General features: G+C 42.8%; 1 protein-coding gene across 3 annotated transcripts; it reads left to right on the top strand.

The window, feature by feature from the left end:
• The first annotated feature begins 40,755 nt into the window (after window positions 1-40,755).
• On the top strand, window positions 40,756-142,413 carry EPHA4 (EPH receptor A4). 3 transcript variants are annotated; one of them, XM_059822407.1, is made up of 17 exons: window positions 40,756-40,846; window positions 41,830-41,897; window positions 46,313-46,976; window positions 83,490-83,645; window positions 99,123-99,461; window positions 119,950-120,074; window positions 121,267-121,426; window positions 122,505-122,616; window positions 127,900-127,958; window positions 128,753-128,866; window positions 129,048-129,233; window positions 133,250-133,311; window positions 133,850-134,059; window positions 136,523-136,672; window positions 139,115-139,308; window positions 141,853-142,008; window positions 142,299-142,413. In XM_059822407.1, the coding sequence occupies exons 1-17, from the start codon at window positions 40,756-40,758 to the stop codon at window positions 142,411-142,413; spliced, it is 2,961 nt and encodes a 986-aa protein (XP_059678390.1). The 3 variants fall into 3 exon arrangements, with proteins under 3 accessions (XP_059678390.1, XP_059678392.1, XP_059678391.1); XM_059822409.1 differs by lacking the exons at window positions 40,756-40,846; window positions 41,830-41,897 and adding an exon at window positions 140,893-140,901 and having other exon boundaries at window positions 46,316-46,976; window positions 141,859-142,008; XM_059822408.1 differs by lacking the exons at window positions 40,756-40,846; window positions 41,830-41,897 and having other exon boundaries at window positions 46,316-46,976; window positions 133,853-134,059.
• Window positions 142,414-144,179: the final 1,766 nt, after the last annotated feature.

Raw genomic sequence — 144,179 nt, 5'->3', positions numbered from 1 at the left:
GATGAAACTTTAATCAACAAAAACCCCATTAATTTTAAAGAAAACAGGGCATGATTCCTGTAACGCATTTACCCATTGTGTCTTGCTTTTGTATCATGCCTGATGAGACATAAATCCATGCCACGCGGTTCACCTCTGGCACCTTACCAGAAAATCAGAACAAAATTTGTTATGTGTACAACATCCATTAACCCAGGAAAAAATGTACTTTCATTGATTGTGGCTTGCTTACTGATTTAAGGCATAGTATAGCCATCCTCAAGAAAGCACCTATAAATACCCCGTGCAGAGGTTTGTGCTGTCGGGAGGGACAGTGAAGGCAGAGGAAAAAGACAGATCAAGATTACATCTGTCCAAGAGCAGCAACTAATGTCTCAGTGACTTACTGGCATAATGATGGGGTGGTTCATTATTCAAAACACAAGCGGGTTCAGGAGCATTTCCCCCCAACAAGGTAACTATCCTCAGTTAAAATTAGTATAGAGAGTTAGTAGTCTTGTGTCAGTCATTCAGTCTCGATCTAGCTACCTGTTTCATGAAAAGTTGTGGTTGACTGTCATGGATCCTATTCTTACCTCAAGCTCTTACCCATTAAAATAAAATAAAAAATAAAGTAAAAACAGTTCCATGACATTCACAGACTACTACTTAGCATATTGTGATTTCCTCCAGAATACAACAAATTTCAGAAATATGTTTCAGTCCCAGTCTGTTGCCATGCTTGGTACCATTTCTGTCAGTTTTTTCTGCAACTGTAAAATGTGGATTTGTGACAAAAGGTTGAATCTATTCTGATAATGTGGAGATAGAAGAAATGGTTATTGTGATTCTATTCCATGACATTATTTCTCCATAGGCAGCAATAATGATTCCACCCCCCCCCCCAATACAGCATATAGACTCCATACTTAAGTAAAAACATGCGATCCCCCCTCCTTAACTATTGTCTTCAAAAATTGAAAAGAAATGAAAAAGTAGATCACTCAGGAGCTCATGGTTATTTGCCATGGATTTGTTAACTAGCTACAGCAGGGTAAGCTCGCAGGTCACAGGCATCTGCCTGCTGTGTGCACATAACACCTTCGGCAGCAACTGAAAACCCGGAGGTGCCAGTCAGGGTTACTTGCATTCCCCAAGCCTCCCTGGTCCTTTAATCTGCCCTCATTTCAACAATGTCTTTTTCTCTGTAATAGTGTCGATTGCAGAGTCATTGATCAGAACTGATTACAGAACCACAGAATCACTAAGGTTGGAAAAGTCCTGGTAAGATCATCAAGTCCAACCATCAACTAACACCACCATGCTCAATGATCAATAATTGGCAGCCTAGATTTTAGCATATACTGCAAATTTTAGAGAAGTAAATTCAAACATCCATAAACTAAAAAAAATTATTTCAGAAAAGCCCCACCTTCCCCTGGTCAGACCTTGGTTTTCATAAAAGATTCACCTCAGACCCTCCTCTTGGTTGTCAGCCTCAAATTCCTGCTGAAGTCGATGGGAGCTGCAGATGCAACCTTCAGAAGCACATCCTTAAAAGAGACCTGGAGGGTCCCTCAGGGAAAAGTGCTTTCCCCCCTCCCTCCCCTGCCCCCTACTACTTCAACGTGATGTACAAAGGGGTCTTGAAAAGATGGAGCAGGGAAATCTTCAAACTTAAGCCTTCTGGGTCATCTCTTTATATCGTAAAATAAGCTCAGGAGCAGAGACCTTTAAAGGCTTTTCTTTTCGTTAGAATACTTTAATGAGAATTGTATAAACTGACATTGATTTCTTCACGTTGGAGTTTATTATGCTGAAACACTAGAGATGTCTTTGGGTGATAAAGTTCTGCTTAAGTACTTTGTAAATAAATGCAGTAATAGAGAGATTTGGCTTATGTCAAGAAGAGATGAGCTGAACAGAATAGACTATAATAGGCAACTTTTAAATGAAAACATTGAAGTATTACAAGAACAATGGGGTTTGTCGGTGTCCTTTGAACTCAATGAGAGTGAGTTGTGTGTGGTCTTATTTTAAAGATAGGGGAAATTGGATCAGATCTAAGAGGCTTTCTAAATTCTCCTCTTGGCTCTGCTGTCATCTTTAGTAGATGCTGCTAACGCAGATCAATGTTTCTGTTGATGTAAAGTAATCTTGCCATTGGAAAAAGTCTAATTTAGACGCAGCTTAATTTAATTTGCTCTGTTTGGACATGCTGTATAATCTGGTGTTGAAAACTAAATCTTAGAACAGCTTTTCTTGACTGTACTGACAATTACACAAGTTAAGTGGTTGTGCCTTTTGGGACAGCATGTTCACATCTTTGTGGCAGGTTTATATTTGTTTTATTTAGGTGCTATTTCAATTCAGGGTTTATGTGATAACCACTCGGGCAGACAAATTAGCTGTTTCTGTTCTAATTAATCTCAAATAACTTTCATTGGAAGCCTTCAGGAATATTACTAATGAACATATTCAAGATAGATTACTCATAAACAAATACTTATGTCTTTATTCCTAAACCGCCATTTAAGTCTGAAAATATTATCACACAATTTCAGAAAGTTGTGTTCTATCCAGTGTAAATGTAATGATTACATTACCATCACATTCACAAGCTGTCAGCTGTCAGATTTTACTGGTAAATATGTTGAAGTAAATAGCAAAGCAGCATTGCGATTTCTTATGTTAATATGGTTCTGCAGCTATTAAAACAGTCTAAATACATAATAAGTAAATAAAAATTTATATACAATGCTGACATGGGAGGTGATTCGTTTGCCTCTCCGGCGGTTTGTGGCATTAATGGAGGCGTGAGGTCAGGACACTCCACCAGTGGTTACGAGATTAGTCGTCTCTGGCATGGTATGCACTGGCGGGGGATCCACCTCGCTGGCTCACAGACCTTACCTAATATTTTGGGTGCAATTTGCCTTACGCTGGTCTCTTGGAGGGGTGGATTTCTCCCTTGCCGAGTTTCTTGGGGGAGGTGGGAGATAGAAAAGCTTGCATTGCAGAAATGAGAGAACAAAAAGGCAATTGGTTTTGTGTTCTTCTAACAAAGAGGAGGGGAAAGTCAGGCTGGCAGGGCACTTGGGTGAACGTAACTCTAGGCTCTCTTTTCCAGTGCATAAGGAAAATGACCTGTCCTTCCCTGCACAAGCAGACCCTTTCCTTGCTACAGGGCTGAGAATAAGACTGAAGTGAACAGTAAAATATAAAGTGCACCATCTTACAGTGTGACATATCATTTTTCCTTGACATCTCATAACTTACCCTTTTCTACAGCTTTTTGTTCTGAGCCAAATGTCACAAGTTAATGCATGAATAAATGAGGACGGTTCTCACCACTTTCATGATATGTTGCAAAATATACACAGGTGGTGCTTTAAAGCTTGCCATTTGCCTCAATAACTAAATACCATTTGCATTTTACTGGCTTCTATGTGTGTCAGATCCCGCACCTGTTCAAGACTGATTTCAGTAGGCATTATACCAGAGCCTGTATTTTACTTCTTTCCAGTGGTAAATAGGTCAGTATTTCAAGACAGAAATCTATTAACGAGAAAGTAAGTGTTCTGTCTGAAAGGAAATATGGCATATATGAAGTTAAATTAAAAATAAATTGGGTAATAATTGGTCAAAAATGATAGAAGTGCTGAAGAAATCAGTCCAAACAGGAGGAGTAAAAAAACCCAAACAAACCCCAACCTCAAACTCTCATGCATTAAATTCATGTTTCCATAAAGCCTTTAAGTATGTACTTAACTTAAATATATGACTTGCCCAGCTGTAATCAGGAGTAAAGCACATATGCTTGAAGTTACATATGTTCTTATGTACCTTGCTGATCTCTGGCTAAAGTGGTCAAGCTTATTAAGTATCTCTGGAAAACATATTTCTAATTACCTGTAGACAAAAAACCACTGTTATCTTCATAATATTTGTTACATTAAATATTGCTTAAAATACAGCAAGTTTGACCATGATTGGAGGCATTGTGGCGCTGGATGCTGTGACACTTGATGAACAATACCAAGATTTGCTTAAGGGTTATTCTGAATGCATAAATGAGGCAACGGAGTAGTGGCTTTGGGAAGAGGTGATTTTTAATATTCCTGTCAACAGAAGATGCTGCACGTAAGAAAACCTCCATGATCTTTCAAGGCATTATAACCTATCTGGAATGATTGCTGATGGTTTTCAGCTTGCTGTACTCTAGTAAGGTGCTAGGAGTGGTTCCAGTGCAAATTTGAGCAACCCCTGCCTAAAGCCATCCATCATTGTTTGCAGACATTTCTTCTTGTGCCTCTCGGCCCCAGCTAAGAACTTTGAGTCAGTCTGAATGAGAGCGTTCATGATGTTTACAGTTTACATTAAGTGGCTTTTAGAAAAGAAGAAAAGCTTTTACTTCATGAATTAATCGTTCTGTATATATTATTATGATGGTACTAATAGAAGATAGTATACACAATAAAAGCAGAATCAAAACACATCAGCTCTGGTTGTCAGGAAAATCAGAGTTTTTAAGAGTTGCATGTACACAAATTAAATTGTGTTAAGAAATTTGTAATGATATTAGGTGGCCTTTACAGGCTTTAGATTTATGAACCAGGGCTTAGGTTTTCCCATTTCGCATTGTCAATGGATGTGCGTATGCATTGGGAGCTGGCACTGGAGCGAGCAAGAGACCAAAATATACATGAGCCCAAGAATGTAATTTGGCACACGGGTAGAAAAATGACCTACCAGGGACTTGAATGGAAAAGTGCTTATTCTCGTGTATCCAGAATTAATTATAGGCACCTACCATATAGGCATTTAGATCTCCAGCTGTCTTGTTCAGGGAGTAGTTCTGCACCCAAAGCAAGCAGTTGGTTGTGAGGGCGTGTTTGATGTTGGTCTTAGTGGAGCAGAGTGGGAGATGGAGTGCTGGCAACAAAAGGAGGGCTTGTGCTGCATCAGCCCTGGAGGGGCTGCAGAGAGCCCTCTAACCTTCTCTTCCTTCATAAAATGCTTGGCTGATTTGATATATTTGCATTTTTGGGGACTTATTTTCCTCAGCTGTTTTGGAGGGAGAAAAGGTAGGGGCTAGGCTGTGTCTCTGCTGGAGACCTCTGTCGATATAGCTGGAGGGGTCAGGAGTGTGAAGAGCTCAGACCTTGTCTAGCGTAGAAGTGGATATTTTGTCCAAACTGTGCTTTCCTGAAGTAGCTTGTACAGGGTTTGCTGGGGGAGTCTTAATTTGCCAATATTCCTATCACAGGGAGACAGGTTTCCCCTGAATCTGCTCTTACTGTGGATGTTGGTATGACCAGAGGCCCTTTAAATCACTGTCAGAATACAAATGTTACAGAAAGGAATTGGTATATAGTGACCATGGAAAAACAGTATTAACCTTGAAACTGAGATGGACGACTCTGAGTAGTCCAGTCCTCCTGGGACTACCAGTCCTCCACTATCACCAATAGCTTTATAATAGATGTCCAGAAGAGTCTTCAGGAACATCTGAGCCATAGCACTCTGTCCTTCATACCTTTCTTCAAGGCACAATAAGCCAGTATATTTGTTCAGACGAAAAAGTGGAAATAATACGACTTTCACTCAGATGTCTGTTGTTTGATGTTCATCACTAAAAAGATGTATTTCAGAAATGTGTAGCTTTTTCTGCAGGAAAGTGTGGAAGTTGTATCTCAATTAAAATGACAGTATTTATAAAGTAAAAGCAATGAGAGTGCTTTCACAGTATAACATTTTGACTTTTCTTTCCTAAGCCATTACAAGAAATACAAATATTCATCTGGGACTGTTGAAAAATACCATTTATTGAAATAAAATTACTGCATCTCAGTTGGCTGAACCAACATCTTAACTGCTGAAGTACATATACGCCTACTACAAGAGGAAGGGTGGTTTCTATCCTTAAAGAAAATAATTGCCAGTGTAGAGTTAAACTACATTTTTCCCATTTCCCTGTAGTAGGAGGCAGCACGCACCTACTCTGCCCCAAGAGCAGGCACGGGAGATGCATATTCCTAGAGTAAAATCAGGGTTATGTGAAAGTTGTGACCATTTTCATCACTGAGTGGCAGTGGTGTTTTAACAGGCGCGTTCCTGCTGCTGGTTGCTACTGGATGGCTACTCATGGCAGACTTAGTTTCCCTCTGCTCTGTGTTAGCCCCTTGGGACTCGCCGTGCATGACCCTCTGTGTGTAAGCTGTAGAGGGAGGTCCCAACTCTGCCTTTCTTGCTGAGGTTGGTGCCCCAACTCAACCCTCACCATTACCTCCTTGGTACAATAAATTAATAAAGAAAAGGACATTGAGTTGCTGGAGCATGTCCAGAGAAGGGCAACGAAGCTGGTGAGGGGTCTGGAGCACAAGTCTTATGAGGAGCAGCTGAGGGAACTGGGGTTGTTCAGTCTGGAGAAGAGGAGGCTGAGGGGAGACCTTATCGCTCTCTACAATTACCTGAAAGGGGGTTGCAGAGAGGTGGGTGTTGGTCTCTTCTCCCAAGTGACTAGAGGCAGGACAAGAGGAAATGGCCTCAAGTTGCACCAGGTGGGGTTCAGGCTGGGTATTAGGAAAAATTTCTTTACTGAGAGAGTGGTCAAGCATTGGAACGGGCTGCCCAGGGAGGTGGTGGAGTCACCATCACTGGAGGTGTTCAAAATGCATGTAGACGTGGCATTGTGGGACATGGTTTAGTGGGCATGGTGGTGTTGGGTTGATGGTTGGACTTGATGATCTTAAAGGTCTTTTCCAACCTTAATGATTCTGTGATTCTGTGAAATAAAATTTGTGGTGTTGAGCTGTTATTCCTAAATATAGTGTTTGCTAACCTAAGCCCACGTGCTGGCACCATGTGGCTGAGGGTCGCTGTGCCCCATGGTGTGCCTTTTCAGGGGGTATGAAAGAGTTGAGCTGTGTGTCTCCCGTTGCTGGTGATGGAAACTGCACAACTGATGCACCAGTCACTCCACCAGAGTTTTTCCTTTAGAAATATCATAGAGCGAGCCACAAAGCACACAAAGTGCACATCAATCACAGCTGCACCCTGGCTCAATGCCTGCCTGCTGCTCCATTCAGAGAGCTGCAGTGTGCAGTCTCTCTCAGAAGGTATCTGCTCTTATCTGGGTGGAGGAGTTACAGCCTGTGTTATACAGCATGTGGAGTTGTTGGTGGTGAGTCTTCCTTGAGAGCCCAGGCTATATGCAGTGTTTTTGAAACACCAGGAATGAAGTGGAAAGGAATTCCCTCTTTGGGTGCTTTGGGTTGGGAAAAACGTGTTGCTGTACATAGCACAGCAGAAATTCCAGATAACTTTGCTGTTCATAGGCTGTGTTGCTGTGAAGTATGCATTGCTAATTATAGCATCTTAAACCCACCATCCTGTGCTGTTCTTTGCTAGTTTATACCTCCAAAAGAGACGCCTCTTGGCAGAAAACAGCGTGTGCTGCATTTCTGATTCAGCTGATTTGCATTCCCGCATGCACGCCTCAGGCCGTCCCTGGGGAGTCAGTGCCTGTAAGTCACTGCTCAAACACGAGCATTTTCCAATCCATGTTTAAGCAGCTTTAAAAATAACTGTGTTTTTTGGCAAGTAATCTCACCTGTAACTTCTGTCGGCTTCAAAAGGATGAGTTCTTGATGTTCCTTAAAGTTGGACTAGTTTTTGATTCCTGAGCTTTGGCCAGCATTTTCAAACCTAATGTTGTGAAATGTTTCTTATGTCTGTTGACCATGAAATAGAAAAGCTATTGGGTGAAAGCCGAATCATAGATTTCTAACCATGTCTTTCTTTAATCATGGATATAACTGAGCCTGTTCAGAACTGTCCTCCCTTCTAAAAGAGCAAATTCTTTAATTATTCTTAAAAAAGCAGCTAAAACTAATGTGTATTTTCCTTTGCAAAGTTTGGATTTTGGTGACTTTCCATTTTTCAAGTTGAGTCCTTTTTGACTCTTTCCCCTGCGGATTATGGTGTAAATTTTCCATGAGCATAATGATTCTTTGGGCTGCCATGTGTGCCTTCTTGTTGTGTAATGATCATTTGGTGGTACCATCATGTGTACCAAACCTCAGCATCTTCAGAGATTCCTATCGTACCACCATACCTGTCCTCACAAATGCTCTCAGAATCTGGAGATGCCAAAATCCCTTGGGGTATTTTCCTATTCTTAAATTTATGAGGCTTTTCACTAAACACACAACATTCCTTATTTGTTTATTTGCTTTGAACAGTAGCTATTGTTTTATAAACACTGACTGCTACGCAGTAAAGTATTGGCATGATTCCCGAAGGAATTAAGTCATATTTTTCCTACTGAGATTTATTATCTACATTTCTGCATCAGACTGGAAAACCGTATAAAGATAAGCCCGTTTAGATTGCCTGTTACAGACTCAGTATAGTGGAATGTGGAACGAACCTTTATATATGCCATTAATTGAGGATTTCTACAGAACTTCAGGCTAGCAGGCGGTTGACGGCTGGTGCGAGTGTGCCCAGCTCTGCGGATTGCGCTCGACTGTGCTTTCCTGATCCAGCAATGAATTTGGCTTTTAGACTTGTGTTTGTTTGAGTTGTGTGCTAAAGGAATGTGTAGGGATATGGGCATTGTTCTGTTGGCACGGAAGTTACCTAGACTTATGTATGTTTATTTTACTGAACCTATGGGATGAAGTACTTGATACAGTCAATTTATTATGAGACATAAATTCAGTAACATGGTAAAGAACTTACTGTGAAATGATGGACAACTTGTATTATAATTCCTCTACTAATGCTGTGCAACAATCATTTGTTATTATTATACATCCAAAAGTGCTTTTGGCACAGTTTTGACACGCTCTACTAACAGACATCTAGTCCAAATTTATTGCCAAAGATAGATCCCTGTAGGAATGGCAAACTATCCACACTGTTCTCGTACAGTCAGATACCACACTCTGCCAGCTATCCAAACAACTGCAGGCAGGGGGCCAGGGAAAACATATTATAACATATTATAAAAGTCTATTTTGACTTGCACCTTTGTTAAAAAAATAGGAGGCTGAATTTTAAAGTAATAATAATAGAAGAAATGCTTTTGAATTTGGGACCTAGTAATCTGAAGGCAATTCAGTGACCCATCAGACTAATCACATATAAAGACTGGGCATAAGCATTCAGTAAAATTCTGCAGTCGGTGTGGGGAAGTGAAATGCTAACTCCTACACCTCACCATTCATTTTTTCTTCCCTTTATGATTTAATATTGAACAATGATGAAATATGTCATCCATAATGGGAGAATTGGCTGAAGTGATTTTCCAGTAATTAAAAAAAATGTATGGAATCTGGGTCAGTCTCCCAGCAAAATACCCAATATAAATTGATTCAGAGAGAGCCTAATCCATGAAATATATTATTTCAGTTCATTATCTGATTTCTGAAATGTTGTAGTACCTAAGGATCTTGTTTTCATTATCTAGGCGGATGGAGAGTAATCCAAAGTTCCTTTAAAATTAGAGGGTGTATTGTAGCTTCCCCACAATAGAAAGCGTACTGGACATGATTGAAGTGAGTGTCAAAACTTCAGCAAGTTCAATATGTAGGTAAGGAAAAAGCGTGTTAAATCTCTCCCCTGCCCCTTCCCTTGAAGCAATTTTCTTAGTTGCTGTGGTGTTCCCTAGGTCTCTCCAGCAGTGATGGGCCAAATCATGCTTGCCGTAGACATGCAGTTAGTTTTCTTGAAGCCAACAGAATTATTTTTCTAAGTAAGAAGAATGATCTTTAGCTGCATTAATTGCACTCATTTTTTCTGTATTCATCCAAAAGACTGCCTACTGATTTCAGTGAGCATTAGATGTAGGTTTTATAGATTATTTCTTTTTTACTATGGTAAACTCCTCTTGGCTTCTGAGATGCTTTTCTGGCAGGAAGTCTGCAAGATCATCCAGGCTGCAAGTAACTCTTGGTAGGATATTTATACTTTTTTTTTTTTTTTTTTTTTTTTGGTGGTATCAGGAACTATAATCTTATTTGAGGCCAGACAGTTCCCCTGTTCCATCGTCAGTAATTTCAGCAAAGTAGATTTTGAGATTTTGTTGTTTTAAAATTAGAATCTCTGTATTCCTATTTCATTAGAAGAAGTTCAACAGATTTGTAGTAAAGGATTTGAAATCACTCTAATGTAATGGAAGCTCTTTCCTAATATGAATGATAGAACTGGTACATGACTAATCAAATATATTAGTGCGCAGAATGGAGATTGCATAGCCTCATTTGTCTTTTTGTCCATGTTTTATATTGTCTATATTTTACTTTTTTTTTCCATTTTCCCTTTACCTTTTCTCTGAACTTCAACTGGACAAATTCACTTAGGGTTCATTGTAAGATGGTCCTGGAGTAGATTACACAGCGCTTAATGGATTGTATTTCTGCAAGACCATTTAAATTATATTTATTAGGGAGTTTAGGTTTATAGAAAATTAATACAAATATCAAAAGATTTGTAACATTATATATGTTTGTGGGTTCCATAATTTTAACAGTTTTGTATGGAGGTCTACCATCTTTGTAGACCTAGCAAGTGATATGTCAAAGAAACACATTTGCTGCTTTCTGTAGAGTTTTTATGTTACGCTCCGTTCATTTAAGCTATTTTAAAAATCAAGAAGTCTTATAAAAGTTAATTAGGTCTTTAAAAACATGAAGCGTAATCAAAGAGTTTTGCTTCATGTCTGGATTTTGGTGTGAGACTATTGGCATCATATTGCATGATTAAGAGTCACTCTCCTAATTTAGCTATTAGACAATCATTAGCCTGATTACTACATATTGACTGCTGTACTTAGCTCTCAGATCATACTACAGGAGGGAAAGAAATATACCAGCAGAAAGGAATAATTTACCGATGACAGCTTTGCTTAACAGTTCTGAGAGCTGTTTTGGTTTTTAAAACGTTTTCCCTTTCAAAGTAAATGCTCACCTTGGCATTTAGGGATGTAAAAGCCTGTCAGGTTGTTACAGCAGACTGTGTGACCGGGGCTGAGTTTCATGCTGTGAATGAGGCCGAATACTCCCTTTGTATCTCGGGCTCTGAAGGTCACTCCAAAGTCAGGCTGTATTTTCATAGTAGGAGGAGGTAGAATGTAATTCTGCTTCTGAGACCCAGAAAGCTTGAAAGCCGTGTTTTAGAAGCATTTAGGTTCCCAACTCCTGTTGAAATCCTTCTATGTCACAGCTTCCTACTTGGAAAGTAGGAATGATGTTAATTTGGTCCGTCTAGTCTAGTTAGGCTGTAAACCCTCGGGGAGAGGGGCTGTCCCTAACCATGTGCTTGCGCAGTGCCTGGCACAGTGGGGACTCCACTTCGAGGCCTCCGAGGGCAATGGCAATACAAACAGCAATGTTACGAAGTCAAAGAGGAATTTTCGACTCTTACAAAGTTGAAGTGATACTACATGATCCAGAGCCTTCAGCTTTGCTTTTCACCAGAAGCGCGGTGGCAGTGGACAGCCAGCACACTCTCCTGAGACACGGGCCCAGGGACCAGCATGCCACCCGCCTGCCGCCTCGCATGAGGCTTCCCAGGGATTCCTCTTCTGCCCAAGTCTTTAAGGCATCCCCTCCCTGCGTATAAGTCAACCCCCACAGGACAAGAGTGAAGAGGAGTCTTTGCTGAAAGGGAGGAGTGACAAATCTTTTATCTCCCTTCTTCCTGTGTGCCTAAACATCCTCCTCCAGGCTGCTCTGAGCCTATCAATGTCCTCTCTTGCCTGGGATACCTCACCAGGGCACACCACACACAAAACCATGGTTTGTCAGTGGGAGCATGCGGTCTTCCTGGAGGCAGGGAAATCCTGGGCATAGCTCTGCTGTCCTTACATCCCTTAAAACATTTGTGGAAATGGGCCTTAGCTGGGCCTAGGGATGGACAGCCAAACCAGGACTGTTGTTAGTGTGAAAATGGGTTCTGGTGAAATCTAATCAATGCCTTGATTTAATTTTGGGCAAATTTCTCCCTTCTGAGTTTGTTTTGGCATAATCAGGCTTTTTGAAGATGAAGTCCTTGGAACATTGCTGTGCATCACCTGCATTAGGGCTGATAGCTGTTGGTTACGACTGATACTTTCATTCTTCCTCAGCCCAGCCCCATGACCACCTTTTGTGCCAGCCTGTTTGGTGCTGAAATGGAGCTCATCATACCTCAGATGAGCACAGAAAGCATTATCATCCACTGCTCTGTGAGGCTTGCTCCGTGGCTGTGCTCAGCAGCACAGTGAATATCATCCATAGTAAGTAGCTCATTTAGCATCTCCTATCTGAAAATGTGGTAGTAATGAATAATCAGCAAATATGTAAATGATCAGGAACTTAGATACTTTTTGAAAGACTGAAAGATGAAACGGAGCTCTTCTGTTACGATATTCTATGTTTATTACATAATGCTAAGTGCCTATACAGACATTTATGTTAAAAGGTAACACGAACCTTGTTGGGACTTAACCCTGTGTAATGCATTTTTATTCTCTCACCAAGTAATCTTAAATTATTTTCCTTGTCAGGATGATTGACTGATCATGATTGAAGAGTCTTTCATTGTTAGAGAATACCTTTTTGTTTTATAATTTCCCTAATTAGCTCTAAATCCTTCTACTCCTCTCTGTAAAGAACTGACATCTGCCAGAAGTAACTGCCCACATAAATGCAGACCCCTTTGAATATCACCTCACAGAAGTTTCTTTTCCATATCAAAAGACATATGTGCCACACAATAAAGCTAAATCGCTTCAGCTAGAAAAATGAAATTAAGCATAGAAATGCTGCCAATAAAATAGATAAAATACCAATCTACGCACGCCTCCTTGGCATACACAGGCCAGCCCTGGACTGCTGGTGCTTGAATGCGTTCTGCCAGCTTTTGAGGATGAACCCTGGCTGTAGGGACCCTAGTGTGCAGCATCCCTTCATGGCTATACTGGGAAGATAGCCCTGATTTGCTTTCTGGCCTACGGAGGTGGTGGGTTAAGGCTGCTGGCTGCTACTGGTGCCTATTCTGACATCTCAATCCCAAAGCAGCTCCCTTCTTTTCTACTTCCTTCTGGTTCCCTTCAGCTTCCTACCATGCTCCTGAAGGGGTTTTCCCTTTAGGTGTGCAGTTTATAGCTTCAGAGAAGGTGCATGCAAAAGAGAGGAAGAAAGCAGAAGCGGTTGGTGTTAGGAGGTGATGAGCAGTCAGAGGAGGCTGGGCACTGGAGCGAGCTGCCTGCAGAGCCCTGCCAGGCGGCAGGGTGCAGCTGAGCCACCCAGTCCCCCCCGGCACGGCGCTGGGCTTCTCTAGGTCATGTCACCAATTAGGACTGCTCCTGTGATGGGGAGGTGACCTGCCTGCAACCAGAAAATAGGACCAGCCTTGGTTTTCCAAGGCTTTCAGCTATATAAAGGGTTTAGATCCGCTTTGGACAAGTTTCTGAGCTTAAGCTTTTGTGGGCATGAATCTTTTTTCTACTCACGTCAATGTGTTTTGAATCAGGCCCCTTGTTGGGATAGGCTGACTCTTTTGATATATTAGCCTGTTGCTCATTAAATGTATATTTCACTTTTTAATTTTCACTTTTCGGGGTAGCCGTTGCTCTAATGGAGACCCATTTAGCCATTGCTATAGATCAAAAAAGCCAAGCTTCCTCTGCACCGCTATGGATTTTCCATGGAGCTGCCCATAAAAGCCTTGAAGTTATTAAATCCTTTTGTTTTGCTGTCAATTAAAGATGGGTAAACATCAGTCAAGGAAGGGTGGGTTGGTTTTTTTTGGCTTGGTAATTAATCAGTGAGCCCCTTCTCTCTTTCCTCACCGCTTTCCCTCTCCGTTCTGTGCTTTATTTTATGTCTGTCCTGGTTTCTTTCTAATAGTAGCAGGCAGCTGTACAGCGTGGACTTCAGTGCTTTAGTAGCAGAACTCTGTGCCTGGATCAGTCACAGCCTTACAAATTAGAACAATCCCTGGTACGCATGTTGAAATATGAAAGAGAACGGTTCCCATTTTATTTTATTTTATTTTACAGTGCTGCTTTGCACACAGCATACACAATGTTCTTTTACATTAAGAAATGAGTTACGTTTCCTTGATGGCTCACTTTCTTATTAGGTCACATTTGGCATAACTGTTCAGGGCTACTTCTAATTATTCGTATAATATCATCTTACGTATGAGGATGGCCCATTTTGCACTAATTTCTCAACCCTGTTTTTCTTTCTCTAATGGCATATGACCAGCTCTTAATGTAAAAGAAAAGAAAGGAGGGTGAATAAAAGGATAGGAAAAGAAAAAGAACTCTGCTGTACAACTGAAACGGGTAATTATGCTCTTCTAAGCACATCGCTAGAGCCCAGCTGGCACAATTAAAGAAATAGCTGATCAGTTCCAGTTATTGATTCTGCTAACATGTTTGTTCACGGTTGCTTCTTGTCTAATTAGTTTTTTCTGCTTTCTTAGTCTGAAAGCATACCTTTTCAGTCAAATCTGTTTTCAGGCATCAGATAGCAATGCTTTATTTAGACCACTTGCTAGCCGTTTATTTTAATGCAACAATACTTCCGTTCACTTTATTAACCCAATGTAGGGCTGATTCTTTGGAATGGTGTTGCATTTCCTAGAGTTGTTTGAGATAGTCTGAAATTTAAGATGATGCTTTGTAACAGTGAAATGAACAGATCTGAAAGTTGGGTTTAGGGGATCTCTTGGGAGCACCTAAAAACACGGAGATATCTCTTGAAGGTTGTAAGAAGTTACTGGCCGTACTTGGCAGTTAGGGAAGAGCAAATATTAAGGCCCTGTGCTTGCATTTTAATTGTGCAGATAGACAATTTTAACTGTTCAGAGACTCTTCTGTTTACCTGAATCTGGTCTCTTTTTTTTGTCTTTGAAAAAGCAGATCCTATGTAGAAAATAGTACTTTGACAAAATGGCCCTTCTTCACAAAATGGGGACTGGGCAAAGAAAAAGGGAGTGGGAACTTAGTGGGAATCCAAGTGTACCGGGTTTTGTCATTTCTGAAGTGCAAAGGTGTAGCTATAAAATGCTTTTGGTTTCAATGTGCATTTTACATAAAAATGAAGAAGATTGATATATGAAACAAAAAATAATTTCCCTCCCCTAGAATTGCACCATGTGAAAACATTTAGAAAGGTAGCTTTTTGTCCTGATTCAGAACAGCAACAACAAAGAAGAAGAAATTCTGGACTGTTTTGCAGGACAGAAAATCTATTTTCTAACCAGCTCAAGTTCTGGTGTTCCTTTGTACTGCCGAGCAGCTCTCACATTGCACCTCAAACATGAAAGTGTTGCAGTGGTGGATAAAGCTTTATATATTTCAGTATAGAATAAATAGATCATCGCAGTCCGAATAACTTTTATCTTATATTTAAAAACAGCAAACAGGAAAGAACGTGCTGCAGTCTCTATGACACAATGTGTATGTCTGCACACATGAATGAGCACAGTAAGTTGAAAATTGATAGTAGTAGTCTGACAGATTTAAAGGTGCAGAACATAGAAAAGACATGATAAGTCTCTAACTTAAAAATGTTGTTCAGGCAATGATTTCTTCAGAAAAGAGAATTGCTTATTGCTTTGTGCAAAGAGATTTGAAGGAGTGCATTATCTGGACTGAGAGAATAAAAATGACTTTTATGTCTGTTCGAATCATGCTGTTCTTAAGATTTCTTTTTGGGTTATTAGAGCTGTATAAATACAGGCTGCTGTTAACTGCTTTTAGCACCCAAAGATGTATACATATTTTAGACATTGCAGTAGTCCTTGTCTTCATGATTGACATCCCTCTTTCCTGATTTCCCATTTTCCACTGAGGGAGGGAAGCCAAGAAGTGTCGCAGCTATTAGCAGAGGAAACCTGTACCCTACAACGTGTTTATAATTCCAGGAGCATGCAGCACAAACATCCAAATGTTTTTGACACATCTGGGCTCCATCACTTCTTCCCTGGCCAGAATATTCAGTGCAGCTTAATCCCAGGTCTTGTCCCAGCCTCCCTCCCTCTGCTCCCTGGGACACTGTGTCTCTCCTGCTACCCAAGGCTACCTTCTGCAGGTACAGCCCTGCAGCTACACTGCTCTCCCAATGTGGAGAAGGTGTGGGGAAGGTAGGAAGAGGTGTTAAATATACCTGGGATAGGTACTGGAAAAGTCTAGGGAGCTGCTGCTGCATAGTGGGGATATGTTGGTAAGGGACCTGGGGATGTGGGGACCTGCAGAAGGTGGCTGAGCTGGGTACAGCATGTAGGACAGCATGACCCACCCCTGGGGGATTGCCGACGTTTGGCCTGCCTGGGGCACAGGTGAGATGCTGGGGCAGGCTGGCAGAGAGGCCAGGAACGCCTCCTCCCTTAAACAAGGGATTTGGGCGGCTGTGGTTCAGCTCCCAGCCCTGTCATAGACTTCCTGGGTGATTTTGAGCAGGTAATCTTATTTCAGTCTGCCTCAGTTTACTGTCTGTAAAATACAGAAAGCAGAGCAAATGTGCTTCCCTCTGCCCAAAAGCGTTTGTGAGGATGAAAGCCGTGGGGGTGCTGTGGGGTGATGGGCAGCACAGCTCAAGGAGGTGAGGAAGAAGGGGCTGCCTTTGGCAGAGGGCTCTGGTGCTGCCGTGGCTGCAATTGTGCGGCAGTGCACAGCCAGACGTGGGGGCTGTCTGACCTGTCTTTACTGAAGCTACAGCTCATTGTGGTGAAGCTTTCTCCTCTTTCTACCATAAAAAAGATGTAAATTGGAAGGGTACAGCACTTCTCATAAAAACTCTGTGCATTTATATTTAAACACTGAAGTCACACCACTCCCTATTGAAAAGCCCTTGGCTCTATTGTTGCACATGACTAGCGCAGAAAGAGACCATTATACTCAGCAAAAATGTATTTTCCTTGCTCATTTTCCTGGGAACAAAACCTTCCGAGCCCTGGTGGCACAAACCTCACCAAATGGTATTGATAAAGAGGGAGAAATTGCACATGGCACCAAATCACCGGCTCCGTCCGAGAGGGAAAGAATAAAGCTCCAAAATATGGCAACAGATGCCTGTGTGAAATGGTGAGATTGCCTTTGTGGCAACGCAGAACAGTTTACCAATAAAGCTCTCTCTGGCTGTTATAGTTGCGTTCAATAGCAATGACAGCTGTCAAGGAGCTCGGGGACTCGCTGTGATGCCTTCAACATTTTAATCACTCCAGCAAAGGCACGGAAAAACTGTTTGTGTTTGGAGCACTGTTATTGCCATATGATATTTAAAAGGAATCGGTAATTGTTATTTACCTAAAAATTAGAAGGAGCTTTTGATTGTTGCAATACAGCTCTCGTTTCTGTAAACAGAAAGGACAGGTCCTCTTGCATTTTAATTCTGAGCAGTTAATTGGTGATTTACATAGCCACTTTTACCATCACGCTCTCAATCCTCAGACGATGAACTATTTTTCCCCGAGAAGTTCAACTGACAGATTTTAATATTCCATTAACTTTACAGTTTTATTATAACATTGCATCTTGAGACACTGGGGCACTTTGATTCAAACTGCAGGAAATTAATTTTCTCTCTTTTATTATACCACCAGTAACTACCTTAAAAAAAGAAACTTTAAAACTACTGATGACATGAGTATAATATGTAAAAATGACAGGAAGAATTATGAATTTTATTTTCATAAGAGAAGGAAAGGGGGGGTAATTATAGTGCTGAACCGTTGTATTCAATCTGAAATTAAGATACTTTTCTAAGACATGAAATTCGCCTAGTGAAGAAATGATCGTGATGTAAATCTTTGCAGTTGAAAGGCATTAACAGTTGTTAACCCCTTTCGTTGCAGCCAAAATGTTTTGACTGAATAATTCTGCAAAGGAGAAAAAAATCACAAAATTTGGTATTGAGAAGACTCAGCTTTTTAATCTTGTCTAAAATGACCACAACTCTTCCTGGGGAGAAAAAAGGTATAGGTTCTTCACTTAAATTTTCTCTCTCATTTGAATGAGTTCAGTTTTTTGGTAATATTCTTTTATGTCAATGGTCTAAAATTATGTTGAAATACTTGCAAGTTATTGACAGTGTATTCATCGATATTTTATAGGTGAATATAGAATATATAGCTGAATATAGAATATAGATTCATCTATATTATGCAGAAAAAAATATTTTAATATATGAGTAATCTGTATATTCCCTGAGCACAGACAAACAATGGTTAAAAGTTAAAATATGTTCAACTGGAAGAGTATGTTGTTCTTCACACACACAAAAAAGTAAAAAATAAAATAAAATTGAGTTTTATGTGATTTCCCCAAACGGCAGAAATGCTATGAAGTCAAGAGCATTCCTGGCAGTTTTCCACACTCCCAGCCACTCTTATCTCTGCTGCCATGCTCTGACCCCCGTACCCTCCTGAAGCCACCCACCGTTCCCTGCCCTCAGCGCCGGGAATTCCCATCGGCATCGCTTTTCCCTTGGTGCGACCCAAGCATGGACGCAGTGGTGCGTTTGTCCCACTACTGGACTCAAAACACCTCATTTTTCACATCGAATGGTACTGACTTCAGGGAATGTTATAGCTGGGAGTTTTATGGCCTGATTGTATTGTCTAAGCCCTCCCTCTAACTGTAGTTATTGAAGCTGCCAAAGGCAGATTGAAAGAGGGGTTTGGGCTCAGCACCCCAGGCTAAAGAGGGTCCCCGGCACTGGCAGCCCCCTGCCCCACTCAGCCCTCAGGGAGCCGGGGGCACCCTGCACAGCTTCACCCCGGGGACCCGGCACCCTGCGTCGGAGGGAGGCAGCTGCTCGGGTTATCTCTGGTTACCATCAAAGCCCCGATCAAAGAGCGAAGAAACGCGCACTTCTTTACAGAAAGGTGAGAAAAGCTTGTAGGGAGCTGGGAGGTGTTTTGCCCCAGCTGCTCAGGAGAGGAGATGTGGGCCAGGGGCCAGGTGGAGAATACAACCCACAGGTGACGGGCAGGTGTCAGTACTGAGGGGCGAGGAAATGGCAGTGGTACTAAAACACTGCGGTGATGCAGGTCTTCTTGAGTAAAGGTAGCAAACGTCTGTCTGGAATGGTATCCTGCTTTGGGATGGGGTCTCAGTTTAGACCTTTTGAGATCCTGTTTGTTCTATTTACTTTTAATGATTCAGTGACTAAAATGGACAAGAGGGATGGGTTTGGGGAAACCTGTCTGACCAAGCAATGACTGAGAATATGGAATAGTTTCTGAAAGATGGCAGTGCAATCCATATTACTGGGATCATGGAAAAACATGTATGGGAGGATTTAAAACATCTTTGTTCTCTTTGGTTTTTAATTTCAAATCAAACAAGGATTTACAGGCTCCCGTGCCATAGAATTCTTTTTTAAATGGGTTTACACACATGGAGGCTTCTTTCCATTTATCTTAAATTTAAACAGAAAGGATTTTCCCATAGAGTATTGTGTTGGGTTGCAAAAGACCTGGGATGTCTGCACATCATCAAAGACAGTGATTGATATCATTGCTGCACAATTTGCAGTGCAGGTTGAGAAGGCACATCAATTGCAGCAGGAGGGATCCTGCCAGCAGAAAGGTCTTGGTTGCAAAGTACTCACTGGTTCTGCTTTAAAAGACGATGAGAATAGCCTGGAAAACGCTTGCCCACAATAAGAAAGTGAGATTTCTGATGTGCTTTTGGAAGGCAGGAGGAAATAGGAGCACTCTTTCTGAGGAGGTCAGGATGAATTCCAGCGCAAAGGAAACAAGCGCTTGCTCTGTGTTGCTGGAATTAAGGCAATAAAATAGAGACTGAAATTACTTGAAGCTTCTGACTTCTCTTTTTCAAAATAGTAATATTCTAATAATATTCTATCTTCTTAGCTCTATCCTTATGAATTTTTTGTCCACCATCTTCATCTTTTAATGAATTCCTGTTTATGCATAATTAAAAAAAATGAAGAACAGATTTTACTCATACTTTTTGTTACACCAGTATTGGATTAGGGATGACCTGGGAGTTACAGTTTCTGCCTGCTGTTTTCACACTGCTTTTAGCAACCAAAACCTGCACCTTTATATCCATGGGTGAAGGATTAGTCACATGGAGAGGAACCTGTGCAAAGTAAGCAATGTGACACTATATTCCCTGCTGAGATAATAACTCCACTTTCATGACAGGATGAGTAGAGAGGTAATTGAGATCTCAGAGAAATTAATTACGTGTACATTGCAAGCAGAGACTATGGCACTAGTAGCTTTATGTTACTATAACACAGTAGCTTTGTCATAACTTCCATGTGCTTCGGAGGAAGCCAAACAGGGATTTATGAGCTTTTCAGTGCTAGAACATAGTATGAACATATGTGGCTGCTTGAGAATTGCACTGAGATTTGGTAAATAGACTTTGGCATTTAGAAACAACTTCCCTGATGAACTCTTCTGCCCCTCATCCACGTGCTTCCCAAGGCTTGAGAAATTCTAGTGCAAAAGTGTTGATTAATCTATATAAATTCTCAGATGGAAACTGTCATTCATCCTTAACCAGCCCTGTAGCCTCTTGTGACGATTCAGTATTTATTGTTGATACAAGATTTTGTCTGTGAGGCGATAAAGGAGAGCAGAGGATACTCATCATGGTTCTGTCATGTAGATCTGCTTTGTCAGTCCTCTGCAGGTTCAGCGAAGCCAGCACTTGGGGGGGGAATGATAAATGCCAATTGTTTCACAGCAAAGAAGTGTTTGTGAGTTTTGACTGAATGTGGGGTTTGAGGCAGTTGCTTTATGTAGCTCTTACCTACCAATGCTTTTCTCTCATAATTGGAGATCCCTCTAGTCTTTCAGCTTAATCCCTGCGAAACACTAGTAAATTTAGGTCCTCTCGCTATAGTGATTCTGAGCCCCAGAAATTTTACTCCCCTGTTCTGCTTTGATATCTTGTGAAGAACCAGCTTTAGCAAAACAGTATTGCATTTTTACTCTCAACCATAAATCCAAATCCCATTGACTTCAAGCGTTAGAGCTGGTACATGCTTATTGGCTCACTGAGGAGCTCCTTGCTAAGCACCAGAGCCAGCACTGCGCAGGATGCCGGTGGCTGGCAGAGGACAGCTGCGATCCTTTTAGTATTTTATTATTAACAATATAAGCACCTGAGAAGTCACAAATATTTATTGCTTCCCTTGATTTATTTGTAAATGCCTGTTGTGGGGCAAGTCTACTGCAAAGGCGCTTTGGAGGCTGAAGCTTCCCACCACAGACACAGCTGCGAAGCCCGGCCGGGGCAGTGGGGAGGGCTGCGGGATGGCGTGCCCCTGCTCGGCGCAGGGCTCCTGCTGAGCGCGCTCTCCCTCTGCCACTTGCCTGTTGCCATGGAGAGCAGATTTTGTCATGCACACTAGTGGGTCCCATGCGTCTCATCTCTGCCAGTGTAATCTGCTGTCACTGCGGTCATCGCACTAACTGTCCTTTTTTTTTTTTAATATAGTCGTCTCAGTACCACATATTGCTTTCAGCTGCTTAGGTGCATTCTTGACATCAGCAGCATGATGTGCTACTGCTCGTTTAAACTGGGAGACAAAACCCAGATGCGCTCTGCTCAAAAAATTGCTCGGTACTACCTGTATATACTGCAAGTTTACTCAGGATACATGTGCTAGGGTTTCACCTTTTGTCTTTAAAGTGATGTAGGATGAGTGTCTTTCAAATGAAAAGACAGGTGACTGGAAAAAAAGGGGGAAAAACAAGTAACAAGATCAAAGACATAAATAGAACAAAATATGCACAAGAGGTCTCATCTGAGATCAAAGATGTGAGCGTAATTACCATGAATAAGACGTACAGAGCTCATCAGAACAGAATGGAGAATTCTGCAGAAATAAACCATTCTGTGGGAGATCAAGCACTCCACAGAGTGAGGAAAAGACATTTATTCTGCATTGGAGGGGGAATAGCGGAAAGCCCACCATTATGGCAGGGTTGCTTATTTCTGGCTGACCCTGTGCAGGGCTGCAGCCACCGAGGTAGCTCAAAGAAAACCTCTGAACCTTTTATATTAAATGGATGCTGATCTGGGGGAAAAAACCCTCAAACCCAGCTCTTTAACCCTGGGAGATGTGTAGTTTTCAGGCAGACATTTTCAAGGGTAAATGTAGTGATTGTGTTACAGGTGCAGTTGGAAGAAAAACAATTGCTTCTGTTAAAGTAGCTTAATGCATAGAGGAATTGTACAGAACATGAAGAATTTCTTTTCACTAACTCTGTTCAGTCAGGGATTGCGAATGTATTTGTGATTTTTATGGCTGTTATGTACACGTGTCCGCAGGCCCTAACAGAACATCCTTATAAATGGAATAAATAAACGAGTTGTCTAGAAGAGTGTGTAAGGAAAGTTACAGTGACTGAGCTGAAATTGCAAAATACTGATTCTTCCCAGGGAAAGATTTTATGAGTTATATGCCAGTCATATACACCAGAATATTGTTTGATTTTTAGTGGAGTTGCTCCAGGTTTATTCTTCTTTTCCTGAGAATACACTCTGGACACTGATCAATCCTTGCTGTGCTTCCAGGTAAGATGAGGCTTATCCATGAATATCTCAAACATGGTGAGAGCATGGGAACCCAGGACGTTTTAGGAGTGATTTTTATTTTAATACTCTCTGTTTCTGTCAGCATGAACCAGAAATTCAGACACAGGTCCACATGTCAGGCTTATTTCCATTTCTAAGAGGGGACAAAAAGGAAAGCATGTATGCTGAGCCTACTGTCAAGGCTTATTTTCACAGAAACATTACTGGAACTGTGTTCAGCATGTAGATGATTTTTTTTTTTTTTAACAGTAGCTTACTCTTTGTATAGAAACACCTGCTGTAGGGAACCTGGAAAGCATGTGCAGTCTAGAAATGAATATTTGCACTTCCTTCATTCTTCTGACTGCTTCGTTTTTGGGAAGAGCCAACCCCTGCCCATAGGTTCTGCTGACTGTGACTTTGAGTCAAACACTGAAAGTACGAGCACTGTCTGTGTCAGATCTCATATTGATCTGCGAACTGTACAACCTGTGGTGGCAATCCTGCTTTCCATGACAATAGACTGTCTCCACTGTAAAATCCCTATCTACAGTCATGGTGCAGTACTATGCTGGATAATACTTTCAAAGGGTCATTTCTGCATAAAGCACATTTCTTCTTTCCATGATAAAGGTGTAGACTGGTTCTGCTGCATACAAGCATTTTGCAGGTACTGTAGAATTTTTGTGGTATAATAAGAAATTTTAAAATGTATCGTTTTCAGCAGGTAAAAAATTAGTTTACTTAGAAAAAGATGTTGCACAGCTTCTTCTATTCTCTTCAGAAGACTAGACCCAATTCTATCTTCTGTCATGTCCCCACGATCTTTCTGAAATAGAGGTGTACAGATTAAATTGAGAGAAGATTTTGTCCTTTTACAGGAGATACTACTTTACAAAAAGAGCACTGCCAAGTCCTTAGGCCAAGATGATTTATGATTTATCATCTTAGGATCATCAGATTGCTGTCAGATTAGAGACTGTGGAAAGCTTATTCTGTGATGTCCACTACTGTTTCTGTTCTCCTGCAAGCCTTTGCTTGGATTTCAGTGCTATCAGGAATCTGTAAACTCACTCATAAAATGAATAATATATTTTTTTTTTTTTAGCTTGAAGGTGTTGCTAGTATTCACAGATGCTTTCAAAATAACAAGTATGCCCATGGTCCCGGGCAGCCTGCTGTAGGTGACTCTGCTTGAGTAGGGGGGATGGATAAGATGACCTGCAGAGATCCCTGCCAACCTCAGCCAGTCTGTGACTCTGTATTTGTAACTCCTCAGTCTCTTAATTTTGATTCAGATGATATAACAATAGAAAACTCTGTCCTATTTTACTCTATAAAAGGGATCCATTCTACAAAATGAGCTCCACAGGAATGGTGATCACAAATTTTGTATGTGTCTAATATATTTAGTTATTTTCATTAGATAATGCTATGGGCTTTGGTTCAACTAAGTGCTTCAATGCCAAAGGCAGGCACACGAATAATCCTGAGGAAGTCAAGAGCGGTGCTTTTATAGTGAATACTTATGCTTAAGTGCTTGGCTGAATATGAGCCACACTCATGATTTTCATTAAAACAGTATTGAGAAGAGCACGTAGTTTGTGCAGCAGAGAGAAGGGCACGCATTGCATGCAAGTCTCTAACTTTTATATAGTCTTTGAAATTTTGATGCTTAGCATTGGTGAAGGATGCAGAGTTGTCTCTAAAAACACTATTCACCATTCCTTAGCAATGAAGTAAACTGGATTTTGGGCAAACGTCATCTTGTCCAATAACCAAATGGTTATTTGGTCTTTTTGCTGGTAAGAGTGAGCCATCAAACCTATTTTCTGGGCCAATAGCAACTGAAGAAAGGCTCTCCTCCCTATCACCTCATCCAGCTATGCAAGTGTTCAGTCAGTTCAAATAATTTATTCTTACCTGAGAGTTGCTGTAGCTCATGGCAAGGGCATCAGAAGGCAGCTAAAAGGCAGTACGGCAAAAGAAAGCCATAGATATATTCTCTAAATATATCTCCTTTTTTCTTAACTCATTTAACCCAGGTTATATTGAATTTATCTAAATTGTAAGATTAAGATTATTATGCCAAAGAGCTGGGTCACTACAGCATGTCGGGAGACACTGCGGGCTTGTTCCCCCCCTGCAAAAGGGTGGCCGGGACTGTGACTGTTCACCATGGCAGGGTGCATGGGATCATCTGCTTTCTTTTGGAAACACTTTCTCTGTCTTTACTTGCATCTGAAAAGTTCTACACATCCATACTATTTAAGTAAAGTCGTCCAATGAGAGCTGGGTTTCAGTACAGTAGGGTCAACACAGGGCTTCGATACAAGTTAGGGTCAAGCCTTTCATTTCATGGGTGGCAGTGCTGTCTCTGCAGCATGGTACCTCCCGTTTGAATTGGCAATGTCAAATATGTTCCTCCCCTCTCAAAATATTTTGATCTGCACTCTCGCTAAGACTAAAGCCTTCCTTGCAATTCTAGCAGTGAAAACAGTTTTACAGTGGATGTAAAGATAATGCAAACCTTAGTTTAAGTGGGAATCAGGCCCCAAGTGTGTGTATATCGAAGACTATTTGAATTACATTCAGCACTGTTTATGGTTTCTGAGGAGTTGTAGAGCCTGTTAAAAATGAAATACTGCTTACGGAAAGGGGCTTATGTTTTCTATTCTGCTGAAAAAAAGAAATAAGGAGGAAAAAATATTTGTGCCTGTTCAAAGGCTGCCCAAGGACAGCTTTCATTTTTTGTGACCCACTTACATTGAATGCTTTCACAGGAACTCCTCAGATACTTATTAAAAAAAAAAAAAAAAGAAAAAAAGAAAAACAGATCAGTGCTTCTAATCTTCACTCTGAGGACATATCCAGGCTTGGAGCCATTGATAGATATCTTGCATCCCTAGTTACCTGTATGAAAATTAAACAAAGCAAGATATGAGCAGCACTGGAACTGAGAAATTAACTCTGTCCGTGTAAATATTAAATAGCATAGTTTAAGATCATTTTGTTTTTAAGAAATAGGACAAGCAATTGTAACTTCAGCCAGCACAAGCTGACCTACTGCTCTCGTCCTCTTTCTTCAGTCAATTATTTTTTTTCTTTTGGCACAATGTGACTACATCGGGTATTTTGCCTGGTGTTACCAGACCTCCTCGAGTCCAGCTGGAAGCTGTCACTGGCTTTTGATGCCCATGCCGTGGACACCGCCACGGTGCACTACAGTGAAAGTGGCACTTACTGGACACTTATCAGACAGGAACCCGATAACTTTGAAACTTCTTTGTGTGGCAGATGAATAGCACTGATGGTCCTCAGCCTGCCCTACATCTTGAATCCTTACTAGATTTACACAGGAGCTGATCCCTCTGCCTATTTGAGTCAGGACGGATATTTTTGATCGATGGAATGCGTTATAGACTTTGTTGCATCCTCTAAAAAACAAATCAGTATGTGCTTTGAGGGAAGATAAACAAAGCTTTTTCTGATACTTCTTAATTGTATCTGAGTACTGGTGTTTGGCACTACTTGAGGACCAGGTAACTGGAAGGATTTCTCGGGGCTTGCGGTATATCCCTTTGCACCTCCCAGGGCTTCCAGAAGGGGCAGAGAGAGTGCACAGAGCTCCAGAGAGCACTGGACAGCAGTACTGCATGTATGCAGGGACAGATAAAGCCTTTTGTGGAAACTTAGAGAGTCAAAGGGATGGGTGTGGTAGAATGCATCCACTTGGAGTCCTTTTGGATACCTTGTTGTCAGTGACTAAAGTAGTAGCAAATGTGTTCTTCTTGGTGTTGTTGCTTCCTAATGAAGAAGAAAATAGAAACTAATAAAGTCTGTTGTAGTTGCTTGTTGTGATTTGAAGAAGTTGAGATACTCATTCTCTGCTATACTAATTCCCCTGATACCATCCTATGTTAGATCTGCCAAAAAGATACTAAAAGATACTAAAAAAAACCAGTGTTTTCTTGATATGAGCCCTGATTTCTTGTTTTTCCCATCATATGAATACTGAGTCATTGAAATTGTATGTGTCACACAGAATGGTTGAGATATCAGAGAAAACTGATGATTTGCATAAGCATTCCAGGGGCATTTTTGGCTTCCCAGCATGCAGAAGTTTTAGCCTGTTGCCTTTACGAGGAGTCTGCTGTAATGCTGCATGACAGAGATGATAATTCATTTTGTGAAAATTGATCAGAAGAACCTTTACGGAGGTGTGACAGATGCACTGCAGCCATCACTTGAAGCACTTTCCCATAACCTGAAAAACGTTTCTCTCTCTGATTTTCTTTCTTGATGACTTTTTTAGGCATCGTTGAGTTGCAACTGTTGTATGCAGTGAAATTCCTAAAAGAACAGGGGGATAAAAAGGTTAAAGTGCCAGCAGCCACAGCTCCAGGACTTAATTGGACACTAGCTACTCAACTATGAGCATTCTCCCAAAGAATGGTGGAGTTCTTGTAGGCTTCAAACAATGGAGATGCGTGGGTTGATGCCATCTGCAGCCTAGGGCTTGTGGAACAAAAAGATGTTTGACGAAGAGGGAAATTCTCAGAGATATGGTAGAATGGGAATGATCTGAAAGTAATCAATCATTACGGTGACATAAATCACAACACACAACAGCCCACAGCCAGAAGATGTCAAATACCGCCCGCAGCGCGTCAGTCTCTCTGGCATCATCACTTTTGTGCCTTGTGCCACTGCTCTTTTGTGGGCCATCAATTTTGTTGGGCGATGAAACTCAAGAATGCCGCTGTTCCTCCTTCCTCGCTAATGCAAGCTTTATGATTGCGCACCCTAACGTGCACTTAAGGCGCATTCATTCTTTGACCCAAACTAACAATCGATTGTGAGCTGGGTGCCAAATCCGCCAGATGTTGCTTGATCTCATAATTACGTTAGTGCTATTGCTCCAGCGCAACAGCATCAAAACAATACCAGCCAATCTGGGGCACAAAGAGAGTCTGCAACTCTCATGTGGTCATCTGGTCCACGCCTGACATTTTTGCCTAAAGCTCTCAGATGTTAAACTTAATTTCCCTTCCTTGATTATAAGCAAAATGATCTGTGCACAATATTAAAAAAACATTTATCAGCTGGAAAACAGTAAAAGGCATGGCATAAACTCATATAAATGTTAATGAAAGGCAGACAAAATTAAGCAATAGTATTGTGTTCCTCAGGCTCTTACACACTTTTACTTAAAAGAGGATCTAGTAGAGAAGGTCAGAACAGGGTTGAAGGTTAAGCACAAAAAACATCGTTTTGAAATTTACTCCAATTCTTCTTGTGGTTCAAAACACTGGTCTGGAAGTCCTGTTAAATGGAGCAAGCATAATCCTCCTTTAACTTATTCCAATATTGATCATCAGATCAATATTGATCATCAGATCAATATATATCATAAATCCCTTCATTTCAACAGAAAGGCTCCATCTTCCTGTTGCTGCCTATAAAACAAAATAGGAACTACTGGCTGTGTAGCTCCTACCACGAAACTGTACAAACTAGTAAAGCAATGACTGTGGCGGTTGTCCAATGGGTTCTATTCCTCCGAGTTAGAGCGATGCCATGTGGACGGTCTATAGTGCGGTTTGAGCACAAGGCTCCAAATCCTGGCACAAAAATACCTCAATGCAAATGTCTCAAGCTACATTATCTTTCATCTTGTCATTTTGAGCTGTGATTTGCTAACCTAGAGCTGAAATATAGCAAGGACATTTTCATCCCATTTTTTTCAGCCCTCACACCCCCCAGATTGCCAATGGGCATAGTGCCCCTCTCTGCTTCACCTGCCTTGCAGTCTACGGATCTCCCAGGCCTGTGCTTGAGTTCTTCAGCACTGGTGGTGTACGTGGGAGCAGAGGTTCAGGGTGCACTAGGGCACTGCGTAGCCCACTGTGATTTTCTGCTTTTTTAAAAAAATGTGGGTGAGTTCTCATCAGCAGCAACTGTGAAATTACAGCATTTTCCTTCCCTCTCGATTGTGAGCCTCAACACATACCTCAAACTAGGAACAAGGAAAATTGTAGCACAGGACAGTAACTATCAGCTAAAAAGAATTTCTAGACAGTACAAGTTGGCTTCAGCATGCCCTACTAATATTCTCCATCTTACAGTATTTTCATTTCAAGTAAGAATATAAAGTTGTACCACATGTAAGAGAAATTTTATTTCCTGTACTACTACAGTTTTTAAGCATAATGGCCCATATAGACGAGTGGGCAAATATTATATCCTAAAGTTTCAAATAATTGCCATCTTTATGCTTCATATCTGATCTTTAATAAATGTTATTTTACACAGTGCAATTAGACTTCAGGATGTAAAACTCTGAGAGTAATCCTGAACCTTTTAGCAGAGCTGGGTATTTTCAGGGTGCACTGACATCTAGATTCTGATCTAACTAATGGCACAAATCTGAAGCAATTTCCTTGAAATCAGTACAATTACATCAGCACAAACCCCATAAAAGTGGGATGAGAGTCAGACCTTTATTTCTTTTCCAGTCAGCTCTAGAGATACAGTATTTTCCATTTAGTCAACTGAAAAGAACTGTAAAGGGATAGAAAGAAATGATAGAAAAAAAATTTATTATTTAACATATGGGAAACTTGGTTATTATTTTACCATAAGCATATGCAGGAAAAGGAGCCTGCTGAAGTAAAATGGAAAAAATTCACCTCAGGTGTTGTATCATGAAATCCAAGGAAGTGACATCAAAGATTAAACCTGGTCCATTTATTTTTAAGCTATTTTGTTTAAGTATCAGATTTTATGTCTGGAGTTTTTCTCTACTCTGTGAATTTTAAAATTTTTTTTTTGTAAGCATAAAACTGAATAAGGATCAAAAAAAATTAAATTTGTCATCTCAGTACTGACACAAGACCCTCATATTGGGCACTCAAATTCTTCTGACAGTTTTGGGTATTGTGTGTGGAAAAGCTGCAAACTGGGGTCAACGTATACACCAAATGTGGTGCACTGGTGGTTTTAGCCAAGCAGAATGCAGTCGTTTGCCCATGGAGAAGCCTTTTCATTCAAAGGACAATCTTCTGGACTACTCGGTCACACTGAGACCATCTTAATTTTGTGTTAGATAACACTACCTCTTGGTCATTCCTCTTTCCTGAACGGAGAAGTGGGAGTGCCAGCGTTGCCCAGGCAGTCAGAGTTGCCGTCGTGTCTCCTCTTACCCTGTGAAGCTGCAGCCTGTTGCAGCAGCTGGCGAAGAGGCGTGGTGGGCAGGGCTGCTGCGTTCTCCAGGCTGCAAGTTGTTTCATTTGATTCATTTCACTAGTTCAGAAGAGCGAGAGAAGGCCACTTTGGAAATCACAGGAAAACTTCCAAACTCTTAAGGGGAAAAAGAATTAAACAGACAAAAAAGGCCTCGTTTTGGCTAACTGATGCCAATGGGGAAAACATATCAGGGAGAGGCGAGGCAGGGACACTGGGAGAGATGGCTCCAGGCTGACCCATTCCCTGCAGGCAGCAAGGTGCCCTGGAAGTCCTTGGCACATGGAGGTCTCCTTTGGGACTCCCCGGCATGGGCCAGCCTTCCCCCCAGGGCTGGTGTGCTCTGGAGTATTTACCTGGACTTTCCAGAGCTGGGGAAGTTCAGAGGAGTGTGGAAAGCATAGTACGGATAAGACGTTTATCTGTCATGCTAAATTTTGTTCCAAGTCCAAAACTGACAACCTTTTTGTGGGAAAAAGTTAACTAGAACTGCTGAAGTTTCTTTTCATGGATTATTTAAGCAGTACAAGATGTTGTTAATTCTGAGTTTCTTCCATGTTATTCAGGAAAGTATGTCTGATTATGTAAATTAAAAGTTGCTGCTTAAAAATATTTTGCTTGAGAGATTGCAATGGCAACACAGTAAATGAATTAAGATCAGAGAGTCTTGCTCAAGTGAGAAGATTGCATAAGTAACCACATGTGTTATTGAAAAATACATATTGTTTACAACGTATTCATACAAGATCCTTAAATATTTCACTTTGAGGTTTGCTTGATATAAAATATTGCATTCGTTCAAGTTGTCATACAGGCTGGGCTCTAACCTGATTTGCAGCTACATGCAGATTAAAACCACTGTGCTGTCCCACTGCAATTTTGGATTTAATTTGGTTACTTTCCATCTTTTTAAGAGAAACAAGAGAGTTTTCAAACCAAAAGGCATTGACTGCTTAGCTAATTAAAAATGTATCCATCTGCTGGTGTGGTGGCTGACTTGTTATTCAAAGCATGCAGATCTAAGTAGGTTGATTTATTTATGAAGACCTTATGACACTGAGAGATACGCACTCAAAAACATGTAAAAATAAATGTGGCTGCAGATGGGTAGACACACACAGATCTTTATGGGGTTCTAAATAACAGATAGAGAGAATTTGGAAAATGCGCTTTACAGGGAAGGTCCTTTTATGTTGCTTCCACGTGTTTAACATTTAGAGCTCAAATAACAAAGCAGCCAGCTAACATGTTGTGAGATAACTCTAGTTTAAATATCCTATAGTGCCTTTTAAGTTGCAATGATTTTTTCTGAAAGCTTTGTGTGAGTGATAAGACTCTTAAGGAGATGCTACATTTTAAGCAGTGTTTTATTTAGAGAACACTTTAAAGTGAATTTTAATTAAAGAAGAAAAAAATCATTGTCACTCACAAACATCATGTGTTGGAATCAGCGTAAATGCTGTCTTCTTATATTTAATTTCATTAATGTTTTGGTAAATCTCTCCCAAATTAAGTTTCTTAGTAACTATGCTCAGCCTTTGGAAACATGGAGTTCTAATGGACTGGTTCTCAGTGCTATAAATATTGTTGCAATCCTCAGGTAAAGTTTATTCATCAGTTTATGGGCTCTAGGAAATTCCCAGTATAATGAAACCATCATGGTGTTTCCACGTGGGGTGTGGAGCTGCTGCTGTTAAACCTCACATCGTGACTGGTGCAATTCTACTGGCGTGAGCTGGCTTCTTAAACTAATACAAATGGAATAATACCATGACTTGTGTATGACGCTCTCCGCGAGGCTGACTTTGTAGGTGGTCTGCATAGGCCACCTGAAGAGGTATGAGGAAAATGGAGAATGGCGTGGCTGGGAATGACTTTGTAATAGCTTTGCGGCCTCTGTTTCTCTTTACAGCATGGTTTCTAGTGGGTCCTTCTTGGTTTTTCTTCCATCCGTGTGCCTGGCAGCATATTTACTCAGGTTTTGTACATGTTTGCACGTGTGTTTGCGTTCATAGGTAAACCAAGTCATTTTATCCAAACCAGACAGAAATTATTCCTTTATAGACCACCTGATCATGCCGGTGTCCTCTTGAATTGACACTGTCTTGCATCAAATGATAAAGTTGCTTTCAGCAGAAATGTATTTTTTACTATACCATGCCTTGACAATTGTGTTCAGCTTCACAAAAATGTACTTCTCTAATCCCAAGGTCAGTTTAAACTGGTTTCCCAGTACATACATTTTTAAATTCCCTGTGATTCTCTTTTTATTTCCATGTCAAGACGAGCATGTGGGTTTCTTTGTGCCAACAAAATATAGAAACACGGTTTGTATGTAGATTTAGCCAAGGAGGATATTAGACTGAGCTGGCTTTTGGTAGGAAGCCATCCTGGCATTTCTTTGGAAAACTCTAGAGATGTTTGAATAATCCTTATACTAACAGATGTCACCACTGGGAATCTGTTTTACTTTTACTGCTCTTTATTTGAGTATCTTGCTGGCATTTTTTGATATTTTGGAATGGTGGGGGAAACTCAAACAAATCTACATGTTCTTTTACTTTGATCTCTTCCAAAGATGTATTTTGATGAAAGTTTCAGATAGTAATCAAGGGAAGAAAAAAACAGAAATTTTACTATGCGTGTTCCTTTTGTGCAGAAGGGAGTGGACAAAAAAATGACCAGTAATCCTTTCCTTTTGGTTCCGACACACTGCAACTGGCTGTTTTCTGTATTCCTGGTGCTGTGCAAGCCCTTGAAATGGGGGACAAGGGATCGCAATGGGTCAAGGCAAATAGTTAGTCACACTCTTCCTTAGAATTGAAGCCATTGTTCAAGTAGGGTAAGCAAGTTTTACACTACTAATTTTAGCCTGCATTAGAAACTGTGGCCAGTGTGGTAATATGGATAAGGATTAGTAATGGTGATGGGCAGGGGAGATGGCTGAGGGGAAGGGTGTCACTTTTGTGCCTGTAAAAACCGTAGTGGTTGCACATTTCTCCCTGAACGTAATATTTTTGCTGTTTACCTCAGGATACTGCAAGAGGAAATGTTTGGGAAAAACATATTATTGGAAGTATCAGCTGCATACGAGTCAGGAAAGTCTTACAATTGACTGTCTCAGTAAAGCAATACCAATGAGTCATTTCTAGTGGAAACCTTGCCTTAAGGTAGAATTCACAGAGATGTGTTGCTGCTCTTTGCTGTCGTTACAGACCTGTGTACAAGAAAATACACTCAGGGTTCGGGGCTGACTTCCATTAAAGGAATGAGATGGTTACCGCTGAAGGAAAACTCAGAGGGGAATGGGACTTGACAAAGAGTGGTTGCAAATGAAGAAAAATTGTTTGTCGGTGCCACCAGTGTATGAAATAAGAGGAACTAATTTGTATGTCATAAATTAAAAAAATACTTAAGATTAGGTTCATGCCCGTGTAACGCAGGATGCAGATACAGACCTGCGCACATCTTTTGTTCTAATGCTACAGTGATGCTCAGATTCCTGAGAGTGGGTTTGAGTCTGGGTGTGCTAGAAGCTATACAAGAATATCTCAGTATATGACATGACCCAGCAGATGGGTATAAATAAAAAGAGAACAAGGAAATACAGTGGCAGTGTTGCCCAGCAAAACAAACTACCTTATTCTCTGAACTCTTCCAAGATCAGTGACAGTACTGAGGAAAATAAAGGCTGCCACTTTTCTGACATAAAAGCAAGGCATGGGTTTTTTCCCATTGTCCTTCTTGCAGGTTTTCATTTCTGTGCCTACTATTTTGCTTATATAAAGTTAATCCAGAATTTGCAATATTCTCCTATAAAATCAGTGCAAATACTGAGCTAGAACACATGCATATGCATATACTCACTTTCCCCAGTTAGTGGTTCTCCTAAAACAGGACAAATAATTTCTTAGATAATAAACAACAATTCTTTGGTATCTACAGCTGCTCTGAAATCAGGACAGAGAAACACAGGCAATGCTTCAGATTCTGAGGTAAACTCATCATTATTACTTAAAGGCTGGCCAACCTATAGACCACAAGTCCCACGCTACCTTATAGATGTTACCAAGTGAAACTGTGCATCTCCATATTCTTTGCAAGAATGGAGCAACAGGCACTGGATGCCTACAGATCTCTCCAGCTTGATATTTATTTAGCATCACTGTTTTAAGGTGGGCGTTTGAGGTAATCACCTACATCCAACTTCAAAGGTTTTGCTGTGGTGGCTGTCTAAGGTCCCTAAGAAAGTCTGTGTAGAACTCAGAGCAGAGCCCTTCTCCCAGATGTAAATTCCGAATCTTAACCTTTCTGCTGTCCGGGGAATGCATCAGTCATGCCTGTGTGCACACAAAAAATGCACAAATGCTTTCCACTGTTTAGAACAAAAAGCAAGAATTTCATATTTCTTTCTAAAGAAAGACAAAGAGTCTTCTGCCCTACTATTAAAAAAATAGCACAAACCAAAAAAGAAGGAGGTGTTGGTTTTGTTTCTTACCTTAAACACAGTTTTCTTCTGTATGGTTGCAAACGTTTTGTTCATACTAATAAAGGGTGGACTATCTCAGATAGGATGGTTTAATCTGAGTTCATTAGGATTTACACTCTATTAGAAGTGCCAGAAATCTTCAGTGCTCTGTAGGGAACCTGTCTCTGGTGCAGTTTGATTGGTACCATCATTGCATAAATAATCTCTGAAAAGATCGCTGTCTCTGAACACACAGTAAAAATGAATTAGAGCTCTGACACTGTTTTTTTGCTTATGTTACCAAAAAGATAATTCAGAGACTTTGCACAAAAATGATCTTTATTTATATGGAACTTTTAGTGGTGCAATAAAAGTAATCCTGTATCTTTTTTTTTTTTTTTTAATAATACCTGCGGTAAATTATGGCAGAAAACCTAAAATTCCAATATGAAAACAAATCTGGGAAACATTTTTTTTCATGTATATTAATTTTAGATTTATTCTGTTTCACATGAAGGGCCCAATTCTGCCTACCTATTAAAGCTTAGTAGCTAAGCTGCTACTAAAATTCAACTTTACCTTCGTACAGGCTAGAATCTCGTTCAGAAATCTTAAACTGTGACCCTGTTCTTGAAAGAGGAAAACTAAGTCTGTCTGACTAAATATTTTTTCCCACTGCAGAAAAATGGGTGTGTGCTTTTAAAGAAATCTGGATGTAGTTTGCAATTCTCTGTGCTTAGACTTCAGCTTTCCCCTTCAAATTCGACTAAGGCTCCTCTGAAATTGCTACAAACAGATTCCCCACAATTTTTGGCAGAGGCTATTTCACTTACATTTGTTTCATTATTAATCGAGCACGCTCTTTCGCAGCGGCTGCAAGGAGCGCTCAGAGGAGCCTGCCTGGGCAGCCTCCCCTCTGGCTGGGGGCCCTGGCCGCCGCCAGCAGCAATCCTCCCACGGCCGCCGCTTGCCAGCGCGCACAAGGCCAGCGCACGCCAGTCCTACGTCTTCATCCCAGGAACTTTTATTTTCTGGAAGCTGACGCTACTCCCGAATGATCGTGAATGAGTAAGAAGCACAGCTGTGAAGGACTGGCAGTACAAAGCCAGCGATATTCGAAAGCAGTTTGCAATAATTAAGGTGTCTGTTAACCTCCACAGCTAACAGAGGCAGGCACATTCCTCTCCGGGTTGCCAAGCATCTGTGCTAGCACTGCAAACAACCTGCAGCCTTATACAGTTATTTGCAGTGGTTTATTGGTCACACTTGCACAGGAAGAAACCTGCAGGTTGCTGCTTGCCCCCTGGTCTTAACGAGGGGGAGAGCCACAATAAGCTGGCTGACACCTGTGTTGCAGAGGTGGGCACTCGTATTTATTATGTTTGATCCGCTTGTTAGGTGAAAAGCGGTAGGTAGTACCTGGTTTGATGTCCTGGTGTATTTATTTCTCTTTTCTTTGCTCCGTCTGTACTGCTTTTCAGATTTTACCTTTTGCCGGTGCCCTTTAATGTTTGTTTATTTTAGGGAGCATAAACTGCATTGTAAACACTCCTGGCTTTGTAAATAGTTTTGGTGAAAAGATTTCCTTCCAGGGACTTGATAATGGCATATTATAAATTTTAGACTAACTATGAGACTTGAGTTGTGTTGTCAGGAGCAATACAATAAAAGGCACTACTTCAGTTGTCTTTAAAATCCTGTTACATTTCACTTACGATTATCTAGTTTTCCTTAGCACTGTTGGTTAGAAAAGGCAAAAAATCCATGCATCTGCCTGTCTGTACATTGTCAAGTCGCCACATGTGCCTAGTCCGAATAAAGATGCTGTCGCAGGTCCTGTAATCAGCATCAAGGCAGTAATAAATAGGAAACTCTCGTGATGATGATAACGATTAGGAAAAGGAATTGTAAATAAACTGCAGTGCCTAAAGCTCACTTTTTTGCAGAGTGGATCTGCAAATGAGCTATAAACCTGATCCTTTTCTTATTGAGGTCAGCAGCAAAACTGCTGCTAATCCCAGCTGAAACAAAATCATTCTGCCTGCTTGATGTTTATAGAAATGCATATTACCTTCACGTAGGTGTTCTCCTGTTACCGCTTTTTGTACTACAGACTGCAACTTCAGCTAATGTAAACATGACCTGAGGAATGAAATCTTACTCATATCAAATAAAAAGCTGTTATTCTCAAATAGCTAACAATAAATTTTGTCAAGTAATTTATCGGCAAATGTTTAATACTCACAGGTCCATTAAGAATCATTAAATCCAGGGAGGGAAAGGCTAGGCACATATGAGCACTTGTACTGGGAAGGAGCCGGCAGTTACTCTCTGGTGCCAAGCCTGATAAAGGTGCGCCTTTGGGGCATTATTCCCTTTGACAATGAGACTCTGTGTCTGTGTTAAACTTCCTGGGATTATTTTACCCTCCTTTGCAAATAGCCGAGTAGTGTGAAAGTTGCGTGGGAGTGGAGTAACTGGGATTGCATTTTTGTGGGAAAAGGCTTTTCAGAGGAGCCGGGTGATTTTTTTCCTGCAGGCTGTGGAATTGCATACTAAAGGAAGAGCTTGTGCTTCCTCCTCCCCATCCCTTTCTTCTTTTTCCTCTTTTTTTTTTTTTTTCCCCCCCATCTAAATGTAGTGCTGAGCCTCAGGAGGCCCATGAACACATAGAGCTTCCTACTGAGGTTGTCACTTGACTGACAGCAAAAAGCTTCTGGGGAGATGGACGGGCACGACTAGGTGGACATAGAAAAATGGAGAATGAAAAGATAAAGTAAAAATAGAATATAATGTTCATCCAAAATCACAGCCCTTTCTGAGTCTGTAATGTATTTAACCTACGAATGTTGTGTTTGTCATTGGGCAAAATGTAAAACAACTGCATGTATGTAAGCGTATGTGTATGTGAGAGACACTGAATATCTATTCAGAATGCTCTATAAGAAATGATATTAACTACAGAAATACATCCAAGACAAACCACATGTGCCAATGCCCAACTATTTGTATCCTAATATATTCCCTTGGTGTTTTAAAATAAGAGGAAAACAAATTGTGAATGAATAGGAAATAAAACAATCTTTCAGTCCTTACCTGTCAAGATGATTTACAGTTTCTCAAAAGCTCCGTGTTTGTGTGTTCACGTGCCTGTTTGTCTATACCATGCAAGTCCTATAAACAGTTCCCTAAACAATTCAGCTGGGGCTGACCTCTATGAAGCAGACAGGAGCAAACGTTTAATACGCTGTCATAATTATTACAGTGTGTGCTGCAAGTGAATATAGTTTCACTAAGGAGCTGAGACAAAAGACCTGAGACAAATATCAGAGGCGCTGGCTGTGCTTTTTCGAGCTGCATTAAATTGACCGTTTAAACGGTGTAAACTTGATTATGGTGCAAACCCGATTAGTTCCCATCAAAGCTGAATCACTCCTGATAGTGAGTTACAATAATGTAAGCTGGCAGGCTGGCAGCAGCGCAGGCTGTGCAGTTAATAGGCAGTTAAGAAAAATGTAACAGATCCAACTGCTGTAACAAAATTTTAAGGAATAAATTTTGATGTCAGGTACTTTGTTGTAAGGTGGAGTTACTTGCTGAAGCTGAGAACAGAATTTAGTCCAAGTATCGATGACGTCTGTTAAAACCAAGCTGGGCTTTTATAATCCGTTGAAATGACACAAAGTAAGGAAATTGTGATTATTTTGGCAAGGCTTCTTAAAAAAACCCTTTTCTTGGAGCCAAAATGTAGTGGATTTGGTAGAATTGCGAACATTTTAGTTTATGACATTTGCGGGCCCTTTTTACATTGTCTGTGTTTATTTTATGTGAAATTTTTTTTACAAATTAAATTTGTATTAATATAATAGAAATATTTTTAAGGTTTCAAAGTATTTTTTAATGACAACTGGCTTTTCTGGCATTGGAACAAAAATAACTTCAGTTAAAAAAGAAGATGTTTTGATGTTCCACCATTCCCATAAAGTTTATCCTGACTTATAGTAGATCTGTCAGATGCATCAAAGATGTGAAAACAAGAACACTCAGATTGCTTTAATTGAGGACTGACTATATTTTTGTGTAAATAATATAAAAAAGGAACTAATCCTTTTCTTCCTCCTCATTAGGCCAAGAATTCTTGTAGATAATTAAAGTCAGGAAGTACAAGTTTTAACAGTTGCATTGACTGTGCTGCACTGTTGTCTAACCCCCATTATCCAGGCAGCCGCTTAAAAGATTTATTTTCTACAGAAAGAGAAAAATACACCAGCTATCCTTGCAGAGTTATCTTTAAGGTTCTGCCAGTGGGTGCTCCAAAATAAATGTTCAAGGCACAGGAAAACAAGCTGAGCTTCAGACTATCGAAACCTCATTGTAAATACTGTGTTAAAAAACCTTCTTAAAGCTGTTTTAAGAACCAAAAAATGCATCCTACCTCGATCTTGACCTAAAATTAAAACAGGTGAAAGAGACTCTACATTTTGAAGCAAAAAAGTACTAGTAAGAGTGTGTTTGTAAGTGTTATGTTTTACAGATATTTGAATTTGGGAGAAAGTAGAGTGATTTAAAGAGAAAAGAGCTGACTGACGACAGGCGTGTGTCCTGTTGCACAAAAGCGTTAGTCAAACTTGAAGATCTATTGAAAATACTCTTCCACCTAATCGAGCTCCTAGAGGGGTTCCGTGCTTCAACTAAAGTTAACGTGGCAATAGTTTGGTTTACGCCAGGCAGAAGAAAAACCCCCGGAGTCTGGGTGCCACCCCCCGAAGCCGGGGCGCTGGGATGCGGCGGGACGGACGGGTGTCCCGCGCGGGGCGGGGGGAGCCCTCCCCGCCTGCGGGGCAGGTCCGCCTTACCGGGGGGGCGCCGGGCCGGCGGTGCTGCGGCTGCCCGGGCGCAGGCGGCGCTCCCGGCCTCCCTCCGGCAGGGTTTTGTCCCCGGCCGAGGGCGCCGCCGGCCCGCGCGCCGGCAGCGGGGGGTGCACCCACAGGTGAAGGCGCTTATGACCGCCCGGCTCGTCTGGGGAGAAACTGAGCCAGCGCCACCGCCGAGTGCCCCAGGTGAAAACTAAGGGTGGTTTTGGTGCCCGTTTGTGAAGCTTTTCGAGGCAAAAGCAGCGCAGGCTGCTGCTGGCAGCGCTGCCGATGGCGGTAGTGCCGGAGCGGAGCCCGCAAGCCGCGGTCAGGCAGGGCTTCGGGAGGCAGGGGCGGCTGCAGCCTGCCCCGCCGGGGCTCGGTCCCCCCCGGTTCCCTCCCCCTTCGGGAGGGGGCCGCCGCCAGACAGGCCGCGGGGCAGCTGTGTAAGTAGGGGCTGCTGAAGGAACGCTGTTTACCGCGCTGACACTGCCTGACGCGCCGAGGACTTCCCAAAACTGTGCACTTAGGGTAAATACGCGTTTAGGGAGTTTAAAAGAAGAAGTCTCATGGTCAAAGTGTTCAAAGCAAAGCGGAGATGTAGCTACATACTTCTTGCTAAAATGAATATCCTCTGCTCTGCCTTACAGACGTCAGCCAGCACAGGTGTTATGTGATGCACAGCTGCTTTGAATCCTGGGGGTCTTCGTACGGGCGTATCCCCTACACAGGTGTGGGACAGGGGTGAAATGGTGGAGCATCGCACGCGTGAGCGTCCTTGTGGGTCTCGGCGTCCGAGGGAGTCTCTCCGAACCCTGGCTTTTCCCTAAGCCCCCCGCCCCGGCTGCTGCCCTTGTGCATAAAAGCATGAACGATTTGTATGCTCGCGCTAAACGGGGGCCTCGTCCTCCGCCGCTGTGGCCGGGAAGGCTCCGCCGGGACTTGCTGCGGGTCCGCCTGAGCTGCCCGCTTCTCCCCCGACCTTGCTGGGAAAACCGTTTCCCGGCGGTGGCCGCCGCCGCCCGCCGAGCCCAGCGCCCTCCCACCCCCCGGGGCACCGGGCACCGAGGGGCGCGCCGGCCGCGCCGCCGCCGCCAGGTGGCGCTGTTGCTCAACGGTGGCGCCGCGTCGGGGCGGGGCGGCGGGAGGCTCCCGGGAGCCGGGGCCGCCCCGGGCTCGGCGGGGGGAAGGTCCGTCTGCGCGGCGCGCTTGCGGCACCTCCCGCCGCTCCGCAGCAACGGGGGAGAGCGTGAGGGCTGCTCTTAACTTTTTTCTTTTTTTTTGTTCCTTTTTCTGTCATTTTTTTGTGTTCGGACACTGTTAATGTTAAAGACCCCCGCGGAGCGCCCTTCTCCCGGCGGCACCGCGGCCGCTCGCTACGCTCTGCTAGGTCGGGGCAACGCGCCCCTCACGCCCCGCTGCCCGCCCCGCTCCGCTCACCCCCCGCCCCGCTCCCCGCTCCCTGCTCCGCGCCGGCGGGGGCGGGCCGGGGTGGGGCGGGCGGCGCGGGGCGAGCGGCGATTGGTGGCGGGATCTGATGGGCAGGCGGCGCCCCGCCCCCTTGGCAATGTCTATCGCCTGCCGCGCGCCCCATGTAGGCAGTTATTCCACTGGGATAGAGCGGCCGGAGCGGCGGCGGCATGGCCGGGGTCCCGTTCTGCGCCCTCCTCCCGCTCCTCGTCGGCGTCTGCGGGGCCGTCACCGGCTCCCGGGTCTACCCCGCCAACGAAGGTGAGGCGCCGCGCGCGTCCCGCGGCCGGGCGCCGGGGGGGGAAGTTCGGTGCCCCCCGGGCGGGCGAGGGGCGAGGGCCCCCTCACCGCCTGCCCCCTCGCCGTCGGGGCCGCGCTGCCCCAGCCGGTGACTGGGCGTCCGGCGGCCGCTGACCCGCCCGAGCGGCGCTCCGGGGGGCCGCCCGGGGCGGCGGCACAGGTGTCGCGGGGCGGAGCGGCCCCCGCCTTCCCCGCGCGTCCCCCCGCGCCGCCGCCGGTCCCCCCGGCCGGGCCGGCCCGAGGGGGTGCAGCGCTCCCGCGATCGGCGCCGGGGCGGCCCCGGGCCGGGAGGGCGGCTCATGAAACCGGTTCTCCCGGGAGCTCTCGGCGGCTCCGCGCCGTTCCTTGGGGCGCGCCGCAGCCCGTCCTGCGGGACGGTGCGGCGGCGGCGCCGCGGGGGAAGCCCGCGGCCGTCCCGCGGGGCAGCCGGGCGGGCGGGGGGCGCCGGCCCCGCCGGGGAGCCACCCGCGAGGTCTCTCGGCGCCCGGCCCCGCTCCCGGCCGGGACCTGCGTGAGGTCCCGATAAGTAACGATTTCCCACTCACCGCTGGCGAGCGGTTGCGCCTGAACCGGACGGCGGCGAAGGCGGCGTACCCAGCGCCGTGCGGCGGGAGCGCGCCGTTTCCCGGCCGGCCGGCCCGCCACCGCCTCTCCCGCTGAGGTGGGAGCGCTCTGCTGTGCTCCCCGCCGGCCGTGCCGGGGGAGTGCCCTGTTCGCTCCGCCAGCGGCTTTAAGGCGCGGGGGAACGAACGGGCCATTCCTCAGATCTGAACCGGTTTCAGATTATTTAAGGTATTGGCGCAGTCGGAGATAAGGCTTCATTTCAAGCTGAAGGTGGATGCGGTCGTGCTCTGCACATATGGAAACGCTCAGGTAAACGATTTATTTTAATATTGCCTTTTGGCAGCTGGAATTTAATCTGTTTTATTTGTACTTTTCTGCAGTTACCTTGCTGGATTCCAGATCAGTTCAGGGAGAACTGGGGTGGATAGCAAGTCCCCTGGAAGGAGGGGTAAGTTTTTGAACCGCTATCTGATCAAAAGGGAAAAGGGGATGATTAGTAACTTTCAGAGAGTCCTAATGCCTCGGTTATTGTTGATTGTGGTGAGGAGGTCAGATTTCTTCCCTGGCTTACCAAGTGAATTGCTCTTTGTGGGAGAAACTCTATACTCCCTTTGGATAGTTCTGTCATGGAAGAAGTGGAAACCAAAAGGGCAGAAAAGAGGTTTCAGAACTAGGAGATTGGTTGAGGCACGGGCTTAGATGCCTATTTAAAACTGAAATACCAACAAGAAATGTGATCTGGCGACTGAACTGGCATTCTTGCCTGTAATTATTATATCTATGGGCTGTCTCGGCTGGGAGATGTTCAGGGCAATTGCTGTTCTATTTCTGGATGAAGGAGTAGGGATCAATATACAAGATAGACCTTTTGGCACGATGGGACAGTTGTCCTATTTCAAGGTGTAAACATCCTATGTTTTGGCCTCTAAACAGATAAACTGAAGCAGTGCTCAATGGTCGTTCTCTGGAGCTTCTTTTTATGTACTTTTCAAAGAAGAGATAATTGTAAGAGAAGATTGCCCGATGGTGATGTGAATGTCGTCACACATCCATTGCTGGAGCTTAGAGCTCCTTTGCTTGGTGAGCTGCGGGCAAGGTATCTCTACTGATTTAGCTTTATGTTAGTGGATAGGCACCTTGCTGCTCCCTCATCTGTGCACCATCCTGCAGGGTGCCTGGTGCCTCTGTGGGAAACTCCCGAGAATGCTGGACTTCGGAGTTGGTGGGAGCTGGTGGAGATTGTACTTCATGGGAGCTCCTGGGATTATTTTTTAATAAGTAATTAGAAAGGCTTTTTCTTTCTTGACATGAACAATTTAAGAAAAATGCCAGCAATGCACACTAAACATTAATATAATAAACCCCACCTCAAATCCTTTTAATATTAAATGAGTAAAGCAGCTTAGTATGCTTAAGCAGAAGTAACTAAGTCAAAGTGATTGAAAAATAAAAGTGCTGAAAGATCAGGACCTGTGCACAACAAAGCACTGGATTCTTCAGGAAACCCGCAAATTTACTTTTTTTGTGTGCGTTCCCACTTGTAAATAGAAGAAGCAGAGCTAAGGAAACAGCAGTGAGTGGAAGGAATCCGAGGTTGCGTAGGTTGGTGATGCATTATGCATAAGCTCTGTATAACCATAACATGGGAGAATGGGGGACTGTTTTGCTCCCCCATTGTTGTTCTGGGTGAACTTGACTACAGGCCTGGCTGGTGCTCTGCCTGAGCGCACTGTGCTGTCCCCAAAAACTCTGGGTTTTTCAAAGAGCGGGGAAGTGATTGGCAGGCCTCTGGCAGCGCCGGTGCTGCACACTGGCTGCTGATTGCGGGCAATTGCCCTCATCTTCTGACAGCGTGGAAAGGTACAGCTCTGCCTCGGTGAGAGTCGGGCTTCCTTGTTAATCCTGTACCACGGAAAGGTCAGTTAATGAGACAGGGTCTCTTATATGGCTGTCCAAGGGATATCTATGCTGTATATTAAAATAGGACCTAAAATACAAGTTTCAGTAAGCTGGTAGTAGAATTGGTGGTCAGAGGACAGCTGTGTATTATTAATGGCTGTTGGATTCCCCCTTTTCCCCCGTTTTCTGTGAAAGTGCCATGCAAGCTTGAGAAGAAAATGTGTGCTCTTATTGTGGATGTGACTCGTTTCACTAAACCTACAAATATGTGTTCTATTTTTAAGCCAGTAGTGAAACATTTAAAAGTACATGGTCTGTCCCTGAGATACAGTGCTTGGAAAGCACTTATTTTAACTTCATATGCTACAGATTTATTTCAAGAAGCAGAAATGAACTCCTCCTTTATCTTCCTGGGAAGATTCTGTCCTTTGGTGCTAGTTTTTCTTTAACTGTGTGCACCTTATTGTCTATTACAAAATATATTTTTCTAGATCTATACCACACAGATCTATACCATGCAGTTCCTGAGGTGTGAGGGTTGTGGGGATAAGAAGGGCTGGAGATAAACATAGTCATTTAGCAGTGACTAGCAGTAATCAAACATATAGTGGCCCTGGAGGAATTAATGAATTGCATTATAAATGTAATTAATGATTTACTCTTGCATTTCACAGTTGAAAAGCAGGTTTTGTCCCCAGAATGTTTTACTCTGCATCATCAAACCATGGGAAGAACTGAATTATAAAAGTTAATTTCAGCTTGAAAGCAAAAAGTTACAGCTTTGACCACATACTTAGAGTTGCAATTCATTTACAGTGGCTGAAAACTTGGGGCTGTAGTTATTTTCAGCTCTGGCAGTAAGACACACTTAGGTTTGTTTTGTGTACATGTGCTTGTGAAATAAGAAACCCAGCTCTATATATTTGCCTGCCTGTCAGGAGACAGGGACATGTTGAGAACCTGATCTGAAACTTGCTGAATTTAGTTGCAGTCTGTGTGTTGACCTCAGTGGTCTCTTTATTGAATCCTCTAGCAGCATCCTCCATTGCACAAATGTACTAAAGGAAATCCCATCAACAAGTATTATTTCCCTCTGCTTCTTCCTTTCTCTTGTACCACACGCAATATAGGTAGCGTAGACAGTCTGAAGATAAACTGGATGGAAAGTGATGGATCATAAAGACAATATTGTAACAGTGAACTAGCTCTGTGGCAGCTGTAAATTAAACAACTCTGTCTTATTACCTAACACCATGTTACACTTCACATTGGCAGATGACTTTTTAAGATGTATTTTTTCCTTTTTTGTGAAAAGGAGTGACATGCTGAGTATTGATTTCCCCCCCCTTCATTTTAATTTGCAGTTATCTCTAGGCAACAAATAAAATACTATTATTTCTGTTCCTAGTGACTCATGGTGCTAACTACTGTCATTCTATAAACGGATTCAGCTAAGCTGGAATCTTTTTAAGTAAAAATCACTTGCATAAGAGCAATCCTTGTGAGAAGAATGCAGGATATTATACAAGAAGCCCCTTAATGTTAAGAAGGCTTCTGTTTATCAAAGCCACGGCTTCAGTAGTTCTGAAAAGCACTTCTGGGAAGTCTCCTTAAAGTTACTAGAGTTTTGTAAGGATGATTTTATATGCTTCATTGTATCGCCTGCAAACCCAGACAGCATATCGTTATCTAATATATTATTTTTTTTTAAGAAGGATTTTTCTGATACTGAAGTGCTATGGGGCTTTTGCTAGAAAGATATCTCCCCCTAATGTCCCTACTTCCCCCTCTCTCCCTGCCAGGAAAGCACTTGATAAACTTTCTTCTATGATAATCCTTAAAACTTTTTTTTTTTTAAACTGTTGGTTATGCATGCTTTCCTTTTATAAGTTCACCACGGTGAACTACTGAATTAGGGCCAGATCTCTTCTTTCCATACTTTCCTTGGACTGCATGTATTGTTGTTGTTTCATAATTATGTTGCCTGTTAGTTTGGCACTTCTGAAGATGCCTGAACTTGATTTGAGGGGTGTAAGAGTTTTGAAGCGTGCTTCTACTGGGTTCTTTCAGCACTTACCCTCTCTGCTAACCTTTTTGGGTTTTAGAGTGTATGAATTTAGCTATTTCCTGACATTTCCTTTAGGACAAGATGTGTAACATTCCTTCTTTTCCCACCTTCCCACTAATAAGAAACTTTGTTTGGATAGCAGAGTTATGGCAATGTTGCTGGTAGACTGATGTTGTCTCCTTACCTGTCCTTCCATCTCTAAGTGCCACCCAAGTCAAGGGCCCAGTTCGCTGTAGGTAGCTATTTCTGCCCAGCTCCAAAGTAAAGACTATTTGCTGAGTGTGACTGGGATATTGCTAGCCCAGGAAAGCAGTTGGCAGCTTAGAGAAATAATAAGGGGCGGTGTAAGAGTGTAAAATATGCGGTAGTGATGCCAGAAACGTGGCTGTTGCTCTGTCTCTGCCCCGTGCTTTTTGTGCAACTAAGTCATGCGATCTCACTGTTTGATATTCCCACGTACAAAGTGGGGTCCATGCGTTTCCTGCCTTGTCTGCTCCAGGGGAAACGCCATAGTGTCAGTGATGTACTATGAGTTTGTAAAGTGCTGCATGTAGCCCTGATCTTGGCAGGGTCCTGTGGGCTGAACTGTAGTGCAAATAAACATAGTCAGTCGATGGATTATTCTTGGGTTGTTTCAGAGGGCCTTTAAAACACATGCTCCTTGAGGTGTTACTTGATCTGGAGCTTGTTTTTCCTGAACAGATTCTTCTTTTAATGCCCAAGTAGTTGAGGTCCTGGCTATGGCTTGGTCTGCTGGGGTTTTTTTGGTTTGTTTTCCTGTAATGGAAAAAATGCCATGTCCACATTAGTTGTGGAAGTGCAGATTATGTTTGCTGTTAAACTCTGTAGTTCTTTTTAATACTGATGCATTTTTCTTCCCCTTTCCCTCTTTGCAGTGGGAGGAAGTAAGCATTATGGATGAGAAGAACACTCCGATCCGCACCTATCAAGTCTGCAATGTGATGGAGCCCAGTCAGAATAATTGGTTACGAACTGATTGGATTCCCCGTGAGGGGGCTCAAAGGGTATATATCGAAATCAAGTTCACGCTAAGAGACTGCAACAGCCTGCCAGGTGTCATGGGAACTTGCAAAGAGACTTTCAACCTCTATTACTATGAATCAAACAATGATAAGGAGCGTTTTATTCGAGAGAGCCAGTTTGCCAAGATTGACACCATTGCTGCTGATGAGAGCTTCACCCAGGTGGACATTGGTGACAGGATCATGAAGCTGAATACAGAGATACGGGATGTGGGACCACTCAGCAAGAAAGGGTTTTACTTGGCTTTTCAGGACGTTGGTGCCTGCATTGCTTTGGTGTCTGTTCGTGTCTTCTATAAGAAGTGCCCGCTGACAGTTCGAAACCTGGCACAGTTTCCAGACACCATTACTGGGGCTGATACATCCTCTCTGGTGGAAGTTCGCGGCTCCTGTGTCAACAACTCGGAAGAGAAGGATGTGCCAAAAATGTACTGTGGGGCAGATGGTGAATGGCTGGTGCCCATTGGCAACTGTCTGTGCAATGCTGGCTATGAAGAACGTAATGGTGAATGCCAAGGTAGGATGAGCTGTATTGCACTCTTCATTAGGGCTTAGTTGAATGCGTAATTGAATTGGAGATGAGAGTAAATGGAGTAAAGCCAGTAATTAGCAGCCCCTGTGGGATGCAGTGGGACAGAGGGGTTTAATGAAGAGGTCCAACAGCTCCAGGTGGCAAGGCTATAATGCAAAACAAATGATACTGCCATAGTAGGCAGAAGGTAAAACACATTTTCCAGCAGGCGCCTAAATTTGAATTGGCTCATGATAGTCACCAAAATGTGAATGATTGCAAAACAGTGCAGTCGAGCTACCATTGTTTAAAGAGACAAATCTTACAAGTTTTAGCTGAAGTGAACTTTGTTAAGCACAGGAAATTCTGGCAGTGTCTCCTCTGGATAATGCGGTGGGGTAAGAACCAGTCGGGGAGGTGGGGAACAGGAGTTTTAGCTGGATTACTTTCCCTCTTTGCGAAGGGGAAGTCTTTGGTGTTTTACTTGTTGCAAATTTTTAGCACTAAATAACCCTTTGATATTTGACACTGCTGCCTTTGTTAAATATTTTCATTTCTCAGAGGGTCTCTATTGTTGGCTTAATAATAGAGGTGCTAGGATACTCTTAGAAATGCTAGAAGTCTCCACCGCACCCTCCCCATCCTGTGTGCTGCAGAATTAGGGATTAAAGTTTGTATAAAAGACAGATTATCCTAAAAAGAAAAAAACCTCAAACCCTACTATGTTCTCTTCACCTCCCCTTTCTGGAAAAAGAAGTTGTAAAAGGTTAGGGAATGAGAGAAGGGAGTTTAAAATATCTTTAGCATCAGCTTCTAAACTCTTGCTTGTGTAAGCGTAAGTTAAGATCAAACTTGAATGGATTCTTGCACAGGTCAGTGGTCTTAATTTTGCTGGGTGCTGAATTGAAGGTGCTCAACTCCTTAGTGGATTTGGACCCATGTTTTTGGAAAAGGTTCTTTGGAGCCGATGACTTTGCTTCACGTCTTCTTGGTGTGTTTTTTACTAGGTCATTTTTTTTCATCTTGAGACTGAGAACAAGATAGCAGAGCGAGTAACTGACTGCTTTTGTGCTAGACTCTTAAGAGAACAGTGTCTTTTGAATCTCCTGCTTGATTTCTTTTAAATGATAATTTGCAGTCAATATGAAGCTCATTATTATGCATTGAAATTATACTTAGCACTTCTTTCCTGCCAAAGCTTAAACTTTGGCCTTAATTAACAGTGGTTTTGCTATATGGAAAAAGCTTAAGTGTGCCGCATGGGCAACAAAATTACCATGGGCTGTAGAGAGAACTGAAAGCTGAGGGACACGATGAGAAGGCATCCTGTCTGGGGTAAATTACTCTGTGGTTTGTTTTTGGAATCCTGTGAGATGGAAACTTGAAAACCTGTGTATTGTTCAACAGGCTAACCTGCAGCTGTGGTACTGACTGGGTGCTGCTGGGGAGAGCCATTGGTGTCTGGGGAGATGCTGTTAATTTCTAATACATCGATAACTTCTGGGCAAAGCTTTTTGACACCGTTACAGCCTGGGTTATGACAGGAGGAAGTGAATGTGGGGGGGGGAACCATCTTGGTTTATTACACAGAGACTATTCCGCCTTCTTCTAAAGGCCTGTTAGGTCAGTACTGGGTCACTCTGATGGACACAGATCTACCATTTTTCGGTGTCAGTGGCCCAGACATGATGAGCTAATTGCCTAACAAATCCTGTGTTGTTCGAGGGAAATCTCTTAAGGTTTTGCTGGTGGGCAGTGGTGATAGTGGGATGCTTTTTTTTTTATTTGTTTTTGTGGTGTTGGACTAGATCTTGGGGATGAATGTCAGCTTACCTACCAGCTCTCAGCTGCACCCGGGGAAGCTTGGGCTCAGGAAACCCGATTCTCTGTTTCCGAAGTAAAAGGAAGGTCAGGCGATGCCATATATTTACAAAGGAGATAGAAATGTTCTGTCTCGGGCTCTCCGAAGTGAAGTTGGCCTGTACTAGTCATTTTGAGAGGATTCGAGCCAGCATGTAATTTGAAAGTGCTAAACCCATTTCATCAGTGGTTATTTGTGGTTTCCTTTTCTCACATTTGCCAGTCTCCAGCCAGAACAGTTTACCTTGAAGCTCCTCTTCACCAGTTTATGAAGTTTACCAGAACTATGCAGCTTGCTCTCTGGTTTCCAGCGAGGCCGTTAAAACAGTTTGGCCTTTGACACTGCTGAATGAGGCTTCCCCTTTTCATACCCGCTTAACTTCATAGTTCAGCAAATGTTCTGCTCCGGCAGGTTTTTGGAGGGGGAGAAGGGGGATGAAGTGAGGAGGATTCCTGTGGTTTTGGTACAGAGGATTTGGGGCGGGGGAAGAGACTTTGAGTTTGGGAAAGGCTGTAAAAGGGTGCTGGGCTGGGAGTGGAGCTGGTGAGCAGGTTCCTCCTCAATTGTTTTCTCTATAGGTTGACTGTGGCAGGACAAATACAAGGAAAGGTCAGAGGTTGCCCGTTTCCTCATCCATCTTTCCCTGTGATTCTAGGGTCAGAGTTAGGATTGATTAAGATCTTAAATGTTTGACAAAAGCTCGGTGGGCAGAAATAGTTTAGGCCAGTGGATCGGGGCTTTGCACTTGTTGGGAGATCCATGGGAGACGTCGGAGCTCCCTGGCCTCTCCTGGGACCTGCCCGCTGCCGCACAGTGCTGGGATGGACCAGCTGGTGCTTGGGTTGCCCTAAAAGCTGCTTCAAGTTTGCTCAACCTTCTGATTTTTAAGTAATACATTTTTTCCTTGAGCTGCTTTTGCTTAATTTCTGATGTGTGTGTGGGAGGTGTAATGGGAAGCCCCTTCACATCTGATGTGGTTCCTGTAGTGGGAGTTAATGACTCTCTGACCTTGAACAGGATTTAAAAAAAAAAAATTGTGTCCGTAGTATGGAGGTGTTGAAATATGATGACAAAAAACTGTCCTTCCTCTGACTGCTATTTTTTTTTCCCAGCTGACTTTATTAATGATAATTGTCTTGCTGAACATCCATATATATGTGTGTCTCTGTGTGTATGTATGTATCTGCAAAAACCCAGGGCAGAAAGGGAAAGGAGCCAAGTATTTAATCTGTATTTATTTGGAAAGCTTCACAGGTGTGTCACAGGAGTGGTTCCACAAAATTGGTCCTGATCAGTAGAAATATTAGGTGAGCAATGATTCTTTTCTTACAGGTGAATTTGTAGCTGTGAACTTGAAACTAAAAAAAAAAAAAAAAAAAACAACAAACCCCAAACCTAACTTGCTGGTTTTTTTAATTTCCTTATTATTTATACTTCTCTAAACTTTTAGCATTAATGGCTGTCCATTTAGGAGAGCATTAGTGTGGGATATTGTTGATGGAACATGAAACTGTCCTAGCTAGTGATGTATCTCAAGGCTAAGGTAATTAGTGCTTTAGGGCAAAATTGAGACAGAAAGTAATTTTAAGCTTTGCTTGTATGCATCATTGTTATGTAAATTTTTTTGTTACACAATAATATAATGTGGTTTGGATTTAGTTAGGATTTCCTTATGATAAAATGCATATCTTTTTAACTCGGAGGAGGGGGGGAAACAAGCAGGAAAGGAGAAAAGACAGATTAAAGAAGTAATAGACTGTAGCCATCTGTGATGATTTTGATGCTGTGAAATTACAAATCTCAATTTTAGACCTGCCACATAGTATAAATATGTGAGACAGTTGAGATTTTTACTGTGATACTGTAAAGGTTATGAGAGCCAACAGCTTTGTCTTCATCTACACTTGCTTTTTTGAGTTGTGAATTGGCCAATTGGCAGAAAATCCAGTGTCATTTAAAATATGGCTCAGTCCTGGTTTCATATCACTGCTGTTTTTAGAATTTTCCTTCAAACTTTGATAAGAGCATCCCTAAGAAGTAATAATTTGAATGATAAGATTCTTTTTATCTCCGAGGCTTTGAAGAGTGGCTGTGATCATTGAGAGCAGCAGTTCAGTTTACATCAGAAGGGTACAGTCTAATTATATTTTTTTCTGTGATAAGATTTTTTGGATGGTGGGTTTTGTAGGGGCGGGAAAGTGAAATAATTTGTGTGTACTTTCCCATTTTAGTCATAGACAACTTTTTTGTCAGAGTAACACTGATGAACAGTCTGGCTGCACAAAAGGGTAATCAGAAGGGTGACTAAGACTGCACAGATTTGAGATTTCAGAAAGATTTTTTTCAGGTTGATTATTTTTGGCAGGGGAAAAAAAAATGCACAGACTCAACATGTTACCTTTTAAAAGGAGCTGAGAAGACGGAAGCTACCAGGAGGGGCATGGGAGCGATACTGGAACAGTCTGTCTGAACCAAATTTAGTTGATTTTTCTGCTCTGCTGAAGGAGTGATTTGGTTATGTTATGTTCTCATGTAGCTCAATAGATCTTCCAAGGGTTGCTCCCTCTGTGAATTTTGTGCCACCTGGTGCATTTCAAAACCTCCATTTAAACGCCACTGCAGGCTCTGTAATGCTTTCCTCCTCCCTGGCCTCCTCGGAAGTCAAGCTACAGTTGTCAAGCAATTGTCCCTTCATGTATCCCTTGAAGAAAGGCTGGGATTGCTTCCTTCTGAATTCCTGACAAAATTTCTACTGGTACACGGGGGAGCAATATCTGGTCCTTATTCTGCATGTTACTAGTAAAAAGCATGGTCCTCAGAATCAGAGCCAGATGATCTGTTGTGGTGGTGTGAATTTCTTGGCAGGTCTGGGTAGTCTTTTGTGGGGTGTAGAGACCATATTCTGGGGTTTTTTAATGTTTTTTTTTAAAAAAAAAAAAAAAGGCAAACCAAAACTTTCCAGACAACTCGTCTTGTGTGTCATAACTTCAGTATCTAGATCTTGGCTGGGTAAGTGTTATTATCTGTCTGATAACATGCTCCACTGAGCTTGGTCTTTATAGTGCTTCTGAGAAGTGATTAAAGAAATGCTCAGCAGTACACTTCGGTCTTTTCAGACTGCATCAAAAAGCCCCCCAAACTTGTGAGATAAATATCTTATCTGGTTTTGTTCCATTATGCCACATCCTTTTGATATGTGGCGGGGAGCAGGTGAGGTCATGCAGTTTTGTGAATCAGAGACAATTAACACTCCCATGACTAAATGGCCATTTTATGAATATTCAGAGCCTGCTTCACCTCCCTGGGAAGCAAACATGTTGGTTCCCTTCTCTTTCCTCCTGCTGGAGACTAAGGAAGCTCTCCCTGTGAATGGGGATTGGCAGCTGTCGGTGGCTTTGCCTTTTGCATGCGGCAAATTCCTCATTTACATCTTTTGTATACACCCTCATGCAAAGTAGCACACCCATTTCCCCATTTCACAAAGGAGATAAGAGCTTCCTTTGGAAACGCCAGCCAAAATCTCCTTCTGTTTATGCAGAGCTCAAAGATTTGGATTTTATGCAAATGGATTCTGTTTTCATTTTTTTGATCTCATTGTTTAAGAGATAGTGTAATATTTGCACAGTGTGCTCCTTGTGTCTCAGGGTCTCTTCTTGACTATGATGGATTGTCGCTCTTTCCCCAACCTCTGCAGCCAGCTTGCTCGCTTCAAGCCAGTGTGGGAAAGTGCTGTGCTCCGAAACCCTGGCCGGCCTTGTGAAACGATGGCTGGAGGTGCAGGGAGCGCCAGTTCTCCTGCCTGGTGGGGCTGCAGGCCCTTGGGTGGCATCTCCTCTAGATGTTCACTGGTGACCGCGAAGCCTTTCCGTAGCTACATCCTCAACTGGGCGCAGGACCTGTTCCAGGAGGTGGGATCCCCCCTGTGCTATAAGTGTAGGCACAGACATGTGCATGAAAAAGCATTACATTTTTATGACACTTTCTCTGTGTTGAGTCGAGGACCGGCTCAGCCCTGGTGTAGTGCCCTTCGCTTTGCTGGCCTGGCTGCAGAAGTGGGCTTGGCCCACAGTTACAGTTTGGTGCAAAGGGGAAAAGGGGCTGGTAGCACTTGGGTAAACATGCACAAATGAACTGCTGTCTTTATTTATTGAACGAAAATAATTTGTGAGAAAAGTTCTGCTTTCTTAAGCCTCATGATTACACGAGAACCCATATTTTATTTTATTTTTGGGTTTAGTGGCTTTCTTTTCTTTTTAACTTTTCTTTATTTCAACTTTACTTAAAATTGCCTTTGGCTTAAAATAAAGCTGAGGCTCATTAAATGCTCCCAAAACACAGGCTTGTTCAGAACGGATTTGTTGAAAGGTTTATTGATATAAGTTAGAACACATGCTGCATGAATGTACTGTATTTCTTTCAAGTACTGTTTTTCATTTTGTGTCTTTATAAATCAGTGGTATGAAATTGGGACCCTGATCGTGTTGGGGCTACATCCTATAAGAAACCAGAAGGAAAAACAAGGTTGGGGGGTGTGTGTGTGTTTTTGTTGGATGTCCAATTAGTATTTAACTTGAAGGTAATTTCACAGGGGTAGTAAACTGCGCAGTGTGAAACCTGGTGGCGTAATTAAATGGAGGAAAGGCTCTTTAAAACAACAAAGGAATGTGCAAAAACTTTGCTTTTGTCCTAATAGTCACCCAGAAGGGGAGGTCATGCTGTTTAAAGTACAATATAGATGGCCTATTAAGGTTTGGGGGGGGGCGGGGGGAGTATACTGTACAGTTGGTATTTGCTTTGGCTCCTTTAGTCATGGATGCCTAGAGAAAACTCAGTTTGCTGGTCTGCTTTTTTTTTTGTCCTCTTTGATGGGTGGGTTTAAATCTTGCTAAAGGAATCTGTAAAATTAAGCTCATCTATGCACTGAAAGAGGTGTGCTTGGAAACAGGCCTTGTACGTACTGGGGGCCTGATGCAGCACCGCACAGCTGCGGAGAGGCTGCGGTTTCGGCCGGCTGGGCAAAGGTGGGCTCCTGGGCAGGAGGAGGAGGAGGAGGAGGGATGCTCTTGTGCTGCAGCAGCTGAAGGATGGAGGGAGGAAGACTAAGTAACTTTCCCAGAGGCGCACAGGATGTCTGTGGCTGAGGTGAGACCAGAGGGAAGACTCAGTCTAGTGTCCTAGCTGCAGGATAGCTTCTCTCTCCTCCGCACTCATCAAAAGGCATTGGTCAGCCTTCTCTGGAACTTCTGGAAACATCATTTGAACTAAGGCAATCAATAACTGTTGCTTCTGCTTCTATATGCGAATACTCTGTTCAGCCGCAGTACAAAACTGCAGTACAGTGTCTTAATTACCCAGATAATCCTGTTTGCTTGTATTTTTAAACTATGGAACGCTGGGTAATTATTCAATTCTTAATAGAAGGCAAATGGCAATGTAAACAATAATTAGGATGTTAGACTAATGCGCTTCAAAGCAAATTGGATTTTTTTCATACCGTTCAGCATGAAGTCCCATAAAGCCAACAATTTAGTGGCAAGGAAACAAGTTCCATTTTGTTCACATTTTCTGGTGTTATCTCTTCGTGCCTTGTTTCTGTGAATGAGTTTGCTCCGGTGGTGCTGCCTGCTCCAGAGCCAATGTCAGGTTGACAATGGGCTCCCCGCTGTTTGCCTACGCTCTCCCGCCGCTTCCGATGGGCTTTTTGTCCCCTTTGGCCAGGGGTTAGAGGTCAGCAGCATCCCGAGTTCCCCCCGCCGCGGGGGCAGGTGAGCGTGGCGGGGGGCGGCTGGTGCTGCAGGTGGAGCTGGGGCTTGGCGCGGTGGGTCGCGGCTGCCCTGGACCAGGCTGAGCTCGGTGGCTGAGGCTCTTCTTTCATCTGGGTTCAGCTCTTCTTACTTGCCGACCAACTCTGACTTTAGCCTTGGAAGTAGAGACATACTTGAAGGGAAATTCAAGTTTTCGGCTCTTTAATTTTTGAAAGCAGGGTAATACGCTGTGGGTCAGATCTACAACTCATTATCTCCCTTATCTTGGAGAGCGCTCCTGGTTTTCACAGCTCGTCTCTGGTTTTACTAGAAGCATGATTTGAGCCACAAACATGGATGCAAAACACTCAATTGATTCCTGTTCTGTCGGCAAATCTTGTGTGTGTAACATATTTCAGTACTTCCACAGAACGTTAATTAAATCCCGTCATTGTGTCCATTCCTCACATTGTATTTAGCCAGTGATCGAAGACCATGTGTTGGTAGCAAAGGCGTTAGTCAATAATGCTGCTGCTCTCCGAAATATTTTAATAATGCCTCTGTCACACCAAGGTTTTATCTGGCCTTCGCCGTGTGTTCTCAGTGGTCTGAAGGGATTGAACAATTGGCTTTATTTTCCCCATTATCAATGCTAAGAAAGGCCAAAATGTTCTCTGGTGTTGATGCTGAATTACAGAAATTAAATTATAGAAATTTAATTTTAACTGCATTTTACTTCTGAGAAATGGTGGTGGGGGAAATCAGTGGAACACTCCAAGAGGTTATGGCTGAATTTTTTTTGATACTAACACAGTCCATCTTTATATAAAAAGTGTGCACTTAAAGGGTGTGGATTTTCTTATTTTAAATCCTGGAGGCTTCTTGCCAGGCCACATTTTAATAGCGTTAATTAACAAGTCTGTCTTTCCATACATCAAACATCTCTGTCTGGGGAGCTGAAGAATACCAACCAGCACTTCTGTGAACTTAGTGCTCGAGTTCATTTGTTTTCAGTTTTAAGTGTTTTCTGCAGTTGAAAAAGACATCGCTGCTTTGAAAACAGTTTCCTTTTGAAGTGTCCAGCCTGGCAATGACTGAAGCAGCCACTGGGCAAATTAACATGTTAAAAGGACCGGATCAATAACCTTCCCCTCGCCTGCTGTCCTCCGGGGCTGGGTCCAGGCAACCCTTGCTCGGGTCCGGCCAGCTGCACCCGTGCGTTTCAGGGGAGCCATCAGCAGCGGCGTGGGTTGCATCAATCTGAGACAGCTTGAGCTAGTGCCCGGGTTCTTTCAAGGATGGCCGTTTGAAATGGATTTGGGGGAATTGACAGCTTTGGGAAGATCAGGCAGCTCACGTAATTACGGAGAGGATTAGAAGTAAAGCGTAGGGAGAAATAGATCAGTTGTAGGGCACAAGTTGCCTGAACTCTTCTTCAGATGCTGATTATTCAGTTTTGTTTTACTTAGCTGGTGCGTGTAAAAGATTTCTTTGGGCTTTTTCAAGAGACAAGTAAACACAAATTAAAAAGAGGGTGTGTGGGTAGTCCCTACTGTTTCACAGAAATGCTTGGGGGCAGTGGCTGCTGGATAAGCGTAGCAGGAGATGCTTAGATACAACTGTGTTTGCCGGCAAACCAAAGAAGATGGTTCTGGTTTCCCCAGCGTGGGGTCTGCAGGCCCAGCCTATGTGCTTCCTTCAAACCTGCAGCGGCACCCTCCAGGAGCTCTGGGTGGGATGCTCTCCCCTGCCCTTGGCTTTCTGGTTGCCAAACTCCTACGCTCTGAGGAAGGCCCCCCGGGGCCTTTGGGCAGTGCTCAATGTCTGTGCCCTGGTGGGAGGTACAGCCCCTCCACCCCTCCTTGGGAGTGGGGTGGGCATTGAAGGTTCCTCTTGTGTCCATCAATGTGAAAATAACGCACCAACGATTGCAGCAGTCAAAATTGCAAGGGAGCCATTCTGAAATAGAGACTGTTTCTTGAGAGGCTTCCTGTGGTTTCGCGCACCAGAGATGCTAGAAGATAGCTGATTTCTGTTGCTGTTTCATTTTAGTGGCGTCAGTGTTTGCATCTCGCACATCTGCCAGCCTCCCCTAATCTCTGAAGTACTGTAACACAGTTATTAGGTTGACACATTTTTTGTCCACTCATAATTAGTTCTTGGATTTCCTCATTTATTTTTGTGGTGATCGCAAGTGTCCAGGGTAGAGCTAATAAGACAGCTGAAATCAGGACCAGGTCCTATATGCATGCCACCTGCTCATTAATCAAAGACTCTGCAGTTAATGAGAGTACTTTCCAGGTAATATTTAATCTCAGAGTAGAAATAGTTACACTTAATGCAAAAGAACTTTTTTGCAGTTTGTTGCTGAAGTCATTCCCATGGCGCATTAGAAACTGTCCTCCTGTGCTAATCCCAGACACAGTTCTGTCACACTGACCCAAATTTGGACTACTTCCAAAAATCCATACAAGATTAAAATACTGGATCTAATACTTTAGGCTGGACGTGACAATTTAGTGGCTGCTGCCTACATATGCATATATATAGACATAGCTGATAATGTACATTGTTTTTTAATGCTTTGAGGTTCAAAGGCCTGTCTATGTGGGGAGGAAAGTTGAAAGGAATCAACTAAAGAGGTGGATAACTTAAAGTGCATCGCTAATCACTTGTGAGACTATTTCCATCCTTTTTGGCTGAATCTACCCGTCTGCAGATCCTTTATCCATTTAGTTGATTCACCTTAAAGTTCTTGGTGGCTCTTTGAAGACATGCACTTGGTACCCAGAATTAATGTACTTGGTCACCTTGAATTCAACACACCCAATAGCTTGAAAGTGAGCTCAAAGGGTTGCGGGCACCGTGAAAGTACCCATTTATAGCTTTAGGAGAGATAGAGCACTTTAACTTGTGAGCAAAAGGACAATGAAATCCACATACAGTCACTTGCAGAAGGGCATGGAGCAGCAGCCATAGCATTGCCAAGGAGGGCAGCTGGCCGGCTCCAGAAAGGGGCAGGAGGCCTTGTCCACTGTGGAAAAGCAGCACTGGCTCTGTTGGAGGCTGAAGGAGATGCACCATCAGTCTGATCCAGCACTGCAGGGAACTGCCTTTGTCTTAAGAGGAATGGTGCAATCCTGAGAGCAGTATGTGACCTTACTAAGTATCGCCTCTCCTTCCCGTTGGACTGCACTGGAACGGTGACTGTGCAGAACTGGTCCTTTTAGTTCAAGATGAACTGTAATCAGGGTATGAAGGTGTGAGAAGGGATGTCTCCTCACTGTCTTTCCTGTTTGGTTGGACATTGGTTTGGCCTTTCATGGAGTCAGAGGTCCCCTGTACCTCTAACTTGCACTGATTTTTTTTTTTTTAGCAGTTGCTAGCTCACGGTGGGGATACTGGGGACAAGGAGCTCTGCCCACCATATTGATCTGCTTCCTTAAAGGTCACTATTAACGCCTCTTCCTTGTGGTTGTGCATTTTAGCTAGCCTTCTGCAGGGATCAGGGTAATTTGACCTCTCCGTACACCTGTATTAAAGTTTGCGTTAAAAATGCACTGTAGCAAAGGAGAGACATTTTTCCGTGGGATTGTTGAGCTCTTTGAGAATGCCAAAAGGCTAAGTTAACTCTTGTGCAAACACTGCCTTTCATTTGACTTTGTAGTTTGCCCTTTGAAATACAAACATATTTGTGTCAATCAGCAAGTCTCCCTTCCGGAGTGCTGGTTGACCCTGCGCTAAGAAATGTGACTGTGCAATTATTAAAGGTGAGGCCTTCGTTTTAACAAATGCTGACTAATTGCTATTCACTTGTCTCTGCACCTCTGTCATAAATGATGGTGAACTGCCCTTGAGCCCAGCTAAATAACAAGGAAGATACTTGTTTGGAAGGAATAACTCTTTAGAAATTTGCAATATGGCAGAGGTATTGTGTCACAGGGACTTGTGGGTAGGGCAAAGAAAAAAGTTGCCTGTCTCAGCTTAGAGTGCACAAACCTTATTTGGGCTTTAAAATGCAATTAGGTCAAATATTATACCTATGTCACTCGGACAGAGTTAGTAGGGATTGTCGAAGTCTAGTGGAGGGCAGAATTTGCCCATTATAAAACAATCTGAAGCGAATATGGAAATGTGATGCTCTGGCAACTTACCTAGCACTTTTTATGATGAAAAAGATGAAAACTCCTCCTCTTTTTTGTTTAGCTTTTTTAGTATAAACCTTCTGAAGAACTAGAAGTCTGGAATAAAATTGATTTTACTAAGCATTACTGATGCTCTACAGAGATACTGCCAAGATAGCCCAGTGCTGATTTGACCTGCCTCTTCTTTCTGTGTTAGCTTGTAATTCCTATATCTTCATTCAGTCTGCATGTGATTTCTCAAAATAAATTGTTTGTTGCTCTGAGCTCAGCATCATGAATCTTGCAAGCAGACATTCAATAAAAAATAAGTACATGTGATAAGGGGAAATAAATCTTCTCTGAGAGCACTTTTCAGTTTGCTCCTGAAAGAGGTTTTTCCGAAAGCAGTGGATTCTGTTTTACATATTTACATCAACTAGTGTATTTTTGCCTTATTCCAGAAAGAAATAATTGAAATACTAAGCAGTGTCTTTTTAACTAGTCCAGATCTTGACTAATTGTTTCATAGCCCTCATGCAGGCTTAAGAGACTAAGGCATCCCTTCTGCCTATGTTAGCACTTACTGTCCAGCTCACTTTAAGGAGTTCAAAGTTTGGACTTACTTAGAGTTGAAGATATCTTGAAATGTCTTTTATCTTTCTTCCTTAACCGGAGGTGCATAGAATTTGTCTGTAAAGATCGAGCTGGTAACAGGGCAGGAAATAATGGGCTTAAATTGCAAAAAGAGAAGGTTAGGCTAGACCTGAGGGGAAAAAAAAAAAGAAATCATAATCACAGAGATCTGTAGTGCCAGTGCAGATTGCCTGGGGATGTGGGGGAATCTCTGCATTGGAGGATTTTCAGAGTAAGTTAGTTAGACATCTAGTAGCGTGGTTTAAGTACAGGTTATCCTCCTGTGGGGCAGGGGAATAGACTAACTGGGGTCGTCTTCAGCCTCATCTCTTGTGGTAAATGCTCTTGCACAGTTGCTATGGGATCATCATCATCTTACAGCTGAAAGGTAGCTCTTGAGGTCTGACCTAGAAATAGAGATTATTTGATCATTCTCTCTTTGGACCTCTTTCCCCCAAGAGAAACTTTTTCATTCTGAAGAGGTCTCTTGGCTGCTAGAGCTCTTGCTCTGCATTTCAGTTTTCTAGTTAACCAACCAGCTAGTTTCTGCTAGCCAGAACCCTCTTTAGGCGTCTTGGATATCCCTTTATCACTTTGTTCCAGTCCACCACAGAGCCAGAGTGACACTGAACAGGCCCTGGCTTTTCCAAAGGATCATGGCTCTACATATGAGGTTCGTAGCTTCATTTTGTTGGCCGTAGTGTCCCCTACTTATCTGAGCCCGAAGTAACGATACCGTATGGCAGGGATGCTGCACAGCAGCCATGAGGAGCTCTGCCTGTTACTGGCTCGCCCAGAAAGACAAGCAGAAATGGTGCTTCTGTCTGGGTCCTTCCTCCGCCCCTGTTTGCAGCAGTAGTGCTTTCATCGCTCCGACACAACATGCCATCTCTAACACTTCAAGAAGCCCGGAATAGATGTGTGTAGCAGATGCGGTGCTGTGTGCCGTGCTTTGTGAGTCTGTGCTGAGTTTTGGCTTAATTTCGCATTCCTTCCCACGCACCTCAGATATTTGGCGAATTTATCTCGGCTTGTTGAAAGATGGCCTCCCTCACGCAGACGGAAACCTTCTCTTTGCATCCAGGTTGGTTTTAATGTGCAGCACATGTGCTCACTTACAAGTTGAATAAACAGGTACCTACTGAGGAGATATTGGCTGCTCAGGTGCAGTCCTATATCTGTTGGGTTGCGGAGAAGGGATATTAAAATTGTTTATGAGGTCAGAGCTATAGCGAGCCTTGCACCACCTTTGAGTTACGATATCATTACCTGAGCTGCGGGAACCAAGAAATAAAACCTTTTACCGTGAAATATGAGGAGTGCTTATGACTTTGAAGTATAGAGAGAAAGAAAAATGTACACTACATCTTAGTACATTTTTTGTTGTTCTATTGCAGTAGGTTTGATTTTGCTCACTGGTGACACATATAGAATAGATACGGCATTTGTTAATAATGTTTGTGCTAGAGAAATGCTCCTTTTACTAGTTCATTTCTTTTTGGGTCATGCCAGGAAAAATGTTTCTTTCTAAAAGGAATAAATTATTCAAGCTTATTTAAATAAACTTACTGTTATTTCTCTACCTGGTACCTGCACTGTTGCAAGTTCAGTCACTTGTTCTCTATTCCACATTGTGCTTCCCTTCCTTTACGTGAACAGTTTTTTCCTGTGCTGGTGTAGAAGGTATTATTGTGTTTAGGCCAAATGAAAAGTTGCACTAAAACATTGATGGAATAGAACAGAGATTGCTGAAGTAGTATTGATTAAGCTGATTATTCTCAAATAGACGAGAGAAGCTAGCAGTTTACCTCTGTTATGAGAACACTAGCAGTTTTTCAAAGACTGAAAGCAGTTGATATCTGTATGCTCCTTAGGTAGCGATCTGTCAAAACGTATTTTGGCAGTTCTTATATTGTCCTTTATAGGTACTAGTCTCATAAGTCATTTTTGTGGAATTAAATAACACCATTACAAAGTTAAGTATCTGCAGAGTGAGGAAGAATTTAAAAGCCATCAACAAGACAGAAGAATGTTTAGGTGTAAAAACTGGGATGAATGTGGGGTATCAGAACAGAAAGATGTGCGGCAGGCAGCGGGAGAGGCAGCAAAGACTGTCCCAGGAGAAGCCGAGACAACTGCCATGATGAAAAGCAGTAAATCAGTATTTAACAAAGTTAACTTTCGGTTTCTTCAGAAAGTGGATTTTGTGGTCTTGCTAGTCTACTGTTATGTCAATAACTTGCATCAAAACTTCCTCGAGTCAGAACATCTGTTGTGGCCAATGGAAAGACTCCCCTTGACTTTAATGTGCTTTGGATTGGGCCCAAAATGCAAATAGTTTTTCTCTCATCCTTTGAAGTCTTTAACATTTCATGGGCTCCCTTATGTTATTGGTAATTTGCACCAGAGGTATTTTGCATGCAAATGAAATTTCAGCAGCAACGACTGCATTTGTGAATATGCATGTAAGTGCGCACACACAAATACAAGTAAAGTGCATTTTACTTTTCAGTATACCAAACTAGAAATTTCTTTCAATAGCGGGTTGTTCATAGTAACTAGAACTGCAATCAAATGTATTGACGAACACATGTGAAAGACTGTATAAAACTGCCAAAGTACGTTTTGGTACATCTGTGTAGAGCCAATTGATTTTTCTTTTTTGTAGCTTGTGCGTGTTAATACATGTTTTCTATATGGAACTGGCATTTGTCACTAACTTGTTACAGCACTATAGATGTTATAAATTTAAATACTGTAATTGAGCCTGAATTCACTATGGATTTATTTACCAGATCAAAGAGTAACTTCAACCTACAACACTCATTTCGTTTGCTTGTGTAAACTCATGGGCTTAGTGAAGTGCCAGAGACGGATTATTCCTTTGAATTATGTGAGTGCTAGCAAATCACAGGGTTTTAGTTTTTAATAAACTGGAAGTGTATTTTTTTAGCTGAGAGATTCTACTGATTTTAGTATTAACATTTTAAAGTTTCTTAACTCATAAAGACTATTGTAGTGCTCTCACGGGAGTCTGAATGTGTTATTCTGCAATATGAGGAGTTTACAGTGACCCCGTTTACCTGATATTAGGACCTCACTCTATCATGTGAGGGGGGTGAAGGTGCTTTGCCCCCTAGTACCTCTCCAGTTAAGCCTGCCTGAAAAACACGGAACACTTATGGGGAGAGCATATTGACGTTTCAAGTTGTCATCTGCCTTGCTTGACTGCTGGGATGCTCTTCCCCATTTAAAAGTCAGTCTTTCTTACTTATCTGTTTAGTTTCATCCTTTTCTGACCCAGCCATTTCTGCCTGACCTCTCGTTTGCAGGGGAGTCCTGCGGAATCCCAGCAGGTTCAGCTGAAGTCGCATCCCCTGGGGACCCGTGCCGAGGTCCTTCAGCCCTCCTGCTTCCCCGGGGCAGCTGGCCCTACCTGTCCTGCGGCACGGTGGCTGGGTCGGCTTTACTTCAAGGGCACAGCCAGCCAGTGACTGAGAGGAGAAAGGGAAAAATAATTTGGGTTTTTAACTGCCCTAAGATATGATTAGGAACACCTTTCCATGGAAAAATGTCTGCTACAGTATTGCAGGAAGGGCTTGTCAGTGCGGTTGCCTGTTAGGAGATCACCATGTATGACTGGAAATGTACAGAATTAGTCACTCTCTTCGTACCCCAGGCTGTTATTTCAAGCTCTTGCTGAGAATGTCGTTGCAACAGGGAGGGAGTAGCAGGAAATAAGGGCTGGGGTCAACAGTGACAGTGCCCAGCGGTGAGAAGGGGTGTGTCGGAGGAGTGGAGGTGCCAGAGCCGCGGCGGCGGGGCTCACCCGCTGGGTGAGTGCCAGGCAAGCAGGGAGCAATCGCAGCCCAGCCAGGTGTCGGCTTTGATGAGTGGGAGCTTCTTTCTGAATGTCTGTGCATCTATTTGTGTGTGTAAGAAAGAAGCACATAAATAATCAAGAACTGAAAGTGGTCTTTTGTAGACTGATGCGATTGCTCAACTCTTAAGAATGTAAGTCACTAAAAATATTTGTCTGTTGTCAGTGGAAAGCGTTTAAAGGAAAAAAGTGTCTTTCTGGTTCTCTGCATTCATTTTGTGGTGATTTAACAAAGTTGCATTTTGAGAAAGAGGAAAGACAAGGTAAGGGTGAATATACGAGGGGAGGTAATGTTGCAAGCCATATTATGTAGCTGCTGGCTGTACTGGGACAAAATAAGCTGGGGAAATTGAGGTACTCGGACTGTTGAGGTTAGCAAAGGTATTTGACTAGCCCTGGTGCTGGTCTGGAAACTACTGAAGGGAAGGAAAGGAGTGGGGCTATGGACTAGGCTGTACTAAAAAGTGGATTTGGAAGCACTATAAACCCCTGCTCTTCCCATGAGGCTGTCCTCAGGCTGAAGTGCCCCGAGCCTTGTGGAGTCAACACCTGCAGTCCCAAGAGTAAGGAGGGAGGCAGAGGGCCTCGGTAGGTTTTGTGGTCCTGAGAAGCCAGTGCCAATGAGCACACATCAGAAGAAGCCTGAGGCTGCCTCCTTTAATCCTGGAGCCGTGGGCTCCTCCAGCAACCTCCGACTTCAGAGGGGTACCGCTCTGCTTCCTTCAGTTGCTTTGTACTGCAGGGTGGTGCTTGAGCCACGCTTGACTTTCCCTCCTCAGCCTTCCTCCAGGTATTGCTCAGGGCATAGCCTCAGGGAGGGCTTCAGGTGTGCGGGAGGGAAGGGTGCAGTGGCGTTCATGCAAATTCTCGGCTGCTCTGAGCTCCTCTGTTCAGACCCAAGCTGTGGAGGTTTCTGATTCGTGGGCTGTTCCATTTGCTTAAACATCCCGCTTGCATTTTCTGAAGGCAGGTGGTGTCCCAAATTACTGTGTAGCATGGACTCTTTAATATCATGAGTTCGAGGGCTAGCTTTGATATGAGCTGCATAAGCAATGAATAATGGCTGCTTCATTCCTGGCGGAGGCTTGGTGACGGATATTGGCAGGGAGTATCTAGTTAATTTTTGAACTCCCTTCCTCCATCCAAAGTTAAAAGTTGATCCCAAGCTACCAATGACATCTGGTGCATAAACTAGGTTGTTAAATCTCAACCCATCAGATTTTGTGGTTCGGGGGTACTGCTCAAGCCATACTGTGACACCGGAGCGTGCTTGAAAGTCACCTCACAAGCGTGCCATTGCCTTCCTAATTCACTGCCAGCCCTCTAGAGAGTCAGCAAGTGACCAGTCGGTGCAGTGAGAGCCGGGGCCTGTCCAAATTAGCATTCCAAAATAAATGTGAGGAATTGCCCAATTAATATACTCTGCATTACCTAAGACCATGAACATCCTCTTTTGTGAGGGCCAAAGTTGTCTTTATAAAGAAACGATACAAAGATGTCTTTAAATATGCATGGAATGCGTATTGATTATTTTAAACACTAAAAAAGCCTTGCTTGTTATCTGGGAGACCAAGGACAGTTGTTTTATTGTATTGGGTCTTACAACATCTTTGAAACTTTTCAGCTGGGTACGAGTCTAGAATGAGAATGATCTTCTAAGTCTGAATCACATACAAGTTGTAAGTAGTATTGCTATTGGCAGTGGAGAAGGGGGATGGAGGGAGGAGGGCTGTCCTCCCGGTAATGAGACAGGTTTAAAATGCAGAAACTGGGAGTTTACATGCTGTTCTTTCCCTTCGGTGGGTTGGGGTTGGGGTGGGAGGGGTTGTTTTTTTTTTTTAAACCTACTGGAGAATATTTAGGCCATCATTCCAGACTTTTTTCACTGACAGGAAGGATATGCTTTGAGTCTAAGATGAGAGTGACAGTGCCCACTTAATTGTCTATAGAGCGTGAGATTTTGATAAAACAACACATCCTGTGCAGATCGTGCAGCAAACTGCTGATAGCTGGCCTCCGGCCCATGAAGTGACTCCTAAGGTAACCACACTGAGATTTAGTGTGGTGCACAAATCTGGTTTCTTGTGAGTCTTCTCAGTGCACAGCCCTTGGGTCTACTTCTCCTGCCTTACAAGTTAGATATCAGTGAAACTCCACTAATGATGAGAATTTAAAATTGCTACTTAAATTTATGTTGATGTCAATGCGGGGAGACTCAGACCGTGTGTTATTAGGCTGGTTTTATGAGAGTAGCGATCAGGCTGTTGAGTCATTACATCTACTTTACACTTTGGATTTTAATTGCTTTATGGAGCTTGTTATTTTTTGTTTAGTTCGTTGGTAGCTTATGAATGATAGTTGTCTCTATAAAAAACTGCCACCAGCTCTTTCGTCACTACTTCTAAATAGTACCACAGTTCTTGGAAACATGCAGGCTGGATTTTATCCTACGTAACTATTACATTGTAGCTTCAAAAATATCAGTATATTTTGTTTTGGCTTGTTTTCTTCCCTCTGTTACTAGGAACAGATATAACGCTCAGAACAATGTGAGCAATAATCAGAACTTCTTCAAGATCAGCCATTGTGGGAGATAAAACTACCTAGGTGACGTATTTATAAGTGCAAGCAGTAATAAAGCTGTAAGAGAAGTCATTATCTCCACATTTTAAAATCATTTGTTGAAAGTACTGTTTATGTAAAATATCCTTAGTATAAAGCTCCTGGGAATACACAGCTAGAACGCGGTATGCAAGTCCTTCTGCGTGGGGTTTTCCATAGGCAGCTGTTCTTTGACCTTGCCCTACATGAGGACTTTTAGACTTTCATTTCTGGATTACCAACTGCCCTCTCTGTTTCACACATTCACCTTAGCTTTCTAAAAATGCAGTGGCAAATCAGATTGCATTAATGCAAAGTGCTGTGGCCTAGAAAACAGCTTTTAGTGCTGACAGAATGGGCTGATGAAATCTGGGCTGGTAAGGTATGCTATTTTTGACTGTGAAAAGTAGCATTTTCTGAAGGTTTGCTGAATGCAGTAATGTCATTTCATGTTCTTCTTTGTTAGTCATCTCTAGCTACTCGTGATGGTAATGAATGTTGTTAATGTTAAACATTTAATCAGCTAAAGTATATGTCTGCTTTTCTTTCTTGAAATCTGCATGGGTTGTTATCACTTCCATATATTTTCTGAAAAGTCAAAAGCAGCTCAAGGAAGGTGAACAGAGATCTGCTAAATCCATTTGAGAAGCCCGTGAGTGCAAAGGAATGATTATGTGAAAAGAATTCAGTCTTCTCACCAGCTAAAGAGGTGCTTGCAGTAACTATTGGCTTGTACTGTCTTTCTCCAACCTTGCTGTGACCATTTAATGAGGTCTGATTCAGGCTAATTCCCACAATCTGTAGGTTTTATTCCCTGCTGAGGCTGGAATATTTGGATGTCTGTTCAGACATACAGTTTTCTTTTTAATTAGCACATCTGATTTTTTTTTTTTTTTTTTTTTTTTCTTCCCGAAGGCCACAACCTCTGTCCCAATCCTGGCAGGTGAAGTTTCACAAGCACTTTATCATGGCTCATACCTCAAGCATCCGGACACACCTTTCTAATTGTCATTTATATCCGCCTGTCATTGCCTCTGGCATTTGCTGACTTCACATTTCCATGTGATTTACTGCAAAACATTTTGTTTAACAAGTCCCTAACACACACTGATGGGGAAGTCCCACTCCAGAAGCTGAAATAATGATTGCCTTCATCTTTGCTTTCTTGAGGTAGATGCTAAAAAATCAATCTGTTGGTATCAGTGCTTTAGACTTTGCACATATGAAGAATTCTTGAAACTGGAAAACTCTGACCTTGAATCCCTGAGTGCTTTGAATTGCAAATGCTTTTTGTCATGGGCTCTGTGTGTGTAACAAGGCGGATGAGCTCTGAGGCAGCGCAGCGCGTTTAATCCCCAGTTGCAGAATTTTGAGTGCAGTTGGCTTATGAGTCAGCAGCAGCTCTGGAAGTGTTCAGGTAACTATTAAAGTATTTGGATGCTGAGGCTGCTCCTTAACCGCAGTTCTGGGAAACTTTTTAATATGCCAGGGCGGCTGCTCTGTCTTCTGGACTCAGCTTCTTCGGCCCCTGTCCGAGGGCCCGGCAGCGGGGAAGGAGCCGTGCTGGGTGCCCCTTGCCCGTGGCCTCTCGCCGGAGCACGCCGCAGCGGCTGCCCGGTGCGAGGCACAGCCCGGGCACGGAGGCTCCTGTTTCCCCTCCACGGGCCGCGCAGGCCTGCAGCCAGGGGCCTTGGGGGGCTGGTTTTTAAGGCCACGGATGAGTCCAGTGTAACTGTTCCCATGTGGGAGTGACCTTCCTTCTTTTCTTGTTGTTTTAAGGCAATCTGGGTAGGGGACGTCTGATTTAGGCCTAGAATTTGCTCTCCTTTACTTAAATATTCAAACCCCATATTTCTCTGAAGCCCTAAAATTACTGTGCATATGAACGGTTCTGTTTGTGTATTTCAGAATAAAGTCACTAAGCATTTGCAGTGTCAAAACCCACTTAATGTTGACGAAGTTGATTCATACGGGTCTTTCAAAAGATTGCTTATGTCCCGTGACGAGTTGGGCACAACCTACAAAAATCGCTGTAAGTGGCACATTCACAAAATGTAAGCAAATGCATAAGAATAAAATAGAGCGAAATAACCATCTCCCCTCCTCCCCCAGCTGGTTGCTGATCTCATGTATTCGGGGCTCTGCCTGGCACAGTGCAAATTTACTGACCCATTAGTGGCTGCTGTTCGGCTGCACCTTCACAAAGGAAAAATACGTCTAGAAAATAAACTTGACACATCAGGCACGCCGCAACTCATTCATTGCAGGCAGCACTTTTCCTCCTGCTCTGCTTAACTGCCTCAAGTTTTGATTATGTACAAATTTCATGTATTGGTTCTGCTAGAAAATCCCGGGTTTGTTTATTTGAGTGTGTATTTCTGAATGAATGAATGCAGGCAAGAAAAAGCATTAAGTAATTGCAAGTAAGGAACATGGAAAACTAATGTGCTGATCGGAGCATTAGTTTTCGACAGGACAGGTTCTCCTATGTGTTTTTGACAGGCTAATAAAGATTTTGGTTATCAAGTGATGAAGCACTTGAAAATTCAAGCAAACAGTCATCCTTGAAGGACTTCTGGCTGGGGCGACCTAACAAATTCACAGCGAACTTGGTTTTGGTGGTCAAAGGCAGAGTGCAAGTAAACCCTTCTGTGGGGTGAGCATGGGGGAGAAGTCTCTGGTGGCCGTAGAGGGCTGCTGGGGCTGCTCTTGAGGATCATCCATCTGTAGTTGTATGGTGCCATACTGTATGAAATTTGACAGTCACAGGAACACCAGGCAGGCAGTGAAGTTTTGCAGGGTGGTCTTCTCTAATTTGGAATAAATCCACTGATAGTTGACAAAGGTAGAGAGAAAAAGGGGAACATTTCTGCCTCAGGTCTGTTTGGCTGAAGTTTGGAAGTGGAGGTTACTCTGTGTGAACTTGGGATCTCTTGAAAAGTGAAAGATACGTGCTGAAAATAGATGGTCTTGCATACTCAAGTATACATGTTTAACTGGTGTAATGTTTTAAAACCTCGCTCTTCTAAGCTATCTTAGATGCAATTTGGATGCTGCTGATAGCGTTCTGTTAATTGTTGAGGCAAAATGAAGTCTTGGTATGGTTTAGTGAGAGTAGATAAAAGTAGCGCTCATAAGAACTATGAACTGATAACTTATCGTATCAGGAAGAGCGCGGGGCGATCGGGGCGGACGTGAGTCACATGCCAGCTCCGGAGCGTGTGAAGCCTCGGTGAGACTACTGCCAGATTTCTTTGCTAGAGTAAATTTTTGTGGCCTGGACTGAAGTCAGTGGTGCTTTTGGCCATTTTTAAATAGCTCCATGGTTACCACAATTAATTTCTTTGTTTATTATCTTGCACTAATTTACGTATCATGTAGATACTTTAATAAATAGCTCTATCGTGTCAGCCATGAGGGCCTCTGAGCCAAGATGGGATGTTATTGTTAGATTTATTTGCCAATAGTTTTGTCGGAGACGGATGCTTCTCCAGATTAGAAGCAAAATTGTGTTTGTTTTGTCACTTTCTCCTAATCAGCAGCTGTGCGACATCCAGCAGGAATTTGAAAGGAAGCTTTTCTTCTTGTGCGTCACCATTGCCAGGGTAGAGGCTCTGAGGGCTGGGTTGTGTCCCGACCTGTATCCCAGCCCCTGGGCTGTGCCCTCTGGGTACCTGCTCTGGTGGCCGGGGCGCAGGAGACGTGGGGCGATGGGTAGAGCCCCACTGGGGACGGCTCATCAGCTGTCCCTGCTGGGGACGGGACTGGTCTCCAGTGGTCTGCACAGAGAGAGGGAAGAAACCCGTCATTTGTTCAGCAGCGCTGGCTAGCATTAACCCAGCCACCTGAGAAGTCTTAATTTGCTTTAGCAGTTGGGTCAGCTGTAGGCTTGTCCCTCGTGCTGGAGCTAGTCTTGTCTTGAAACTGCGTTATCATGCCTTGGTTTGTGTGCTTCCTGCAGCGCCCAGAGCGTGAGCTCCATCTCCCACAGGAGCAATAGGCACCTCCACCGTGTAAGCTTTCAGCCAGTGCGGTTTTGCTCCAGTGCGGATGGATTCATACTCTGGGTGCTTCACCTGGAGTGAGTCAGAGAGCCCCTGCCACCCTCCTCCTAATTCATAATTTCCACCCGCTCACTGGTATGTTCGCTGAGAGCCTCCCTGGAGATGCCTGGCAAAGGCTATGCTGGGGGAGAAGAGACCTATCACCGCTATTTTTGTTTATGCCTAACGTCAGTTTCTGCAATTCTTTTCCCCAGGATTTTATTTAATTTCATGTATTTTTTTAATATACTTCCTCATACAAAGGGAGGCTTTCTGCAGAACTCTTGAAGAAAAGCTTGGCTTAAAGCATTCATCAAACGGCTGCCTCCATAAACAAACCTACTTTCCAGTTTTCCCAGGTGATATGCCCATTGCACAACTGGGCCAAATCCTGTACTCTTAGAGCAGCAGCTGTGTTATAAACCTGTGGGTTATCTGGACCTCGAAGATGGATGGGCAGACCTGTGATACAAAGATACCGTGCATCAGCTAGAAGGAATTAGTGCATGATGTGTCTTGTGAATTCAGGATAGGACAGGATTTAAAAGCTAAGTCCGGCTCAAATTGTAATTCTTCATATCCAGAACTCACAGCAGCCACTCATAAAACTGGTATCTCTCTGGCTATTCTCTTTATGAACCTCTTGCTTGCTGGGGCTGCTAAAACAGGTCCTCCAAACCAGCCGCTGTACATCCAGTGCCTTTCCTTCACTCTGCAGGGAGGTGTGATGATGAGAAGAGGCACCGAGTGCAAGCTTGGGGGAGACATCTGCTCTCTGCAGAGCAAGTGCTGATGCACCGGTGTGGTGGAAACCATTCTGAGTGCACCTGAACAGGGTCAGCAGTGCAGCCTGGACAGCAAGTGCGCTGCTTTCCTCCTCCTTCTAGATTGGCACAGTGCCACCGCTGGCATCTCCTTCAGGATGTCGTGATATGCGACTTAACAGGGGTTCCGCTGCACCGGTGTTTCCATTCATGACCTAACAGATTGTGCTTCAGTGCTACGAGCTCTATGCTTCCCCCTGGATAACTCCCTCTCTTGCTTTTATTTATTGGTGATAAAAGACTGTCACAGATAAATAAGCATGTTCTCACTTGACTGGATAATTTACATGGCATTGCTGAAGGTGATTTATAATTTATACATGGAAAAGATGTGCTGATCTCATTAATAACTTTCCAAACATCTGGATAAACATGCTATCACTCTGAATCAAGTGAGCTTGAAACAGCCAAGGTATTCACCTGCAAGGGCTTCTGGCACGCCACTCGTTCCCAGACAACAGAAGTTTGACAAAAGAATGTGGGAACTGCCAAAACGCGTTTCTCCTCACAGCCACCCAGATCACCCTAAGGTGGGAGATTTCATCTATTCTTGCTAAATTATTCTTCTCCATTGAAAGGCTTGTTGACAGGGGCAGATTCCCAGCTCTTTGATTTTTAAATAGGGACTGTATTTCACAGCTCTGAGCGCTCAGGCCATGCAGGCACTTCTCTGCATCCTCTCAAACATCCTGCCAAAGCCTGTGATGCAGAAAAGCAGGTAAACAATCTCCGCAAGTTTCCTCTACCGAGGCTGTAAAATGAGAGTTGAGACAACCCTGGATATTCCCTGCTGAGTATGCCAGGTTGTTGCCATGAGATTTTGTTTCATGAGAAGTAATCACCTCCTCTCTTGTACGGGCGCCTTGTTATCGGGAGATCTCCAAGCGCTCTATACGCACTTATTGCTTAATTAAGCTTCACAATAGCTTTTAGATGTATCTATTGTGAATTTTATTGCCACTTTGTAAGTGGATAAACTGAGGCAGGGATATTGAAGTTTACGCTCTGGGTGTCTGTGTAGTTATACCCTTCAAATTAGGGGGGGCAAAGGAACAGCCCTGTTTTCTCTTCCACTGCTCCCTGCTTCTTTCTTGCCATTAACTCCTGTGAGAAAGGCTTATCCATGCCCGGGAACCTCCCAGGATCTTCAGGGAGATGAGCTGGAAGTTACTGAGCAGAAGGTGAGGCCAGACCAGCTGGGAAGGAAATGAATGATTTTTCCTCTTAACACTGTAATACACACTGCGTCCATGAATGGCAGAGGAAGGTCAGGCAAGCTGTCCTCAGCCTCTGTGACAGTCAGGAATTAGACCTGGGTGACTGTCTTGGTCTCCCCTGTAGCCATGAGATCGCACCTCGTTGTGAGGCATCAGGCTGTGAGTGAGAACAAATGCAGAAGGATGGCTTCCAGATGCCTCCTTGCATGTTTGGGGTTTTGTAAGTTAGCCCAATGAGGAGCAAATCTTCAGTCTGATTTTCACATCTAGGATAGAATCAGGAAAAAGCAGTATCTAGAGAAGTCCTGGGTGGTTTGAGTCTTCCTCTTCCACCTTCAGAACGTCTTTGATAGCGAATGCAATGTTTAAACAAGGGTGCACCTGCACATGCCCCATGTCTGACACTTCTGAAAAGGTGTGATCCATGTAGAATAAAGAAGCATACAGCTCGAGCAAACTCAAGGAAAAGAGGACAAACATTTGAGCTGCTGTTTTCCTCCTGTTGAAATTAAGCTTTGCGCTAAACTTTGCATTGGTAATGCACTAAAAGTGGTCGTGCGCTCCAAATAAATAGCAAAGGGCAAAGAAGAGAGAAGCAACTCATCAATGTATGACCCTCTCTAAAATGTCATGGGTAATCAAGTGTGAAGTACTTAATGGATCATGATTTGCACGCCACTATTTTGATTGATGTACTACTTAGTAGAGGATTGATAGTTTTTTACAGTGATGTTGATGGGAGTCTCTCAGAAGCAGCTCGGTCTATTTTCTGTAGTGCTGAGGAGAGCCAAAGCAGTGTTTGTTTGAAGCCATTGTGTTCCCAGCATCTTTGTTAAACGGTCAAAAATAGTGCAGAGTTGTTATCTTGCATAGACCCGAATCTCACCAGAACTGTCTATATTTAGGCATCTTCCAAAACCTTTGTGTCAAGCAATTCTCTGGAGAGACCAAAATAGCCTGTTTTTTTTTGTTTTTTTTTTTTTTTTTTAAATAATGTCCTACAGCCATCTAGAGAGGATGTGATGATTAAACCATATTAAGGCATCTTGCTATAGCTCTGGAGATATGAGCTTGAACTCTGTTCTGGGCTGTTCACAGTTAACCCAAGAGTTAAAAAGCCCAGAAAAACTGTAGTTTTTAGTTTGCTGGCATGATGTGGCTTCATCACAGTCATCATACAAGTTCAAACAGTAGCAGAAAACATTACAGCTATGCCGAGTTCTGCTGCGGAGTGAAATTCCACTTGCACAAAGGAGACAGCATTAAAGGATTTATGTGCAGGATCAATCCACAAATTCTTGACAATAGACAATTCATTAAAGGGTATTAATGTAATAATTATTTCGGCCAACTTGCAATGTCTCATTAGCATGTATAAAATACAAGCACTTGTAAAATAACTGAAAATAACATGTTAGATGCTCTTTAATACCCTACGAGTGCACTGTTTTTCTAAGTCCAAGACCCTCAGCTGATGCCAGCTGATGCTTGTGTTAGGTGCAAATAGACATTTTAAACAATAATGTCAGAGATACATGTTAGGCCGTTCCATGTCAAACTGCTCAAGCTGCTACTGTGCTCTATCACAGACTTCACCTAACTTCAGAAGTTTAATTGCCTTTCTACAGAGCTGTTAAGATTTAGGAGATGAGAGATAATCCCAGGCTGGCTGGACAATGCTTTGAGATACAGATCTCTGTTCCCATCAGTGCTTTTACTCGACTGGGGAGAGAAGCTTGTAAGCAGGTTTCCTGACAAGCGGATTAGGGCTTGTTAATGTGGAGATTCAGGCCAATTAATCAGCTTTCACTGGAGTATATTGTAAAATTTAGTAGTGATTTTTTTTTCCTGTAAAATGTAGTTGCTTAAAGAACAAAAATCACGATTTTCTATGTTTTCTTTTCTTTTTTAATTTAAAAACCCCCTTAACTTCTTAGGTTTGCTTAAAAATCTGTTAGTTCTGTGAATCTCTTCGTGCTGTTTCTGTTCAAGGGAAACCATCAACTTGTTTTTCTAATTGAGTAATTATTTGAAACTGATTAGTTGACTCATCTCTTAAATCTCACAGCTTGTATAAAGGTGATTAAACTTTCAAAGTTAGATGAAGTCTGTGATAGAGCACAGTGACAGCTTGAGCACTCTGAAATGGAGAACATCCACACACTTGGCTCAGGCAGTAATATTTTAAAAGATCCTCTTAGCACTTGCAGGAGTGTGCTAGCAATGTTAGTTCTCTATGCACTGAAAAAGGACACAGCCGTTCCATTGCTGTTTCTGAGAAGAGGGGTCTTTATCATACCAGGGCATCTGTTTATTGTTTAAATGTTTAAAAAAATATTTAGAGGTGCCGAGTCCCCAGTTCAGCAGTACATCCCTCTTCATTAAAGCACTTAAATGTGAGGTTATGCGTGCTTTTTATCCTCTGCAGAATTGGATCCTACAGCTGCCTGGAAAGGAAGGGACACCTCCTGGAGACATTGCAAGGACAAACAGTCCTTTCCGTTTCCCGCTGGTGGAGTGCCGGCCGCTTCGCTCGCGGTTGCCAGTCCTAGCAAATATCTTCCTGTAGAGAGCAGAGCAGGTTGGGATTTTCATTCTTTGTGGAAAGCGCTGACTTCTCACTGAGAAAGGGGTTTTGGTGGTGGCGTTGTTTTTTTTCTTTTTCAGTCAGGAATTGTTTCACCCAGACCCTGAATTTGTAGTTTTCAAATTTTTGTTTTAATTTCAGTCAAAAAGCCGATGCAGCAAATATTCTGTCAGGGGGCTGGTTTTCCTTTTATAATGTCTTGATGAGGCTTTTCAGCTGCCTGTCCTAGCGTGGGGCTGGACGCAGCGTGTGCAGGCGGTGTTGCCGGTGCTAATGCAGATCAGGGCACTGTCAAAGATCAGTAGCAGTCATGATGTGGAAAATGTCAAACTTACCTCCAGCTATTTCCCCCCCAATACCACAGCTATAGCAAAGATGGGTGTTGCATATATAAGCTATTATTATTAATTCATAGAAATATGAGATTTTCAAGTTTGTATATTTTTTGAGAGGTTTTTTTTTAGCAGTTGTGCTCTATCAGCTGTGTAGCAAAGTTCAGAATAATTCTTAATAGTTTTTAAGAATAAAAGTTAATTTTTCCTTTTTGGGTTTCTCCATGTATGTGCCTATTGAACTTATTTAACATATGAATTGTATATGTGTTTAATTTTTTCTTTTATGCTTTTGACTCTCTGGTTTCCTTAGAAAAGGGTGACTGATAAAGTAGGTTTCAGATTTTAAAATGATTGGCTTATCAGCATCATTATATTTCTTTTGTATGAGATACAAGTTGGTTTGAAAAGTTTCTGTAGAAGACAAGCATACCATTTCTCTGTGTAAAACCCAGGAGAACTGATACTGCTTAGGAGCGGCACTCCAAAAATACAAACTCTGTCCTTGCAGAGAGGATTTGGAAGTGTAAGGATGCCGGCGGTGCCGTGGGTCTGTGCCTGCAGTATGCGGTGTCCAAGTAAGTGCAGGGCTGCACGGTAAAAGAAGTCTGACAATTGACTCTGAAGGCTGTATCAAGACAATGACACCCAGGCGAACAAGACCTCCTTGGCTGGGGTTAACAGGCCATTCTAGTTCTTGTACCATACACCTGGCCGTTTTGTTTCAGCCTGTAGCGCTCTCCTGAACAGACTGCTGTATCAGATGTCCTGTCCTGTTGCGCTTGTGCCCTTTGCTGAGCTAGCCACTTCTTCATTTCTCCTGTTTTATTTCACTGGACTTCACGTATATTAAGAAAAAAGAAAGCCTGGGACTTCAGGAGAGCAAATTTTGGCTTGTTCAGGAATTTGTTTGTCAGGAGGGCAGTGAAGAAGCCCATGTGAGCTGGTGGGTTGTAAAGGACAAGCTGCTGAAAGCGCACGAACAGCCCATTGCAGCTGCAGAAGGCCGAGCAGGTGTAGCAGAAGGCCGGGGTGGATGGGCAGGGAGCCGCTGGCGCAGCTCAGACACGTAAGAGAAGTGCCCAGGAGGACTGTATTGTATAGCCATTGCCTGAGGATGCAGGGGAGGAGTTAGGAAAGCCAAAGCTTGGCTGGAGTTGGACCTAGTGAGGGATATGAAGGACGCCGAGGACACCTGCTTCTGCAGGCACCAAAAGGAAGGCTGAGGAAGATATGGTCCCACTGCTTAGTGGGGGGGGAGACCTAGTGACCAAGGACATGGAAAAGACTTTTTTGCCTTGGTTTTCACTGGTAAGGTTGGCCGCCTGGGTGCAGAGGGATTTGGCTGATGTCAGTGCACAGCCGCTCCCTGCCATCTTTGACAGGCTGTGGCAATTGGTGCTGAGCAGTGAGTGCCTCATCCCTTTCCCTCCTGAGGATTTAAGGAGAGACTTTGGATGGTGATCGTAATTCATTTCTCCATCAAAGATCTCTCCAGCTCCTTGCGCCTCACTTCTTTTAACTTCTGAAACTGAAGTAGGCAGTTGAATTTCTTGTCTCCTAGGAGCCCCAAAAAAATAATCTGGCCACTTATCAACAAGGTGATCATCACCTCACCATGGATGCTCACCAGGCAGTGCACCACTGGATTGCCGAAAGTTTCTGAGTAGTGCTGTGACTACCTACAGCCATTGCCTTGGGATGCTGTCCTCCTCTTCCTCGTCCTGCTGTCTGCAGCTGAGCCTTTCCTGATGGCCAAAAGGGCTGCAACAGTCATCCGCAGCGGAGCCACCATCGTTTGGTCCGGCATGGCTGAGTCTTCCCACAGTGGCTGCTGTAGGTGCTCGGGTGGGTGCAGGTGGCTGATGGAGAGCTGCCTCTGCGGTGCTGTGCAGCTGGAGACCGCGTGCCTTGTGTCTGTCTATCTTTTAGAATTATTGCATTGGGAAAAATCCAGCCAGATAAGGTCTCCCTTGGAGGATGTGGACTTTGGCCTCGCAAGGGTCATGCTCAGCGTGGGTTGGAAGGGGACAGTCCAGTGCACCACTGTGCGGCTGCCACCTCCGGCTGCCGTAGCCCAGCCTGGGATGGCCTTGTCTCCAGGCAGCCCCCGGGGGATCCTGTGCTGTCCGGGGGCTGGGTGCCTGCTGCCCCTCTCCTCTCACTGCCTTGGGTGCCTGGGGCACAGAGGAAGGTGATCCTCACGGCAGCTGAGCGGAAACCTCCTGGTGCACAGGCTGGGCTTGTCCAGGGCAGTGGGGGAGAGGGGCCGCACTCTGCTTGCAGCTTGCTCTGGGAGGGACGTGGGTGCGAGGTGAGCAGCAGCAGCAGGGTCACATCACCTGCAGCCACCGGCTACCAGATCTCCGGTCCCCACTGTAGGAACTGTTGGAGGAAGCCCGATACAGCCCAGCAGAGGAGCGGAGTGCGCCTGTGGGCTGGCCGGGGCGGCTGTGCTTTCCTCCGCTCCTGCCAGGGCTGCAGCTCTCCTGTCATCATGGGGTCAGTCCCTGGCATTTAAAAAAAACAAACCACAGCACAAGCTGCACACTTGTAGCCGAGGTTGCTAGACTGGGAAAGAAATAACCAAAGATGTTGTTTTTTTTTTAGAGGTTGTTCAGACTGGCTGTGTGAAAAGCTCCTCCACTCAGTTTATGCTGTGGCTTTGCACAGGAGGTCTGCCGGCATACCTGCAAGTGTACCTGCGTGCACAGTTTCAGTGGCTTAAACAGAGTTTGGATTTCACATCACAGCACATTTGTGCTCCAAGGTCCCTTTATTTCTGTTTTGAACTTCCCAGGTTTGTACCCAATCATGGGGTAACAGTGCTCTGAAGTAAAACAGTCTAGGCTCTTTCCCTAGCGGGACTGTGTTTGTGATTCCTCGTGTCATTCATGCACCAGAAATATATGCTTAGTGTGTAGAAATAGTGGTTTTCTCATCAGAGATACAAGTTAAAGATGGGGAACTCCTTTTAATTTGTAGCAATCGTACAGTTGTTATTAACAGGAGGCAAAGATCTTACAATGTGAACATCAAAGGAATCTGACGTCATTTGGAAACAGCATTTGGTACATCGCATCAAATTCTACAACTTGACTTTTAAGAAAGGCTCAAGCGAAAGCTTTTTCTTTTTTTTTTTTTTTTTTTTTCCTTCCCTTCTCCCGGCTTCTAAGGATCTTTATTTATCACCCTCAGGGACATTACAGTGAGTAATTAGATTGGACCAGGAGAACGACTTAATTTTACAAGAAACTCATTAATTCATCCTATTTAAAATCTTCTCATTTCACCCCAAACCCAATTATGCTTGTAGTGGCAATGATCTGGAAAGGCATTGTCTCGTAGGTACTAGGGGGGCCGCTGGGACTCCTGCGGTATTCATGTCGGGGAGACAAGGGTGACTCCCTTTCTTTGACTTTTAGGTCAAAAGAACTAGTCGCTGGGACAGCTTGACAACTAGAAAACCCTGATGAGCATTTGGAAGTAAAACAGCTGTACAATAACAGAGGGGTTCATGGTGCGGGGCAGAAAGCTCATCAAAAGAGACTATCCAAACAATTGAGTTCTATAATTAACACACAAAAATCTGTTCAGAAATGGTAATAACAGTAAAAGAGAGCTGAGAAGATGCTGCTTACTTATGTGGCAGATGTGGTTTTGTTACAATCCGAGAAAGAAAATTCATCCTCTTAAAGAATAAGAACAGCATTAGAGGGGAAAATTAAAAGTAACTTTTTGTTCCTAAGGGTGCAGTTAAAACATGAGCTTAAAATATTTCCAGACAGTGAAGAGCTGTAGAAAAAGTAACCAGTGATGAAAGACATGAAATACGCTATCAAAGTATTTTTTCAAGTGTTTAAACACAAATTTATTTTCTCACTGAAATTTATAAGCCTGACACTGAAATATCTTTTCGTAAATTATTTGCTTTGTCCTTCATTTCACCGAGAATACTATTTTCAGGTTTTTCATTAAAGTTGGCTACAATCATTGACTTCAAAAAAGTTTCCCCTCTTCTGTTGTGTGTGGAGGGAGATTTGAGTCAAAATTACATCTCAAGGACTTTTGAAATTTTCATGACTATGTAGCTGATATATTTTCTGCTTCAAAAAATGGAAACTATTAAATGCATAGTTTCTGAAATTTCAGCTAACTTCACAGATTTTTAGCTGTATTATTCACTTGCCTGTGATAATAAATGTTCTCAGTGCTGCGCTGGTCCCTTTTGGGAAGGAGGGGTCCGGCGGGAGCGTGGTTTGTGCTCGGTTGCTGATCCTGTCCTGGTTGAGGGCCCTTTCCTCGCAGAACTTATTTGGAGATCGCAGCCTTTAGCATAGCGATCTGTAGGGCGCCGGCTCCGCAGTCCAGCGTTCCTGTGCCTGTTGCGTACCTCCCCCTGGACAGGACTGCCACCCCACTACTTATTTTTGCTGCTGCTGCAAATAAGCACTTTAGAACATCTATGTCAAATTTTCTTCCAGTGTGAGTTCGTTGACTTAACTAGATTTACTTGAGCAAAACCATGTTTCTGTGCTTGTTTATTCAACCATTCTCTGTATTAGCTCCTAATGTAGAAAACAGTTATTTCTCTCGGTTGCGAATTCTCATCCTCAGCGGCGGCTGAGGCAGCAGGTGGAAAGTGTTTCTTCTGGCGTTGGTCCCTGGTTGCCAGGGCTGCCGCTCCTGCCCGGCGCCTCTCAGCTCCGGGCTGGCTCGCTTGGACCTTCCCCGTCCTGTCTTCTGCGCAGAGCTCAGCCAGTCCCCCCGTCCCCGGCGCCGGGGCCTCCTCCCTCTCCGCTCCGGAGTCCCGCTTAGCCTTCTTGTGGGTGAAGAGCAGAGCGCTGCCTCCATGGCACTACCAAAGCTCCTACTTGGAGCTCGCATTTTTAATGATTTAGGAACTTGTCAACAAAGAGATCGGAATGGTTTCTTTATCCAAGCCTTTGCAAGACATTACACGCTTTTTTTTTTAAAGAACTATTAAGAATGTCAAGCTCTTTCCAAACTATGATAGAAAGATTCATTGCCATTTCAACAAGGACAAAGGAACAATTTAAGAGCAAGCATTGGGGGATTTTTTTTAACAACTTTAAAGTTGGAAGAGTAATTTTTTTAGAGCTCCTCACCCCACCAGAAAAAAACATAACTTATTTAAAAATAGTTAAAAATTATTTAATAGGTATATTTTGTTGTAGCTGTGACTAAAAAGAATGTGATTAGAACCTCATCCACTATGAGATGAGTTTGTAAATTCTGAAATGGCCGGCTGAAATTTTCTAATAGAAAATTCAGCATTTGGAGAGACCAAGCAAGCAGACTTTCCAGCCCACACATGCTTTTGTTTTTTTGGGGTTTTTTTTGAGGAAGCCATGAGTCTGAAAATCAGGTTTTAATGAGAAAATGGAGTTTGAAAAACAGCTTGAGAAATTTACATCCAGATTTGACTGAAGTTCCATAATTCTTCAGAGCAGTTTTTGCAGTTTTAACATGTATCATTCTGGTAAATTAAAAAAAAAGAAAAAGGCATCTAGTGATGACCAGCAACGTTTGACAAATCCTGTCTCACGTTAAGAGAAATAGAAATCAAATAGATTTTAACATTAGAACTCAAAGATATCAGCATGATTATTTCAAGCTGATGTCCTTTTAAAGTCAATGTGATTTGTTCTGAGGAAAAACTGAGCTTTTTCATGCTGAAGATATACTTGTTTGAGAATTTCCTTGGATCTAGTGCTGATGACTGTAACCTTGTTACGCTTGAGGGTGATCTGAACGCGAGAAAAGATGTTGTTCTCCCTTTTTTTTAAAAAAAAAAAACCTAACAGAAAAAACTAACTAAGGCAAAGCTAAGGAATTGAATTCGAAGTTTGCATTGCACATGTGAACTAATCTTTTTACAATGGTAGCTTTCGAAAGCTGTGTAAGAATGCCATTCATGCTGAGTGTCACCCAGCAAATCCTTCCTAGAAAGGCAGCCACATGGAGATTTGTCATGAGCAAGCAATAAAGACTTTCAGGGAACAGGTTCTGTACAGGCTTCTTGTTTGCCTGCTAAATCATTAACCTTCAAAAAAAGCCCATCCGCAGCCTTAACAGGTGCTGGTTGTAATAGGTGCGTCAGCAGTACTTCATGCTAAGAATGGCTTTTACAGGATTAGGTTTGAATTTTTAAGGGATGGTACTGTGGAGCTCTTAGGGGCAAAGAACTACTGGTTTAATGCAACACCTTCTCTAATGTCCTTTTATGCCACGTGCTGAAACGTGGTGAACCTCTGAGCACATGAAAATGAAGAAAACTAACTGTTCAGAAGTAGGTGATCTTTGAAGCAAAATGGCTGCGTGTGCTTTAGGAGCAGCCACTGCGTTTGGAGAGCTTTCTTCGGGTCTTGAAATATTAATGATCTTGGCTTAATATGGTAGAAAACAAAATACAGTGCATGGAACGAGGGAAAAAGAAATCCTTGAATTAGAGACTGTTGACCTTGCAGTACCCACTGTATCCATCTATTGCCTTTTAAACCACTGACTCTGAAAAAACAGTGAGGAGGAGGAGGAGGAATGGTCGCAAAAATCTTCATCTGTGACATTTTCTTACCTTTCCAACAGCATGTTATAAAGCCCGAGCAGGATCTTCAGTCTTGTATTAGATTGTTTATCTTCTAAGTGTTTTAATACTAGGAAGATGCAAAAGGTAGCTCTTCGTTTAATAATTTCTGTGAACTATGATATTCGTATTAACAGTAATGTTTTATTTTAGAAACCTTGAATCATAGAAAGAATTTTGTGGATAAGAGCAGTCAGCCTGGTCTCCTCTCGTATTCTGTTTTTCCGTGCCTTATTTTTATATATGGCAGCAAGATTCTGCCTGTCGGTGTCTGTCCTGGTCATATACAGGCTTAGGCATATTTCTGATCTGAGCTGTGACAGTGAAAACTGGGAATAATATCTCAGATCAGAATCTACCACTTGACTGCTGCTGTTGTTAAACCAGGCACAAGAGGACACGTGGCGATAGTACAACTCACTCACCAGACATTGCAAATCATATCAAAAAATGAAATGTAATTTTCCGTGTTTATTTTTTTCCCTGGGCAATTCACATCCCAAGCAGAATAAGCTCTTTTACACGAGTTGCCTTTGTGTACTGCGACAGCCTAGCTGATAGACCGTACCCAGTGGGTTTGTATTTGTGCTCAGGGACTAATTGTCTCTGATGTGGCGAGGCTGGGTTTGACCCCTGTGATTCTTCCTGCCAAAGCTGTGGTTTCTGATTTTAATCGAAACCCCAAGGCCGTTTGAAGCATGGCCAAAAAGCACCTTGCAGGTTGAACCTTATCTAATAATGTGATGCATGTAAACTGTGGAAGCATAAATCTTAGTCGCTTGAGCAATGTGTTTTTCTAAGATCTTCGGGTCCAGTGACAGCCCCAGTGAGCGAAAGCAGACTGATCTCACAGCGCTCTTATAGATGGTGCACGGCACGTCGTAAAGTTAGGACTCGTTAAGGAAATCCCATAAATGGCTTTGGTTAATAAGAGTGAAGTAACTTGCTGTTTTATAAATGTGTTACTAAAATCCCTCTCCGTTTCCTATTGGAGGCTTCATAGGAGAAAGAGGGAAAGAACAAGGGGGACTAAGGGAAGGGTAAAACAGAAAGAGTGAGCCCTGGCTGTGTGGGGGGCTGCACCCCATGTTCTGGAGCCTGAGCGTAGCAGGGGAACCCTAAAGGTAACGTAAGTGATAAATGACGAAATGTGAGAGTGGGTCATGTGGTAAATACTCGGAACAGCCTTTCCTTTTTACACATGTGCGTACCTGGGTATTTTCTCTGTTCTCCGTAGTGCTGAAAGCCGGTGGGGACGGTGGGCTTTTATCGCTAGCCAAGGGAGGAATTTCTAGGATGTCATACTTGTTAGCCACGATTAAAATGTGTTATTAATGATGCTAATGAGTTTTTTCCAAGTGATGTAAAAGTAGCCATCCGTGTAAGCATTGCATTTATGAAGAGGATGTTCACCTAAAGCTTGCCAACTGCACGTGGGACCTGGTGGCAGTGGTGCAGTTACTGCTATGCCCTGGCTTCCAGGAGGGGAGAGCACTGCTGATTTCCTCCCTGGGGAGAAAGAGCCAAATGAGTTCTGCCTTGCCAGGAGGGAGATGTGCCATTTCCGGGCATGTTAGGCTGAGGGCCTCGCTGCCAATCCCAGTGGGTTCCTGTCCCACTCCCTCTTAAAAATTGGCAGTGTCTGACTGTCAGCTGCCATTCCTTAAGTGGTCATAGAATAAACCAATTGCACCCCTTTTGTCATGCTCTGTGTGTGTGTGTGAATGCAGGTGGACATGGGTTAAGCAACATGCAACTCCACAGTAAGCACAAAGAGGCAGCTGATTTTCTGGCAGTGTCAATAGAAGAGTATAATTTTTTTTTTTTTTTTTTTACCATCTCCAAGCCAGCTTTTAAAATGGCTCTTGTTGGAATTAGAAATCAGTATCCCCTGACATAGGATTACTCATTAAGAGTGTGATGATTGTTAATTCTTCACCTGGGGCTAAGAGGACATCATTAGATCTCTTTGAAATGTCTCCTGCCTTGATTTTGAATAAGTAAGCCAGCAATTTATGATCACAGCCTGGGCAAGTAACACTCTCCCTTCCTGTTCCTCCATCTAGCTTGCAAAATCGGATACTACAAGGCTCTCTCGACAGATGTTGCTTGTGCCAAATGCCCGCCTCACAGCTACTCCATCTGGGAAGGCTCTACCTCCTGCACCTGCGATCGGGGCTTTTTCCGAGCTGAAAATGATGCTGCCTCCATGCCCTGCACTCGTAAGTTGGTCTTTGAACAGTCTCTTCCCCTTTTATCATCCATGTCTTCTCCTGTCTGTCTTTCACTCTGTATGTAGGAAATATTGCCTGGAGATCTGTGTCTCTAAGAAGTGTCCTGCTTCTGAGAGCAGCATTCAGGAGCTCTTACAGCCCTTTGCAGATGCCGTTTGCATTTTGGATCATGCTTCTGGGAGAGAAAGCGTTAGTTCTCAGTCCTGAATTCCTAACAGTGACATGGTTGCACTGACTCTTGAGAGCTTACAGTATAAATAAATCAGGAGACTGGGAGGAGACAAAGCCGCAAAAGAGGAGTGACTCGCACACCTCAGTAACAGAGTTGGAAATAAAATACCAGGTCTAAGTTCCAGTCCAAGGACCTGTCTCCAGTAGATCACATCACCTTTCATCTCTTTAAATATTGATATTTGTAGAAATTGTGAAAGCTTTTCTCATAATTGTATGAGCTAGGGTAAATAGGTAATATTTATAATCTCATTATATATCTAATTTGCTCAAAATATAGCTGGTGACCCTTAGGAACATAACAATGCTCCCTGAAAGGGGTGGTAATAATAAGTCTTAAGCCTTAATGAAACAAACACCCAAACTATGGTTTATTTTATCCTTTGTAGATAAATACATCACGTACAGCAAATGGAATTTGCTTTAGTTCCACCAAAATGCCTTCAGCAGGGAGAAGAGGAGGCGTAGCGCACTGAGCACACCCACGAGGTTGCTGGAACAACTCCTTGGCCTGTGTGTTGGTTAACGGCTCACACAGCCACGGACCTGGGATTCCAGGCATGCCCTGGTGTTAAATCATGATCATCTCGTTCTTCGGTTTTCACTTCTACAGGAGCAGAGCAGTTTGAAACAATAAGTGAAAGGGCTGTATTTTACCAGGGGATGTCCATGTGTGGCTTTCCCTGAAAGCTATTGGAAATGCTTCCAGATTTTTGGAGTTCAGCTGTATATTTATGTAGAGAGTATGTGTGTGTGTGTGTCTGTGAGTGAGGGAAGGCTGAGATATTTCTTTTGTAACATTTTAATATATTCCAAATTAATTTTGGAGGGATGACTCACATTTGTTTAAATCTTAATTTCTCCCTTACAAGGCAGAAACAAAGTATGTCCATAACTAAGCCAGCACTCATCCCTTCCCCACACCCCCTTGATTCCAGCTGTTCTTCAGTGATCTCCTTCTTTTCAGCTGTGAGTTTTGCTGGGTGGTGGTTAAGCAGGTCTGGGCATAGCCAGGAGCAGCTGCTTTTGCTTAGTAGGAAAGCAGAGAGGTCTGTATATCCCTTGCCAAATGCTGACTGAGGGTGGAGGTCTAACTGTATTGTGAAACCTTGCTGAAGTGGGTAAGAACATGCCTTTTATAATATAATTTACAGTAGGAGATATAAAGCTTGACCATTTATTTTGATAGGAAAAAAAGTCTTTTTGCAACAATAAAACTATTGTTTGGAAGGTACACCCTAAATAACATTATACCAGCAAAAGTTTCTCATAAAGCCCTGGTCCTAGTGAGTGATACCCTGACCAAATTGAAATCAAATTAGTAATCAACTGGTTGAATTTAAATAGGCATGTGCAGTGAGTGAAGTATGAGGAGAGAGCAAAACACTTCCAGATGGGGGAATTGTGAGCAAATGATATGTATGTTTGCTTGTATTGCAAAATGTACCCCTGCAAGCTTAGCCCTTTTTTGTCAAGTCTTGGGCATACTTCTGGCACCCTTCCCCATTCCTGTCTTCAGAGGTCAGTCACAGTTGAAGTCCCTGTTCTTGGTCCTTTACCCTGAAAATACGAAGAGGGAAGAAGAGAAGGCAAGGGCCATGGTGCTGGCCTCAGTCTTCATCTCTGCAGCAGTCTAGGAGGAGTTGGCATGCAGAGGCAAGCCAACACCACAATCCCACGGACACCTGGTCTTGGAAAACAAACCTGTCTCTGGAGGTCCCATTTCATAGCTTTGAATTTTCCTGTGGCTTAAGGGCTTCTTTTTCTGTGATCCAAGGTGAAGGAAGACACAGAGGTTATTTCTGAGCTGGCTTGTGGGGCAGCTTTGCTCCCCCACCCACTGCTGTGCTCGTTAATACCCCCTCTTTGAGGTCTGCCTTAGCAGTATTTGAACATTGCTACGATGGTGGTACCTGCACAGGCACAAAATGCAGCCCTGTGTGCATGGCGCACCTCTGCGTTGTGCAAGGTGTGGGGTGCAAGGGGCTTCTGGGGGGGCCATTTGTTTGCTGTGCTCCCTGCACTGAGTAGCCTTCTGCCCATGCGCTTGAGGCAAGTGACAGAAAGCGTTTCAAGGGCCTCTACTGAAGGAGGTCCCTCCAGAAGAAGCTCCCTGTTTGTCTGCCTTTCCTGACAAGATGTGGAGACAGAAGGGACTGTAAACATCAAAGGTTCTTTCAGACGGATTCAGACTCTAATCAGTTCTTACCAGTTGGTTAAACCAGGTGACAAACCCAATTCCCTTGTGCTGACAGCCATAATAATCAGGCACCTTCTTTGTTCATTATGCTCTCTTTAACCCTGGTATTCTCATTCAGCCCTGCATTTAGTAATCGCTCAGTGTGACGGCGCACTAATGAAGAAATAAAACACAGTATCTGAGATCCATTCTTCTAGCAAAAAGATAGACTCTGCTCCACTGGCTTGTAAAATCAGGTTTCTGTTCACTCAGAGAACTATTAGACCAGGTGAATAACAGTAACATTGGGTAATTTGGAGAGAACACCTGGAATGGACTGTGGATTGATGCTTTCTTTATTATTTCTAAACACTTTTTAAGATGAAGAACTTCAGCCTTCTTAGGATGTGTTTTTGTAAAGCTTTGACCCTTGGCTATTGATTTCCTTTAGTAATAAGCTGGCTGGCCTCGTCACTTATCTTGCCTTCTAGGTTGGGGGAAGAAGACCGTTATGACTTTCCATTAGCCTGATTATGCTAGTGGATGAAAGGGAATGGGAGAATTCCCCTTCCTTTTCCTTTCTTGCAATTCCCATGATAAGTAATAAAAGGAACAGCTACTTCCTGAAGCGTTGGTCAGCAGAGGTGCTCCAGAGTTTTTTCATTCCATAACGCCACTCTCTGACATCTCCATCCATTGTTGAGTTGTAAACACTGTACTTAACCTTCAGGTAAGCCAGGCATCCATTCTAAACAGATTACTCAAACTCTAGTTTTAGTATTCTGCTCTGTTTTACCTCTGCTAGAGTGAGTAGTTATGTCTGGCTTAAATCTCATACAAGTAAGAACAGAATGTAGAGGGACATTAGCACAGGAGACAGCGGGGTGGGCTGTGTCGCAAGGCCAGGCGTAGACACCCTGACATACATGTGTTTACTGATGCATCTTTTTCCTCAAGCTTGTCTCATGGGGATAGTCATCAACGTGTCTGTCACCACTGAGGAGTAGAGCTGCCCTGGATCTGCCGCTTTGACCTAACTCAGGAATTTAGACTTTCAACTCTGAAGCACAGTGGGCTTGTCAGCTGTGTGCTTGGGCATAGAGATGGTATGATTGACCTGTAATACACTTGAACACAAACTTTGGAAAACACGGATGCCTTTCCCATTTGGAAGTATTGCAAAAATAATGTTAAGGCAACTATTCAGACCTTCATTATTATTTCAGTACTTGCTGAGAGGATGGGTCTTTCATAAGGTTAGCAATCTAATGGAGAATAAATTGCCTTACCAATGCACAAATCCATGAGGCTGGAAAACAATCAATCTCAATCATGGTCCTCATCCCTGAATTCCTTCTCCATAAGGAGATACTATGTGGATTGCAGCCTGGTGCAGGCAGGTGCAGTTCCCACCCAAGTTAATGGGCATTGGTCCTGTGTCCCCACCATTAATGAGCTGCATTCTCTAACTGTTTCTTAACAAACAGTGCTCACATTATGGGTGAGTACGCAACGGTTTTGTATTGTTTATATTGTCTGTTCGATTCAGATTATTAATGATTTTTAATTGGGAGCCCTTTACAAAAGAGAGATTACCAACATAGACTGTCCAGCTTGAAATCTGTCTCAGTAAATGACCCTGAATAATTTAGTCTGTTGTGCCACCCAAACAGTGACTGATTGATTGATATTTTGGCGTGGCCTGAAATATTTCTAAAATGGTTGCATTTAAGACAGTTTATACCAGAGAAGCTTAGAGATAATGAGAGCAAATTTAGTAAGATGCAAGAGAAAAGTGCCTGCTTTAAAAAGGCTTTCTCCAGTTTAGGTTATCAAGAAATCGAAGAGCCTGACTTCAAACAGCAAACGTCACTTACTTGTCTTTACAGTCGCCTCTTCTAATTGAATTTAGTGCACTGCTGTATTTCCTCCAGAAAGTATATTGTTTTTAAATTACCATTTCAGTGCTATTACTCAAGGCTCCTGCTTCTAATGCTTTCTGACAGTTATCAGCATAATGAACCATAATGAAATGATGAGCAATCTACAGTGGCAACAAAATGTGGATTCCACTAGAGCTGTGTGACTGTGTTGTTAAAATTTGAATGCACATTAAAATAACACTGTCCTTATTTGTTTCCAAGGTCAAGGCTTTAAAAAAGGTCTGAAAGGTCTAAACACTTCAATTCTGTAAATGTTACAGTCTAATATACGCCCTTAGCGCAATCTTGTGTTGCATTTACTGCATCTCAGAGGTAAATATTTGACCTGCATTTTCAAAAAAGAGTGAATTTACCTACCTAATAACTGTGCTTGCAAATGAGTAATTACACAGGAGCTGATTATTTGAGGATATGTTTATTATGATAGCTTAGACTACTAAATAAACAAGCTCTTTTTCCTTCAACTTAACTTGTGCCTCTTCTAAATTTCCAGACAGACGCCGATTATCACTCTGCTACCTTTTAGAAGAATAAGAAAGTAGGGTACAATGCGCGGTCATGCTGGCTAGTATGTTGTAGGTAGCTTTGCGTTGGCTTTGCCATGCTTCCTTCCCAGGGTTTGCATACTTGTTCTGGCACTAATTCAGTCTAACCTCTCCTGTTGGAGCCCATTCTCTATAATATACCTCTGATCTTCAGAAGTTAAATTTATGACATAATAATTCTTCCACGTCTTTATATATGTCCGTACCTTAAGTAAATTATTTTGTTCTTAAAACATCATATAAGGTTGTTCATTATGTAAACAGTATGTCAAAATGCCTTCTAAGGTGCAGTATGGCAGTTGCAAGATCAGAGGGAACAGTGGGTAGGCAGTATGGAGAGAATGATTTTTCTTTTCCACATAGGCTGGCAAAATAGACCATCAGTTGCTGCCAGACCAAGAGAAAGGGTTTGTGAGTGATGGGAATCTCAAAGGAGAAGGCTGTCTCCCCTCGTCTGTGGTAATGGTCTGAAGGAATTGAGAAAATGTTGAATAAGAAGGGGAGTGGTTATGACTTGAAGAGAAGAGACGGGAGTAATTTGACAATGTGTGTTTATAATCAGTAGAGTTAAAATTGTCACTGCTTTAAATACAGCAACTGTTTATTAGCTGTCTTCTGATTTTCTGGCTGGAGCCTTAAATTAACAGAGACATTTACTCAGTTAAGTGGGGGCTTTGATTTGGTTAGGTAGGACCCAGTTCTGTAGAGTCGTTGAAGTAAATTAGAGGGCTAACAGAGTAAGAAATTCAGCAGTTGGGCCAGTGGCAGAACAACTTATTTTTCTGGTTGGATTTCTTTCCTGTCAGCCTGTCACATAACTTTCTGATATCTGCAGTGGAATTCTTCTTTTTATCTCGAAAGATTGAGTGAACTCAGCTGGTATTGTCTGCAGCACAGTGTATTAGATTAGATGCGATAACGTGTCTTAGCATACGTGGCAATGCAAAATGTTCTAATATAGCGGTTTTGGAAGAGAAACCCAGAGCCCACAGGGGTGGCACCTGCAAACATCAGTTTTCCCATACCTCTGTCAGTGGTAGCTGGATGTCTTTGCTTAACTCCCTTAGCCTGGAGAGAAGAGGAAATATCGGTTGGATTGTTCTCCAGGTGAAAGGAACAAAGCCTATTGTCAAGATGGTAACCAGGGTTCTTTTGGCAAGTCAATAGGAAATCGTACATGCCAGTAAAATGGGCATTTTATCATTGGTGCTGGTCCAAGATCCCTAGCTTGGCAGAACTCCCACTGAAGTCAAAGGAGTCTTGCCCAAGTAAATAAATTAAGAATTGTTTACCGAGCGAGTTGCCTTATTAAAAGCCAGTTGTAATGCGAACCGTGCACAGAAAGGAGAAGGGGAATGGAAATAGAGCAGACGACTGATATTTCAAGAGGCTGCCACATCTTGCGGACTGTTGACTTTGGTCTCACGAGTTGTACAAACACATAATCTATAATGATAAATGGCCAGGAATAGCCAGGCAGGCAAGTAAGGGTTGTCCGAACTGTCAGTGCTTGTGTAAATTAGCCCACAGCAACAGGAGACCTGTCCGCAACTGCTGAAAGAAGCAATTAGTGGCAGCAACATATACAACTGTCACAGGAAAGTGTGGGCTTTATTTCTGAGCCTGAACTTACACAGCCCAGGTGTTTTACTCTGTGTTATAACTTTCTTTCAGATGGTTAAAGATCAACAACAAAGGCTTATCTGAAGGGCTTCACAGCTGACATGCTGAAACATTATTGACAGCTCCACAGTTGTACATGTTTAATGAAGCTTTATGAGATGGAAAGAGGAGGCCAACGTGCTTTTTCTTGACGGCTGTGCCTGGTACCGCTTTGCTAGACATTTTAGTGGGAGAACTTAAAGAGTTTGAAGACATTGATTATTTAATAATTACTTTCTTTGCATCCACTCTGAAAATAGTAAACTCTCTATTTCACACTCAGCCCTGTCTCCAGGGAGATGAATTTTAGGATCATGATCAAGTTAAAGAGTATTGATTAGAATTGTTAAAGGCTATCTGTGCAATAACAGCATCTTGAGGCCTTGTTGAGAGAGTAGCAGTATGGTCACGCTGGCGAGGCTGGCAACCTGACTAAAAGCCTTAGCAGAGTCGTACTGCCTCTTAGTGCGTGAGCTAGTCCCTTCAAACGTACTTGATGTGCTTCCAGTGACATTTCATTGCTCTCTGTAGATATGCTCCAAAGATCTTTGGAGTTGTTCATTGTATGGATCGTTTCTTTTTTACGCCTCTTTATTTGTTCTCTTTACTTTTGCTGTGTTGTACACAAAAGCTGGCTTTCAGGTCTTGTATAGTAGAAGATGTGCTAAACTTTTCACCGCTTCTGATAGTGCATTTCTAGTTAGGCTTTCTTGCTATTAGACAGTTGGATGCTTACTCCCCGGTGCCTGCTTCTCCTGTAACTTATCAAAGACTTAACTGCTCCTCTGTAGTATAGCCAAGGCCAAGTTGCCGATTCGAAACATGCCAGTTCATACCAGGCTCCTTTTAAACGACGGTGAGTCATAGCAACCTTCCCTGTTGTACGAATCTTGTTTATTACGTAGCAAGTTAGATCAAGATTTTTGAATACCCTGAGTTCCCTTTGGAATCACCGGAGATGAAGAGGGTCAGTGTCTCTGGAGCAGGCTCATAAAGAGGATCCTTTTGTCAGTCCCAGTCCAAAGCCCATTGAAGCCTGCTGATCTGCCTGATTGACTTTGAGTAACAAACACCCGTAGTTGGCACTCTGCTGCATTTGACTGTATGTTTATAGGGTTTTCTCAGTTTGAGGGTGAAGTTAGAAAGCTTCAAACTGCAGCAGGTTATCATACTATTTTTACTGTTTGTTAGAATAATTTTTAATCCTTAGAAAGCTAAGGTCTACTTTTCTGCCTCAAAAAAGAGAGGTGATATTTTCTTCAAGGAGAGTGCGGGAATGGTTAAAGAAGATTAAAGTCTTTTCTACATGCTTGAGGTTTTCTGATGTCTGGTGGGAATTGCCAATGAAGCTCCCTTGTGATTTCACACTGTCAGGCGAACGCAGACTGAATGCAGGGTGACAACCCACTTGAAAATAATTATCCATTGCCCTGGCTGCAGAGACATCCGTTACCTGATAGAGAAATGTGCTTTTACACACGTGCACCCACAGACTGAGTAAATTACTTTTTTAATCATTTTCTCCTTCCAGGGCTCAAGAGCCTTATCCTGCTTGTTACTTAGCCACATACATATCTTCTGAAAGCATTTCTTTTAAAGGAGGGTACATTTTAAATGCACTGATCTGGTGACTGACAGGATGCTCATAACGAAGGCTTGCCTTCTTGAGGGTATATATTTGAAATATCTCCATTAGCACTTCCATGGAGAGGGTGGGTTTCAGCTTGTGTTTTTAAAAGATCTCCTCCCACAGATAGATCTTTCAAGGTAATAAATATTAACCATACTATAGGTTAGTAGTAAGCAGATATGGTTACAGTCCAAATACTATCAGTTTAGTCCTTAATGGGTAATGTTACTGCCAAAATAATCCACTACCACTGTTAATGGCTGAGGACTAAGCTGGCACCAAAAAAAAGGAGCTCCCGGTAAGGAGCCCTCTGCCAGGGGACATGCTAAGACAAAGTAGTGTGGGCAGGCAGCTGTTTGTGGCTAGAGAGAGCTTTATTTTGGTTGCCATCAGAGTGGGTTTCTCCTAAGTGCTAAATTCACTTCAAAGATACTCAGTGTCAGAACCCTGTGCTGAGGTGCTTTTTGGTTTGTTTTGTGATGTTTTGCTTTTCAACCTAAGAAAATAGTATATAATGGCTACTCCTGACAAAGTTGGCCAAACCAAAGTCCAGATCTTTATCGTCAGTGCTTTGTCTACGGGACTGCTGAGAAAAGGAAAAAGATTTTTTTTACTCACCTATAGCTTTGGTGAACAAAAGCTGTTTGTCCACAATATGGAGCTGCTAGTTGTCTAAAAGTGGGATTCTGGCATCCTATCAACTTGGGGCAGCAGAGAACCAAGCTGCAAGGTCCTCCTTATTTCTTGTCATTTTATGGAACAACAAAGTCACTCGGGAGCTGTTTTGCTGGGAATCATTTCTTTCTCTTCTCCTTTCGCTGTCCTTTAATCCACGCCTCCTAACCATACGCTGTTGCTGAACTAAATTAACTGGTTTAGTGAAGACAGTATTCTTTATGTCAAACAAGTCTGTCTGGTCCAGTTGTAGGAAACTGTAATTGAATTTACTGCATACACCCACAGAGACTTTTAGGGAAGCACCTTGCTGGGCAGATCAGTAATCAAAAAGGAAGATGTAAAACCAGGCATATTAAAACCTTTGTCATAACCATTTAAATACTGTTCCCCAGCACAGTGCACTCACAGTTCTACCCTCAGATCCCAGGGTTAGTTTCCAGCAGTATTTTTCAGTTGCGTAGATCGATCGGGTTTACAGCTGTAGGGAGAAAGGGTGGGCTGACTTGGTTGGAGTCTATCTGCACGCCCGACAAATCGTGCCTGTCTGTCTGTCTCGCTGGAGTCCCTCCATCTCCGGGAGCCCAGCTACAGCACGCCCATTGACATGGCTTTGTAGTATATGGAGTTTGTCAAGGGGGAGGCGCTCTCCTTTGGACTCGTGGCTCGGCGGCAGTGCTGAACCTGCAGTGGTTCTGGTGCAGCCTGGTTAGACCCCGTCCTTGGGCACGCCGAGGGTCCTGGTGTCTGTGCTTTCCCTTTGGCATGCATGAAGGGCTGGGCGCAACTGATACCTGAGGGCAGCAGGGATATTCACTTAGTTGCAGCGAATTGTCTTTATGCTCTTTGTCTTTGAAATTGTTCGTTGCGTTCAGGGTAGACTTTCTTTCACCTTGGTGGAACGATTTTGCCAGTTCCTCTAGGTTGAACCTCCTAGAGTTGTACTGTTACCTTTTGGTGGCAGGAGGAAAGGGGCTTTGGGATAACTCCCTCAGCAGGATGGTATCCAAACAACAGGCAAGCTTTGAGCCAACAACCTCTGAAGGTCCCTCAGTGCGCAGGGCAGCTGATATAAATGCAAAATATTATTTTCCTTGCATAAACAGTTTACTGATGAAATGTCGTTATGCCCAGTGTTAGACTGCAGCCCGCTCCGCTTCACAGCCGTAGCCCCTTGCCATCTGCACCCCACAGGTGCTAGGTCAGTCCTGGATAGCGAGTTCATTACAGGGTCTTCACTGCGGAAGCTGTGTGTGAGTCACTTCGGTGCTCGGACCAGACTTGATCCCTAGTATGAATCACAGAGGCTCCTGAACTATGCCCACAGAGACCTGCAATCCACAGAGACCTGGCACATAGGTAACACAGCACACAGAGATGTCCTGTGGTCTGGAAGGTAGGAGGGAGCCTGTCAGGTATTGATACATGCCCTTGTCATGGTTTTCATCAAGCCTCTTATCAGACTTGCAGTGGCGTGTGGGAGGCTTCTGACTGGAGAGGGACTTGAGTATTTTGTAGGAAGGGAGGGAGAGAAATATAGGTGGATGAAAAGTTAAAACGCAGCCTGAGATTGTGGTAAGAGTGCTAAAATACAGCAGTCCTTTTAGGACAAGTAATGCTCGTGCTATTAACCCCTTAAAAGCCTTAGTTTTCCTGAATATTCATTTGACATAAGGATACAACATTGTCCTTAAGACAGACAGATCTGTCTGTCTGTGGCTGAAAGAGATAGATGTAATGGCTATAGCTTATTGCAGCAAGAGAAAGCCAAACAATCTGCATTGCCCAATACATTTAAGTAAATCTAATAGGAGGGTTAAGGAAGATAGCAAGATTAGCTTGACAAAGATTATTTGTTGCTAAACAGACTCCTCAGTGTTTCCCTCAGCCCTGACACACACAATGCACTGCTCCACCCAGGGCCTTTCCATTTGCTTCATGGCTCAGTTGATTTTGATGGGTTTATTGTGAAGCAAGATTTATGGAGCCCCAGGAAGGAATACAATTAAAAACTTCCGTTCCCTGTGTTCCCACAGAGGAGTCCCCCGTGTCCGCTCACGGTGCTGGTAAATGGGCTGGGTGAGGGATCCGGCTTTCAGGCCCCATGATCAAACTGTGTCCTCTTTGCAGTCCCCGACGGGAGAAATGCGAGTGGCTCTGTAAACCTGTCTCTCAGGTTTTGTTGTCTTGGGCAAGGAAAGCGAGAGCACCTGGCTTCCTAACATCATAAAATTAACTTTAAAATTAGTTGTTTTACAAAATAAAAATGTCTAGATTTTTTTTTTTTCCTTCTGTAGGGACTGTCATACTTCTAAGCTCTTCTGGGCTGTGTGGCACTGTTAGCTCCATGCTTCCAGTGCCAAATGGCTCATGCAATAGCATGCTTCTGTCTGCAGGAGTTTTAAGAAAAATGCTGTAAATCATGGCGTTCGGGACAAAATCACAGGCATTGGCACCAGTTTCAGTGGTGCAGCTCCTTGTCTCCCCTCTCATCTGCCCTGCAGCTAGATTTTTCTGCAGGAGGGCAGAGGGTTTGTGGGAGGGCAGTGCTCTGGCCGGCAGGACACTGTTCCTGCGGGATTCTGCTAGCTGGGTTCATCCTGGAACAGCGCTGGCACTTCCAGCCTGCCATGGCCTTGAGGGGGTTTTCGTCTTATCTGTTGGCAGTGGCTCTGTTGTCAGAAACAAAGTGAATCCTGATCACCATTGAAGGAGCAGATACGGGTGTGTTTCAACATCTGAAACCAGGCCCATAAATCTGAAACTATTCCCCACTCCCAGTGCCAGCAGCTCCATTGACTCCATTGATGACTATGCTCCAGAAAGAAAAGAAATTGCTTTTCCCCTCACCGTAATGTCAGCCCACCATTTGGAGACTCCCCCGCATCTTCCTTTTCACGCTGGAGGTGGTGCACTCATCTCTGTGACCTGCAAGCATCTGCTTCCCTGGTTTTCCGCTTCATTGCGTCTCTGTTTAGACACTGCAATGCCCTGTCCCACACACTAATTACTGACTTTTTGCTTCTGAGGAGCTTGATTCATTCTGGCACATTTTCCCACGTGAAACTGGACCTAGAGCCTTGGAAAATATCTTAATGGACATCAGAGTAAGTCTGAGTTTAACCCCAAACTGGCTGCTGTATCTGAGCTAAAAGGCACCTCTTTCAGACCGTAACTGTGGCAGTACGAACCTTCCTCCCGTGGAATACTTTGCTTCACGAATATCCCCCTGCAATGAGGGCAGCCCTGGCAGAGCCGGGCGTCGCTCAGGGAGGGGAGGTGTTTGCATTGGCACCACCTTATCTCAGCTCTCCTGGCCGTGCTCCGAGTCGATGCTCTCGCTTGTGTGACTGCAGCAAGTGAATGCTCTGTAAAGAAACACCTTTTGCTTTTTCTTGCTGTAAAGCTCTTGCCGTTTCCCACAGGAGCAGTTTCTGTTCAGGGCTTGGTGCTGTGAGGTACTGAACGGTCTTTGGGAAGACGGACGTCCTTGGCTCTCGCCGGCTCCGGCAGCCACTCTGGCGAGGTCAGACCTTTGCTGCCCAGTGTGGACTTGGGCTTGCAGTCTATTGAGGCTGCTGGTTTCCTCCGGAGGCTTTTGGTTGTTCTCCTGCCTCCCTGACAGTGTGGAGGGACAAATGCTGTCACCTTGTGCACCTGCCTGCCCTGAAGAGAGAGCCCTGGTGCGAGGCTGTTTGGGGAGTTTTGGGGTAAATGGGGTTTAGATCAGTTCTTGCTCAGCAGTTCCTGCGCTGCCACTTGAGTTCGTGATTTCAGGACTGTCTTCCACTTCATTGCAGTCGGAGTGTATTTTTGAAAAGGAGGCTCGTGTATTTGCAGGCTAAGCAGAGACCACTTTCTCCTGCCCAGGGGAGCTGGCAAATCCAGCTTTTGGGGGAAGGAGAGCTGGTTACGGGGCAGAGGCACTGGGCTGAGACTTGGAAGAGTTGTGACCGATGCCCAGATGTGCAAGGCACATCTTGTGTGCCTTTGTTGTCTCACCCCATCTCTCTTTACCTCAGTTTCCACGTGATGAACAGAGGTTAAAACCAGTTGCTTTCCCTTTTCTTTCTCTGCTAGCTTCTAAGCATTTTTGGAGCAGGAACCGTCTCTTACTGTGTTTGGTAACTGATCTTTGAGTAAAAGGGTTTTGTCCTCAGGAGTCCTAAATGCTGCCAGTGTATAAATAAGAGTCATGAATGGCAGCCCGGTGGTGCAGCAGGCGGGAGGGCGCCCCGTCACAGGGGCTGGCCCAGGCTCTCTCTTCTCCTTGCAGTAATTCTATCTGTCAGCCCCGATTAACTCGGAGACTGTTTAAAAGGTTTGGCAGGAAGGGAGGATTTCCCTCTTTCCAAAAGGAATATATTAATTTTGTATTTCTGAAGTGAGCACAGAGAAACAATCCCTGCTCAGCTACTCTTGCAGCAGAGGCTGTTCATTTAGGTACTGAAGATAAGTAGATACATTTGACCTCTATGTAATTTAAGACTCTTTTCTTAACCTACCTGCCTCTCTTAAGATAAAAGTCCTGTGTCCTGTTGAACACGCGTTACATCCTGGCAGCTTCAAGCACAGACCCAAGGATGTGATGGAGCCCTCAAAACCTTGTTGTCCATAGTGTGCTCAGGTCTCAGGCTTCCTTTTAGATGCGCCTGATGAATCCAGGCAGCCAGAATTAATCTTCACCATAGTCGCCTCTTAACGGCTTAACCTCTTCGCTGCTACACTTGAGTCACTTTGTAGTTTCAGCAGAATTTCGTGTATTGGGTTCCCAGCTTAGCCTGATGGCTTTTTTTGTACCTTTGGCATATGAGAGATTATGATTGATTTATTTATATACTTAATGAAACTATTGGTGCTGGCTGAATTTTTCTCCAGTTTCATAACATTTGACAAATAAAGGAATGGAAAACCTGTAATGGAACTTGCCAGAGCTCTCTCTTCCCCTTCCTTTTCTGCCAGGAGATGTGGTTGAACTTTATTTGAATTCCAACCATCAAATGTATTTTGATAAAATTTAAGAAGCTTTCACAAACTCGCCTGTGTCTTGAGTAAAAATTGAATTTGTGACTTTCTACAAAATTATTTCCAGTATTTTTCTGGTAATAATATTTGTATTTAAAGCTCTAACTATGAGTAATTACTAAGGACTGCTATTTTTACTGTATTCCGGTTTGGATTATTACATTTTGCAAGCTTCATTCTCACTCTCTGTTTCATTTCTATTCGATACAGTATTTACCTTATGTCCTGTCCCAAAGTATTGCGTGCGTAGTCAGAGCACCCTCGCGCTGCCTTTCGATGGTCAGTGCAGCTTTTTGTGGTGTATAAAATAGCTGTCTGTTTCATGGGCTTCCTCTGAATCACCCTTGTTAAATTTAAGGGTACAAAAAGAGTGTCTCACCTCAATTGTATTGAAATTAGATTAAGAGTCACAGGATTAGCTCTTCTGCATTTGCAGTGTGCTTATTGGTTTTGGGCCTGTGGGGATTTAAGCATGTAACTAAGATTTCTGCCTGTGCGTGGGTTACAGAGCGAGGCACGGCACTGCTGGAGGCAGTTTGCCTGGTCGGGCAGAACCCACCCTCCCAGTTCCAGCGGGTTGCTGACGGTGCCGGGAGGAGCTGCCTCCTGCGGCTCTGCTCTGGCCGCCCCTTCCCTGCACCCAGCTCTGCCCAGGGAGGTCCCCCCCAGCCTGCCTTCGGCTCTGTCCCCAGATCCCATAGTCCTCATGCTGGAACCAGCTGGGAACTGTTTGGCAGCATGTTTACAAGTCTTAAAGCCTCCTGTCCCTGTGGTGCGAGAGCTGACCTTGCGTCTTTGATTCAGTCTTCTTTCCAAGCTTTCCGTATGGTCTCTTGTTCCTGACCAGTTTTCTTGTATCAGCTCTTCTTTCAGCGGCTCACCATATTTTCCTCCCCAATTCTTTCACATTCTCCAGCACTCCCCTGTTGTAACCTTTATTCTCCCTCCTTCAAAGCCTTAGTTCTGTGTCTCTACTGTCTGGGTAGTTTCTACTCAAATCTCCTTCCTGCATCCCAAAGTGTCATGTCCAGCTCCCTGCTTGATGGGCTTCAGTGTTCACTGAATGCGATCTGACATCAACTTGTCCGGAAAATACTGCACTTCTATTCTTAAGAAAAAAAATATCGGGAGATCAGCTATTTCAATGAGAGTCTGCCTGTAGGTAGTGGGGGACCTTGAAAATCTCAAGTGAAGCAGGAGTTTGTGCATTTGATACTTTGCATGGGAGATCATGGAAAAATGAATGTAAAATATGTAAATTCTAAGTTTTTCATAACAAGTATAAATAGTGAAAGTGAAAAAAACCCACGCTTGTTTAGTGGCAGTACTGGGCTTTCAGGCTCATTTAGAGCTGGAAAATACTGTTAATTCATCAGATGAAGAGATCAGAGTTCGATTTACCAGTTATTTTTTCACCTTCGTTAAGAACATGGAGAAGTAAAATTCTGTGTGGTATCTGCTGTCCTTGACTTCGCTGGGAGTTGCACACGCTCAGTATCACCTGGGACCCTAAGTCTGACGATACTATGTAAGGTTTTTCCAGTTACTAAAAATGCGTGGACTTTTTCTTTCTAGGCCCTCCGTCTGCTCCCCAGAACCTGATCTCCAATGTCAATGAGACATCGGTGAACTTGGAGTGGAGCCCCCCCCAGAACAACGGTGGTCGGGAAGACATCTCCTACAACGTGGTATGCAAGAGGTGCGGTGCCGGCGACCTCAGCCACTGCCGGTCCTGCGGCAGCGGGGTGCACTTCAGCCCCCAGCAGAACGGCTTGAAAACCACCAAAGTGTCCATTACTGACCTCCTGGCACACACTAACTACACCTTTGAAGTCTGGGCTGTGAATGGAGTATCCAAGCAAAATCCCAGCCAGGACCAAACTGTGTCAGTCACTGTGACAACTAACCAAGCAGGTAGGAACCTAAACACAAATCCTCTTCCTCCCTCTTCTGCCTGTTTTTTAGGAAAGCTGTGATTTCCATTACATTGAGCATTAGCAAACGAATGCAAGGAGCCCTGAGATGTGTAACTGGGTCAAACCCTTATTTTCTGGTTATTTATATGGATAGTTTAAATTCTTTAGAGCTAGAGAAACAGTGGAGGGTTTGACTCCTGTAGCTGGGAGCAGAGCTCTGCTGCAGCACGCTGCGAGGACACTGGGAGGCATTCTGCAGAAGCAGAAGAGCACAGCTGCCCTGGGCAGCAGAGCCGGGGCGCCAGCCGCTCAGCCCTTTGTAGGGGAGACCCTGCACATGGACGCGAATATGCCCTTGGTGTTTACAGAGGGCAAAATAACGCACTCGGGGAGCACAGGACTGTGCTTCTGCCTCTTTCCAAAAAGGGCTGCGTAAGATTCCAAAAAGAAGAATGAGTTGGTGCTCGCCTGCCTGCCTGCTCTCTCTCCTCTCCTGTAAAGTCAATTAGATTCTGTCCCATTTTTAAATAAATACCTCCTTAACCTGCTGCTAACAATGTTTCAATTGATCAGAGCTGGCATTACTTTAGAAATCCTGTATGAGCTTTCATCTTCATGCTGGCTGATTTTTGCATTTCACTCATCTGGGAGAGTGAAATACCATTTCTGTTTATACCTGATTATTTCAGATACCCTAGGCAGTTCTATGTTTTTCAGTCCCCTGTGCTTGACCTAGTAAAGGCTGCTGCAGCAGATTGCAGTTTAGTTTTGATGATCATTCGTATGATTTTTTTCTTTAATTACATGAAAACGTTTCTTGTTTGCAGCTAGCTAGGGTTTCAAGCACAGGGTTCCAGCTGAATTTTTAATTTAATGCACAAAATTACATACATTTGAATATGGCACTCCTCTATATGCAAATTAGATATCCAGACTGTCAGACTGGCTACAAGACCGTCAAACCTGTTATCTCATCGCTTACAGCGCTGATTGCCTTCAAGTCCCACAGATGTTGCAGGCATTCAGCACCTTAGAGCATAGCTTACAGGGTTATCATTTATTGTTAGACTTATGGTGTATGGGACAATATTAATATTTTATATTTTGATAGTACTGGACTATATAAATATTTTGAATTTTGTTTCCTAGCAGATGCGCATGAAAACTCTAAATCTACAAAATTTAGCTGTAGTCCAGTACACTTCAATATTAACAGTGAGAGATACATTCCATTTTGCAGTGACAGTTACAAGCAAAATTGTCAAGTCCACGCTGAAGCTCCTCTGAAAATCTGGTCCGGTGTCTTTTGTTCTTTACACATACAGTTGACAGCATCCCTTTTAAATTATGATTCAAAAATTCAAACTATCGCTTTGCCTAGTGAAAAGAAGACTAATAGAGAACAGGGACTATTACAGAGTCTTGGGAGAAAGCTGCGGGAGAATGCTGTCATATGCTATACGAAAAGAGAAGGTTGAGAACAGCAGCAGGGACAGTGTTTTTGTGCTATGAATGCCTAGCAAAGAGAGTATTTCTGACTGATTTTGGCATGTGTAAGGATTAGTGGATGCATATATGCATGAATAAGTGAGTGGGATCCATCTACCGTGTGAAAATTCTACCATCTTATGCTTTAATATGCAAACTGAAATCTGATTGAATATGCAAATAAGAATTGATTTTGTTTATTATCCATGAGTAGCAGTTCTTCACATCAGGAAATTTGTATTTTTGCCAACATTTCCAATTATGAAACATGCCCAGGCTATCAAGCGCTTCAGAGGGCCGGAGAAAACTGTACTGGTACAAATGAAAATTAACTCCAAGGTGCTGGCGTTCTCCCGTTCTTCATATGACTTTGTGTATTCTGCTGCATAGAAGATCTAAATAGAAATGTCTGGCCTAAACCTACAGATCTCAACTGAGATAAATAGTCCTTACCTATGCAAATAATCCCATTGATTTCAGTGAAACTGCTTGCTTGAGTAAAGGTTTGTAAAGTTGGACCCTTGGGTTTTAGAAGTACTGATCTGTTTAATCATTGTAAATGTGTGTCTGGGGTGCATTAAAATTCTTGTGCCACTCATTTTCTTTCGCTATATTTCATTATAAAGGCATCATGTCATGATAGAGCACTGCCACAGGCTTGGTTTTGATCTTGCACCTTTCTTACGCTAATGTAAAGCTACCTTGGTTTATTTGCAGCAATTTCTAAATTCAGATTAGAGCCAAGCTCCTCCTTTCATAACACTTTCCCTGTTTTGCTAATAAAAATGAAACTCTCAACACTGAAAATCTGTAAATGACTTACTGTTTTTGCTATCTATGCTTGTGCTTTCCAACATTTGATAGAAAAAAATGTTAACCTGGTTCTTTAGATATGAGCAGTGCTTTTGTGTCCTATTCTGGGGGATTTGCTGGACTTGTTTGCAAGAGGTGCATCTTTGGGTTAAATTCAGTAGGGATGATAAGTATGCAAGGGACCAGGAAATCCTTCCTCTTAACAGCAGTCTCAAATTAACTTTCCAAATATGCAACCATATAATCTGAAGAAATTACATAGAAATTTTAGAATGCAGTTTTTGATGTCAGAATCAGAAATCCGAATGTTTGTATGTTTGCTTGCATTGGTGCCAGCAAGGTATGCATTTGGAGACGGACAGAAAGCAATGAGAAATCAGTTACTGGTATATTCAGCACAAAATTGAAGAAGTGTGTTGCAGTGACATAAAAGGTGCAGTTCAAAGGCACAGGTGGTTTTTTGTTTGCTTTTGCCGTTTTACTCCTGCAGATAATGAAATGAAGCAGTTTACTTTCCCCCCTTTGTTTAGAAGCTCTTTTCAGTTTCCAATACTGTAGAAAAATGTTTAAATGAAAATAAGCTTTTGCCATTCAAAGTAGGATCAAAACGCATTTGAAAAAGTACTTTTCCTGCTTCCTTTGAAAAGGTCCTGGTTTTTATAGCTTTTTATTTTTAAAGAGAGAAGCTGAATTTCAGGCGTTGAACGGAGTAAAAATTTCTGTCTCCTAGTGAAATAGTTCAATGTTGAGACATTATAAGAATTTTGAATGGTGAATTCAGCTCGCTATTCTATATGTTTAGTATAATTTTTTGATTAGTTTTTGAGATGGGAACTGCCACTCTTTTCCCATACAAGATTAAAAAGAAATTTAAAAAGCGAGGGATGGAACACGGAGCTGTTGAAACTTGGAGCCAGCGCCCTTAGCACAATGAGTAGTGGGAAATGCTGATCTTAAGGGTGTCCACCAGCAGTGGTGGCTTTTGTTTTCTGCTTTCGATCAAATGAAATCAGCATTTTGTCCATCTTTTAAAAATGTGAAATGACTTGTGGAAGAGATGCAAACCAGCAATTCTCATGTGAGGCTGCTAGGAGAAGCTAATTTCAATGAGAGACCCTACCAGGCAGTTGACTGAATAGCTCAAAAATCTCTGGGCTCTTTTTTTTTCCCACTAAGGATAATGCTGTGAAGCTGTTCAAAATTAAAAGTAAATCTCTCAATAAAGAGACCTTGTTCACAGCAAGCAGGAAGCTTTTGGTTTTTTGAAGAGGTGCTGAACGGTTGATATTTTTATTAAAGATTACAGCTGAGCTATTTAGGTCTGCAACCTGACAGCCAGGTTTGCTGGTAAGTCCGTCTGTGTGCGTGTCCGAGGGGGCAGCACCGGAAGGACACGGTTTTCCACGGATGCTAAAGGCATTCATAAGGCAGGGGAGCAGTGCCGGGGGAGAGCCTACACAAGCCCTAAATGAGATTTAAAATCCAAACTCATTATGCTGCTTGCTTTGCTCCCTTCTTTTTGTTTGCATTTTATGAGGGATGGGTGTCCTTCTTGCTCCTTTGCTTGTTGGAGTTAAAACCGTTGATAGTTCTGAATAAAGAGACTGCCTGGGGATTTCTTACCTTGTTAGGTTACCTTGGGCTCAGTGTTTCTTTAAGTGGACCAGCACAGCTAGATGGAGGCAGGATGTGCCAATTAGGATGAAAAGACAGTATAAATAAATAAACTTACTCTTTCTCCCATTGCATCAGACTGGATGTTTTCAAGCTGCCTGTGCTCAGGATCAAGAACTGATCTTTCTTATGAATATCTCAGGCTCTCTGTCCCATTTTTCCCTCTTTCTGGTCTCGCTCCTCTCCCCGGCTCCTTTGTCTCTGCGATCCCCCACACCTTGCCTGTCTAGCTGTCTGTTCGCCTGTCTCAAAGCTGCTTCATCTCGGAGGCAGAGCGGTGTGGCTGGCTGTGCTGCAGTCCTTCCCCCCCTCTTCTGCATGCTCCCCTGGTCCCTCACCATCACTCAGAGCCCTGCGGTGGTTCAGTATCCATTTCCAGGCAGGATCTAAAATGGGTCACGGGGCCACCAGGACTTGAGCACCGCTGGGAAGACCCGCGTGAATCGCAGTATTCTTCTGGGACAGGCTGCAGTTGTGGTGACCAAACTGTGATGAACCTGAGATGTTGACATTCAGTGCAGGGAAGGAAAATGTCAGCTGTTAGTCAGGTTTATTTAGCCTTTCAGTTTGTTTGTTGTTGATGTTCTTAATTCCGTTATTAAAAGGAAAAAAAATCCAAAAGATGCTGATCCCTTGAGGATGCTTGTGTTTTAAGTTAGAAACAGGAGGGGGAGAAGTGGGAGTAATTTGCTTCCAGATGACTCACAAGTTCTACTGGACTTTTTGGTAGGGGAATATCTATTCCCATTTTGCATTTCGGTGGGTCGTCTTTGAAAGCCCACGCTTCCTTTCAAGTGCTGATTAGCATTCCTCACGTGTTGTACAGAGCAGCACAGAAAACGCATGTAAGGTCTTACATTCTGCCAGTGTGCTTGAGCCTGTGCAGAGCTAAATTTGCAGTCAGTAAAAATTCATGGATGGACGTTGCCCTTGGTCAGTGTGCACTCCTAATAGAAGGACAAAGTAATAGTTGCTCAGGCAGATCAAAAGCAACACATGCCAAGGCCAGGAAACCTGAGGTTCTCAGTATTTTCTTTTTAATGTGCTACTTCCCTGGATATTTATAACTTATCTATAAAGAATTGCTCTGTAGTGAAACATCAAAAAACATTGTTAAGTACATTTCACTCGCAGAGCTTTCTTTAGGTGACTGCATGAATACCCTTAAACTACTACTGGAAAATAAAATTAACAGATACTCTGAAGATCGATCCATCCATCTGATTCTCTAAACTCCATCACATGCTTTGAGTATAGTCCCGATTTCAGTATAAATAACAGTAAATCATTTCTGTTTGCTGAGAGGGAACAGAACGTTTTTTGATTTTGTGTGTGGTGGTATTTATGTGCATATTGAGAATCTTGTTGATAGGGGGGTGGTAAAAGAAGTTAATTTTGCTTTCAAAAATAGCAAGGTCTGTAGTTGTTCAGACTGCTATAGGTTTATGCTCTTGCAAAAATTTTCCTTTTTATTAGTGCAGTCCTGGGGATGAACTGTTTATTGTTGTCTTGAAACATAATTTTGAAGGGCCGTATAACGCCGAGGAAGGCGTCATCTCCCAATAGCTGGGGAAGGAGCTCTGTGAACTTGAAGACAGGATTCATCATACAGTTGCGTCGGAGTTTCACAGACCCTCTAAAATAGCGTAAGATGGCAAAATAAGTCATTTTGTGTTCTGACATCACCCGTCCCTAGTGCCTGCCGAGGATATCGGGAGGCTCACGTGGGTCAGCTCCCCTTTCACAGCTGGCAGGTTTTCCAGTCCAGCTTCCCGCCTGGCGCCCTTGGGTGGTGCGAGGACGGGGTAGCGCTGGTGAGGTTGAGGGCGTTGTGGAGGGCAGGATTAAGGTGCTGGGACAGGCTGTTACTAGGCGAGTGTTTTGGACCAGTTGGAAAGCGTTGAGGTTTGCAGCACGTTGGCCGGCCCAGCCTGGAAGCCGGGAAGGTGGGCGAGTTCGTGTCTCTGCCCAAACAGGAGCACGTGGCACTCCAGATGCTGTGCACAGCAGTACCTGGCTGTAGCCTTCCCAGACGTCCAGGAGTCAATTCAACTTATTTTTATTTTTTTCGAAGTACTTGCTACCAGCATGGTCCCACCCTTTCCAGTTACTTGTTCCCTGCGGCCAAAGGATACAAATAGCCTGTTCCAGGAGTCCTTTTACAGGCATACAAACCCGGGAGGAAACTCGTGCACATAGCTGGGTGTGTATAAACAGTCACAGCACCCTGGCCACCCAGTTCCCCACAAGCCTGATTTAAAATAATCTCTTGGCAAACATCTGAATACATGCCAGATGTCCAGAGCATGGGATGTGTGTGTGTCATACTCTCAGCTGCTGCATTTTTTTTTTCTGCAAAATGCCAGGGTAATGGAAGAGGGGAGTTGCAAGGGGGTGTTTTTATTTTGCTCTAAAGGTGTTTGTACTAAGGATGGTGGATCAGCGGTCTACTTGTTCCTCCAATGGAGCTGTGGCAAGCATGAATACAATAGGGAAAGAGATTCAAAACTAGTAAGCAGGGACTTGAAAAAGGGGTGATCCGTGAGCGTGACACTCCGAGTGATTTGTTGCAGCATCTTGCAGAATTCCAGGCTAATTGTATGCAACTTTCTCATTTTGAATCTAAACCGGTGTGGTTTCTAAGGCTTCACATTTATCTGCTAGACATAAGCAGCAGTCCCCCCGTACGCACATTTTCAAGCAGAAGGGTTGGGCCAAGTTGTCAGCTCTTGTAGGGTTTCACCTGCCGTAATGGGTGAGGTGACCTGCCAGGCTGTGCGGGGGGAGGACCTGCCTCGTTCTTCCCTCGCTTTGGCTCTCTGAGGGAGTTGAACACTACTTGGCTTTTGCTGTCTGTAGATTTACATTGAAGGGAGTTACCGCAAGGACTTCTGAAGCAAACCAAATAATGTATTTTGGGAAACCACAGACCTTTCAAATATAAAGGCAGTGGGAGATCCAGAAAGAAGATAAGTGATCTCAGTGCAAGAAATTTGGGAATTGCGTGGAAGCAAGTAGTTAGGCATACTTCTGGATTGGCAAATTTCAGTGTTCAGCGTGACATTTCTCAGAGCCTCAGAGGTGTCATGTGTTGGCCACTTCAGATTTCTCCTACTGCATGTTTAATTACGTGTGTAAGATAATGTGTCTGAGTAAGGAGCTTCTCCAAGCTGGCAGATGCAAGTGGGAGTTTCTCATTAACAACTCTGTGTTCTTGCACAGGCTTTAACTGATGGTCTGTAATAAATGCGTAGTTATAAGCATACGTGCTCCCACCTTAAAAACAAAACTGGGAAAACTATTGTTGGGAGGGATTAAATTATTATTTTAAGGTAACTACAGCTTTCCACAAAGAAATAATAATTAAAATAACAACTGCCTGCTTGCTGGCAAAGCTGTTTGCACCACCCATTTCCATGAATTTGTATTCAAGGTGGGGGATGCAAGTCTTGGTCGGAAGGAAAAAAAAAAAAAGTGCTTTCTAAAGATCCTTAGTAAATAACCAGCTTCAGGGTTCAGTGAACAGCTTAGACAAGTTGCATATCAGATAGTGCCAAGAAGTAATTGCAGCATTTAAATAAAAGTTTGGTCACATTTTTAAAAAGATCTCATGGTTTGCTATGGAAAATGGAGGTTAGTTACATATCCTTTTGGGGGAAAAGGCGTTTAATTTCAGGACTTGGTAGTGTCGACCATATTTAAATTATATACATTTACTTTTAGGAGGCATCAAATCGGATCAAATTCTGGTCTCAGTGATGTTGGTACAGATGAATAGTTACCAAACTGACAGAGATGAAGATACGGTCCTGCAGCTTTTATTTGCTCTGGACTATTTAACCGTGCGTTTCCTTTCGCTGGCAGCGCGTTGACATTTCACATTCGCGAAGCTTGCCGTCCAGCCTGAGTGCTTCCCTTAAACAATTGGCAAGGAAATACTTTCGTGTGGAAGCAGATTTTGCCTGAGAATGTTTGTGGCTACCAAATGTTTAGATGGGCTTCTAAATTTTCTGGTTGTTTTTGCAGCTGACTAAATTAATTGGAAAGCAGCCAGAGAGACGGCAGAGTCCAGTCTGTAGTTGAGCAACAATAAAAGGCTTCGGAGAACTTTATCAAAGCTTCCATTAACCCCCTGCTGATGTCCTCAAACAGGATTTTTTTGAGAGAGTGGAAGCACAAAAGCTAGGCTGCACAACTGCCCCTGTGTGTCCATTCAAAGGTTTTAAATCCGCACAGTTACTAATTAAAATGCCATCCAGAGTAGCACAAATAAACATCGCTAGTCCCTGAAGCCCAAAGTTTCTGCACTGGCTCATAGTTCGGAGGGCAGGATGCTGAACTGACCCCACGAGGGTGGGTAAAGCAGCCCCCTTTGGTTCAGATATTCTGTCCTTGTACGAGGAGTTGCAAAACGTGTGTTGAGTCCATCCATATGCATGAAATCATACCCCCAGAATGCCGTCCCAAGGCAGCCTGTTATTTTTTATTTATTTTTTGCATAGCATTGCGTTGAACCATGAGGACTAAATAGAGCTGTGGCATGCCTGCTGGATCTCTATAATCACGTTTGCCAGATTTTGGCGGACATCAAAATGCTGAGCGCACGAGTGAATACTGCTCCTTTCATTGAGAAATGTCACTTCAGATTTAGCCCCACGTGTGAACTGGTGTGCAGGGAGCACTTTATTATTATGGCAGGGCTCCAGTGGGCTTCCTCTCCCAAACAAAGCAGGCAAATGCTTAGCCTATATCTGCATCTACTTGAAGGATTTCATGGCGTCTCTTTAGATTAAGGTAATCTGCCGTCATTACTAAATTCAAGAGCCAGAGTCCTAGAACTGAATGTATTCAGGGTTTCTGAAAGTTGTGATTTGTAAACTGATAATAATGAAAGTTGATCGTGGGTTTGTATTTATTTTTTTAAATACAGTCTAGAGAGATGTAGGAAGCTCAAGCATTTGTATTTTATTTCTCTGGTCATTTGTACTTCAAAACATCCCTTACGGAAAAGTCCTACTGTTAATTTAAAAGGAAATGGTAACTTTTGTCTCAGCCTTCTGGATTGTTCCCGCAGAATTTATTAGGATTTTTATCCCTGCTGTCAAATTCTATCACCTAGTCTTAAAAAGACGATTGACTGATTCTGATTTTTTTATTAAATACTTCTACTGTTCCATAAAATCTCTTTGGTTTTGTCTGTATTAAAATCCATTGAAAGTATCCATGGGTTATTACAGACAGAAAAACCCTTAAACTGTAATGTGCTTTGGATATAAATGTCTTTCAGTTCCATAGATTACTGAAGACTAAAAGGAAAGCAGTGAAGTTTTTAATTAGCTTTTTATTATTTTTAATTTTCTATGTGCCATTAAATGGTCTCATCAATAAATAATAGAATAAGACAGTTTTGGCTAAGCAAAATAGGAAGGTATAGTGGGCTGGAGGAGATGTCTCCCGTATGAATTGAGTTTTGCGTAGTGTCCATTTACTTTAGCAAACAAATAAAGGCGTGAGCTGAAGACAACCCACTACAACGGCTCCCTGGGAAGATTGCGCTTGTCTCCCTAACATACTGCGTTCTTTAAATCTGTCCTCTGAATCAGCCTCCATTTATCTTTCTTAGCATAAAAGGGAATGCAGATGGAATGGCTGCAGCCTCCCTCCTAGTTTATCAGGATATTGTGCATGCACATAAATAAGACAGAAAGTGACTGGAATATGCAAGTGGCTGAGTGTTAAATCCCGTGTTTTTCAGGCTCCCCGGGCACGCTGGGACAGGGTGGCCAAGGGGAGTCCTGTAGGAGCTACAGAGATTTGTGGGCTCTCCATCGTGCTTCAGGCATGATGTGCAGACCCAGCGGTGCCTTTCCAGGAGCCTTTCAGCCGTTTGCTTTCACTGCTGCCTATGCTGAAGGTTAAAGCTGCAGCGATGCAAGTACTGGGAAGAACTGATTTGAAGAGAGTGGACTGGGCTCAAGGGGAGACTTCTTTAGCACTGCTTGCAGATGTGGCATTTTTCTTTAACCAGAGAATATTTTTATTTATATTTGTTATGCCGACAAGCTGTGAACATCACAGGTTAGAGGGACTCTGTAGCACAGGAATTTCCTAGCTTATTTTCAGTCTGACCGATCCATAAATGGAAGTTACGAGCTTCATCTGGATCAAATGAGAAGATAATCAAATTTTTGGACCTGTTGATGACAAAACCAAACTAAAAACAAAACCATGGACCTTACAGGGAGGAGAGACATTGAAAGCTGCTTTGCATGCTGTTGAAAGAAGAAATGATTTTGAATTGCAGGTTTTGAATGAAGATTGTATTTTTCCTTGCAGTCCCCATCCTGCACGCTTCTCAGTTCCACCCCATAAGTACCCTTTGGGGCCCTGGCCTCGGAGCGGGGGGGAGACCTGCCGCAGAGATCTTCTCATCAGGAGTCGGGGTGGCTCTCAGTGTCCTATCTGCTGCCAATCCGGGACTGAAACTGGAGACCCACACTCAGAATACAGACCCATCTATGTGATTGCTTAGCTGATTTGGGATTACTGTTTTCACAGGTTTTTATTTGCCCAGACTGTAGCTCAGCGCTCCTCCAGGACATAAACATGGCTGATTTCTTTGCACAACTCCAAATCTTCATAACCTCATGAGGCTGATTTTTTAATTTTTATTTATTTATTTTTTTAGGCTTGGAATTGTTCAGACTTAGTAATGGCACTTGCATTGCACAGGAAACTTTACCAATTATCTTTCTGACTGTTTTCCACTGAGGCAGCCACCTTTAATATTTAATTGCTTATTCCATTTGGGGTTTTTCTAATTGACACAATTTTAAAATGAATAATGCACTAGTTTTCAGTATCCGGCATAAAACCAAAATAATGAAACCCCTTTATAAGTTTAATTATGTGCCATCTATGATGTAAGCGGTTACTGACATCATGAACTAAGATTTTAATTTTAAGGTTTATGTGTTTCAGGAAGGTTAAGACTCTTCCCCAGTTTGTCCCTCATGACTTTTATTTATTTTTTTTTTTTACTGAACAGCAAACTTCAAGTAGCTTTGCTTTTTGCAGCAACACTGTGTGAAGAATATAGTTTTCTCTCTCATCGGGTCTATTTATGATTTTTAATTTCCTGAAGAAATCTGCCAGTTGCAGATGAAAGAAAGGGGGCTTAATTCACTTCCAGGGAGAGAGGACCTGATAGAAGAGATCTGAGTGTGAGATTTTGGTATGCTGCAGTCTGATCTCTGTGGTATTTTTTCCAAAAGCACAGCGTATCTTTTTCCCCTGAAGAGGGGAGAGGGGACGGGAGTTAATGGGATAGTATGGCAGGGTGTCTTGCAGCATCCTGGAAGAACTGAGCATCTCCAAGTGCTGTCAGACCAGTGTCCTTCACAAAGTGATGCTGACGTGAACCCAGAAAACCTAAACTTTGATTCCATCTTGAGGGTTTCTCAACAGCCCAGAGGCAGAGATCGTATCATGTTGAATCTGTCTAACCTTTGTACAGAAGGTGCTTTACCGGAGTTCCAGATGAACGCTCTGACTATTAACTATAATTAAAATTTGTAGGTCGTTCAGCTGAAATGTAAATACGTAAATGCAAACCTTCTGCACCAGCCTCTTCTGTGTGATGGAGCTTAAAGTCAATAAAGGTGAAGTTCCTTAACTTTCGTGACTTTGAAACAATTTATTACTCTCAAGGCTTAAGAGGGGAATTGTGATTTTTATTGTCAGGTGAGTCCGGGGTTTTGATTCTTTCGGGTGCCGCAGGCTCAGGGGCGCATGTTTGAGACCCAGCCTGCAGTTGCTGGTAGAGCTGTGTATCACAGTTGAAGTAAAATGTTTATAATTTTATTATCTTGTCTTCATCCAAGATTCTTGCCGTTTCTGGCTTTGGGTGATTGATCTGAAAAACCCAAATGGCAAAGTCTAACTCTCTGCTATTACTCTAGCACTTCAGAAGCCAGGATGAGACAATGTGGCCAAATCTATTTATTAAAATAGCGAATGCTGCTTTAGCAAAATGAGTCATAACATTTATTTATTTATTTTGTTTAGAAGATACTTCAGTATTTCCAAAGCCTCTAAGTGGCATATAGGGCAGAGGCTTTTATTTGTCTGGATTTCAAAAAGGCTTTTAAGCAGCTCTTTTCACAAGATCTAATATTCTTAATGCTGAAAGTAAGTGACAAAGGAAGTTACTTAGCACATATATATATCATCTAGACATCCATGTTTCAAGTAAATAAAAAGTAACTGTGTGAGAACCAAGGAGAACAAGGAGATGTGTTGCCTTGGGTACCAAATCACACATTTGCCCCATAGTGGGTTAAGCTTTACGCCCTAACTGTTGGGGTAACCACATGCCCAGATGGCTTTGGTGGTAAGTATAAGAAAGGGCCAAGGTGCAGAAATGAAGCTTTCTGTTAATAGATACAGACATGAGGCATCAGGTGAGAGCTGTCCTTTGCAGTGTGAGACCCTTTGGGATATTAATAGAGCAGGGTCAGTATTTTTGGTATTGTTTTATAGATTGTTGATACACTGTTGTAAGTGGTTCGAAAGCTGCACACAAGAAGTGGTTTGCAGGGCACAGGTACACTACATTATTTCATTGGTCCTGTACAATTTACGAACAGCTCTACCCCCCTTGTGTGTTGACTCATGAAATGTATGCAGACATGTCTTAACTCCTCTGACTGTGGGCAGGAGGGTGGGAAAATGGGAGGAGAAGTAGCTGGATGGTTGCTTGACTTGAGGAAGGGCTCAGAGGACGGGGCAGGGGTCTCATTTGGGGGCATCTAATATGTCTTTGAGGGTAGCTTTGATTTCCTTGTGGATGGGGCTGGAGGGGGAATGGAGGAGTTTGTTTTGAAAAGGCAGCTCGGCAGATCCTCCTCCTGTGCAGCAATACAAAGGTGAAGGACAGCCTGTTTCTGGGGAGGAATTGGCTCTGGTGGCTACCTCGCGCTTCCCGGGAGGAGCAGCAGGGTGTGTGGGTGAGGTAGAGTTGCCCTGGTGGGATGGTGGTAAGTGGGTCACGTTGCTCCAGACTACTTATTTTGAGTGGCTGGGAAATGCCCTGTTTCCAACATTATTATCTGTTTTAGTAACTGGGGGTTATGGTCTCTAATTTCTTTCTGGCTCCTCCAGAGCCTCTGTACCCTGGGGTACTATACACTGTGTCCCAGCATCAGTGGTTTCTGACGGTCTGTGCTTGCTGGACCGGCGTCTGGGAAGTAAGAGGATGATTACAGCATATGCTTCCCAGAAGTGTTGAACCCAAATTCAGGTCGTGGGATCCTACCTCTAAGCGTGACTGGTCGGGGCCCTAAAGGAGGATGCTGAGACTTATGGCGATCTCTCTTTCTCCAGACTGTGTGGCCCATTTTCTCTGCTTCTCTCAGTCCAATATAATGCAGTGGAGCATCAGTGTTGGCTTCTTTAGGCTACAAAATTTATTGTTGTTTATATTGGGTCAGATTCTAACCTCAAATAGAGGGAAGAGTAACTGCAACGTGACCTGCTTTGTGACCAGCGGCTCCAAACCTGCTCAGGTCAGACAGCTGCTGACTAATTCCCCATCTTAACATATTGCTTATAGCTCTAGAGTTTCTTAGAGCAATTCACAGCGCAAAATACATTTACCCTTCTTGTGTTGATCATTCTAGTTTAAGCATTTAGAAATGTTTCAGCGCTGTGTTATTTAAGTGGTTATAATGTTCAGACAGATTTTTATAAATTGCCTTCCAACTGAAAGACTTGTTTTCCTGTTTGTTTTAAACTGGCATTCATACATACAGGAAATACACGGTATTCTGCCATGTTTCTGTTGGCAACTATTAAGTTATCCTTGTCAGAACATGCCAACAGGATTTCTTAGCAAGCTAGCAGAAAGAAAACAAGCAGTTCTCAGACTAAACAGACCCCATGCTTGAGTTGTAATACAGATCTCTTGCTAAATGCTGTGTAGATTCTATAGTCTTTTGGTTTAAGGCAATCTTTGGGATTGCAGGTTGCAGATTCAGATCTTTGGAGTTACTCCAGACCTGCATTGCATTAGCTGACATCATTATTTGGCCTTCAGAATTGGAGGGCCAGTACCTGAAAATAATGTATTGCTGTCAAGAGCTGGTCCTCAGAAATTAATAGCCAGAACGAGCTGTCTCCTGGGTGTGCAAAATCTTCTTCATCACCCCTGTCTCATTGCAGTTCCTGATGTAAACCACAGGGAACTGTGGTCAGCCCTCAGCTCCTCTAGTTGGTTTGATGTAAATTAGAGCAGTTCTGGTACGCTGAAGTAGCCTGTGCTAAAACTGATACAGAACTGGATGTGCAACCCAGAAAATACACAGGCTCTTTGTGGATCCTCAGCAGCTACTGCATGTCTCCAGGAACTGAAGCTGGAGTAGGGTGGTAAAAATACAGCCCTCTAATAATCCACCACTACTACTATTTGTTGCTGCTAACAGCCTGGGTTTTCCTTCCAGCTTTTGATTTGATGCAAGTCAGAGCCAGCTTTTGTGGTTTGGCAAGATTTGCAGTGCAGGTTCTTTTGGGAGAGGCAAGAAATGAAAACTTTAAAACAGAGGAAATGTTTAAAACATAATAATGCTGTGTTAACAGTCTTTAAAATCTCATTTTCTAGCCCCTTTCTTTATGAACACATCATTACAAACGTAGCTGATGTGAGGTGGTCCCTAGGTTTGAGTGCTCGTCACTTCTTTTTCTCAGAGCTCTTTGGCAGTGACTGGGTTGCAGAGTCTGGAAAGAAAGGGAAGATCACTTGTGCCTGTTGTTTTAGGATGAAGGTGTCCTACGGGAGTATCCTGTGGCCGAGCTGGTCCTTTTCCTGCGCAGCGTAATTTCTAGTAACAAGGAGGGAGAGTTTTAGTTCAGAAGTATTAGGGCTGATTGAAGGGATTGAGAGAAAGAGGCCAAGCTCAGCTGTCACACTGCTTCACATTACCTTGGCCAGGATTTTCAAGTGTGGGTGGATAACCTTGGGCGCTTTACTCTAGTGGCGTAGATTTAAAGGCTTTCTTTAAATGCTAAAGCTTGAAAATGCTGGCCTGAATCTTGGCGTGTCTCAGTTTCCAAGCTGGGAGGTGTTCCTCGCCAGTCGTCATTCCTGGGGGAAGGAGAGGCAGACGGTGGGAAGACAGAGGACTCGGGAATGTCTTGGGAGGCTTCCAGTGGCTCGGTTAAGCAATCAGGCCTCTAGATCCTTGTCCAAGTCCTAACCTGGCCCAATCATCACTAGTGCAAACGTTTGCTCCACTTATACAGAGGGAATAATGAAAAAAAAAAAGTGCATGTGGTTAGTTTTCAAAGCCCACATCCAGCCCACAGACTCTTGCAGGTCCCCAGGAGGTAGGCGTAGCTGTCATACCGGCGGTGAAGAATGGGAATGCCAAACTCTAGCTCGGTTCTTCAGATGTGCACAGACATCTAATCTGTGTGTGCACATAAGTTCACTTGTGCAAAAGCCTTTCATGTGCTTATCCTGATGTACATACATGGCTTATACAGATGCTATGCATATGTTTGGAAATTTGGTCATGCTAAAATACATTCTCCTTTGTTTGCAAAGCCGTGTGCCAGCAATACTCGGAGCACAGGGGTGGTGTTACTCAGAAACAGGAGCATTTCTGCCTGGACAAGAGAGAGGAGTGGGTAAAAGGCCCAAGGGACTAACGGGAAGCAGAACTGAACACCGACATTTTAGGAAAGAGCAGAACTGCTTTCTTTTTATTTTATTCTGGTACATGTAACTGGATAGGGCTGGATACGTTACACTTCGCTTGATTTGAAGTCAGTGCGACAGCTAGAGGAGTAAGTTCCTCTCTCACATGAATAAAATTACCAGAATCTGGCCCAGAGAATGTTGCCTTTAGAAATGATTAAAAACATATTTGATTCTCTGTGTTGTAGATCCTTTCCCTGCTGTGACATTATTTGATAATATAATTTACAAAATCCCATGTAAAAGCCCACAGTATTACAAGGTAAATATTCAAAGAGAAAACCTGAAATGTGCCAGGTTCCCTTAAATGTGTTTTGTCCCAATTAAGAGAAAATCTTTTATTGTCTTGTTTTGATTTCTAAGAGGACTTTTCTTCAGTGTTAGTTTCTCAGAATTTTTTTTTTTTTAAAGTAATTAATAATGGAGCAGGCTTTTAGTATCTACCCTGGAAGGTAAAAACCCTTAATCACAGTAACATCATTAGTGCTTTCAAGCATTTAATTTTGATGCTTGACAAAGCACATAGCCATTGATAAGAACAAATAAGTGTTGTTTTGTGCAATTGAGGGAAAAAAGAAAAGCATGAAAACCCCTAAGCTTCAAGTAATTAAATTTAAATATGTTATTTGAATTTAGCTGAGATAATGTACAAACTGTGGGTATATTTTTCAATCAGTGAAAGACCCCTTGAGTAAACATGATCCATTTAAATTCAAATCATGGGGAGTGGAAAGTAAACCCTGCTGTGGTTAAGAAGGCATCTTCACTAAAACACTGGGCATTGTGTATCTTTGATATCTGAGTACTCGTAGTTTTATAAAGGGCTGTTTTCACTCATGGATGCCTACATGCCAGAGACTTTATTGCATCTATTTATTTCCTGTTTTTTTTCCTCTCCCCCCCTCTCCTAATTTGAACCAGTAATGAAAAACTGACACTCTGCTTCTGCCGTCCTTTAAAGTGCCTCAAAACTGTTACAATTCAGCACTTACTAGCCTTGGGATACGGCTTTATAGCATTTGGGTGAAGTTTTTGCAGTACATCTGTGCTCTTTCTCTCTCTGTAGGCTGCAAGCTCAGAACCGCAGTAATAAAACTACTAGTAGGTGTTTAATGGCAGGTTATTGAGGAAGTAGATAAAAGAAAATTGCAACATTGACATCAGTAGGGAGTGGGGTTTTTAAGGGAGAGGAACTGCTGAGCTTTGAACTAGGGAAAGTTACACTTGCTGCTTCTGTTCAAGGGGACCCCTTTTTAGACACCAAAATACCTTGTCATTCTTCCCTGTGAAATGGGCTGTTCTGGTGGAACTGGTGCTTGGTATGTACAGTCTGTGCACGTGTGGCAGGAAATCTTGCTGTTGTAAGCAATGATGACTGAGAAACAAGTTTTTGCTTAGTGTTCCTTTCCAAATATCAGGGAGTTGGGAGGAGGAAAGCGCAAAAAGTGATCTCCCGCTCTTCCAAAAGTATTATGTGATCTTACTGCGAACATCTTAATTATGTAATTATTCTTTTTGGTCAAGCTGTCCTCTGTGTGTTTTGTGTAGGAATGTGTGTATATAATGAACAGTTAGCCCACGCACATATAAGAGAAGATTCTGTCTTTTATTCTGCTCGTGATCAAAGCATCATTTTACAACCTGTTACATGTTTATCTCCGCATCATCCCTAAGAGGCAATTTAAAGGCAAAAGGGAGAAGAACAAAGAATGTAAATATTTTGCAGAAGCTCACCCAGAAGAAAGTCACCCAGTGACTGCTGCCTGGATTGCCATGATGACCTGGCAGTGGTGATGTCCTCTTTGTCCCGGACAATACTGACAGGACTCTTATGCCCTTTTGGTGATATATGTCCAAGGAGACCCAGACCTGTTGTTCTTCCAGAAACCCAGTCTTTCAACTACTCATGTCAGCTGGTGCATCCTGGAAAACAAGAACACAAATAAACCTGATTTGTAGGGCTATTTCCAGAAATAAGAGAGATTTGGTAATGGAGGATTTTTATCCATGCGGTGGGATAACTGTAGTGCTCTCTGTGGTTATTGAGCCCAGTTCCTCAAGGTCCACAGAGTTGCAGATCACTATCCTATTGCATAGACTGTTACAGGTCTGTCCTGGACAGCCTCTTGCAATTCTGGTACTTTGTCCTGTAGTTGGACTTCAGCACTCTCAGGATTTCTGTATAGCGTATGCAATGGCAGGATGTGCAGTCAAAACAAAAAAGCTCAGAAACAAATTGCTCATCTGCAGAATACAGGACAAAAGAAGAAATCAAAAGTTAAGTAGGATGAATTTGCATATAAAGGACAGGAAGGAAAAAATAGGGCCATTCTGACAATTGTAATCATAAGGAGTAACAAAGGAATTGATGTACAAGTCCTCTTTGTGTCCTGGAGGCCAGGAGCAGGTTGTTTATTCCAGTATGGTGTAGTGCCCAAGATCAGCTGTCTATTTTTCAGGGACACGAGAAAGCATTTGTTAAACTATATAAAGCTAAGCATCTTTCACGAGAAGGGGTAGTTAATATATATTCTTCTGGTGCAAATAGCCATTTTACAACAGAGAAGAAATGCGTTTTCATACAGCACTTACCAGCCCAATATTGAAGGATTTGCTAATTTCAATATAGATGCCTGCAGAAATGAAATGGGAAACCAAGGAGGTTAAAAAGAGTATAAAAGAAAGAAAGTGAACTTTCTCTCTACAATTCTTGAGGTCAGACCAGCATAAGTGACAGATTCTCAGTAAAAAGAATTGCCTGTCTGCCCTGCATCAGGTACTGATTAACTAAGCAGATTTCTCTCTCGTTGGTTTATCAGTACTGTCATGCGTGTGTGTGTTTTAGGGTAGCAAATCTGATTTTCTTATTAGCTGAGCAGTATTCTTACTGCAAAAGGGAAGAAAAAAAAGTCTGATTCTCTGTTGAGGAACTGTGAGGTTATTAAGCAGTTTCTCAGCCATGCCACAGATATAACTTGATGGAGCACACCTGGATCCTCCCTGTTGGCTGTGTTTTGTAGTCTCCTCTGTCATCCAATATTTGCCTTTGCATGTGAGAGACAGACAAGGAAAAAAAGAGGAAGGTTCTGGAGGCATTTCTAACAGAGATGCCAAACTGTCAAACAGTAAATCGGGAAGCAGCTCCCTGATGGTTTCACATCAAGAGGAGACACCCTTTTGTGACTGCAGCGTCTACTGGTTATTTTCACTTCCATCAGAACTGTCTGATATGGTCAAGTAGGTTTGAGGCTTTCAACATTCAATTTTCCTTTCATTTATTGTGACTGTTTTATTTGTTTGTCCTTCTTGGTAGTTTTCAAGTACGTGTTTCAGGGATACTTCTTACTTTCTAACGTTTCCATGGGTCGTCATCCCAAAGTTAAGGGTAGAAAAAGAAACAAAAGGAAGAGGAAAGGGGGTAAAAAAGAGCAACATGGCTACAGCTTCAGGGGACAAAAGGAAGAAACATATTCAATTTAGGAAGACCTCTAATCTCTGGTTATACAGGACAGCTTTGTTAGATAAGATTAAAAATTTCATGAATGTCCCTTTTTATCCCTGGAGACTCTGCCATTTATACCAGCTATTGTCGGCATCAAAAGAACTTGATAACAGCTGGCTAGAGACGTGACCACACAGCAACACAACAGCAAGAAAGGGGCAGACGGGTTCATAAATCTTCAGAAAACCCATTCCCCCAGCGTAGCCATGAATCTGCTGCTATCACAGTAAAAGGGAGACTGCATTGTCCTCCAGCCAGTCAAAAACCTGAACTTCAGCGTTAGCAGGGGCTCTATTGAAAGTGTAGGGTGCACAATGAGATGTTTTCCATTATCTTCTTCATTGCAGCCCTTATTACTGCACACAGATACAGTTTAAAGGATCTTTGAGTTTAGCTTGTTGCTAGGTAGAGTTTTTCCAAAAATCATGCAGCCCTTACCCTTGGCAGTGTAATCCTGCTTTTTCTATTCATTGCATCAATACAGCGCCACGTGGGACAGGGTCAGATGATGCTAGTTTGGTACACAACAGACCCATCTCTGATATCTTCTGGCTGGGAAGGAGCTATCAAAGCCAGAATCTGGCCCTTGGGCACTGAGCTTCCCCATTCTCCAGGGACTGCTCACAGACTCAGGCGTAAGCAGGGCAAGTTAGGAAGCACAAATTGGCTCAGACTCTTGAAATACAAGTTTCCTGGTTTTCATGGGAGGGTCCAAATTCATATGTATTCAGCTTTATTCTGGTCTTGCTTAATTCAGTGGCAATACTTTCTCAGCTTTAGAGAAAACCAGATTGGTCCCTCAGGAATTTCATAGTTCCTGTAAAGCAAATAGCTAATGAAGTAACAACAATTAATTTTAAGAGATGGAAGAAGAGAATCACGGTGGACCAAAACAAAAGTACAAGTCTATGCACTCTACCTAGCTAAGGACAAAACCAAGGCAGAATCTTTTAGTACCTTAACCTCTTATGGAGGTTTGTACCTGGATGTCATGAACATTGCAGTGTTTAGACAACTGTATTGTTACTTCAAAACCCACCTATCTAGTATTGCCCAGAATCCAGGAACAAGCTTTATTAGAGAGGATTAAATGCAATTTTTTTAGAGAAAAATACTTAATGCTTCTAACCTCCCCCCGCCCCGCAAGAAAAACACAGTTTCTGAAAGTGCTCATGTTGTGAAAGCTATGAGAAAAAAAAATATGTTCCTTATTAAAACTAAATTATTGCTTATAATTATTTTTTTTTCTGGCAGCTCCATCCCCAATTGCATTGATCCAGGCTAAAGAGATAACAAGGCACAGCGTTGCCTTGGCTTGGCTGGAACCTGACAGGCCAAATGGAGTCATCCTGGAGTACGAAGTCAAATACTATGAAAAGGTACTGTTCAAAAATGGACAAGGAAGGAGTTTTGTTTGGGTTTGAGGAGAGCTTTTTACTTCATTCCATTACAGCGTATTTCCAGATAGGAATCCATCATTTGAAACCAAATAGATTCAGTTTAATAAAATCCAATTAAGGATTTCATGCACTTGAATGGTTGCTTGAAAGAATAAGACTCATAGGCTGTTCCAGCTGTATGGTACGAGTTTATTTTGTTATTTTTTCCTACCTAGGAACTGAGCTTTTGTAGCAAGCATATTTATAATGAGAATCAATAATGTTGGGCAGAAGTGAAACATTAGCTTTACTTCAGACAGAAGTATAATAATGAAGTATATAACACAGTAATAATAACAATAATAATATCTGTTTGCCGATAGCTTCTGCTTAGAGTGATAGTGTGGGCTGGATGGCTTTTAATAGAGAATAAGGAAAGAAAATTACATTCTTCATACTTTCCAAGTTAGAGGGAGATGTTATTCCTACAAATAACTTCTCAAGTCTGGAACTATGAAAAGAGCTATTTTCTTTGAAGGTTCTCTGTAAAAATGAACAATTACCTGCTCTTGCTTGTGTGTGCTCTCACACACACATGCATACTTCTAAATTTTTTTTTATAAAGATAATCACTTATTTGCTTCCCCAACATGTACAGAAGAAGGCATCTGATTTGCAGGGAAGCTAGATTATTACATTTTCTGATGGATTTTCCAGCGAAAAATAGAACAGTTTTTAAGATTGGACTTCCTGGAAGACATTTTCTAAGTCTTTTCTTTCTTAAATTATTTTTATTTTTTTTTTTATATGGCTCCTGGCTGATAGGAAGAAAAAGAAAGTGCCAGCATGTGCGACTAAAATGTTGCTTGTTCATCAAGAGGATCCTATTTGAAGGCTTGGCTATTTTCCAGAGGATTTCACTGTGTGATTTCTTAACTAATCAGTGATATATGAGCATCATACCTACCGCCTCATCATCCTTTTTTGGCTTGCTCAGAGCTCCATGCAGCACGCAGTGCTATGGGTATTGAGCAAGGCCGACAGCAGGAGCCCTGGGGACATATTTTGAGAATTCCATCGTTGTTACTCATCTTCTTTCATCATGACGGTTTTGGCAAAGAAGTGGGGTTCCACGGTTCACGGTGCAGCAAGGCATTTTTACTTGATCACCACTGTGTTCTTTTGTTGTTAGGACCAAAACGAGCGCAGCTATCGCATTGTGAAGACAGCCTCCAGGAATACTGACATCAAAGGCTTGAACCCCCTGACTTCGTATGTGTTTCATGTGCGGGCCAGGACAGCAGCAGGATATGGAGACTTCAGTGGACCATTTGAGTTCACAACTAACACAGGTAATGACATGCCCGCCGATTTCTTTTTCTTTTCCTTGAGCAAAGAGTGCAAATGTAACTGAGCTGTGTGTTGGGAGTTTCCTGGTGGTTGCTTGGACTGTGGTGTGTCTGTTCTGGGAAAATATTCTTCCATGGCCGTATGACTGTTAGTGATGTCATGAATCTGACCCGAGATGTCTATTTGGATATGCTATATTCTAGATTCTAGCAATGAATATACTTCAGTGTGGCATAAGGAGACATGCACCCTATAAACACTTGGAAGCCATTGATGCTTGAGAGATTTATGTACCTATTTTGTTTACTGTAAATGTAGATGTTTGCACACGGTTTTTGAATATCTTATTTGCAGGAGAATAGAACCCTGTTACTCTCCTTTGCAGGCTGTTGACATAGATCAGTTAGGTGTCCTACATCAGCTCACACATTTGCACTTTACCTTAGGCATATAAAGAAAGAATGTTTGAATTATGTTGTCAGTAGGGCTTTTCACTTTGCTCAAAGAAGCATGCAAATTTAGCCCCCAAAACGTTTGTTTTTCGGTGGCAGGAAGGCAATGTGACCAAGCCTATTTTATTTTGGACATACAGATCTGTTTAAATCAATTTAAGATCATGCCAGTTAGTGGCAACATCCTTCAGGATGTTAATAGCTGAAAATAATCAATCCAGCAGGAAGAGGGAAGACATTTTAAAATAGCTTACTCTTTTTTTGTCAGTTGGGGAGTGATCATCTGGCCCCACTGAGAGAAAAAGGAGGAGGAAAGAAGAGTGGAAAGCAATTAGAAAGTAAAAAAAAAAATAGCCATTATACCCTCTGAGCAACACTGAAGAGGAGAAGGAGGGGGAGTCCTTGTTCCCAGTGAACTGAAGTTCCCCAAAATCATTATCAAACATCATGTCTTCAGCTAATTAGGGCCCTGTTGGAAAATTGTGTCAAATGACTATATAATAAAGGCCTGAAAGTAGATTTGAGTGCTACTCTAAAATGCCTTCACAAGCCAGAAAGCTTCATTGAGTGCTACCTAGGTTGATTTTTTGAGAGTGTCTGACACTAATGCTCCATTTTCTGTTTCCAGTTCCTTCCCCCATCATTGGCGATGGAACCAATCCCACAGTGCTTCTTGTTTCAGTGGCTGGCAGTGTTGTTCTTGTGGTCATTCTCATTGCAGCCTTTGTCATCAGCAGGAGGTAAGAACTTAAGCTTCTCTCTCCCTCTCTCTCTTTCATGAGGGAGTTTTTTGTCTCCTCCAAACAAAGCTAAATTCTTTGATTAGCATCATAAACAGTGCATTTGCATTACAAGCCTTCTCCCATGTAGCTTTGATCTTCTCAACATTAGTACCAAGCAGCATGTGATGTAATGGCAGTAGTTCCAGCTCTATTTACCCTTCAAATGCAAAGCTGATTCCAATAACTGGCATTGAGAACCAAGCCAGCTGGAGATTTGTGGTTAGTGTAATCTGAAGTTAAGTTTAATGGGTATGGGTACAGTAGGTTTTCTTGGACTGACTCCTGATAGACAGGGAATAAACAACTGCACTGTTGTGAACTAAGCCATCAGATTGCTATGCTTGTAATTTTTCTGTTAGTTTGTATGAGTCTGCATTAGTCTTTTGGGTTAGTCCTTCCAGTGAGTGGATATGACTGTTAAACAGAAGCCACAGTCATTCAGCATCATATACAGTAACACAGCAGACTGGATCGATGGTTATTTCATCAGAGCAGGACCATAATCTTCTACCAAGTACTTGTTCATTCTCCCAGATTCAACCCAGGCATCAGGAACAATCCTGTGAATAGGAGGACAGTGTAGCAGAAGCACAGTGTGTTTCTGTCTTCATCTTTGTGTTCAGTCTCGTTAAAAAAGATTGGCATGATGTTGCTTCAGTGTAATTCTGAGATAAAACTGGACGTATCATTACTGCATCTGAAGCCTGGGATCTGAGGGATGCATGTTTTGTCAGTCTCTGTTGATCAGTTTAATGGCACCAGCCATAAATGTGCACAAATTCCTCTTGATTTGCTCTCTTACTTTAAATTGTCTTAAAGAGCAGTTAAGTCACTATGATTGTAGTATCTGGAAAGTAGACATGCATTGTTATAGCTTTCTGTGGGTGTTCAACTCAAAGCCTCCATGCTGGCAAGAAGAAAGAAGAGCAGAACATATGAAAATGTAATGCAGAGAGACAGGTTTATCAAAAGCCATTGCAACAGAAAATAGCATCACTGAGCTTGATGACTTAATCTCCTCTCCGCTTTTATTGATCACTTTATTATTTAAGGCAGGATTGATAGCAGGATACATTGGATTTCTAATTATGAGTCGCCACCTTGGAGAATTGAACCTGTCGAGCTGCTTTGAGATGATTCCTTCCCCTCCTCCCCCTATAAAAAAATGTCGCTTCCCAAGGCTGATAAACAGTGCTTGGTGATTGGCCCTCAATGGATCACTTTTTAGAAAATGAAATGTCAACCCCTTGCCCTCATATTGATTCTCTTTAGTATCGGCCATAAAGCTGTCAGAGGAAAGGCTGCCTGGAGCCAGGTAGCTGACAGACTCGCTGATGTGGGTGCGCACTCAGGCAGGTCTTCTCACCGCTCAGGCTGTCTGTTCAGTTATCTCTGCCCACAAGCGTTCAACTCGGACAAAGACAAGACAAAGAGCAGGTGGGCAGTAGGGACAAAAGGGTGGTCCAAGCACTGTGGGAATGGAGATAAAAGTGTCCTGGTGGCCGTGGTTTCAGAGATGTCCCATAGCTCTGCACTGGTGGGTCTCAGAGAGGCCGTGGAAGGGGAAAGACGTAGCAAGATGAATGAAATACTAGGACAGTGAAACTGCTCTGTGCATACTAATGCATGGTGCCATGCTAATTAATAGCCTTCCTCAATACACAGCTCTCCAGTAGCTGGAAGTAGCTCTCAATAAACAGAATCTACTTTAATATTCACTATTACTCTAACGATTTTAAGCACTTTACCAATGTCATTTAGAGGTGTGGGCTTTGGGGATATTTCGTGATGTTCCTACACCAGCAGAAGTTAATAGCAAAATAATTATACTTTGTTCCAAAATTACTTCAGATGAGAAAAAGCTTTTCTGTCCATACGTCCCCATGAGGAGGTTTTGTAATCTAGCCATGACCTAAAAGTTGTATTTGTGCAACCAAATCTGTGCTTTGGCCTGCAGACATGGCCTCTCTGCATCCGTGAGCCAAATGTGGGAACTGGGCATATGCTGGAGGTGCCCACCTTTGAACCCTGAGTTATTACTACTAATTTAGCATTACGTTTTTTCAAGTCATTGCTCAAATCCCAAAATTCATTTTTATAACACAATTTGTCAGAGAACTTTGCCTTCAGGCAGCTCAAGCCGTTTGGTTCTGTCCTGCGACCATGGCGTTTGTGTTAACATGAGAACTAATCTGCCCAAGTGTTAGTTTAAATTTACTGAGGTTAAGATGAGCATATGCGTAGAGCAGAGAGCAGGAGGTAGCGTGAGTGTTTCTAAACCCTGCCCTGCAGGAACGCTGCGTGAAATTAGAGTATCTGAAATAGAGTTGTAAAGGATTTGGGAAAGTGTAAAACAGAAAGAACCACTTTCTAAAAGGGCTTGGGTGGAGTATGATGGCCCTACAGAATTCTCTGGTCAGCTAAAAGTTCACGTCGGAAATTCTTCCGATTGATAGATTGCTTTCTCTTCTGCTCCATAAACAGCTGAACACGTTTGCCCACCTTTTGCTGATGGTGTTGGGTGAGCACGCTCCGCCAGCCTGGTGCCTGAGCGCGGCAGCACCCCCAGCCCCTCTTCTGTCTGGGGAGGAGGAGGTGGGAGCAGCGGTGCGGCGCTGGGTCCCTGCTGTTTCACCTCAGTGCGCGCTAAGACCCTCCGTTGTTACCTCCTCTTCATCACCAGCCCCCACCGGTAGATCTGCCTGTGTCCCTGACCCCCGCAGTTTCTGAAAGCTTCTGTGTTCTTTTCCTGAATGCCGGCTATTTAACCGCCACCACCAAAATCCCTGTAATTACGGGGTTCAAATCTGCCACAAAGGCTTCCTTCTGCCATCAGGTGAGCTGGCCCGGGAGGCAGCTCCAGCCCCGCGTGCCCCGTGGTGCGGGGCGCCTGGGCTGCTCTCGGGGACAATGGCAGACAGGAGTGTCCTGCCCCGAGCCAAGCAGGAGAGGTCAACAGGTGACACAGGGGGAAGTGGAAGTAGGTAGTTAGTTTGGAAGGTATTCTTTAAAGTTAATAAGCTGTAATTATATTACTTGAACAGTAATCCCTTTGTTTCCCTTTGCTTTTTGCATGTCTTTGGGTTTTAGTTGGAGAAGGTTATTTTTTTGTCTGTTGTTAGGTTGCTTGTACTTTTTAAAAATAAGATTAAAAGCATTTTTTCATACCTAAAATGCTTTCGTGTAAAGCCTGTTTGTGTTTCATATTTCCCATCTGTGCCTGAACATTAATAAAATGGATTTGAAAGGGTCCTGCTTAAAATGCAGAATCTTTTTTTTTTTTTTCTTCCTTTTTTTCTTTCCTCTGAGAGAAGTTGTGTAATACCTGAAACCATCTCTGCAATCCCCTTAGCTGACTTGGTCCCATATGGCAGTCGGTGAGGTTTGTGTTCCCTCTTCCTTCTTACTCAGTTCAGTAACTGGGAGCAGAACATAGTCCTTTTAGTTAACTCAGCTCTGTTATACCAGTGCAGTAAGTCCTCGGGCAAATAAATGGTTTAAATTGATGTTTGGATCCAGTGTGGTTTTTAATAATGCTGCTCTTGTGATTTGGAGCCATTTGCATTTAATTGACTTTCATCAAGAAAAGAAGCTCCCAACCGTTTATGGTTGGATATGTACCTGCTTTTTATGTCTGAACACAGGTCCTGTTGATGTTGTTGGGAGCTGTGAGGCTTGGTTCAAAGATCAGGTAGTCTTCACATGTCAAACAGGATTTTTTCCCCCCCTCTGTTTCGTGGTTAATTTATAGTTTTTATTATTGGCATAATGTGTTTAACACCCAGCAAAGACAAAGGCTGGGAATGGCCTTTCAGCTGACAGCGAGGGGAAGCTGCCATTCCCTGCAGGCCGGGTGCAGGGTGGGAAGCGAGATGCTTTTTGCTAATGGGCAGAAGGGTTTTGCTGATGGGAGGGGAACGGTGAGACTCAGGAAGATTTACTGCAAGAGAGGCTCTCAGTCCCATGTTTTTGCTCTGTTATCTGTGAGTTTTGACCTCTTTTAACTCACGACTCCCAACAGGTCTTTCTCTCACCCACTCCCGTTTTCCTCCTCTACCCATTCACCATTTTCAGACTTGTAACCCAGTCTCACCCCAGTGTCCCTGGCAGGCCTGGTTGCCTCCTGCCCCGCTCCAGGCAGCGGGTTGCACATCGCAGGCAGTGCCAGTCTTGCCTCCTGTTCTCCAGGCTTGGTTTCTCCTTCTGCCTTCCCTCTTCTTCACACCAGCCCAGACTCTTGCCAGTTAGCTAACCTGGGTCTGACACACAGGGAGATTTGGACTTCCAGAGGAACAGGCGAACTGAGGAGTAAGCAACAATAAGCCCTTCTCTCTGGCAATACCTGTTCTTACGCCTGGTTCTGAACTTTCAGTGAATGATGGGTAAAAGCCGAAATCAAATCTCTACATCTACATACCATTAGATGCTGGGGAACTTCAAATCCCAGCACACATTTGGCTGAGCTGACTCCTCAATATCTTCCCTAACAGACTAACCTCTTGTATTAACTTTTCTTAATGCCACTTATCCATTGAAGTTTAAAGCTGAACTAATTAAATACATAACTGGATACAATATCGTGTGTGTAGGTGTAGAAATATTAATCTATAGAATTAACATACTACACTACCTTATTGTCTCCAACTCAGAGGGTTAGTAGAGGAGTTCTGCCATCAGGAGTTCTTTGCCCCATTCAATTATACAGTAATGAAAAGAATAAATAAAATCCTTGGGATCTGCATTTTTCGTGGTCAGGTTGGTGGTTTTTTGCTTCCATCCCAATTTCTGTGCTACTAGACTGTTTCCAGTTTTAAATTTGCAGTTAAGTAAGTGTGTTGCTATTGGCATTTGCCTAATTATGTTTGAAAACCAATCTACCAAAACACCTCTGTTGTAGCATTTAAATCCATATACGGTAGGACTAAAAAGCAATTTGGCCCTTTTTTGCACAGAATTGCAAATATACTTTTGAAGAAAAAGTAGCCAAAATGCAAGCTTTCTTTTCTTTCTTTAAATGCTGAGATGGAAAGATGGAGATTTGTGTTTCCCTTGATGCTTTGTTGATGCCACTAACAGTTAGAGCAGTTTGAGGAGAGGAGTTTCCTACCCTGCTGCTAAGCATACGTTGTGTCATGGGCGCAGGTCGTGGCAGGTGCAAACAGCTCAAGTCTCAGCAGGTCGAGGTTGTCTCCAAGTAAGATACTTACTTTGAACTGTAATGCTCTTTTTTTGTTCTGACAGGCGCAGTAAGTACAGTAAGGCTAAGCAAGAGGCAGATGAGGAGAAACATTTGAACCAAGGTAAAAGGCAGTGGTGCTTGGGTGCTTGGGTTTGGTTCGGTTTGAAAAACATGGCCCGTGTTCTGATGCTTGGGAAATAAGGGATGACATTCCTCTTGAGAGGAATATGTTTCTGTTTTCCTCTCTTGCAAACATCCTCCTTCAAAACTATGCGCTTTAGGAACAGGGAAAATAGAAGCATCTGGGTAAAATTTTTGAGGCGACAGACAGGAGAAAGGTTCATCAAGTTTTTCCATTGTCCGTTCCACTGAAAAGACATCTCTTCTCAGCTAGTGATATTTAGGCATGATTTTCCCCACAATACTCTGCTAAGGCAGTTTCTGGATGGGCTGGAGGCAATCCTGCAGGAAAGGATGTGTGAACTTTGCTGCCTTATTTCCAGGACTGAATCCTACTGTTACTCCTATCTCAGTCATCCGGGTACCAGACCTAGGACCTGAGCTCAGAACTTCTTCGTTCCCAAAAGGGAAAAGTGATGTCTTTTAGTCTCACAGGTCCATAGACAGACTATTGGCATGTTAGTGATGGCAGCGATTTGTGAAGCTCGTTTATTGGTAAAAGCCTGATTCCTTACATCAATATTGGGAAATATTAAATGTTTACATTTTAAAAAATCACATTGAGGGAAAAATACGTTAAGTCCTTCCTTCCTTCATCAGTCATTCCTGGCTTAGGGTACATTTTTATTGTACACTCTCTTTGCTGTTGTATATCATTAAGGCTTCAGTCTCATATGTTCTGTGTTCAGCAGCATGTAGATCAGTGACTTCAAATAAAACATTTCTGCCTTGCAGGTGTTAGAACATATGTGGATCCTTTTACATATGAGGATCCAAACCAAGCTGTGAGGGAATTTGCGAAAGAAATTGATGCCTCCTGCATAAAGATTGAAAAAGTTATCGGTGTGGGTAAGTGCCAGAACTTTTGCATTTTTTTTCTGTAAATATGGTTTTGAATTTGCTTTTTGGAAACTTGGGATCCTATGATTTTTGTATGACAGTTCCCCCAAATGAACTGACATAACAGTTTGACAGCACAAGTGTGTGCTTCATGTTCATGACCATGGATTCTTGTGCCTTTTTCCTTAAGGGGAATTTGGTGAAGTATGCAGTGGACGTCTCAAAGTACCAGGAAAAAGAGAGATCTGTGTTGCTATCAAGACTCTAAAAGCTGGTTACACTGATAAACAAAGGAGAGACTTCCTGAGCGAGGCCAGCATCATGGGACAATTTGACCACCCCAATATCATCCACTTGGAAGGTGTAGTTACTAAATGTAAGTAGGTCATTTTCATGACAAGGCCAATTTGGAAGTCACTGAGAAATTAAGTCTGTGGTGGTGTGTGCTGGTTTTTTTTTTTTTTTTTTCTTTTTTCCCCTCTTTCCCGTGAAATGACAGATGGAACAGATCCACTGATAGCTAATAGGAGGAAATCAGTGCAGGACAAGTCATTAATCTTGTTGTCAGCTATAAATGGGTTTATGGCTTCAGCTGATACTCTATCTGTAGGCAGCTTGTACAAGATTTTGTAGGGGGAATTAATACTGCAGGGGTTGGCTTTTTTCCCCCCTCCTTGCTATGCCAAGCAGGCATCTTTCACATCTTTGCTAGATTGAGCTGATTGTTACAGGATAGGCAAAAGCAGATGGTGAGCAAAGAATTTTAAATGGTTGGGGTAAAAATACCAAAACAAAACTACAGAGTTGTATGTTTAAGGTACAAAGCACAGATGTAAGGAGCAAGCCTTTGAAATGGAGTTTTAGGGTGAAGCTTGCTTATTTGTTTTCTCTGATTTACAAGTGTGATAATTTCACTCTGCAGAATTTACCTGGCTGATCTTTTTGTTTGGTTGGTTTGGGTTTTTTTAAGTCTGTTAGCATTCACTGTGCCATGAACCCTGCCTTAGAATGGCAGCGCTCGCTGGATGCTGTTCGTGTGCTAGAACTGAAAATACAGCTGTGAGACAGATGTGCTTGGGTCTGACTTGATAAGGTGCCGCTGCGGTGGTGTAGTTATTGTCCCTACTCTGACTGCCATCGGTAGCATGTTGGCAAAGCCTGGCACTGATCGCTAATCCTAGAAGACACTTTGGATGTAGGGGCTCATGCTCAGGGTAGCAAAAAAAGCAGGCAGTGATCTTGTGAGCTGCTCTTAAAGGGTGGAATTTGTGAAGCTTACCTGCTGCAGCTGATGGTGTGCATGATGAACGTGAACACAGGGCATTAATAGTGTAAGGAATTAAAATTAGATACGGATGAAAAGTTAAAAAGTAAAATATTACTAGAAGAACAAAGTATCTCCCATAGAGGGTTGTCAAAGCCATCAATACCCCTGAAAAACCCTGTCCTTCTTGAATGTTGGTGGGATCTGGATGCTTACTCTACCACTTGTGTTTCTGGAAATCTTACCCTTACTCATTTGTGTTTCCCTCTCCTAGTCTGCCTTCTCTCACAGTTGTTGAAAATGGCTCATACAGTGTGTTGCTGTTTGTTTTTCAAGACAAATTCCACTAGGGAAAATAGGAGTTTGGACTAATTTTGCCCATCGTTTACTGAGGGCCTCCCTCAGAACTGAAATCAAAAGATAATAGTCTGTTTAAGTTTTGCAGGTTTGATTCTCTTTTTCTTTTTTTGTTGTTCTTGTAACAAAGAGCGGGTGGCGGGGGGGCTTGTGGTCAGGCCACAGTGTTTGCTACAGACTGATTTTTCTAGCACCTCTCTGTAAAAGGAAGGCAACAGGGGAATCTTTGTGTTGCTGGAAACCCCTGAGCTATTACAGCTCTAGCAGTTATAAATGACTGTATGCATTTGCATAATGCAGTTGTCACTGAATTAAAATGATTTGAAATTTTCACCGAGAAGGTGGTAGCCTGACCCGAGAACATTTCATTGTCTGACTCGCGGTAAGCGATGCTCCCACAGCAAGCCAGCTTGGTTACCTCAGAGCTGGTGTGTTTGGTAAACAGGGCTACTTAAGAAGACATTTATCTCAATTTCTCCATAGGTTTTCTGAATGCTGTGATAAATGAATGCATTTAATAAACTGAAAATGAAAATGTGAGATAAATAGTCGTGTAGATGGGGGTTGAGAGAGGCAGCAAAAAACCATGAATACATTATTGGCTGCTAGTCAAGTACTTTAATAATTGACTCACTGATGGTAACTTCTCTCTCTATCCCCCCCTCCCCAGCTAAAGAAGTGCCTGAGTAATGAAATTACATGTTAATGCACTGAAAGAGTCTCCCTTCCTTCCTTTCTACGTTGACATAGTATCTTTTGATTGAGGAAGGTTAATTAAAACTCATTTAGCTGTATTTGCTCAGTGGAAGGGTTCCGGTCACAGTTGCAAAGGATAAATGAAACAGTGACATATGCAGATGTGGTTGGAGTTTCTTCTCTTTCTACCAAAGAATGCTTGCAATAGTGAGTTAGAGGGAAAATTATGTTTTATCACATCCCTTTCCTTAAGGGTGCAAGTACTCAGCCAAGGTCACTAAGCCCTTCATCCAGAACAGTTTGCTTTATGCAATACCATCGGTTCTCTGCTGCATTCATGCAAATCAGAAAGGGTTCAGCTGACAAACTGGCATTTCACAGGCACGCCAGATTGCATGGGACCAAAACAGTAAGAGTTTTGATATCAGTTGGGAAGGGAAGGAGAAACAGGAGTAGTAAAAGGCCTGCAAAGGATATGTTGGGACTGAAAAGGTGAAATAAGTAATCATGAGTGAAATAAGTGATGTATCACACATACATGTTGGCCTAAGTGAAATGATGTAAAATTTTCAGTACAGTTAGTCCTTGTAGCATATTGTTTTCTAATAAAAAAAAAAAAAAGGTTACTTCAAAACCAGAAATCCCTGACAAATGAACAGGAAAGCATGTTGGTGAAAAACGCACTGAGGTGGAAATGATTAGGGGAACTTTCAATGCTGCAACATTTCATGGTAGGGTTATTTTCATAGCTGGTTGTTCTGGAGCAGATACTTGCTGGTGACAGAAGCAAGGAAAAGTTGAGTAGTTCTGACACCTCTGATGCCAAGACAGAATTGAGCTATCTACAGGCTAGGTGACATGTCCATTGAACCCTTCTTTCCCCATACTGTTCCCTCATTCAGAATTGCTCCAGGAAGTACAAAAGCAGGGTTTTTCTGGGACACTGTCTTTTATTTAAGAAGAAACTATAGCTAAACCAAAACTGGGAGGAAGGGTTGCCATGCCAGCCCGGTGCTGATAGTCAGGTGCTCCCGTGACTTCAGGTGGGCTTAACAGTGCTCATCGTGGGACCGGGCTTTTGCCATTTGACCTTTGATAAGTCACTTCTCTACATCTCCCATTGCTCACTTTTAGAATGGAGATGATGGACCCATTTCTGCAAATATCTAGATGCTGAATATCCAGCAGGATTTTACCCTATGAAATAGTTAGTGTTACTTGTATGTAACCCAAATGTTTTCAGTTTCAGCGTCATAATGACTTTGTAAAGCTCTTAAAGACAACATCAAGCACTATTTATGTATTTGCTGTTGTTTCAGGCAGGAGAGTGCCTAGAAAGCATCCCCATGTCACTAACGTTACATTACATTTCTCTTCAGATTGCCCAGCTTGGCTCTCTCTATTGCAGCATGGAAAGCTGAGTGCTGCTGAAGCACTACGCCCCACATGTGACATAATTCGTTGAATCATTTATCCTGTGGTTGACTTCATGAGGCAAATGGCTTTGGCTCATTTATAAATAACGAGAGACACGGGATACAAATTTGGGACAGAGAAAGTTGAGAGGAACAGCTTGTATTTTGCATTCTTGAATCCAGTTGTCTTGGAATACCTTGTAGCTGCTGACAGCTTCTAACTCGCCTAAAGCGTTTATCTTTCGGAAGGTGCAGAGAGACCAAAGCATTCATGAATCCCATTTTCAAAGAGGAAGGCTCTCTAGTCTGCAAGTAATTTAATTACACTAAAGATTTTTGTCAAGTTTGAACAGATCTTTGTTTCTTAGCTCTCAATTATCAATTCATATATTCCTTAGATAACAGGAGCCACTTTACTTAAAGACCTTGTCAATGAGTCAGCCAAAGGGTTAATCTTCCAGATGGGGCCCTTTAAATGTTTCTGTCCTATAATATTTCTTCTTTTACTCCCCACAGCTGAGGCATAAGCTTGGTGCTTTTCAAATTAAATTAGATTGCGTAAGCCAGGTGTCTTGGCAGTAAAATCATGTGCAACCCATTTTTATCCCATTAACATCGGTGTTCATCAAGGAATTGTGTTTTTCTTTCTACAAACTCTAGGTAAACCGGTAATGATCATAACTGAGTACATGGAGAATGGCTCCTTGGATGCCTTCCTCAGGGTAGGTAATTTCTTCATAATAAGCTAAGGAGTTTTTATACTGTGAAACATTTTCTGGTTTTCATTCTGGTTCCTTTTTGCAGAAAGGTACTGAAAATTCAGCATTTTTAAAGAAATTATGTTTGTACTTGGGAAATTTTGTTTTCTGGTTTTGCCTCTATCGAAAATCAGAATAAATGTAAAGTGGAAGAATATAGAATAAATGTAATGTTTAAAATAGCAGGGTCTTAAATAATTCATGCTTAATGGGAACAGTTCTGATTTGCTCCATTTTTGAAAGCATTGCAATGCTATAGACTCATTAAAACCAGATTCATTGCAAACTGGATAACTGCATCACTGGAAGCTGTGACAGAACCTCTGGGTTTTTACTTTACTGGTGAATTACAGGCACTAGTCAGGAGAGGGGGGAGGTCCCATTGCATTTTATTTGAGAGAAGATGGGAATCCAGAGATACGCTCTTTGCCAATTTCAGCAATGGCAATAATGTAGCTTTTAGCTTAATGCTCTGTGATTTTCTTCCTTTCCCAATATGCAGAAGAATGATGGCAGATTTACAGTCATCCAGTTGGTGGGGATGCTTCGTGGCATTGGCTCAGGAATGAAGTATCTGTCTGACATGAGCTATGTGCATCGGGATCTAGCTGCTCGAAACATACTAGTCAACAGCAACTTGGTCTGCAAAGTGTCTGACTTTGGCATGTCCCGGGTCCTGGAAGACGACCCTGAAGCAGCTTATACCACACGGGTAAGGAGGGAAAGAAAATGTCCAGTGGGTTTTCTTGCCCCCATACTGGTTTTGTCTGACTGTGTGGGAGGTGACAATGGTTTGTTTTAAAATAATCTCAGTCATAAGTAAAAACCTATACCACAACCTAAAAATAAACATTGGCCCACACTCCATAGCTAGTATAAATTGATGTAGTGTTATTGCTACATCAGTGGCTACATCAGTATTCCTCTGGTTCCTTCAGTGTGCTAGAGTGCGTGACAGGAATCTGATGCCAGAAATTAGAGCTTGGGCTTCTATTCCTTCTGATATCTATAGGCATACATAATTATTTGCAAGTGTCTAGTCCCACTGAGGTTTGATTCAGTGTAGATAGGCCACCAAAAAAAAAAAAGATAAATCCACGTTTGCCCATCACAAAGCTAGTTATGAATTTGACCGTAATAATTTGGACTGGGAAAAGTGTGAGGCCTGCATTTTCCCATTTTTTGTTTCTTTCCCATTTTATCCCAGCGTTTAATATGCTGTGTGCGGAATAATATTAATGCAAGTACTTTTGGCCACAAAACAACATCCCAAACATTACCAGCCTTTCTACCAATACCTCTGTAATTCACATGTGTGTGAATAAAAAAAAGTCAGAGTTTATAAAGTCTCCTTTTTTAATTGCTTATTTTCTTCGTTTTTAAATATCTGCCATTCTCCATCTGTTCTCCCTAGTGCAGAGTTTGTTTGCAGCACTCAGATTTTGCAGTTTAATCCCAACACTCATCCTTTAATGGATTCACAGTTCATTACAGGGAAGGATAGACACATGTAGTATTAAATGCTGGCCAGCTTTGGTATTTTCTCACTCATAGGGGTGGCAAGTGGAAGAAGCAGAAGCAGAGGTCTGAAAAGCTGTATTCAGGGAAATCAAAGTTTAGACAAACACACAAGGGCAAGACAGAAATGATTGAAAAGCTTCCCTTTGAATTTATTGAGTGGAGATATAGTATTATGTTTGCTCTCAAGAATAAACTACAGAGAATCAATGACATTTGCATTACAGCGCATTGTCTTCATTTGGTATCAGTAATGAAGGATCAGGAAAATTTGGATGAACTCCACTGTGCTCAAGCAGCTAAACAAAAAGAGCTTATTGACAATTTTTAGAATGACAACCATGTATAAACAATGTCCATGCATCTGTGACTGAAAGGAGGAACAGAGCTTTTTCGTAACCACAGATGATGTAATAGAACGCAATTTTTAAAGCGTCCTTTTTTAAGAGTATGTTGCATTTTCTTCCTCCCTGTTAAACAACTCATTAAAGTGAAAGCATCCTATAGCCACACAAGGCACACACTGCTACAACCTGATTCACAAAGGGCCTGATGCAATGGCCAAAGAAGCCAGGAGAGAAGGACCCCTTTTGATTTCACTTGGCATTGGAACAAGTCCATATTAAACACTTGAGAGAGATATTAGAACAATAAACCATTAAGTATGCACATGCGGCACTCAGTTATGGATAAAAACTATCTAGAAGCTTGTTGAGAAAAAACCTACCAAAATAAACTTAATCAAAAAAGCATAAAAGCAAATGAAAAAACCCTAAAACCTTTGTTCATCTTAAGTCGTTCCCCAGATGGAACTGCAGGAAACGAAAAGCTCAATTAAAAACACCTTGCATATTAGCATAAACAAAAGGCGAAATCTCTGGCCTGGGATCACTCAGCTAAGGCAAAATCAGATAAACAGGATGGAGTGAGTTCCTTTTAAAACAGTGCAGGATCTCAGTGGCCCAAATCAGATGCCCGAGTGTTTTTATTTGTTTAAAAAGAAGTATTGTAACAAGAGGCAGCTCTCTCCAACAGGTATCAAAAGCAGCCTTGTACCGTGGTCTGGTGTTGAACTCCTCCCCCAGGAACTGGGAGAGCCCAGAGGCTTGCTTGCCATCTCACATCACTGGTAGGAGTTGGGATATTGCCCATGGGAAACACCACAGTATTCATAAGTCTTCCCAGTTTATCCTCTCTTTATTTTACCTTTTTGAAAAGCAAAACGTTTATAATCCCATTTTTCTGAAACAGGTGAAACAGGTCAGACAGGCAAGCAAGGAAATAGTAATTAACAGCGTGTATTTATTTGTTTTGTCAACTAAATCTCTAATATATACTTTGTAAAACCCCAGGCTTGTTCTCATGCTTCAGCATAGTCCTAAACAGAGATCTCTTACAGGGCTAATAAAAATACATTTAACAATTTACTCGTTTGCCTCCTTGTGACTAGAGAAAACAGATGGGCAGCATTGCCTCCTGGTTGGATCTGACAGTTTTATGGCAAGAAAAAGAGAAAGTGGATGCCTTTTTAAGAAGGATTCTGGAATTGCGTACAGAAAACCGTTTTGTATTTTTAATGGCAGTGTAGAACAGTGTCAACCACACACATTACAGGGTCAGTGACTCCCTAGCCTGTGGTTTCTTTTGTTTGTGACAGGGTGGCAAGATCCCCATCAGGTGGACTGCACCAGAGGCAATTGCCTACCGTAAATTTACATCGGCTAGTGATGTGTGGAGCTATGGCATCGTCATGTGGGAAGTGATGTCCTATGGAGAGAGACCTTACTGGGATATGTCCAATCAAGATGTGAGTCTCCTTCTGAGCTTCCTCTTCCTTTTCTCTCCCTTTCCCCTCGTGTCGTTATCGTTGTCCTTAGATGTCTGCTGATGTGTTTCTGTGTCAGTTGCTATATGGTTATAAGACGTTTACTCCAGGTTTTTAAAAGGATATCATGGGTGGTGGATTCCTGTTTTCTCAGGGAACGTCTCTGGAACTAAGACTTCCTGGAATACTTCAAGCCTTTTCTATGGTCAGGGAATAGGGGATTCTCAAGTTAGAGTCTATAACTTGTGCACGTATCTTTTTTCCTTTTTTTTTTCCTTCTTTTTTTTTTTTAATTTTAGGAAAAACATGATAAGCATTTAAAGTAAGAAAGAAAAATGGAGGAAAGGGAAATGAATATATTTAAACTGTCAGATCGTAATACTGTCAAGAGAGGGAAGATTTGAATGTTGATCTTAAATCTCAACTTTATTGAAAGTCTTTAAGCAAAACACTTGAATTTAATGTGGCTTCCTATTAGTTGTTAATTCTTCAAGCCCCAGTATGCCTGTAATTCTTCCAGATGATTTTATTTCTTGTAGGATATCTAAAACAACACATACGAAATCCAATTCTGATTATCAGTCAGAGCATCCTTGCGACAATTGCATAGCTGCCCCCCAAGGACATTGAAAAGCAGCTTTCCTAAATGACCATTCTTAAATTATGCATGTCCTGTTTAACCATGCCATCTGGACTACTTCAGTGTATTCCAAGAGGGAGCATGCACAATGGCTGCTATTCCAGACGAGTATTTAATAATAATGCTAATAAGAGCTTTTGCTAATAGAATTTTTATTAAACGAAAAAAAAAAAAATCCCAGTGAAAATGAGGCATGGATTATCCATAATTCTTTTCCCAGGGGATTTTCAAACATATAAAGGAAGAAGAAAATGTTAATCTGAATATACGATCATGGGAGTGGTTAAGTCATTTTACAAGTCATCTGCTTTCTTATGTAGAGCTGAACATTTTCAAAGAGTGTCTAGATGTGGATGGCATTTAATCTAAACGGGGGATATAATTTTAATTTCCTTCTGATGTGAAATGTCTGTTCTGGCACCCAATCTTGCCTTCCTTTGCTAACAGGAAGTCATCAAGACTTAGCAAGAAAATAAAACACCAGATGTGTCTCAGTTATATCAGGCATGTCTACACAGCACAGTGGAGCTCAATGCAACCAAGGCAGAGCTAGCATATTAGGCTGGTATACACCGCTAATGTGCGGTGCTAGATCATGTCGAAAAGCTGGCTTGAACAGGACAGTGAAAACCAACAATACCGTCTTTGCATCCTCCTTTTAGTACATGGCATAGACATACCAATTTTTTCGCCTTAATGATGGCGAGAGCAGTGCTTTTCACAACAAAGCAGAAGTGGATTTCCAATTATTCTCAGTGTCTGTTGAATCAAGAGAAATCAAAAGGATCTTCATACTTTCTGGAGCAGTGAGAGCCACTTTGTTTCTGGTCGTTGAATAGCTGCTAATAGTGCAAGCATATCCCTTGCTCTGTGCGCCCAGTGGGTTTTAGCCACTAATTGGACAAGACCAGAATGAGGGAATTTAGTGCAATTCAGTCTCGGTGCACTCCTGGTCTCCAGTCTCATGGTGAATCCTGCCAGCAAAGTCATATCGATTAATCAAGATCTGAAGGCTTCTGGCTCATGTCCCTGTCATATCAGAGTTGGGTTCTGATCACGTCCTGTTCTGAGAGAGCTAAGAAGCCGTCATCAGAGTACTGAGCTCTGGAACCCCCCTTTTTGGAGGGTTTGAAATGACTCCAGCTTGTGAGTTTTTCTGGTTTCTGTTAACTATGAAATGCATACTTAAGCTGCTGCCTTGGACTTCTGTAACTTTCTTGATAAAGCTGCACAAAAGGGTTCCCATCTCTGCATTTCTTGGTTCAGAGCATACAGTGGTGAGAGAACAGGTTCTCCACAAGGCCTGTATTACTGACAGAGATGAGCTAGCCCGGGAGGAGAGGGAGGAGCGGGTGATCTGCTGTACCCTAAAAATGGTGGGGAAAATAAAATCTTCAACGTCTCACACCCAAAACTGACAGATATTAAAGATTTTCTGTAGAGCTGTTGCTTCTCCAACCCTCTGTCTAACAAGGATAGTTGCTTAATTCTAACACGGGCTATTTTGTAAGCTCTGTATCCCATGTGCACTTTTGTGATATGTTGGCATGCTGTATCTGATGTCTGCTTTGGATGCTGTACCCTTTTAGTTTTGAATTGCTGAGGAGAAATGACGGTTCTGAGACCACCAACTCTCTGAGTCTGAGTGCAATTTTCCATGTTGTTTCCCTTAATTGTGGATTTGTTTCCATACTTTGGATTGCCCTAGGATAAATGATACTCAGCTGGTAGATGTGAGTCGTGTCTGATGTTCTCTAATGTCCTTGTAATTGTGCCATTTATAGGTTATTAAAGCCATTGAAGAAGGGTATCGGCTGCCACCCCCGATGGACTGCCCCATTGCTCTCCATCAGCTGATGTTAGACTGCTGGCAGAAGGAACGCAGTGACAGGCCTAAATTTGGACAAATCGTCAACATGCTGGACAAACTCATCCGTAACCCCAACAGCCTGAAGAGGACAGGCAATGAGAGCTCCAGGTCAGCTGTGCTTTTGTAATGGTGATGTACAAGGGAGCACAGTGGAGATGACAGGCAAAGCTGTGGGTCACCTAAATCTCTGCGCTGGGATTAAAGTGTGCTCTGTAGCTCTGCAGACTGCATAGCAGGCATTGCACCATGCAAGAGAACAGAGGGGTCGTGCTGGCACGCTGCTGAATCCCGCTGGGCACCCCGGACTCTCCTAGCTCTGTGAGAAGGAAAATCGAGTGAGCAGAGCTGCTGCATCACGCCAGTGCTGACCAGGCTTATAGCAGAGTCTTAAGCACGTCCTGAAAAAGTTCTGATGCAGGCAAGCTCTGTTTGAAGACAAAGTTTGCTGCATCTTTTCCCTCTCCCCTCTAGTGAAAAGGCTTGAAGGGGTAGCCTTAATGCAGTGTAGCTAACAGGAGTGATGTGGTTTTCTGCAGGAAAAGTACATCATCAAGTTTTATAAACCCTAGATTTGTGTAGGATTTGCAAATGAGCATTATGGCATTACAGCCAACGCCTTGCGGGCATTGAGAAGGTGTGGATTAATTTTTATGTGAATTTGAATTTAATTTTGTGGAAAGCCAGTTTCATGTCTCCACCGATCCCGCATTACATTTGTGTTTTGTTTCCTAAGCATGGTATACCTGGTACGTGCAAAAGCAGCGCAGCAGGAAGGAAACTCCCAGAGTTGTAGGGTAAAACCAAAATGTCTTTGTTGGGACACATCAGCAGTTTGTTTAAGCTGGTGAAACACTGCTGAAGTAATAGGAGCTTTACTAATTTACACCAGGTTTGTTCAATTTTTTTCAAATGTCTTTGCTTTGTAAGGTAAATTTGCTTACAGCAAATATGGAAAAAAGCTTAAAGGAAAAGAAACGAGGAAGATAATGGGAAAATATTTTTGAGTAGAAGGGAAGGTAAAAAAATATCCACTGGGCAATACAAAATTAACTTTCTTGAATCAGTGAAGGAGTAACAGAGGTTCCGATTCAGCCTCAAACAGAACAACATCCTGGAAAAAGCTATTTTCGTTTTTAAGCTTGTAGGTCCCTTTGTGACTTTTGCTTACAATGTACATTATCAGAAGAGGGATTATTAACCATGTGAGGCCACTATCATCACATATCTTACAGATTGCCCTAATTGTATTGGTAGCCTGGCAAAAATGTATCCACCCTTGAGGCTTAAATAATTTAGATGGTGAGAATCACAATCTGATCTGCTGTGGTAATTTGATTTGAGAATCACAGTATGAACTCTTCCATTTTGCTTTCTTTCCAATTTACAGGTGCTCTTTGAAAAAAATACAGATCTTACAAAAGTTAATAGCCTGTTCCAGGTCATTTTGTGTGTGTGTGTGTGTATGTATATATGTGTGTGTATATATATAAAAAACCCAAAAGTTAATAGCCTATTCAAGGTCATTTAATGTTCATGGCTATTTATAGTTCTTTATATTTCTTCTCTTTGGAATATGAATTTCAAATACGAATATAACATTATTAATATATTATATGCCTTTATACATGAAGCATAATTGTATATCATTAGGTTGCCATCATTGGTCTTGTGTTAGATAGTACAGTAAAAGAGTTGTACCAAGTATTACCAGCATGTACTCCATGCCTTAGGCAAGACATAACTATGCTATTGCACACCTAATCTTTGATGATGTGCATTTTCAAATAAATTGCTAAATGATAATTGTTTTGGTTAGATAGATAGTAATAATTTATAATGGTTTAATGAAACTGTGATTTACAATATACATGAAATAAGAAATGAGATAATAATAAGAGAAGCAAATTTTGTAAAAACAATTATTCGCAAATCTGTGCAAGGGGAAATGAGAAGCACATTCCACAGTGCAAACAAAGATCAAAGCTCGCATGATTCCCGCCACTCCTGGCACACGTGCTGGTCAGGAATGGATTGATTAAAGAGGGGATTAACTCCCTGCTGTCCTGACTTTGATTGAATGCACCGAGCTTGCCTGCAAACCTGGCTAGAAGCAGGACTTATCTGAACCCGCCCTGAGCTTTGCCCTCCAAACCAGTCTGGCCGGTTGTGAGCTCCCAGTTCCTTTGCGCATACTTCAGTAGTGTTTCTATAGTTGCTGAGCTGAGGTCTGACACATGCAGGATTGGCAAGGTCTTGCATTGCTGCCTATGAGATACAGACCCAGCAGGCTGAACGCCTTCCAGCATTGCCATCTTCTTTGTTTTTTGGGGTGAAAGCATTTTCTATGAACTCGGTTGCATCTGAGGTGGAAATTGTAAGCAGCATAGTGGTTCAAATTAGATCTGAAAGCAAAAATAGAAACCTAATGTCAAATTAATTCTCAGCAGAAATTGGCCTATTTCTTTGTGTTTTGTTAAGTTTCTTGCATTGATCTACGTTGCTGTGGAGAGAGCCACCAGTTTCGCTGGGCACAGCGTCTTGCCCTTACTTTCCCTAATCATTGAGGATAATTGTTGCAGAGACCAAACTTTGGTTTGCGATTCATGATCCAGCTGACACCATTTCTCTGTCCTTTCACTGTTTGGCATCCAGACCTAGCACAGCCCTGCTGGATCCCAGCTCCCCTGAGTTCTCGGCGGTTGTTTCTGTTGGTGACTGGCTCCAAGCCATTAAAATGGAGCGATACAAGGATAACTTCACAGCTGCTGGCTATACCACCCTAGAGGCTGTGGTGCATATGAACCAGGAGTAAGTACTCAGCGATATAACAAAAAACCTGGTAAATCTGGATTTAATCGGCCTCTTTTGCTTTGTGCTGCATATCATTACACTCATTAAAGGAATGGAATGCCTTTCATTTGGACGGAGGATAACTTTAAAATGCCTCCACAATGCCTTCACTTATTTAATTAAACATTTCTGTACATCTGCCTTGCTTTTGCTTTTGTGTTCCTTGCGGTTGACTCTTAATATTTCTCTCTGCACCGGCATCTGATCCACGGTTCTCAGCCCCCTGCTTCTTCTCTTGCTTTCCACAGTGACCTGGCAAGGATCGGGATCACTGCCATCGCGCACCAGAACAAGATCTTGAGCAGTGTCCAAGCAATGCGCACCCAAATGCAACAGATGCATGGCAGGATGGTTCCCGTCTGAGCCAGTACTGAATAAACTCAAAACTCTTGAAATTAGTTTACCTCATCCATGCACTTTAATTGAAGAACTGCACTTTTTTTACTTCGTCTCCTCGCCCGTCGAAATAAAGATCTGCAGCATTGCTTGATGTACAGATTGCGGAAAGCGAGTGTGTGTGTTGGGAGGGAGGCCTCCAGAAATGACAAGCCGTCATTTTAAACCAGACCTGGAACAAATTGTTTCTTGGAACATACTTCTCTGTTGATCAACAATATGTAAAATACATGTATCTATATAAATATAAAGTCACATTCAAGTTTTGATGCTATGTTTGCTGCCAGATACTGTGCTTAAAAAACAAAAACAAAATTACTTTCCTTCTCCCTGTAACCCATAGGATTACAACCATAGTGTTTTATTTGTGGGTAAAACCACCGTTGTGCATCTTTCACTGGAATGAAGAATCTGCCCTAGGATATTTTTTGCAGACTTGATGCATCACTAATACCTTGCAGAAACCTCAGTGAGAATATCATTTGGCTGATCAGTGCCTGTTGATTGGTGATCTACCCATTTACGGGCTTGAGGCATGAAATGACCCACCTCGTGGATTACTGGGCAAAACTGGACTTCTGGGGAGATTATTGGCTGTTGTTGTGCCGTGCTGAATCCTACCACGTAAAGACATTTTGTGAACATCTTGCCAGTAGTCAGCTGTGACAATCGTGGCTGTGGAGCTTTCAGACTTCTTTTCTCTTTCAAGAAGTGATTCCCTTTGCTACACGGAGAAGGTCAGTGGAAGTACAGCGTCCAACATGCTCATGGTGCTTTATTTCTTAAACTGTGCTAGGATTTCATCACTGTTGGGAGAAAAAAAAAAGGGCTGTAGTATGTGTTACTTGGGGTTCCCGACTGGTTTGTATGAAACTGTGCTGGTTTCCCAGACTAATTGCTTAGTGTTTCCCATTGTTTGCTCTATTTGATGACAGTGAAAATTGCTGTTTCAAAACCTGGTCTTGCTCTCAAGCTGTTTTGTGTTAGGATGTGCAGACAAGGTGTAGGAGTGCATCCTGGGGCTCACTCAGTTCAGTGCTGAGAGCCTGACCGCACTTTGCACTGAGAGGAGTAGGGATGCCCTTATTTTTCGGATGGAAAAAACCACACATATGGATCCCATTGAAAGTAAGAATAACCTTGTAAAGTAACAGATACTCATAAATGCACCAGGAACCCAGGACTTCTCCTGCCCTCTCATGAACAATGGTAGAACCAATATTTGTGTTTTGGAAAGATCAGTCTCAGTTGCTGACATCGCTGCTGTCAGTGGTTTTAAGGGAGGGGGAGCAGAAGTAAATGGGATTGTGCATGCAGCCTTCCTGGTTTTGCACAGTTTGGGTGTCAGGCATGGTGACAGCTCTATGTCATGCCGCAGTGTCACACTTCAGACACGGTGATCCAGTCTCATCAGCTGTGGGAACCAAATTCACTTTTGAAACCAGCCCCATAGGTTGGATTACCAAGGCAGCTGTGGGTGGGAGTGCCAGCTGTAGGCTGCGTGGCTGAGGTCTAAATGCCCCTCTGCAAGTATGGCAAACAAGATGGAGCATGACCGGCTTGAAAAGCTGCCGTCCGGCTCCTCGTAAGAAATAGAAGGAGAGTTGAGTGAGTGAAAGCATCCCCTGGGTTGCTAGGTAAAGGTGACTGCTGTAGGAATGTGGTTGTCCTCATTAGGTCACATAGGATAAATCTTTATCCAGTAAAGCTCTGAACACATTTAGGCTTGATTT

Source organism: Gavia stellata, chromosome 11, assembly GCF_030936135.1.
Source record: "Gavia stellata isolate bGavSte3 chromosome 11, bGavSte3.hap2, whole genome shotgun sequence".
In the NCBI taxonomy this organism is placed as follows: Eukaryota; Metazoa; Chordata; class Aves; order Gaviiformes; family Gaviidae; genus Gavia; species Gavia stellata.
Note: the sequence above shows the minus strand (reverse complement) of the source record. Positions and strands in the feature narration are given on the sequence as shown.

Coding starts and splice junctions, on each gene's coding strand:
- EPHA4 (XM_059822407.1), top strand. CDS start 40,756: ATGGCCGGGGTCCCGTTCTGCGCCCTCCTCCCGCTCCTCGTCGGCGTC. Junction 134,060..136,522: donor AAGCAGCTTATACCACACGG/GTAAGGAGGGAA, acceptor TGTTTGTGACAG/GGTGGCAAGATCCCCATCAG. Junction 142,009..142,298: donor GTGGTGCATATGAACCAGGA/GTAAGTACTCAG, acceptor TGCTTTCCACAG/TGACCTGGCAAGGATCGGGA.